At 39.1% G+C, this 144,179-nt stretch overlaps 2 protein-coding genes and 1 non-coding gene across 4 annotated transcripts; 2 read left to right on the top strand and 1 right to left on the bottom strand.

Annotated features, from left to right (window-relative positions):
• Positions 1 to 35,318: 35,318 nt before the first annotated feature.
• SRFBP1 (serum response factor binding protein 1) lies at positions 35,319 to 106,497 on the top strand. The gene is made up of 8 exons (XM_057433274.1): positions 35,319 to 35,418; positions 62,225 to 62,313; positions 63,258 to 63,330; positions 83,302 to 83,373; positions 102,684 to 102,765; positions 103,933 to 104,662; positions 104,954 to 104,991; positions 105,725 to 106,497. The coding sequence occupies exons 1-8, from the start codon at positions 35,389 to 35,391 to the stop codon at positions 105,910 to 105,912; spliced, it is 1,302 nt and encodes a 433-aa protein (XP_057289257.1). The 5' UTR covers positions 35,319 to 35,388; the 3' UTR covers positions 105,913 to 106,497.
• Positions 106,498 to 111,624: 5,127 nt separating this feature from the next.
• LOC130612016 (5S ribosomal RNA) lies at positions 111,625 to 111,743 on the top strand. Its single transcript, XR_008975369.1, has one exon. It is a non-coding gene; the product is annotated as a 5S ribosomal RNA (ribosomal RNA).
• A 1,905-nt stretch (positions 111,744 to 113,648) lies between these two features.
• On the bottom strand, positions 113,649 to 125,918 carry LOX (lysyl oxidase). Of its 2 annotated transcripts, XM_057433292.1 has the most exons (7): positions 125,068 to 125,918; positions 124,497 to 124,605; positions 123,063 to 123,200; positions 120,734 to 120,890; positions 118,238 to 118,333; positions 117,965 to 118,080; positions 113,649 to 116,460 (listed from the first exon to the last, which is right to left on the bottom strand). In XM_057433292.1, exons 1-7 carry the CDS (start codon positions 125,786 to 125,788, stop codon positions 116,454 to 116,456), a joined length of 1,344 nt encoding a protein of 447 aa, XP_057289275.1. In that variant the 5' UTR covers positions 125,789 to 125,918; the 3' UTR covers positions 113,649 to 116,453. The 2 variants fall into 2 exon arrangements, with proteins under 2 accessions (XP_057289275.1, XP_057289276.1); XM_057433293.1 differs by lacking the exon at positions 113,649 to 116,460 and having other exon boundaries at positions 117,389 to 118,080.
• Between the last annotated feature and the right edge of the window lie 18,261 nt (positions 125,919 to 144,179).

The following is a 144,179-nucleotide window of genomic DNA, read 5'->3' as shown; positions in this document are numbered from 1 at the left end:
TTGATTTTTTCCAGTAAATTTGCATGGCAATCTACTGATCATATCATTGTGAACTTATTACACACCAGTGGATGGCTTTTCTGAAAGCAGACAATACGTTTTTAAAAGAAGACAAGGAGTTCAATGTGCAGCTTTAGGTGTCACTTGATGGATGGGAGTAGCTAACATTTAGGAGGAATTCATCACTTCTAAGAAAAATGAGAAGGGTTTAATACCCTTCTTCCCTAAAAGCAAGAAAAGAAGTATGGAATAGAATGCCCTTATGCTGGGCTGTAGTTAAAGGTGAGAATTCTTGCGAAGTGCTCAATCCTAGAGCAAAACTGGGATCACAAGATAGCTTTTATATTCAGTGCTAAGTGTTCATATCTTAATTCACTGATTTACAGACTAATCCTTGATTCTATCACCTTTGCTGCCAATTTTTGAGCTTTGAGATTGAATTTGACTAATTGCTTCATTCTTCACTGAAACTGGTTGCATACAACTTGACAGCTTGATTAGAGATCCAGTGATTTGCTGGGTAGAAACACCATGTCATTGGACTGCATAAGTCCCAAGGGGCACGCTGGACAGAGCTTGGCAGTGCTCCATATTGAGCATTGCAAATTTTAAAGGATTGTATGTGTAAAGAAAATTATGTTTATGAGAACAAGCCTGTAGCACATTTCTACTTCTGGTTAGTCACCCATTCAAACACTTCTGTCACTGCTTCTGCAACAGAAAGGAGTATGCTGACAGCTGTATTTATCTACCAAACCTGCAAAAAGTTAGAATAAACATCATGAATTCAGTATTGGGCAGGAAAAACTTTGGTGTCCAAGAAGAACAGTAAAATTTAATGTAAAGTAGATTTTAAGATTTTCAGCTGAGAAAAAAAGAAGGTAACTACAATGAAAAAAAAAAAATCAGTTACAGTAGAGCATCAAGTATTTAACTTCTTGATGATACAAATTATCAAGAAATTATCAATATACAAATTACATCTCCAGCCAACCAGCCACTGAAAATAGTTAGGTATAAATAAACCCGTCTGAAACAGGTATTTAAAACTACATCTGCAATTCTTAGCACTGAAAAACTTCTTAGATTCTTGTTATTATAGAATCATAAAATTGTTTTGGTTGAAAAGGACCATAAGGTCATATAGTTCTAACCCCCTGCCATAGGCAGAGACCCCTCACACTAGACCATGGTGCCAAAGGCTTTGTCTTGCCTGGCCTTGAACACTGCCAAGGATGGAGCATTTACCACTGCTTTTGGCAACCTGTTCCAGTGCCTCACCACCCTCACAGTAAAGAACTTCATCCCTATATCTAACTTCCCCTATATGAACTTCCCCTGCTTTAGTTTAAACTCATTATCCCTGTCCTATCACTACAGTCTCTGATGAAGAGTCTCTTTCTTCTAAATATGTTGGTACTTGAGATGGCAGAGCAGACGTCCCAAAGCAGGTGTTGCACTGGAGAGGTGGCTCAGCCACTGGGACAGATTGTGTCCAGATCCATAACTACCAGACTCGCTGAAGAAAATGTGACTACCATCTGCCAAACGTGGGTCTGGATCTGAACTTCTAACTGAAGATATCGTTTTGCATCCATTGTCATGAAACCTATTCCACTATTACACATGCTTTTTCTAAGTCTACTTCTACTCCTTCCAATCTTCCCCTTTTGGGGTCTGACTGTGATCTTATTCTGTTTCTATTTATTCTTTTGAGCAGCACAAGTTCACTAGCTTCAGGGAAACTGAATTTGATTTATAGTAGTGGAGTTATATTAGACTTAAACCAATGATTTTGACATGATCATTTTCAGTGTTAGACTCATTTTGCAAAAAGCAGATTTTCCTTCCCTCTCCCCCATTTGCTGTCACTATGGCAATAAAATCCAATGAGTTTCTGTAACAGCATGAGCAGGGGCGGGAGTTGGGATGAAAATGTAGCCATAAAAATATTCCTCTTAGCAACAAATTAACTCTGAAGTCATATTACTATTTTATCTCCGTACATCTATCTTTTCTATGCTATCCTTCCCCCAGATTGTTAAAAATGCCTGGTTGCTATTTCTAAACCATTTGATGCATGAAACATTTTTGCTTTGGCACTTTGAAGATTGGGAACTGCTGATTCAGAGTTCTCAGGCTAATAAATTCAGGTTTATCATTTACATTAGCTCTTTAAGGCACTGTTTTATTACTTCTCGTAATTACACGAAAGCCCTAAGGGGACCTTGGGTGATATACACAGTATAAATACGAATATTGATTCAGTCAGTCAATCAGACAGGCATTATTTTATACTGTACATCTACATTTCAGTGCTCATCTTTAGCCAATGCAGATAAATAATGCAAAGGGAATTAGAACCATACATATAACTTCTGAATGGCAAGAATAGTCTGAAAATGTAGTACATAATAAACATGCACATGAGAGCAACTTATTAGTAAGATAACTAGTATTCTGGCTTCTGTAGTAATTCTCTCAATCATGCTATGAACTAGATGCCAAATACATTCCCTAGGGGCCAGCTATTCATTCCTTGGCTAAGCAGCAATATAAGTAACATTACTTTAAACATGGGCTGTTTCTCCTCTACTCTGTAACTATCCCACAGTGCTGCAACTGTAGTGAAAAGAGAGCTGGAGTTCAGCCAAAGAGTAATTTGCAAGCCAGTCAAGTGGGTATAACTGCACAGAGACAGGGTTTTTCTTTTTATGCTTTTTACCAAATTAAAGTTAAATACACCTGGTTTCTTAAAATTCCTTCTTTCACTCCTGTGAGCATATGTACTTCCAAGTGACTTTCTTATTTGCAGATCCAGAGATTGTGTAGGAAAATTCTGCATGGTGATAAACCAGCAAAAGATTCAAACGCATTCTTAACTTTATGCACAATCCCACTTTATAGAATCAAACATTAAGCTTATTTTTGAGAGTGTTAGATGAGTTTGAAGTGAAATATACATGTATAAGTGCTTTGCTAGATCAGATACCAAGTTTTGACATTTCCACTGTTTTCTTGACAAGTAATTGACACTAAAATAAAAAAAAAAAAAGGTAAAAATATTGGTAATGGAATATCTTAAATCTGGTTAAATTCTGAATATTACAGTAACCATTCTACTATTCTGTGAATTCCGTTAATAAAAAGCACATCATTGAATTACATTTTCATTGACAGTATACTGAAATGCAAAGTACAAAGTATATTTCACTTTGTTCAATTAAATTGATTTGATTTCTGATTTGACAGTTGTCTCTCATGTCTTAACAACTAAGCCTGCTCAACTGTATCATAGTAGGCAGGCTTTAAAACTGACAGTCTAAAGAACAGAATGTGTATTTTCCATTCAAGCATACACATATTGGCAAATACACAACTCCTGAGATGCAAGATTTTCCAAAAACATTCAAAGTTACATAGCTTCAGTACCAAAATTAACCTTAATTCTTGTAAATTTTTGTAGCAATTTATATAATTCATACTTTATATAATAGTTCATAACAAGGAGAATAATTCTGGAGACACTCCTATTTGCTTGCCAGAGCTGACCAATGGGTTACAATTCTCAAAATCCCTACAGCACCCAAGTGCAGTCTCAGGTATCCCAAAAACCAGCACTATTCTCCCTGAACACAATTGAAAACTGTCAGGTGTATAACAAATGAACATCATTATTAGCATCATAACTCCGCCAGGATGATTGAACACTGAATAATGCAGAACTATTGTGCATGAGTCTCATTTAAGTCTCCATTTATTAGATCCAGTCTGCCAAAGAACTATTTGCAAAGACTGTATAAACCATTTCTCGTCTGTTAGAAACATCTCTTTACTCATACATTGTTATGAGGAACATTGCAAGATTTCTAATTGCCAATTAGAAGGACAAAGGGTTGGGGGTGAAGGATGCTAGCATAGAAACTTTTCTGTATATCTATCATCCCAAATTTTGACTACTTTGGAAAAATACTCCCAGATTCTCACATCTCAGTTATTTGAAGTATTTAGAGACTTTACATATTCTTCTCCAAGTAAGGCTAGTGAAAATTGAAGATGTTCAAAGATGCAGCCTAGCATTTTATAGGATGAAACTGAAGTGCACCTCACTATGAGAGAAGAAGGCAGGCAGCCCTCTTGGAAACAGGTTATTGTAAGCTAACACCAAATAACACAGCAAGCTTTGTCAGAATGCCATGGTTTAAGCCCAGCCAGTAACTTGCTGAACCCATGACACAGCCTTGTTCACACTTTCTCTTTTTTTGCCTCACTTATAAGCTCTGGCAATTTGCCATGAGACAGTTTAAGAATTTACCCTTTCCTTTGTTTTTCTCTGCCCCTGTGTCTTGCCAGAAACAACAAAATTAACAGTCTGGATGAGGATCACATGGTCACAATGGTGGTAAGGAAGCTCTAGACCATGTCAGCCACCTCATTTTCTATCCTGACACTACACAGTCTGCTCACCTCTTCCACAGCTTCTCCCTCTGCATCTCAACCAGGAGCACCATGTCCTTCAGAGGAGGGCAAGCAATAGAGAATTCCTGAACCCCAAGACCTGGACAGCAATATTCTCCTTTCAGAGCTCTAGCTAGGTCAATGGCTCTGACATGTCAGGACAGCTTCTCTAGCTGGTGCTGCCATCATCCTGGCATATTATCACTGCACCACTGCACAGAGTTAAGAATCCCATGCTGTCTAAAGCAGAGTTTCTAGTGACTTTTACATCCACCCTCACTGCCAAAGTTGCTATTAGTTGTTCCTGCTTGCTGGAGTCCTGTTAACAAGATAATTGCTCCCACACAGCCAGTCATCAGTTAAAGTCTGAAGAAAGACTTTCCCTAATAAAGGTCCAGATGATCAGGAAACACCTAACTGAATCCATCAGATGCAGATTCACTGAGAAGAAATTAGAAGTCCAAATCTAAATGAAGCCAAAAGTAGTGGGGTGCAGCCTGGATCATGCCCCAGGTGCTTGCAGCCATGCTCAGCCTGGTACCTGCCTATCCTGCACACAATGCTGAGCCTTTAATGAGGGCCAAAGTTGCATGTGGGCTCCAGCAGAGCCCATGGTTCAGGGAGGTGCCTGCAGTGGCCTTTGTAGATAAGCAGCCTTGTGCAACTGCCCTGGGTTCAGCAGTACCTGTCATAGTCACTGCACCAGCTACTAAGGAGAAAAAATGACTGCTACTGCTGAACCCAGGACAGCAACTGTTGCCACTCTTTCTCACAGTTAGGCAGATGCAATTGAAGGCCATTTCCAAGATGGTCAGTCGTATGTTGGCTGCAGTATTATGCTTTCCAGGCAGCCACTCTGTCTCTACACAGAGGGCTGCAGTCCTGGACCTGGCCTGCTGCCCGCCTTCCTGTACAAGCAATACTGGTCCTGCTTCTCTATGTGCTCAGGCTTTTGCAGATACACCGCAGGAGGGCTCTGCCCATCCCTTCTCCCATCTCCTTCCTGTCTCGTTCCTGGCCATTTCCTTCCTACCATCCCTGGAGCTGGGCTGGCTATGTGGCAAACTGTCTACATGGCAAGTAAAAAAGTCAGATTATTTTATTACTTACTTAGTGAAGGATGGGATGGGAAGATGTGGCTGGTATCAAAAGGAAGACAAAGAGGAGACAAAAGGAGTACCACCTTGGATTGTCAGATCTGTCTCATGGCATTACACTTGGGAGTCTCCTGCTTTCCTCTTACCCAAAGAGCATCTGCATTTTTCAACTCAGACCTGGCAAAAACTTCACTATTTTTTTATTATACCCAACATGGCTGTTCTGGGAAAAATATGCATGAAGCATGGAGAGTTAAACATTTGCCCCTTTTGCTCTGATCATGGTTACAGACAAATTTCCATGTTCCATACAGAAAAAAAGTAGTCAGTACTTTACCATGAATGTGGGATGCCCATTTAGGGATATATATCCTAAGGCATTCTTCTGCAAGAGGTTACTCATGCTTCTTTGTTTCTGATAAATAAGAAGGAATTACATTGGAATTTGCCTTGTTCTAAGTTTGGGAGAGAACTATCTATGTAGTGAATGGACAAATGAACAAACTGGGATGATGCATTCTATTTTAGTAAAATCTCTGCTTAAAAAAAAAAAAAGTCTGCATAAAATATTTGTATACAATATTTATGCATAAGTCAAGTTTTAGTCATGATGACTTCTGATGCAAATCATCTGCTAACACTCTACAATGGCTACCAGAAATAGTAGATTAAGGTGGCATGACATAATACCGTTTGGGTAAATACATAATTAAAGGGCACTACAGATTGCAAGAATGTATAAATAAGCTTTAGCAGGTAACTGTGACCAATATACCCCCAGCAAAAGATTAATTGACAAATGATTTAATGCTGATTTTGTGAAGGGTTTTGTATATCAACTTGTGATGAACAAAATACTTGAACAAAATACAGCAAAGTTTCTCTTTTCAGGCTGCACAAAATTATGTCTCCTTCTTGTACATTTGTTACTTAACGTCTCCTTTCTAGCGATCTGATTATTTCTCAAGCCACAGACTTCATGCAGGTCTAGTGATTTTGCCAGATTGGTACATGTATAGCTTCTAATTAGATTCCAGTACAACTAAAACCTTTATAACCATTAACACTTGACAGACATCATTCTCTATAAACAGAAACATGTCAATGACCTGTAGCTTAAGAGCTGATATTGTCTAGGCAAGGTAACAGATTCAAGCATGTTCTTTGCCAGCAAACACACTAGCAGGCAGTGTCCATCTACCACTGATACTTTCAGTGTTTGAATAAAGCAGTCACCATGATTTTAATTGGAAAACACCACCTGTAAAACATCCATATTGCACTGAGGTAGCGGTATCATCATAGCTGGAAAGGGAAAATATGTCAAAACATAAACGCAGTTTCATGGTATGAAAGGCTTTCTCAAGGGTTATGTAATCTCAGAACATATGGAGAAAAAGTACTGCATTCATAATGAGGATCATCGTGTAACTCTTAGTTAGCACATCCACAGCTGTTATAGTCACTTCAATCTAAAATGTATACATTATCTCAAGGACTAAAAACTTTTCCATTGTTTTACTAGGTAAATTAAATTCAGGTGAAAAACATACTTTCTGCAAGACGAGAGGAGACAAGATGGACTCATTTCTACAGGGATTTTAATTGGAATTGTCTCATCCGACCAGCTGCAAATAAAGAAATCTGGTCCCGATTACTTCTTTCTTTTCTTATTCTAACTTAATGGTGTTATTTTTAAATGTAAAATTAAAATGCAGTTTTGTTCCAGAAAGGAAATCTGTAAATACTGTTTTATCATGTTTCCCTAAATGCAAAGTACTCTTTTATTCTTTCTGACGAACACCAATAGTATAACCTATCTTAAATGCATTTTAAGCCAAAACAGGTTTGCTGCATAATTTGTATGCTGTAAAGTTACCATTCTGCAACTGAATTAGTCAATACCGAAGATGAAATAAAAACTTATTTGCAGATCTACATTACTCCAAACCACTTCCTGTAGTTTTAACTATGCACTTTTAGCAAACATTCAAGCCACCTTATTTCTGTAAATAAAGAGATAAACCTTGGAACACATGCAGATAAAAAAAAACACACTGATTTACCAAGGCTTAATTTAGAATAGAAGTATACTGAAAGCTACTCAAAATGGAGTAATAGTGATTTGTTCTATGTGGAGTTTCATTCAGTTACACAATTGTAACTTCTTATTTGAGTCAGGTTTATTCAGCAGAGAGCCCTACAATGTCTAATGGCAATTATGACTGCTGGAATCAAAAAAGCCCTGCGTGTTGAGCATAAAATATATCAGTGTTTGAAAACCATAAACAGATATGCAAAATCACCAACAATGAAAACTTATCCATCCATACTTCAGTTCAAACAGCTTGTACTCTACACTTCTCTTTGGGATACACAATCAAATTCACACTTCACTTGGGTAACCTGCAAGGTACCTCCCTGGGGCCTCCCTGCCTTCATTCAGAAGATGCATTTCAGCTCAGGCCTTCAACTTTTGCCTGTTTGTTCCAAGTCTCATGTCTTGCTGACTCTGACCTGCTGACTTGGGATACTGGCTTGGCCTCAGACATGCAACGCTTGTACTTCTCATTCAGCTCACGTTTTCACTTGTGGACTACCCACCATGGGTAAGTAACTATTTACAGAGTCATGTTGCCACAACAAGGTCAGAGTCTAGAAGAAGAAGACATCAAACCCCATAGCTTTGTAGGGAAAAAACTCCACAACTGTAATAAAGGTCAAATAATGCAAATGATAATGCAAATGAGATGAGCATCGATCACATCTTCACACAGATTCACACTTACCATTGCAGCACAAAATGTAACTACAATCACCCAATTATCACCCAATATAATTCCTATGGCTGACTGGAAAATAAGTTCATTTTTTTCTGCTGTGTCCTGGGTTCAGCAGTAGCAGTCATTTTTTCTCCTTCTTAGCAACTGGTGCAGTGCTGTGTTTTTGACTTTCAGCCTGGGAACAATGCTGATAACACCAATGTTTTTAGTTGTTGCTAAGTAATGTTTACTCTGACCAAGGACTTTGTGAGTCTCACGCTCTGCCAGGGAGGAGGGGAAGCAGAGACAGGCCACCTGACCCAAACTAGCCAAAGAGCTACCACAGCACATCATGCCCAGGATGTAGAACTGGGGGCAGTTACCCAGAAGGGCTAGTTCACTGCTTGGTCAGGCGGGGTATCAGTCGGCGGGTGGTGAGTGGTTGTAGTCTCTTCTCTTGTTGTTTCCCTTATCATTATTATTATTGGTGGTAGCAGCAGTGATTTGTGTTATACCTTAGTTACTGGACTGTTCTTATCTCAACCCATGGGAGTTAAATTCTTTCAGTTCTCCTCCCCATCCTTCTGGGGGGGGGAGGGTTGAAGGGGGGAGTGAGAGAGAGACTGCGTGGTTCCGATTTATGACTGGGCTTAAACCACAACATCCTGTCATGAACTATTAAAATATTACAACAGGCTATGTAAGTAGGAAAGATACTGTTGTGTCTTATCAATTTTGACAGCTAATGCCAGGAAATATTTGGTTCCATGATACAGTTCTTATTACTTTCTTATTAATATAATTTTTTACCTTAATAAGCTCTCCTTGATCTCTCCCAAGGTCCCACCTCTAAACCTCTACAAAATATCAAATATCTAGGTGTTCCTGCTCCGGCAGGGGGATTGGACTAGATGATCTTTCGAGGTCCCTTCCAATCTCTAACATACTGTGATACTGTGATATTACTGTATGTAGTAAAAATGTAGCAAGAGTTTGCAGTGTTATGCCTTATTCAAACAGAAAGTTTTAACATGCTTCCATAGCCAATAGAGCTTTTTTGTAGAGGTCCTTAACTACAGTCTTTTGCTCCTTCCTCTTCCACATCCAGTCTGTTGCTCACTTTAAACTTCCTCAAAATTCAACATTTTTTGTAATAACTATGATTAAAACTCTTCTGCTAGATGTTGGTGCTCTTCTATAGCAATTGTACTGACACTTATTATTACATTTGTCCCTTTTCAGTGTAGAAAGTCACTGTCACAATCATCTTCCACATTTTCAAATCACAGAGCACCTTTTTTTTTTATCTGTTTATGGACTTCTTATCTCTTTATACAAGAGATATAATTTCTGACTTCTCATAAGCCCATCATCCTCAATTTCCTTCCTTGTTTGTTCTTCCCCAGTCACCTCACTATCTTATCAAAACTTCTTTGCCTGCTTAAGCCTTCATGACTTCTAACATATGGCTTCTACACCAATCCTAACCTACTGGAAAATGCTACCTCAGAGAAATGGGTGCAATAGTACATGTATGATCTATAACTGTCAGTGCATGACAACTAGCCATTAACACAATTCTGCATATTTGAAATATGCCAGATAGCAAATCTGTTCTTCAAATACCCAGAATAGTCAGCCTATTCTCCTGTACCTTGGAAACTGAGTAGGTGTCTTATTTTCTTCATTGCTGCTCTGGGTTATGTAGCTATTTCTTATATCTTGTGTAGATAGAAAAATCTTTGGAACAAGAAACGTACATTTTACTCATGTTGATAAAAGTAACATTTATTGTAGTCCTAAACAGAAACACCCCCTTGAAAGATACACTCTCCCCTGTGACACCCCCTTGTCTTGGGGAAAGAGCTTGCGTGCGCTTGTGAGGTTGGGAGCTATGCCGGGGGTGGCATATCGCTCCAGTAGGGTCTCCCATGCCAGACAGGTCTTAACTGAAGGGTCAGACAAAGTGTGTCCATGGGCAGGATGGGCTCACTAGCCTTTGGGAAACCATCCTAGGAGAAGGACAACTCTAACTTCAAACCCGGGCAGATGGAGCTTGTTTAGCCCTGTAAGGCCATCCATCTAAGAGAAGGATACTCTAACCAAACCTATGACCTGAGGACTTTGCTGTCACTGTCCAAGCTTGCTAGGCCCTGGCAGATAAACCTCAGGTGTAAAGGGTTGGGCCAGTTCCTCTCACACTGTGTCTCACCTAAAAAATCTACTGCGCAGGCCCAAAGGGCTTACCCATACTTGCAAAGCCCTGTAGCGACAGGTGAGGGATGAAATGGCAGGTGATAAGGCGCACTGGAAGCCGCAGACCCAACCCTGCATGCAGGCGGTTGACGACATTGGTCACTTGAGACTGACACAGGGGATGACAGTCTTGTTCAGCAATATCCTGAATGACCAAGCAGACTATTTTTAAGGAGAGCACTGCTTGCTCCATATGGAGAGAGGCCTAAAAAAGGTGGCCTAACCACAGCTCATCTCCCCCTCCACATGGCTGGCTAGCCATGGCCAACAGGCATCTTCTGTTGCAGTTGATCAAAGACAAAGAGACAGAGGCATATAACTGCCTCCAAAGGTGTGTCCAGATTGACACTTGCATGTCAGAACATCAGAACCATGCTTGATACAGCGAACGGTGAGCATCCTGAGTACCATTCTGCGCTAATTGCCCACGAACTGTCACAACTCAACACGGCCATTGCTGTTCTCAGTGAAGTTCACCTTTATGAGGAAGGCAGCCTTAAAGAATGTGGTGCCAACTATACACTCTACTGGTCAGGCAAATCCAAAACTGAAAGTCATCTTTCTGCAGTTGGCTTCATGATTAAAAACTCCATTGTCTCTAAACTTGAAAATCTGCTGATAGGTCATTCCGATCTTATTATCTCCTTACGCCTTCCACTACACAATAAGCAACATGTTGTTCTTCTCAGCATATATGTTCCAACTCTGCAAGCTGACCCTGCAGAAAAAGACAAATTCTACACTGACCTGCGTTGCCTCTCCCAAAAGGTTCCTATATATGATAAGATCATAATCCTTGGTGACTTCAGCGCCCAAGTAGGTAAGAACAGAATGAAGCCTGAAAAGGAGTACTAGGCAAGCACAATGTTGGTAGCTGCAACGATAACGGTCACCTCTTGCTAGAGTTTTGGGCAGAGCAGCAGTTTACCATCACCAACACTATTTTCCAGCAGAAAGATGGCCTGAAGACAACCTGAATGCATCCGCAATCTAAACATTGGCACCTTATTGATTATGTCTTAGTGCGCCAGAGAAATGTTCACGATGTCTGTCACACCCGTATGATGCCTAGTGCAGAATCTCAAACAGACCACCGCCTTGTGTGTTGCAAACTTAACCTCTGCTTCAAGCCCAAATCTAAGAGGGGCAGCATTCCAAGGAGGAGGCTCAATGTTAATAAACTTCAAATAGCCACAGGGAGGGACAGCTTTCAGGCTAACCTTCAAACTAGGCTTGAAGACCATCTTGTAGATTCTTCTCCTGAAGTGCTTTGGCAACGTATTAAAAATAGCATCCTGCAGTCCTCTGAAGAATCCTTTTGATTCTCCTTAAAGAAAAACAAAGACTGGTTTTATGATGACAATCAGGAGGTCCAGGAATTGCTGACAAAGAAGAGATCTGCCCATCAAGCACACCTCACTCAGACATTTTGCCATGTAAGAAACGCAGACTTTCGTCTTGCATGCAGTAAACTGCAACAGAAACTTTGAGACATCCAGAACAAGTGGTGGCTCAACCTAGCAGAAAAGACTCAACTATGCACAGATTTGGGTGACCACAGAGGATTCTACGAGGCTCTGAAAGCAGTGTATGGGCCCATGTACCAGGTTCAAACCCCCATACTTAGTGCAGATGGCCAAATGCTTCTTACAAATAAAATCTCCATCCTGAATCATTGGTCTGAACATTTTCAAACACTCTTTAGTGCTAACCGTGTAGTTCAAGGCACAGGAATCCAGCATATTTTACAACATCCGGTGAGAAATGAATTGGATATAGCTACTGAGATGGGAGAGACTCTTAAAGCTATACAGCAGGTGAAAACTGGCAAGGCAGCTGGCATTGATGGAATCCCACCTGAAATCTGGAAGCACGGAGGCCAAGCACTTCATGCTAAATTTCACGAGCTAGTTGTGCATGGTTGGGAACAAGGTAAATTACCATCAGGTTTTCGTGATGCAATTATCATCGCTCTGTATAAGAAAAAAGGTGTAAAGTCAGACTGCTCAAGCTACTGAGGTATAACTCTGCTCTCCATTGCTGGAAAAATCCTTGCAAGAATACTATTGAACAGATTAGTACCTGCTATCGCAGAAGAACTTTTACCTGAAAGTCAATGTTGTTTCAGAGCTAACAGAAGTACCACAGACATGTTATTTGTTCTCAGATAACTGCAAGAGAAGTGTAGAGAACAGAATAAGGGGCTCTATGTAACTTTCGTTGACATTACCAAAGCTTTTGACACTGTGAGCAGAAAAGGCCTGTGGCTGATCTTGGAACGATTAGGTTGTCCCCCCAAGTTCCTCAAAATGATTATTCTGTCACATGAGGAACAGCTCAGCCAAGTCAGATACGGAGATGCACTCTCTGAGCCCTTCCCAATAACCAATGGTGTGAAATAAGGTTGCATTCTCACACCAACTTTATTCACAATCTTCTTCAGCATGATGCTCCAAAGGGCTACAGTAGACCTCGATGAACAAAACGGCATTTATATTTGATATCATACTGATGGGAGCCTATTCACTCTAAGGCGGCTGAAGGCCCACATTAGGACCCTAAATCACCTTGTCCATGAATTGCTTTTTGCTGATGATGACACCCTCATTGCCCACACAGAAGCAGCTCTGCAGCGCTTAACATCTTGCTTTGCGGAGGTGGCTGAGATTTTTGGGCGGGAAGTCAGCTTGAAGAAGACAGTAGTTCTTTACCAACCTGCACCACAAGATTACCATCATCCCCACATTACCATTGTTGAGTCAGAGCTTAAGTCAGTTCAGCAGTTCACTATCTGGGAAGCATTATTTCCTCAGATGACATGATCGACAAAGAGATAGACAACAGAATAGCAAAGGCATATAGAGCCTTCGGAAAACTCCGTAAGTCTGGTGCAATAAACACCTGAAGAAAAATACAAAGATTAGTGTCTATAGAGCCATTGTACTGTCTACTCTTTTATATGGGTCTGAATCCTGGGTTATCTACTGCCATTACCTGCGACTCCTCGAATGCTTTCATCAGCACTGCCTCTGTACAATTCTAAACATCCATTGGACTGACTATGTGTCAAATGTTACTGCCCTTGAACAGGCAGGGGTCACCAGTATCAAGGCCATATTGCTGAAATTGCAGCTGCACTGGGCAGGGCATGTCTCCAGGATGGAGGATCATCACCTCCCTAAGATTGTGTTTTATGGTGAACTTGCCACTGGCTGCCGCAAGAGAAGTGCCCCGGAGAGGAGATAGAAGGACTCCCTGAAACAATATCTCAGCCTTGACCATATTGACTACCATCAGTGGTCCATCTTGGCCTCCAATTGGGAAACTCGGAGACACAGCATACATAATGCCATTGACTCCTTTGAGAACACACGCAGAATTAGTCTCAAGGAGAAAAGACAATGTAGAAAGAATCATGCCTCATCTATACCACTCAAGGAGACCTTTCGCTGTGCTTTTTGCAACCAGATTTGCCTATCCCACATTGGCCTTTTTAGTCATCAGTGTGCTTGTAGAGAGCGTGGGTAAAGCCCTTGCAGAATCTCCATTCACGAAGCCAAGCCACCATCATTCACACAGATACACTGATTGTGATTATTTACTAGGGTCTTAGTTGAGATCTTCAAGCCTCTTTCATTTGCAGTGAGCTGAAAAGCAAAATTTAACACTCACTGTAAGTTCCTATGCTGGCTTTGGTCAGCATTTTGTTCTGCTATAGAGATCTGATGATTAAGCTGCTTTCAAACTTACATTTTCTATCTGAACCTCTGTAACAACTGCTATAAAATGACTCTTAGCAAACGTCAGGACAGTTTAACAAAATGTGAATTTGTTTTGATGGCCTCTTCTTCAGGATGAACAATGGCAAAATTGAAAAATTATTCTGTCTTAAGTTTCCCTGCTGATACGTTTCCTGTGGCTCACTCTTTCTTACCTTCTAAAATTAAATCATAGAAAGCAAGCTAAAATATAAATCTTTTATTCCAGAAGTGCATATATACTTTTTTAAAAAAGAACCCACCAATTCAAAAAAGTACATGCATTTACTGTCATTTATGTTACTCTGGTTCACTGTACCTCCTTTAACACTTATGCTTTATTACCCATGAAGCCAGTATGTTTTAGTCATGTCTACCCCCTGGGTAAAATTATATTTAATACTGCAACCATTTAATTTTTCACTATCCCCTTCAATTTAATTTAGATTTCACCTTGAATTTTTAATAATGTCTTCCCTTTTACTCATTTGTACTCAAATAAAGGCAGAAAGTTCATTGGCAATGTGATGTCATTTCTTGCCTTCTACCTTTGTTCTTTCATTTTAAACTACTTCACTTGGAGGTTTTTTTGTTGTTGGTGGTGGTGAGTTTGGTTTGGTTTTTTTTACTTTGAAACTGTTTAATATTATTTATTAAAGCTCTCTTTAGCTGGCAATTAATTCCTTGACTCAGGTTCTGGACAAACTGTTGTGGTTTAAACCCAGCCAGACAGCTCGTTCACTCACTTCCTCCCTTCTTGCCCTCCCCCTACTCCCGGAGGGATGGAGAGGAGAATCAAAAAGAATGCAACTCCCATGGGTTGAGATAAGAACAGTTTAGTAACTAAGGTATAACACAGATCACTACTGCTACCACCAATAATAATAATGATAAAGGAAATAACAAGAGAAGAGAATACAACACCTCAGCACCAGCCGACCAATAACTCGCCCCACCCCACCCTACAGAGCACCGACCCATACCTCGTCCAACCCCGCAGTGAATTAGCCCTTCCGGGTAACTCTCAGTTAAATCCCAGGCATGACGTGCTGTGGTATGGAATACTTCTTTGGTCAGTTTGGGTCAGATGTCCTGTCTCTGCTTCCTCCCGGCTTCCCCTCCTCCCCGGCAGAGCTCAGAGGCTCAGAAAATCCTTGGTCAGACTAAAACACCAGTGTTATCAGCTCTGTTCCCAGGCTGAAAGTTAAAACACAGCACTGCACCAGCTACTAAGGAGAAAAATGACTGCTACTGCTGAACCCAGGACACAAACACAGAAAGCTGATGTTCCAGAGTCTGTTTTCCCATTAGCTACTGAAAAGCCTTTTCTACATAATAGTCTTCCTTTTTATTATTTCCCATCAAAGTGAGAAAGCTTTATTTTAATGCAAAATGATGTTTGATGGTGTTTTGGTTAATATGTTTGCTTTTTGCAGTACTATTCTTAGTTTAAAAAAAAAAAAAAAAGAATGAAAGCATAAGGGGAACAATTTGTAGTGGATTTACCTTTTGTAGAAAGGTGTTCTTTGAAAGGAATGATACACTCATTAGATCCTCTGGATGACCATAAAGGTAAAACAAAGGCTGAATTAGTACCTCAGCTAAAAATGCCAAGAAACCTCTAAGATTAGTCAGAATTGAGCAATTCAAAATAAGAAGTAAAAGGCAATAATTCCTTCCCTGCATGAGTTTATTCCTCATGTAGCATATTCAGAATCTACTAACTCAGAGAAAACTGAATGGATTTATGTTCAAATTCATCAGCCAGAAGTGAAATATGCAATCACTAAGATACTACAATTATGTTCAAATAATTACAGGAATTTAAACTTTTCTAAACAAATTGCATGCAGATAGAGAGAAAAAAAAAAAAAAAAAAGGTAGATATAACAGCAGGGGATTTTAATTTTCCAGTACCCATGAGATCATCAGCTATTTTTAAAGTAGTGTCTACTGGCAACGGTAATTAGTTAAAATTGACAAGGTATTCATTGTGGCATATTATGACAGGGAAGAATTTGTATCACACCTCTAATTTAGTACTTCAATATATTGTAATAAATTAGTTTCATCGCCTCAAAAGGATATTTACGTTTCCTCTCTTTTAATGTTTTGTAACTCTACCAGCTTTTCTAGTGCATCAATATTAGTTTTTCTATTTCTATACCATGAAGCTGTTTAGAGGAGTCTCTCTATAAAATAAAATGTACATCTCCTAACCACTGCCTTTATGACTTTTATCTCAATGAACAGCTACATGTCAGATTTCTTCCTGCTAAAGCAGAAAAATCTTGCTGCATAATTTCCCATTTACCTTGAAACACAAGAAATCTTTGCCACTTCAGAAGTACGCATTCCAGGTGTTGGGGGTTTGACTTATTGTTTGTTTGGGAATTATGCAGGTTTGATCTTTTTGCTTTTGCTGGTATTTCTTTTTGGTCCATCTCTGAGAGAGAGAGCAAAAAGAGTTTAGAGGCACATTAAAACTGGCTCAATATTTTACAATCTGTCCTTGTTTGAAGCTATTACTGACACATCATCAGAAACACTAGAGGCCTACCTAAGCTTTACACTAATGCCTCCTAGATGAAATGATTTTTTGAGATACAAAACAGCACAGACAGGCAGCCTAAGAGTAACTACAAGAGAATACTGCATTTAACTTTATTTTTTTTTAATTGGTTTATAAAGAAAAATGTGGTGTCTGACTTTGATCATTATGCACCAGTAGAGGTGGAAGTAAGAATTGTTCTTTCTTTCAACACTAGTCACAATCCCTATTAATGCAAACCCTGTGGAAGTGTTCCAAACCTTATAAATGCTATTTTTAGCTGAGCAATTGTTTGGTGTCCTTAGCTAAATCAGAAGCTCAGCAACACAGGAAATGTGCAATCAAGTGTTTAAGGAAGTTACTAAGACGTATAGACATGTTTTCTGGTTTTTGAAACTTTGAGCCCATAGAGCATGGATACATCTTTGTTCTGGGCCACATTTTTTATTTTTTTAAATAATTCTACAGCTTTCTATGAAAATTTCCACTTAAAAATCTTGATAAATAAAATTCATACCTGTAAAATCACAGTACCTAACATCAGAGAGTTTCTTTTTGGTCTACGCAATAGTGTAACCCAATTATAAAATAATTGGTTCAGTGGTACTTTGTATGATCATTAAATGCACAGGAACATAAATAGGTGGAAATCTCCTTTTGCCACTCATTTATCTTTTTACTCTTTCTTTACCATATCCTGCCAGTGTTTTTTTCCTGATGTCCACCCAGTAACAGGATATGCAAGGAAGCCCATATATCACCTTCAGGAGATTTACACTTAACAGAAAAGGTTTGAAGTAAGGAAGTAAATCAAACCAACTCTTCTTTCTTCATCTGTGTTCAAAGACAACACCCAGAAATAGGAGATACAGTCTTGAAAGGGTCATCTTCTGATTAAGGCAAAGGACTGGAAGTTAACAAATTGCAATCTTTTCCCTAGCTCTGTCTCACATCCTTAAAAACCTCAGGATGTTTTTCCACATCTTAAAACAATGCCAATAATAACTAACAGCCTGAAAAAATACTACTGAGGCTTTATTCTTAAGAACAATGAAGTTTTTACCAGAAGGCAAAGAAGTAAACAACACTATCGTTTCACATGGAGTGGACTATAAACCATCACATCTAGTAGGATGACCACTTTTCCCTCTGGGAAATTGGGCCTCTCCCATTTTTAACAATTTTTGAAGTATCACTTCTCTGAGCAGAAAATGAGATGACCCTTCCCGATCTCCACAGGATTTTTGGTATTTTACAGCAGTAACACAGGATTATTGACTACTGCTAAAACCATTTAACCTTGTCCACTGCTGTTTACACCCTGTGCAGGTGACTTAATATCCAGTTGTTGGTATAGCTCTACACAGGACAGTATTGTCTTGCTTGCAAGACAATATTGTGAAAAAGAAAGTTGCACAGTGTGAATGTGTATAAACTGATAAATATTTGAGTGTAAAACTAGGCAGATGATATCTATGAACTGACTGGGCGGCAGCTCAGAATTCCATTACTCAGAATTCCATTCCTGAAAATGTCAGCTTCTAGTTAAAAACACTTTCAGACTAAGCAATTATAGAGGAAATGATGTCTACAAATGTTTCAAGATAATTCAAAAAAACTGAATTCTCTGTGTTGGGGCTGAGAGCAGAGGGAAGGGAAAGGAAAGGCTGTGATTCAGTGGTTTTGCATGATTATTGTTGACATGCAAAACTTTTCCATTCAGTGTAAGTACTCACAATGTTCATAGTACAAATATTTCTATAACACAAATTGTATGTAGCCTTTAGAAATAAGTTTCTTATTAATTTTTACTAGAAAGAACATGACTGATGTCAGATCACCAGTTTATACTCAGATGCTGGTGCTCTTGAAGGCTCTTCGATTCAGATTAAAAATTTACTAGAGCCTACCCAGCTCCATATGTTTACAGAATAAACAGTAGTTTAATTAATAAAGCTCATTGGGATTTTTCCACAGGAATGATTTTACCTAAAAACTGATTTCCTGATGTAAAGTCAAAATCAAGTATTTGACTGTGGGTCTCTCTGACTCATGTATTTTACAATGCACACAAAAAAGACATTCTTATTTTTGAAATAACAAAACATTAAATAGCATTTCCCAGGCACTATATTGCACGATGGAAATTATATATCAGGCTTCTATTCCATGTTGACCTATTCTCTCAAAATAACATTTCCCACAATGCAATATAAACTTCTCTCTCTCTCTCTCTGTTTGAACTGGCAGGTATTACATGAGAGAAAAATCTGAATTCAGTGTAGAAAGACCTGGAAAGCAGAAAGGACCCTGGATGCAAAGACATTGAGTAACATGTTCAAACTAGTCTTTTCTCCCCTTGTTGACTGCTGGAACACTGCAATGCCATCCTATACTGGTTTGAAAAAAAACATAAATAAATCTGAGTGTCTATCTGAACTTCTGTTTGGACAAAACAGATCCTAGCCTCCATTAATCTTCCTTTACCAAATTTTGTGCATAGTATAGTCTTTTAACTCCTAGCATGGATTTCACTTTCTGTATTGGACCACACTGCAAATTCACCAACTTTGCTATCACTGAAATGCATTCTTAGTATCAGAGTATTTCATATTAGATTCCCAGTGTCAGAGTCCTTTCTCTTGGCAGCCCATGAGTGACCTGCAAGCATGCCCTGGAGAAATATCACCTTCACAGAACTCTAAGAAAAATTTGCACTCCTTTAGAAAGATATCCTATATAATTTTATTCTTGAACCCCACGAATATGTAAAGACTCTTTAGAATTTTGTGACAATACTTGTCCCTTTTTTTTTTTTTAATAAAATTCAGACATGTCAGTTTCACTAAATCTTTTTAAGAAACATGTGCCTAAAATGTTTCCTGAACACTTGATGAGATGGGAGATGGATAGCACTTTAAGTTCTTGTCAGTGAAACCTGGACCAATTCTAGCAAAGTGCCATGTCCTGACAGCTCTTTGAAACATCTTGGCTCTTCTGAGGTAAACACTCTTGAAAGAAGGATTGCTGCCCACTGAGTCTTGGTAAGTGATTTTCCTGTGAAGGTTGACTTAGTACAGATCAATAGACTGGCAGATTTATTTGCAGACCACAATCTCTAAAACATCTTTTGGAAACTGAGAATCATTTATCACCCTTTTTTACTGCCTTTCCTCCATCATAAAGTTGGCTAGAGCTTTTCCTGTGAGAAAAAAATGTAGAATAAAAGTGAGTGCGTATTCACACGTCTGGTGGTGCAAAAAGAAAACATTGCAGAGCACTGTTCTGACCGCAGTTTCTCATTTTGGCAGCTCTATTTCACAGTGAGGCCCAGCCAGGGCAGGGAAATAAGGGAGTACAGAAAGTTCAAATGAGAACCAGATGTTAGGAAAGTGCTGAAACAACACTCAATGTCCCAACAGCTATTTGTTTCAGCACCCTGAATACCAGAAATGTCATGAAAACATATTATAATAAAGCATATATCATTATGGTGATGGAAATGAATTATAGAATCATAAAATAGTTAGGGTTAGAAAGGACTTTATGATCATGTAGTTCCAAGCCCCATGCCATAGGCAGGGACACCTCACACTAGAGCATAACACCCAAGGCTCTGTCCAATCTGGCCTTGAACACTGCCAGGGTCGGAGCACTCACAACTTCCTCGGGCAATCTGTTCCAGTGCCTCACAACCCTGACAGTAAAGAACTTCCTTCTGTATCTTAAAAAAACTTGAAATAGTATTCTATACTTAAATAATTATTTATGAGTGAATTAATTTATTATTTATGTAATTACATGCTAACCTAACAATACAGAACTAGGTAATACAATTTTGTAAGTTATTAGGCAGCAAATTCTTCTGTAATTAATAGCCAAAACCATAACTGAAATGAGAATCATCAAGTAAATGCTAACTTCCCAGCAGCTCCAGCAGAGTCTTTTTTGACTACTATTTTTTTAGTACCTGTAGAGTAAACTGAATGCCATAATAGTAAATCACTGATTATCATGAAGGCTTTTCTGAACTGGAACTCCAGTTTTACTTCAAAAGATGCAATAGAGACTGACCCAACTAAGGATACTCATACACCATTTTCATCTTTATAGGCAAGATAACTGCCATCTTTACTTAGATGAACACAGTGGTGTCTCCAGTGAGGATCTGAGAGTATATATAGCAAGACAGCTTTTCTATCACACTTATATATACTCCCTGCTCCATACAATATATGACTTTGGGAAGGTAAAATGCCCTATAGAATACTCACTCCTTAATCTTATTCCCTTGGAGGAGGTCTGTGTCATTTATGTGCCATCCAGATGATTGCAGGTGGTCAATTAGGCTGTCTAAGGGGTTTTCAAGGAGACTTCATCCAGTTATATTTTTCTGAAGGGAAGGCCACCTCAATCTCATTACTGCTTGCTATCATACCTTGTAAAACAGTCAAAAGGAGCAATAGAAGAAATATATTTCCTACCTTAGTTGAGCTGTATCCAAATATATATCTATTTCATATCTACATTCATATATTTATTACATTAGGTGAACTGTATTAGAGTATATATCTCACTACTTCATATATTACAAATCTTAAGTTTTGCCATCTTCTCTGCAGGACTTAAGAGGCCTTTTCTAAAAAAGCTCACACATTTTTTAATCTCCTTTTAAACTAAATTTTTAAATTCTACTTTCTAACTTCAGCCGCTGTAATTTGATGTTGCAATTTTGCTTTCAGCTACTGCCCATCATGGCAAAAACATTCGTAATGACAAATCTCCTACAAAAGACTGCTGCAATGATCACTCTTGGACCAAGTAATTCAGAGTGAATCAGTGGTACTATTATTGTTAGTACAATTCTGTTCCTCACATTTCTTGTTCTGTTAAGAATTAGAGATTACAGATGTGAACTGGTGTTCACATCAAAACCTGAGTAGCAGTGGCTTGTACACAGAAGGATTGATTTTAAATAGTTTTTAAAATTCCAAAGTTCTACCTGTAATTTATTTTTATTTATGAGGATGTGAATACTAAAGTAACCTTTAGAAAAAACTTGGTGGACTTCTTAAAGAGAAGTTTTATGTTCCCAAGGAAGCACAGTATTTAAGGATGTATATGTAAAACTGCTTTCTACCAATATACAAACCTACAAATTCTTCATGAAAGAAAGCAGTTTTACAACTAGGTTCCTCCCTATTCATAAAAACTGTGAAATACACACTTAAGTCAAGATCCTATCTAAGCATTATATTATATGCATGTGTATTTTATATGTATGAGCTTATATATTATATATAAATATTATACATCCTAAATAAACCAGAGCCTAAGTTTTGGAAGAACAGATGTTAAACTTGTAGTGCTAGTGAGTATTTACTTTCCAGACAAAGTTAAAACACCTGACTGGTTTCTCATAACTTTAAATAATATCAAGGATTTTGTGATTTAATTTAATTTTCAAAAAAGTATTTGTAGGTTTTTAATTTACTCAGATATTTCCTGGATCTCAGATATTAAACTCAGCTAAGAGAAAAGAAATCCAGGGCAGTAACATCACCTAATGATACACAAGTGTTAAGTGTTTTGTTGTCTTGAATAAGGGAACTCTTGTGATCTGAACATTTCTTCATCTTGGCCCCACTGTCAAGATTTCCCTTGAAGATTTAAAAAGAAGTATCTCTGCTTAAACAGTGTGAACTTTGAGAAAAATAGTGTGAACTTTTAGAAGGCTATCCCTTCTAGCAGTGCCAAGTACTTGAATAACTCCAGCAGTAGTCTTAATTTTCTATTAAATAAAAGGATTTCAGTATTGACATAAGATGGAGCGTGTGCTTATAAACACTTAAAATCTCCTTTGATCAGTAAATGTCTCCTTCCCAAAGGTGCTTCCAGGTTTTGGTGGTAGAAAGCAGACTATTTATATATTAGTAGGCAAAATTTGTGAGAACAACTATAATACATGATTAGATCTGACTGCTGAGTGATGTTTGAAGGCATTGCTCAGTGATATTAAAAGCTGGATAATTTCTCCATCCACATCCACCTTAGGTAGTCGTTGTATAACAGGAAGCTAAAAATATCAACTTTACGTTTTTACTCTTTCTTGTAAGGGAAAGAAAACACATACTGTTCCAATCCATATGGTATACCCTATGACCCATAACATGGGGCTACTTTCACAGGCTACTATTCCTATCTGTAGAATAACTACACTTCAGACACGACATAAAACCTGCTTATCACATTTTAACTAGCACTTTCATTGATTTTATTCATAAAGCAGACAGAATTTGGCCACTATTACTTTAAAATTTAAAATTACTTTAAAATACTACTTTCACTCTGCTGATTTATGCAGACTGAAGATCCATTTTATTTGGACATCTTTAAAAATATGCTACAAAATGTATCTGAACATCCATGTAAATGGATGTTGCAGGTTTTTGGACTGCCAAGTGATAATAGAAAATAACAAACACCGTAGAATTTCTTCACACAGATTCGTTTTCCTAATTTTAAATCAGCCTTCTGAAAGTAATATAAAATAAGTTTTTGCAAGATTTGTGCATTTTTTCAGCTTTCAAACCATTAGGGGAAGTTGTGACTTCTGCTGCCAGTAGCATGACTCCTCAATTTACTGAACATGTTCAAAAAACGTTTAACAATTCTTGACATTGAACTGACAAACAACAATGGAAAAGGTTTAGTTACAGAAACTCTAAATTATATGCTGCAGGGATGTCCAAATTTTAACAAATTATTTAATAACACATACAGCTGTAGCTTACTTAGACCTATCAAAAAGATTGGGCTAAACTTACTTCAGAGAAGAAAAATGGAGGAAAAGAAACTGTAATTCAGAAACAAAGGGAGAAGAGATTTTATCATTTACTCAAAGTCCAATGGTTAGGACTATTTCTACCTCATCTTTCGCCACAGGCACCAGAACAGCTATTTCCTACTAAAGTATTCTAAACATCATGTCGGGGTATTTTCCAAGGTGGATTTTTTCTTTTTCAAGTAGCTCCATAAATATTTGTAAAGGATCAGGGAGACAGAGAAACTAAGAAAAACTCTATAACCTCTTCCTTAAGGAATAAAACTCAGAGAATACCAAAACCTGGACTCTAGGCCTTGCTGTACTGAACAGTAAATTTGTATAACTTCAGAAGGCAGCTACAAGATCAATTCATAGAATAATTTTGAAGTTCATACACAAAATCTATGACAACAAACCAAGAGAAACCTCCACTTCTAATGCATGATCAACTTTAAAATTAAGTTGCTAAACCAGACTTGATGGAAATATTCAAATGCCTGGATTATTAATGTTATTCATATTAAGCATCTGAGTAGACCCCTTCTCATGTATCAAGAACCTATATGTTTTTGCTAATATCCAGAGTGGAGAGCGGAAACCTGCTAAATATATCTAGATTTTCATTAAATCAGAAAATTATAATTTATTGCTTAGTAGTGATAATGTTACAAGAGCAATATACCACACACAATCCAAATCAGGGACTTCAGGTGGAGTAGACATCTTGTGAATTGACAACAAAATTATCCAAAGCATCACACATGGCAGCATCTGCGGATTTTTAACCATTCAGACATCCCTTGAAAAAAAAAAAATACAAAAAAAAAAATGCTACTTCTTTGAATAAAGGAGTGGTAACTTACTGATAACTTTTCAACAGTCTGACAGATAATAATACAACAAAAGGTATGGTAGGAAAAATTTTTCTTTTCTAGATGCTCATTCAAATGATTCTCTACAGAGTAGGAAAGGTGTGGTAATAATGGGAAGGGCAAAACTGGTGTAAATGACCACTATTTTGAATATATAATCAGATCATTTTGAACTTTTTTTTCTTTCAAGTTTCCAGGTTTGACACCAGGCCACAAAAATAAATCTGTTCACACAGTATTTTCCAGGTTATGTGTGCAAGGTGAATCTCTCCTCATTCCTTTTGTTGCATGGTCCACGGAGGCTCATGTATTACTTTGATGACCGTATAATCACTCAAAAAACCAGCATGGAAATTGCCTTCTGGACTTTTTCACTGATTTTGCATTTTAATGGTATCATAAACAAACTCATCATCTCTAAAAGAAATATCGCCCAGAGGTAGCAGGAAAATTCCCATTGATCAGATCATCACAATGAGACTAATCCTCTGCCCCTACCAAACCACTCAGGACTCTAAAGTAATATTTATTAGTGAGTTTTAACAAGAGACTTGAAATTAATTTGTATAAAAAGGTCTAGCTAAGTAGATTAATTACATGAGCTGAGGCCAAACTCTTTATGTGTGAAGTCTTATGCACAAGGGTGCTTATGTACTACGGATTTTCAATACACCAATTTCAGCCTAGATTTTCTGGTTCCCAGTTATGCTACACTCAGCAATGAGATTTGCCAGTTTAGAACTTCCAGCAGCCCTGCGATTGCCTTACTTGACCCTCATATAAATTAAAGCATTCTGATAGCCTGCTGCCAGTAAAGGCAGAGAAAAACTCAGTGGCTAAGGACTATCTTGACCTTGCTTCCTTTCCCCGGGAGCTTCCATGTCAGAGTGAGGAACACAATCAGAATCCATTATCATCTTTTATTCCCCCTAGAAGTTTTACAGAGAAGTCATATGGAGGCTGAGCTATCAACTTTCTATCTACTTTCCAAAACTATTGCACTTCAGAAGACAGAGGAACCAGAAGGACGACATAACCTCCCTTTGGAGGCGAGTGGTTAAAATTTTCCTAATGAAGTAGATAGGCCATGAAGCTGAAAAGCAGAAATTGTATTTCTTTCGTTGGGTTGATCACAAATTTAAGCAAGCCACTTAGAACCTTAGAAATGTAAATTCTTAGATCCTGATCAGTCTTAATATTTCTGCTATGGCTGTCCTTCTCTCTGAAATCATCCTAGAAGTCAGTGCACACCACTGGACAGCAAGATATTGGAGGCTGTGAAATAATTTCACGGTATTTCTTATTCACATATTCATTTGATAATTCCCCTTGAAATATGCCTCATTCTAATTGGAACAAACTGAATATACTTGCTCATTTTACAGGCATGACTGCCATGAATGGAAAAAATATGATCAGGTATTAAATCAAGGTACTACTACAGGTTGTAGGGATTTTGTACATTCATTGGCAGAGAACCAGACAAGATCACTACGTGCATGCATTTTTTCATAAAATAACTGCTATTTATTCAGAGCCTCACAGCACCATAACTGATCAGCCACTTAGGGATATTCACTTTCAGTGACCAGTTTCAGGAGAACTCATATGCACATTTACTTACTACATCAAGCCAGTCATCACTTTCCAAAACTAATAAAAACCAAGAGCCTATAACCAGTCAAAAATACTGTGACTGAATGATTGCCTGCCACAGTTGTCAATGCCTTGGGAGTTTTCTGTTGCAACAGAAGCAACAGAGAGGCCAAATAATTCACTTCGCTCCTCTCCTTTTCTATTTGCTTCAAAAGAGAGAAAATCTACACAGAGCTGTGTCAGCACTAACTCAGCTGTGAGGATTCTGCTGCACCAGCCTTATGAATACCTTGTGAATGAGTTTGTGTAATTTTTTTTTTAATACAAAAGACTTCTGTTTATTCTCTTATGTAGTATCAACGCAAAGTCACAGGTCCAGAGTGCACATATGCACACACAAAGTCAGTGCTAAAAAAAAAATGCTAATGTATGATAACTGATTAGCAGGCTTAACAAATTCAATAATGATAAAAAATCAAGGAAGAAGGCAAATAATAGAATATTCTTCCTATGGTTATATAAATTAAAATGCATACGTTAATAAAACTGATATAGCAATAGAAACTTCAATGCATTTGCAAGAGAAAATGAAAACCCCAACAAATAAACAAATCACAACAAACGAACAGCCATTCTGTTACATTCTCACACACTCTGTTTCCAGCTTATTGCACCGTAGACAGGCTTTTATTGCCATAATGAAAGCTAGACCAAGTTAGAACCAAGACCAGATATAAGTAACATAGGCAATTGAAAAAAACCAAACCAAAACCAAAAACCCATCAAAAACCCCCCAGAACAACAAAACTGAAAGAAAACTGTCAGGACAAAAAAAAAAAGAAACAAACAAAAACAACCCCAGAAAAAATTCAGAAGAGGACGCATAGGTACCGCAAGTATTTATGCCGTAATGCCACCCATGAGTCTTATATGTTCTAGCCTATTCCTCCACTCAGTCTCTACAGAAGTCTATGTTCTGCGAAAATTACATGTCAGAAAATGAAAAATCACTAAACTTCATGAGATTTCCTCTCTGTCCCTTTCTCCAGCCTACCCACATGCCTCTGAAAGGCAACCAGGTGTACTCTTCCCAAGTTTTTACCTCCTGAAAACTTGTGCACATGCTTTGTCTGACCTCAGTGATCACTTGGCTATATTGAGAATCCCACACTCCAATATTCATGAATCCCAGAACACTTCTCTCTTTGTTATATATATATTTATATATAAAGGTTATTTTCCTAACTGGAAATTTCTGAGAAATTCTTTTTAAAACAACTCTGTATTTCTTTTATTCTGATGGTAATACTGTGTCCTGTTTTTAACATACTGACTTAAAAGTTAAATGAGTTTGTTAATGTGCGATTTTGCTAGATTTTCAAAACCAGCCAAATCCCAAAGAAAATTATAATCAAATGATTTCATATCTCACAAATTAGAAGGAATAACCAGTGCAACAGATTAAGAAATACAAGTTATTTATTGATAGAAATTTTGTATATAAATTCCCAGAAAGGATTATTGTTCTCTCTGAAAACACAACAAAATTGAGGCATAAAGTCAGCACACCATAAGTTGCCTGGAAGCTCAAAAATAAGGAATATCTGTGTCTGTAGCATAAATTTTACAGCTGTGATTCCTTTATCATCACTTTCACATCAAACCCACTTTTCTACAAACTAAATATAGAAAATGGTGTGTAGCAATGATGTTATCACTTCAATAAAGATGTATTTAAAGTTTAAAATTATACATATAAAGTCTTCCAAAGTCAGAAAATTATGTCCCATTTTTAAATAGTTTCACAGCAAACATTCAACAATTGCTCTGACATTTGAAAGACACCACGTTTTTCTGTCATTCTGTGGCTTGAAAGCTCAGTAAATTCAGTCTTTGCCAAAGGATCACATATTACATAAACTCTGGGAATATCACATAATGTACTCTTCTGCAGTGATACAAAGCGCTTTTAAGTGAAACCATTTTTGCCAGTTGTGCTGCTTCTACAACCTCATATATTATTAGATTCATTAATTTTTCATCTGTATTTTTCAACTCCATTTACAAAAATATCAAAACACGATTCTGCTAATGCTGCAGCAGTTACAGATTCATCAGGCAGAATTTCCACTACAGACACTTACTCTCGAAGCTACCTTATTAAATTGTGTTTAGGTATAAACATTAGCTTCAGATTGCTTTCTAAGACCAATTGCTTAGCCAGAACCGCATTAAAAAACCCCAAACCAAATCAACAGCCCCCCCCACCCCGAAAAAAAACAAACAAACAAAAAAAACCCAAACCAAACAAACCCCCACAAATCAAAACAAATGACCACAAAAAAAAAAAAAAAGAAAAACAAAGAAATGATGCACTTACCTTTGGAACTTACTACAAATGAATATCCATTGACTGCACTCACATGCCTACAAGTAGAACTAATTACTATGAAGTTTCTACAATCCATTAAACTGACTGTTAATGTACTTTCCTATTCAGTATTGTAACAGATGGCAAGTGAAGACACATAAAGGCATTTTATGAAATATGTATGAGAAGCTAAAATACAGAATGCATCTAATATTGCCACTTCTACTCATATTCTTAGCTACCTAAACTTTTTAGAACCTCCCTTAGTTCCGTAAATGATTATGCTCGTAAATATCAGCAGCTGTTTCTTTTAAGCCAGACCAGTGAAAGAAAATGTGATAGTTTCAAGAACTACTATGAACAAGTAACTACTTTAAGATGACTTATAATGCATTCTAGACTTCTGTTTGCATTTTTCGATTTTCTTTGGGGACAAAAAAAAACACAAAACCCCCAAAAATCATGATTTTTTTTTTCTCAGTATAAATTTTTTTGCTTTCAGAGGAGGATATGAGTAAGCAACCCTTTTAAAAAGCTTGGGTTAAAGTGCTACAATCCTTTGCACATTCTTGTAAAAATACCTGTTAATTACAAGACTGAAAGAAATTCAGAAAACTTGCACCAACACAAATTTATTCTAGTTTGTCTGTTATCTTCTCAAAACATCAAAACTATCATTAGTATCAACACTGAAACAGGATTCTCAATAATCACCATCTAACAATACTGCACAAATACGCAACTCCAAAGCAGTACTCTTCCAAATTCTGATTACAAAGAACTAATTATCTGAGTTACCAAACTAAGACTGCCTGAAGTGAGCAGGTTCCACCAGATCACCTTCTTTCCTGTGGGGTTTGACAAGTCCTTCTGACTCGACTCCTCCAAGGGAGGAATCCTTTCTGAATTCTACTCAGCTCACAGACTTAACTCCTAGGATCAGTTCTAAAGGCGAAAAAAAACCGAGAGGTTGATTATTCAGATGCCTCTTGGAATAGACTATGGGAAGCCAATCCCCCAGCTACTTTTGTACGTGAGACTGATGAAAGATGACACTGACTTAAACACTGGCTTTTAACTACGACACAGAGCATTCAAGAAACACATTGTGATATCTGGAATAAATCACACCTGTTTACGATTTCTGACTTAGGTAGACGGTAAATACTAACTACACTCTTCATATTTCTGAGCTTTTCTTCACAACCACAACAGTATCCATGCCAAGATTCATACTACCAAATCAATTTTTAATTGAGGCATTTAAGTTAAGAATCTAGTCACCCTAGACTTCTATTATCCTCAGCAGAAGATCTTAGGTAAGCTCTATTGCTTTCTGGAAGTATCCCTCTGTTGCTCTCTGAAGGAAATGGAAAGGGCAATTAATGCTGATTTGACTCCTGATGAAACAACTTGCCTAAAAGCCTAGCATTGGGTGTGATGAACTTGGGCTTTCAGACTTCTCAATACAGAAAAAATCATGCTTAAGAACATTAAATTCTGGAACAAATTTATGAATTGTCAGAGTACAATTAAACTATAATGCTTTGCTTTACGTTTTCACATAATTAACATTATCTTATCTCTGAGTAATTTTTCCTGCTATCATAAATTCAGCAGTCCTCTCAGGAGTGAAAAATACAGGTGTTGCTTTCTATTCCAAACTCACCCTTCAGTCAGATTCCTCTTTCAGCCTGTCTTTCCTGCTATCTTGTCAGATCTAATCATCAATTAGGCTACTACCCTAATTCTACTCTCCAGCCATTTCTTCCACATCCTTCCTGAATCAACAATGACTGCAGCACCATCCTTTCAAAAGAAATACACTGGGCATTACTGCCCGTATACTGGGCCTTGAATATTCAGATAATATGCCTTGTTGTCTAAGGCATAGTGATTTTGCCTTGAAAGTACAGTCTCTCATATTCACTCATGGAGCCAATACTCTCCTCAAGGTTTCTGTTACCACTTGGGTATTACAACTTGTGCCACACTGTAGTATGTGGCCTTGATTTATGCAGTTCTGTGCATTGGCACTGTATGCATATATTATCTTCTAGATAATTTTCACCTTAACAACTTTCTATTTGCAGCCCTCCTTCTTCATTAAATACGAGCTTTTTTTACTTTCAAGATCTTAATATACTTTCCTAGATACTACCGGCATCAACAGAAAACTGCATACCAACAGTATCACACTGAGGTGAGGGAGCAAGCAGTGTGAAACCTAAGGTCTGCCTCTCACTGCTGCTCACAAATGTGAGCAACAGTGCCATAAAGATCACATTCACATGGCTGCTGGACTACTCAAAGCAAAACAAGCCACAGCCTTCTTCAAATATGGGCAAACAGCATTTGAAACGCGAGAACAGCACTTTTGTGTCTGTACTGTGTATTTACAAGGTAGTATGAAAAGGAGATCAACAATACACTAAAATTCATTAAACTAGGAAATGCAAGAAGGCAATAATCCTGTGTGGAAAACCAACCATTATATGCTCTTCCTTCTCTTTCAGATGTCAGAATTACTTTACTACTTCAAAGAATTTCAATTTCTTAGTGTTGTTTGAAAAAAAAAACATATCAAATGTATTTTGAAATAGGCTTTTTACTGCCTTAGAAAGGTTATTAAAATGCTGACACCTGTCTCTCAAGATGTTTTGCTCTATGCTTTTGTGATTACTGCCACCATTCTGGAATACCGTTCAATAGCAAGTTCAGTTGAATACATTAACAGAATCAACTGCTTGTAAAGCAGTTGCAAAACCTGCTATTATCTGACAATGTTATTCCTTTTGTAGAGTGTTTTTGGACTCTCCTGCATTTAAGATTTTAAACTTTCACAAAGTCTTAGCACACCATATGAAAAAGATTATGCTTAACTTGTAAAACGATTCCCATTTAAGTTTCTTGTACATATTCTTAACACAGAGTATGTACATCTGAGCTCAGTTATAGCTGGATCTTATTCCAGTGAAGCCAACATGCTGCAGAATTCTAGTGTCATTATTTCCATAAGCATGTTATTTTGTGAATGCATGTAGTTGCTATAACAGGGGTGATTAATGACATTAATTCACACCAAAAATCCAGTGAATATGCTCTTTAGAAAAAAGATGTCAGAAAATGCAATTGACCTTGGTTTTAACATATTAACAAGCCATATATGAATACACAATGAATCTGGTTAATAACTGAATTATCATATCAAAATGCGAATTATTTACATAACAAAAAAATGAAATATACCTATTTTAAAAATCCCTGGTAGTCTATAAAATTGTTTATGAAATTAGTCATTTTGACTATTATAACAGAATAGAAAAATTGGTTCTTGTTATTGCAGACTCATTTTTCTTACTTCCTCACTTCTAAAAACTGTTGTCTTCATACATGCTTAATGGCTACTGCCTTAGTTATGCTCTTCATTGAAATTTGACATGCTTCAATACGAAGTCAGCACACCACCCAGTTACCAAAGAAGCAGAATTAACTTTGATGTTGCTTCCTGCTTAGCATCCCTTCAATGTTCAGCCACACTACAAGCACTTAAAATTCAAAAATATTTTTGTATTAATATTTTAATGTATATGAAAAGTAGCCTAAAAAGATGATCTTGTTGTGAACTCCAGCCTGGGACATGAAGTTTGAATGCGTAATAGACACAGTTTTCTTCTGCAACCCATCACTTAATAATTCCTATATCCTACTTTCCCTTTATAAGAAGCAGTTTCAGTACTTCACCTGGCTATTTCAGTTGCTTGTTGTGTGATGATGAATTCTTCTCTTCCATATGTAGAAAGCTAAGTAAAAAACACAATCCTACTGTCAGCTAGATCCTTGAAGCTTTGTTATAATAAAAAAAAATAATAATTTCCAATAAAAGAAAGGAGCAAGCCCTGAACAGATGCCTTGGTATCACCGAAAAGAAACACCTCTTAGAAGAGTCAGAGCACAAGCTGCTACAAGTCATAGAACATCTTCTGGCTTTGTGGTCCTCAATGTCTAGTACATGCTATCAGCACTTGCATTCTGTGAAACTTCTAAAATTCTTAAAATTGGTTCACAAAACATAAACAATTAATTGAAATTGCTAGGATATACTTATTGGCATTTTCAACACAAAACTCGCTTAATGCATATTTCATTACATCTGTACTGTGCATATAAGTGTCTGCAACAATCACACATTTCAGTAAGTACTCCAAAAATATGACTTATATGCATGGCCTCTGGGATCAAGGCCAGATGTAGCTGCAAGAGAGTGCGCACAGCTGCTGCTACATCACATAAGCCTGGAGAGTGCCAAGACCAAGGGAGGGAAGCGGGACCCTGTCATAACCCCCATTTTCCTTGAACAGCTTACCCCTCTGACTCCTCTGTATTGTTCTGCAACATATTATGTCCTATAAATACATGCTATCCTGCTACATGCACACACAAGCAGCTATTCTCAAAGTCAAGAAGATGGTCTGGAAAAATATGTTCAAACACTAAGAAAGCATGCCAAAATATCTGAATGAATTACATGAAAGGAAGAAAGGTCAGAACAAAGCATCAAAATATGAAAGTGTTATATGGGGCAATGCCTCAGAGCATACTGGCTGTGACAAGCTGACAAGAAAATCTTGACTTAGAATGAATTTAAGTCTGAAAAACAGAATGACAAAGAGCCAATGAACCAGCCATGGTGCAGAGTAATTCTAAACTCTGGAAGCAACTGAAGTTTAAAAAGGTGAAGCCAGAAAAAATACACATTTTCATCAGTGACTAAGTAACAAAACCCCAAAACTGTCGGAAGAAGAAGGGCCACGAGTATGTCATCAGGGTCTATGAGAAACTTCCAAAGCAAGTAATTTCAGTGTCCAGAGGAAATGGAAAGAAAAATTGAAGTTATGACCCAACAGGTTGCACAGACAGAGAACAACTCTAACTGATATGAGGCCAGGCTGACACTGGTTGGAGTCAGAACCACAGCTGGCTCCCTGACCCTGCTTTTGTCTTTGTCTTTGCTAAAGTGTGCAATAGGATTTAAGACTTGTATATCTAGGAATTAGTTTTGTATGAAACATTTAGACAAAGGGAAGCACCTCTTTATTTTCCTTGCAAGATCTTTCCTTACTGAGTTTCTGATTTCAATTTTACACTCAGTATATACAATCTAGATATAATATTCTTAATTATTTTAAAATATACTAATGGTATTGAGTGCATCACATTCAATACTGCTGCATATGCAGACATAATCAAAAGATGCTACTTCTCATGTAGAATACTATAGCTGCTTACCACCAGTGGTACTACAGTGGTGGTCTGCTGACTAGGCAGGCTGGGCATAACTGCTCAAGCCAGCGCTTTTTGCAAATCAGCAGCTGTAGTAAATATCTTTCACCTGCCATTAGAGCCAAAGCATTCACATCAACTGAAATCCTGTTAACCTGAAATACAGCTCCAGTTGGAAATACCAGTACTACATTATGAAGGGATGGGTTCAAAGTAGTTTCTGTTAGCTCTTTATTGATCCAAATGAAACCTAGACTGCTATCGAGCAACCAATACCACTTTCTGAAACATCCTAAATGTTTCAAAACTTGGAAGTTTTACCTTGATGGACTAGTTTGGCCTGATCCCACTTGCATGCAAGACTGGATAGAAGTCACAGCCAAAGGTAATTTAGCTGCAGTTAATTTACAGGAGATGCCTGAGCATCACTTAGAAATCAAACATTAATATATAATAACATCTAAATGCTAGATCCTGCAGACAAAATGCAGCACAGAGGCAGCTAAGGACAGCTGTATTCGTTTATACTCAGACTTCCGAACAGAATCATTCCAGGCACCACAGTGCCACCCAGGGACCAGCTCATCGTTGGTGCACAACTGCAGAATTCCCAGAAGTTGATTAGTATAAACAAAATGGTTTTACATTTAAAACGATTTCATCAAATATTTTTAAATATTGTCTCAGTTCTTGTGAACACTGGAATAGATAAATAGTGACTTGAAACAATAACTGATTCATTCTCTAGCCATGACAAGACTTGTTTACATTTAGCCATGAGTTCTACAAGATAGAAAAATACCTGTAAGAGTTTAAATCAGTCATAGAATTGGGCTTGGGTTGGAAGGCACTTTAAAAATTATATAGCTCCAACCCCCTGACATGGCTGCTCAACAGGTTCTTCTAGCACAATAAATGAAATAACGAGGAAACGTCCGGATGAAAATTCGCCAAACTTTCCAGACTTCGACCGGGCCCAACCTCCACCTCTATTCACCACAGCTACTTAAAATGAGCTGTGCGTGTCGAATTTTACAGAGCTAAACCTTTATTTCTGTGCCAAGTGGTCCCTGCCTTCTGCACGAACGGGAAAATCAGTCTGGAAACTCTAAAGTGGTTTAGAAATGGAAGCTGCCTCGTGTCACGGGGAAAAGGGGGGTATTGGGGAAGAAGCCTGGAGGCACGGCACCATTCCCCGAATTCTCCTGTGCTCTTTTACAGGCTGGTCCCGCGGCTCCAGCTGCAAGGCGAGAAAACTGCGATCCCGGGCTGCTGCTGATGGACCCCAGAAGCGAACCCTCTTGGCCGCCGTTCCCAAAGGAGCAGGGACGTGGGCGGAATGCACTACCGGCCATGGCCGGCCGCGGAGGCGGGGTCGGAGGACCGAGGTCTCAGAGAAGTGGCCTAGAGCGGCGGTTCCACCATAGAGTTTCGGCTTGGAGGGACATCTCCGCCGCACTCCCGGCGCCTGCGCGCAGTTTCGCTTCTCGCAGCCGGTGCGACAGCGTGTGGGGAGCGTGGTGGGGCTGTGGGAGCTGGGTGGGGAGCGGTTGGTGCTATGGCCACTGCGCTGAACCTCAACAACGAGGTGAGTGAGATACCTTTCACCGCCTCCTCTGGTGTGTCGGGCGGGCGGGGGAGGCGCGGGCCGGGTGGAAGCCGCGGCGCATGGAGGGGCCCGGGGCACTTGGAGGCAGAGCTGGGCGGCGGCGTGTGCCAGCGGGCCGTGCCGGGCCGGACCGAGCCGACCCTCCCCAGGGCCCGCGTGGCTGCCTGGAGTGGGGAGGAAAGCCCCGGTGTGGTCCTGGCTGCTGCTGTCGCCATGTGGCCTGAGCCGGCTGCCGCCTACTCCTGGGAAGGCCTGCGCAGTGTGCTGGCTCTCGGCGACAGGTCTGTGTGATGAGAGTGAAGATATGCCTTACGAAGATAAACTACCTTTAGGGAGGCGCTACGCACTGGTCGACGTGTGCTTCTCTTCAACATCCTGAAATTGACTGTAGTATCGTTATTGCATCGTGTGAAGTTTTGCAGGTGATTCTAGTAGACCTACCAGAGTCTCAGTTGCCTCTCTCCTGGATAGCAAACACGGTGTTGGCCTATTGCTTTGGAGGTGCTGTTAATGACAAATGACCGGGTTAGAGCTAACCTTTTCCAGTTTTGTTAGAAGTCTGATGTTTCATATTTCTTTCAGATTTTTTTTATCCTTCTCTATACTGTGAATTAAATTAGTTAGGTGTATTTAACTTCTGATGGGTTTTGACTATGTATTTGCAAATAATAGTGTACGGTAAGTGTGACACAACCAAACCAGCCTCTTTAAACTTTTGCTGCAATGCCTGAAGAGTAGATTTCAGTCCTGTTGAATATGTGTTGTATTAGTTTCTGCAGATGGCATTGTGCACTTCCAGGATTCCTAGATAATTTACGGTATGGTTAAAGTTGCTGTTTGTCATCAGCAGAATCAAAATGACAGATTATACAAGCATGCTCAATTTCTACTTATATTTAAGGTAAGCTTCATATTCTAGGCGTATGGGAGATTGGTTTGCAAGTCAAGGATTAAGTGAGAAGGTAGCCTGTTTGTTAGAAAAAAACATAGGTTGATATTACATAAAATACAGGTATATTATAAACTTTTGGTCCTTGCTATTAAAAGTGTAAGGTCAAATGTGAGTGATTTAATATTGAAGTGTGCCAGTGAATCACCAAAGAAAAAAAAGGCATTTTTGTCTTTTTCCATAAAAAAACGTTTGTTGTTGAAGCAGAGATTTTTATTTTTTTTTTTATTGACTACGTTCAGGTGGTGATTCATGTTTTTTCACCAAAGAGATACTTGGGTAACAAGGGATTAGGACAGGAGTATTATTTGACTGAGGAGTGACCTCAGTCTTTCAGAAAGATAGAATACAATGAGTTTCTGTAGAAAAGACTGAAAAAATTGGTAAGGACAGTGAGGACGCTGTTCCTTCTCATAGTTCAAGCATCACGTTATCCTAAGAGGAAACTGAAAGTAAGTTCTTAGGTTTTATGGAGGTGAGAGCTTTCATCAGAGCTTGGTTAAAAAGTAGGCACTCTCTAATAAGTCCATCTGAGATGTGTAAGGTAGTACAGAGACTGAAATCATGGATGTCACCTCATCAGGAGAGGCAGAAGGTTAGGCTGGCTGAGAGTCTGATGGAGGCCTCTTGTGACTAGGTTAAACAATTTTTTTCCATTTCCACACCTGTGTCTTCTCATAAGCACCAGAGCTGTATTAATTACTACAGTGATTAGTCATAATACATGAAATACTTATTTTCTTTACAAATACCTGGATTATCTGCTGTTTATTTATTACTGAGATGCCTTTAAAGAACATATTTTACTGTGTCATGGTTTAAGCCCACCTGGTAACTCAGAACCATGCAGCTGCTTGATCACTCCCCATCTTTTTCCCCACCCTGCTCCTAGAGGGAGGGGGAGGAGAATCGAAAACATGTAACTCCCACATGTTGAGATAAGAACCGTCCAGTAAGTAAGATATAACACAAAACTACTACTGCTACCACCAGTAACAATAATGATAAGGGAAATAACAAGGGGAAAGAATACAATTGTTCAACACCCATCCACCAATAAGCAGCCCGACCTGAGCAGTGATCTGAGCCTTCCGGATAACTCCCCCATTTATATACTGGGCATGACATGCTGTGGTATGGAATACCTCTGGGTCAGGTGTCCTGTCTCTGCTTCCTCCTGGCTTCCTGTGCCTGTCCTCACTGCCAGAGCATGAGACTGAAAATGTCCTTGGTCGGAGTAAACATTACTAAGCAATAACTAAAAACATCGGTGTTATCAGCATTGTTCTCAGGTTAAAGCTGAAAACACAGCACTGCACCAGCTACTGAGAAGGAGAAAGATGAGTGCTATTGCTGAACCCAGGACATACTGCTAAGAAATACTTACCTTCTAATAAAGGTGAAATGGAATTTGAGCATAAATAAAGTAGCAATTTTAGAAAGTCTAATGTTTTAAACAGTTTTCTTTAGGTTCTTCCAGTTTGCTAAAGGGAAGATTTATTGTAATTACAAAGTGGCCCTATTAAGGTGCACTTTTAGCATTCTGCAGTCAACCAGTACTAGGCACCCTACAGATTTCTTACCCCATTAGGCCATATGAAATAGGCATGATGGTACTTGTTGCAGAAAGAACTTTGTCACCCTTGTATAGCTGATAACTTGTTTGTCTTTGCTGGATTTGTGGTAGTTCTGTGTAAGGCCTTGTAAATTCATCTGTATTATATTTTAGTTCTGGTTTTAGTTCAGGTTTTAATTCTGGCAAAAGCATGCTTCTGCTCTTAACTAATATAATGAACTATAATATTCTGTTGTATGATAGAGTCTTAAATCCTAGGATGACAGGTTTCAAGATTTTTTTACCAGTTCATATTTTGTTTACAGGAAGAACAAATAGCTTGATATCAGTGTTTTTCAGTAACAAACCGTTGTCTTGATAAATATTTTAAGTCAAATTACCTTCATTTTCCTTACTTCCTGTTGTGTATTTGATACCAGTAACTAAGAAAACAAATAGTTATCAGTGTCCAAAACTTACTTGTTCTGGAGTGTCTACAACATTCTTATAATCTGTATTGTCCTCGGAAAAAGTTGCACAGCATCTGCTTTGTACAGGTAATATATACTTACTTAGCTTATTTCTGAATGGGAAGGATAATTACTTACCGTTTGAGTAGGTAGCATCAGTTCAGTTTAATTCAATGGCAGGAGTTGTTCTGGTGTTAGTGTCCTGGTAAAAACAAACAAAAAACCCCTCACTCTGAATGGAAAGTTTTGTTAGTACAGTGTGAACATGTAGCCTATGATTCCAGTATTATAATGAAGTAGAGTACATACGTGTTTTGAAATTAAAGGACACTTAAAGGGGTAATGCTTTAACTTGCCACCAATGAAACTTCAGAGTTGAATATTATGAACAATTATCATTTGATTAAAGAGTAGTGCTTCCATGAAGCAACATGCTCCCAACTGTAGTGATCTAATACAAAGACTAAAAATGTCATACTGTTTAGGTGGCTGTATGAATGGGATCTGAAATTCCTGTACAGTGGTAAGCATACTGGATAAAAATAAGAGGGAATTGCAGTTGTTGTGATGAGGTGAAATAAAACAGAAAAGTATAAGAAGTAATTAATAATTATTCGCTATTCACAGGATAATTAATTTAGACATTCTATTAATAATTTATCTTTCCATGTAAAGTTGCTTATATTGGTGTAACAGCTTCAGAAACTCACATTACGTTCATTTTTAACAACATTTATTGTGCCAAAAATGTATAAATCTTCTTTTTCTCTAGTTGCATGTATAGCTAGATAATAACAGAAAAAAGCAAGACCTTGGCAGTACCAGTGTTTGGCAAAGTCCAGTAATTTTAAGAAGCCATCATCTTCCTGCTGACAAATAATGTGGTACAGTTTGACTGCATGACTGAAAAATTAGGATTGGAAAAGAGTTAAAAAACACAAACGTTTTTGTAATCCAGACATCCCAATTCCTGTATGGCATTATTGCATTTTTATTTCTGTACCGGAGGAAGAGTGAGGTGGGAGGTGGGGAAAAGTAAAGACTGCACTAAGTTAGAACAAAGTGAAATTGTGAAGACTAGAGTTTTTGAAAACGAAGAGGAAAATGCAGTATTTTTTAAGATTTTCTACTTATCATTTTCAGTTCTACAAAGGAAACATAACTTGTGGAATAAAAATGTTTGATTTTGCAATTATTATGTATTCATAGAATCATAGACTGGTTTGGGTTGTAAGGGATCTTAAGATCATCTACTTCCAACCGCCTGCCGTGGCCAGGGAGGCCTCACAGTAGACCGTGTCGGCCAAGGCTCCGTGTAGCCTGGCCTTGCATGCTGCCAGGGATTGGCTGCATATGATCAGTGATTTTGCAGGGTTTGCATTGAGCCTAATTGTATTCTCATCTGGTATTCAATTTTATAATTCAGGCTGAAGGAATCTTTTTCTTTTTTTTTTTTTTTCCCCTCAACTGTTTCTATATATGTTTCCTATTTTAAAAAGCTTTCTAAATTTTCAGGTGTCTTGACACAGAATAGGTTTGGAAGTTAAACTTTTCTGGAAATGCTAGATGGCAGCACATAATCATCAGCTGCCATGGACAAGGGAAGTGTAAAGGGAGTTAGCTCATGTTTAATGTGAAAAATGATTGTTGTTGATCAACAATATACAGTTGGGGGACAGGGTTTGGTTGTGTTGGGTTTTGTTGTTTTTTTTAAATTTTAAAACCTGTACTTCTTAAATGATGTTGTTCCGTTTTTACAGTCATACTCTGCTACCAGTATTACATGTTTACAACAAATAGTTACCTCTCTGCCCTTCTTTTTTCATTTCTTTGTTTTAATTAATTCCTTGTGACTAACTCAAGGAATTAAGCTGCAGAAAGCCCATGAAGCTAATGCATATTATGCCTGTATGAATTGTTCTAAAAATAAGTGTTCTAATGTGTGTCTACCTAAGTGCTGTAACGGCTGAAGCTGAATATTAGTAAGCAAATTTAAATTTTCTCAGAGTTGAGAGGTTTTTTATGTCTGTGGACATACAAGTTTAGTTTGCTAAACTTGTTTGGGAATGGAATTGGTATCAGGTGATTTTTTTCTTGAATTTATGTTTAATAATCAATTGCATGCATCCAAATTAATTTCTCTCTGTAAAAAATGTTATGAATCTCTTGCTGAATTAGAAAAGATTGAACTTTATTTACAAAGCTGTGGGGTTTAGAAAATTAAAGCTGATGTCTATAAAGTGCTTGTCAGCCACAATTAGAGTATTCTCTTTTCTTTTTTTTTTTTTTTTTTTTTTTCTCTAAAAGGTAGAGTGAAGATACATTTTATCTTCAGAGCAGTATGTGTGCACACACATTTTTCAGTTGGCTGAACAAAGTGCAGGTTTCAGAAATGTAGGGAGCTTAATAAAGAAGCTCAAGGTGGGGGATTCCAATCAGGTAGTGGTTTGAGTACCGACACTTTGTGTTGTGATGCTCAGGCTCTTTTACTGTTAAGATTTAGCACTGCATCCTGACCTGGTTTGCAATTTAGATGAATGACATAATCAGAAAGCAATCTGGACATGTGGCTGAGGATTTAGGCTGGTGTACAGCAAAGTCAAAGATGGATAACGTGGCTGATTATGAAAAAACAAGAAGAAAGCCATGGGGAATAACTTTAACTTGTGAAGAAAACTGACATACAGCCTCTTAAAGTCTCAAGTGGCAGTCCAGGTTTTATCTGTGAAACTTACCATAGTGCAACCAGAAGTAAATGTGTATTTGTAGATGCTTGTATAAAGCTTGGGTTGGCCTGGTGTAGCATGGGTAGGTGTATTTGTCATTAGGTGGTCAGACACAGCTAAGATAACAAAAGTAAATAGAAAAACAGTTACTGAACTTGAATTTATACATGCCTTCACTCACAAACTGCTGAAAGGCCAACTACATTTTTTAACATTGAAAGGCCTTTCATATAAAGCTTTTTGTGAACAATTGGTTGCTTTGTGGTGTATTAGATGCATGCAACATTCCCCCAAAGGACTGTAATTCTCTGACTGCGGCAGTTGGACTTACTGCTTCTGAAGCTGGGGCTTCTCACTCTCTTTGCTCCTCACGCATTCCCACCACGTAGTCCTGCCTCCCTCTTCTGTGAGCAGAGTAAGTTTTTTGCTAGGGTAGATCTCTGCAACTGAGGTAGCAGGGTCTAACAGGCTGGGAGAGCAGCAGGAACAAGGGACCAGGGATGGATGGGAGAGGCTTGGAGGAGGGGTATAGACAGATTGTCCCTCTTCCACCTCAGTGAGTTGTTCAGTTGGTTTGTGGCACTGATAGTACTGTGGTGTTCTTTGCTACTTAAATGTTTATCTTAAAATTGTGGCTTTTCTATAAAATAACGTTTGGGGAGGGTGTGCAACCACCAAAATCCAAAAAAGGATGAATATATGATGTGCAGCTATGTTGTCCAGCAGGTGTTTATGTTACGTAAGTTAACTATTTGTCACAGCTATAAGGGCAGGAGAACTAGAGAGTTGAAAGAGGAAAACAAAGGAGCCTTTTATTTGTCTGGTCTTGATAATGTTACATAATGAGTTCATTGGAGAGTGACTGCAAATCAGCTTGAAAGAAAAATCTAATAGTTTCACTATTAGACTTAAATAAGTTTATATTTATTTTTTGAAAATATGACTAAGGGGAAAACACAACTGGTCTCTTACCTGTTTCAAAAGAGCCCTTAAAATAAGTTGCAGTCCAGGAATAAGTAAAGCAAAATGTAATTTTTCAGGAGTTCTATTTCCCACATAAATTAGTGAAATGAATACTTAGGCCTTCTTTCCTGAGTTTCCTTTAAAATTGCATTTCACTATCATGAGCAAGCAGATGTAAGCATTAATATTTTAGTGCATCGTATCCAAATGGCTAGCATTACCTGAGATATGTTTTGATACTTTTAAGTGCATTCCTGGATATTCTTTACCAGTGATAAAGAATCCTAGATGGAAACTTTCAAAATAACAGTGTCTGAGTGCTGTGTTTAAAGTGGTTTGAAATGCTAGGCTGTTAGCCCAGTGAGGTGATGTCCTGGGTTCAGCAGTAGCAGTCATTTTTCTCCTTCTTGGTAGGTGGTGCAGTGCAGTGTTTTGACTTTCGGCTTGGGAACAGAGCTGATAACAAGGATGTTTTGGTTTGGCCAAGGACTTTGTGAGGCTTATGCTCTGCCAGGGAGGAGGGGAAGCCAGGAGGAAGCAGAGACAGGACACCTGACCCAAGCTAGCCAAAGAGGTATTCCATACCACAGCATGTCATGCTCAGGATGTAACTGGGAGTTACCCGGAAGGGCTGGGAGTCTGCAGGGTTGGAGGAGGTATGGGTCAGTGCTTGGTCAGGCTTGGGGGGGCTGGGTTATCAGTCGGCTGGTGGTGAGGTATTGTATTCTCTTCCCTTGTTATTTCCTTTATCATTATTATTATTGGTGGTAGCTGTAGTGATTTGTGTTATACCTTAGTTACTAAACTGTTCTTAACCTGTGGGAGTTGCATTCTTTTAGATTCTCCTCTCTGTCCCTCTGGGAATGGGGGGAGGGCAAGAAGGGGGGGAAGTGAGTGAACAAGCTGGCTGACTGGGTTGACAGGTGATTCAGGCTTCTCTGGGGAGATGAGATACTTGACCAGTTATCTGGTATTGAACTGAACCGTGAGATGTCCTGCTGCTCATAATACAAAATATCGTGCTGTCTTTCAAGGCATGCATCTGTCTGATGGGAAAAACGCTTCAGTTTTTGTTTAATGGTTTAGTTGTTAGAAAACTTTCTAGCAGTTGAAAAACTTTCTAGTAGTAGTTTCTAGTAGTGTATGGGTTCCCTCAGTCTGAGACGAGTTGAATCTTGAATGACCAGCGAAGTGCACTAATCACCAATACTAACACTAATGCTGGGGCTACTGTCCGGCAAAGACGGGAGATTTTATGGGGTCAGGCGAGCCTGGTCATGTATTTCACCAGTGGGAGCATTTCCGTAGGAAAAGTCCTTGGCAGTGCTCCAAAGGCTGCTTATCCAACGATTAATATAAAATGCGTGAGTTCCCTCAAAGGAAATACTGGAACTCAGAACTCTTTACCCCTGAGGAAACTCTTCTTACTGGTCCACAGATGAGTTCCCTTTTGTTAGTCTTGGACTTACAAGCCTTGTTTATTTCAGCACCTCTCCAGCATTCTCCAAGCTATTCTCTTGAAGTGGAGGCATTTGTCCAGACTCCCTCAGATTGAAGAAGGTCTGTAATGTTAGGCTTTTCAGTCCTCGTAAGTGCACCAACCTCTAACTGTTCTTCATGTACCATTTTCCCTGGTGGACACTAGTTGTGGCACTGTTCTGAGCTATCTGCCAGTATGGTTAAACTCTGAGAGATGTGTTCTCGGGCAACTTAAGTTAGCTTTGATTCATCTGTGACCACTTCAAAATTATTCTTTAGGTAAAGTGGTTAGCACTTCGATGCTTTTGAAAAAGTACAGGTGCCTAGGATGATCTGTGGTCAGAATTGAAGCTGGGCCTGAATTCTGGCACTCCCAAGATCTGTATACCCCTGACTTGCACATGCTCTTACAAGCTTCCTTGAAGCTGGTCTTGCAGTCTCTTATATGTCACTGAAATCTGTCTAAAAGTCTTTGAAAAAGCATATAAACAAGTTATAAGAACTGAGTAAAAGAAAAAAACTGTACACAGTTCAAAACCAAATAGCTGATCTTTTCCATCAGTTTATTTCTGAGTATGCTGGTAAATAACTTTTTTTTTTTTCTTTTCTGTAAATTACAAATCTGCACAAAGTTAGAATGCAAGCAGGACTTTGAACTCTGGAATACTTGACAACAGTTGCTTTAGCTCTATGGAAATGCATGTAAAAATTCTTGCATTACTTGTGTTATTAATAATTCTAAGCACAACAGTTTCTTGAAGAAGAAAATTGTGCTAGATTGGGCTTGAATTCTGCTTAAAACAGTTAGAGTGTTAAATTACTGACATTCTTTTACAGACCATATAAATGTCCTAAGGAAAAGGTCTGTTGAAAGCTTATGAGATTTCCAAACTTATACTCTGTGAGATAGAATTCTGAGGAATTGTCGTCTTTCTTTTTTTTTTTTTTTCCCCAGGAACTGTTCCAGCAGCTGTTTCTGAAGTTTCTAGAGTTGCCACATCATCACTTATACGAATTTGAGCAGCAAATTCTGATCTCATATTCACACAGATTTTGTTTCAGCAGATTGCTGAAGCAATTAAACATGTCAAACTATGCATTTTTTTGCCTCTGACAATATTGCATACAGCCATTGTCAAACTACCGGACTTCAGGACTTCAGGACAGAAATGAAAACTTTTCCTTAGCTCGAGTGGTTTTTATAAAGTGTGTGTGGTAGGCCACGTAGACTAGTAAGATGCTCGCTCTCATAAAACAAAACATCTGTGGTTCCTTGGTGTGGTAGTGTACAGTAATGAAAAAAACATGCAAACACGCTCATGGGAAACTTTGCAACTTTTATTTTAAAAGAACTATGAGATACTTGCCATACACAGTGTAGTGCTTTATCAGATGTAATTTATGGGTATATATCCATACATTAAAATTCAGTTTTTAAAAACAGTTTTAGTAGGGTAAACATGCTTAATTTCTTACTGCTATCATTGCACACATTTGCATTGCAGGGCCTGAAGCTTCCTGCTAAATGAAGAAGGAAACAAGGCTGACATGAGTGTAGAAGGGAGAGAGTGGTGCTGGAGTTTTTCCTAATAGAATTTGAGTGCTTGGGGGACTGTGACTTCTAGAAAGTCAATAGTAATAGTTGTGGATTCATTGAGAATTGCCAGTTGGTATAAAAATTATAAAGTTTCTTTCAGTTCTTTGATGTGGAGGTCAGTAGTGAAAAGCAGTTAAGGGAAAAGTTTTTTAGTTATGGTTTTTAGCACAAAAGTGGCCATTTACTAAATTGAGACTTTTTTGATTATCCATCAAAGGATATAAGAGAAAGAGATTTTAAATTCTCATACTGTTTTTATATGAAAAACAAAAATAGCATTACATTATTGCAAAGATGATTCGGAATGATACATATTTGTTCATATGGCATTTAATACCATGCAAAGCTAAGTACATAGAATGTAAATCAGTTTAAACCAGTTACTTTTTTTTTTTTTTTTTTTTTTTTAAATGTAAATATTCTGTTCTTTTTTATTGTGGTATATTTTCTGTCATATGGTCGCATGACTCACAACAGAAAGGCGTGACTTTAATTTTTGTGTTGAGTAAACAGGTCAAAATTGGGTCCATCAGAGTTTGGGTCCATCAGAGTATTTATGTAATGCATCTTAGAGAATTTCCATTTAAATCACCACGAAGTTTGATATCGAGATCCCCATGACAGCAAAAATAAGCTAGCAGCAGTAATTCACAAGTTTTAAGTTTGGGCGTACTATCTAGAGATCTAGTTGGATACATTCAGTTGTGCTGGAAGTACTTTATTGTATGTTTGTAGACTTGTTTGAATTCTTTTTGTCTGCGGTCAAGCAAACATTGGATTTGAAGTAGCTCTCAGCAGCTGAATTGGACAACTATCATTTTAAGATAGTGTTGTATAGCAGCTTGGTAGAGTGAGAAGTTAGATTGCAACATCTTTATAATTGATACAAGAAAGAGTTGAATCTCAAGAATTCTTTTACCTGACTACGAGCAGCAATGAGTAATATTCCAGTAGGAGCAGGAGCTCAGACTGAGGAGTAAAATGTGAGGGACTTTTTGTTTCATATTTTTAATGAGATATATAGAATATTGTGATTTGATATAGATAATATCTTAATGGGTCAAATGTTGGAATTAGGGCTTGTTTTTTCTCCTAAAAAATACCGTGTATTAAGGTAATGTGCAAACGTAAGCAGTGAATCTGGAATAGCTTTTTGTTTGGAAGCTATTTTAGAAAAAAAATGCCATCTTATGATTTGGCTTACTCAGTGTCCAAATAAACATTATAATGAGAATAAGCCAGTTTCTGAGTATGGCTTGATATTACTATAAAATTGCATACATTCCTTAATTATTTTTTTTTGTGCAGTTCAGAAGTTCATTTCCCTAGATTCTGACCTTGATAATTTCAATAGAGAATGAAAACTAACTAGCAAAATAAAATATGCCAATGGAAAGCAAAACTTACTCGCCAGGGTATAACTCTTAGTACTCTTTAAACTAAAAATATTGAAATAGCATTTATTTTGTCTTGAAAAAGAAGTTCACAAGAAACCCCACGCCATTTAAAGAATATAAATTATTTAAAGCTAATGGTGTAGCAAGGCAAGCAGAAATGAGATTTTTGAGCAATGCATGCAGTGTGTCACTGGCATATAAATACCAGTAAATGCTGAGTATGAATATCTGAGTCTCTAAGTGGTTGGGAGAACATTTTCCTTTGAATTTGTAGCCATTACAATGTGCCAGGTAGATAGCATCACAGTTCTTACTGCGGTAACAGGCTGCTTTCATTATTTTCAGAATTATCTATATCCTTGGTTTCTGCCTAGGGGTACTGAGGGAGCTGGCAGAAGTGCTTGCAGAGCCACTTTTAATCATTTATCAGCAGCCCTGGCTAACCAGGGAAGTCCCAGTTGACAAAAAGTTACCAAATGTGACGCCATTTACCAAAAGGGCTGAAAGGAGGATCTGGGGAACTACAGGCCTGTCAGTCTGAACTTGGTGCAGGGAAGGTCATTTGCAGATCATCTTGAGTGCCATCACACAACACGTACATGGCAGCCAGCTGATCAAGCCATGTCAACATGGGCTTATGAAAGAAGGTCCTACTTCGCTAGCCTGGTCTCCTTCTGTGAGCAGGTGACCCGCTTATTGGATGAAGGAAATGCTGTGGATGTTGTCTACCTAGACTTTAGTAAAGTCTTTGACACTATTTCCCACAGCATCCTCCTGGAGAAACTGGCTTGGACAGACGTACTCTTCGCTGGGTAAAAACTGTCTGGATGGACTGGCCCAAAGAGTGGTGGTGAATGGAGTTAAATCCAGTTGGTGGCTGCTCACAAGTGGTGTTCGCCAGGGCTCAGTACTGGGGCCAGTTCTGTTTAATATCTTTAGCAGTGGTCTGGAGGAGGGAATCAAGTACACCCTCAGTAACGCTGCACATGACAACATTTGGGCAGGAGTGTTGATCTGCTGAAGGAGAGGAAGGCTCTGCAGAGGGATCTAGACAGGCTGGATCAATGAGCTGTGGCCAGTGGTGTGAGAGCAAAGTGCTGGGTCCTGCCCTTGGGCCACAACAACCGCATGCAACACAAAGGGCTTGGGGAAGAGTGCCTGGAAAGCTGCACTGGACCCAGGGGTGCTGATTGACGGAGCTGAACGTGATTCAGCTTGTGTCCAGGTAGCCAAGAAGGCCAACAGCATCCTGTCCTGTATCAGCAATAGTGTGGCCAGCAGGTCTAGGGCAGTTATCATCCCCCTGTACTGGGTACTGGTGGGCAACATCTCAAATCCTGTGTTCAGTTCTGTGCCTCTCACTACATCAAGGCCATTGGTGCTGGTCTCTATTCCCAAGCATCAAGTGATAGGATGAGAGGAAAAGGCCTCAAGTTGGGCCATTAGAGGTTTAAACTAGATATTAGGAAAAAAATTCTACACTGAAAGGTTTGTCAGTCATCGGAACAGGCTGCCCAGGGAAGTGGTAGAGTCACCATTCCTGGAGGTATTTGAAAGATGTGTAGATGTGGCAGTTGGTTTAGTAGTGGACTTGACAGTTCTAGGATAACGGGTGGACTCAATGACCTTAAGCATCTTTTCCAACCTAAATGATTCTATGATTCCTCTTCACTGTTTTATGAGACCACATTACAAAAAGTCTGAGGTCGTGTACCGATATGCTAAATGTAGGAAGGGGTGAGTGAATAGAGACTAGTTGTATGAGAAGCTGGTAAGAACTGTTTTAAATGGCAACTGGTTCAAAGAGTAAGTAATTTCATTCAAGGCAAAAAACAGTGGGGGACTGCTGCAAAGGAAATGAGTAGCATAGGAGCAGGAGAGCATAAATTAAATGTAGTTGCATAATATAATAGGAATTCAGATGATATAAAATAAAAGGACAGTTAAGTGATTGTTTGCTCGTGGAGCAGTTCAGAAATGAGATTGATGGAAGGAAGGGGTGAGCAAGATAGCTGATAATTCTTTTAAATATTGTAGCCATTGGAAATGGTGGGTGGGTAATGAGATGTGTTGGACAAGAGGAAATAGGATGAGGAATGAGAAGGGCTCATAACAAGGGGAAACTTGTATAAAATGCAAGCTTCAGAAGAAGGGAATCCCCCAGTCGAACCACCACTTGGTATGGTGAGAGCTTCTAAATGACTGAACAATAGGTGGGTAATGTGAGAGCACTTGCTCTGTTACAACAAAGAAGATTTTGTAGGAAACTTTGAGCACTGCTTTAAGTTGTTAGTAACTAATACTGGGATAGGTTACACAACTTTTTATAGATCTGGTGTCTTGGCAACTGCCTGGTAGAGAACTAATTGCAGGAAGGTACAGTTTTTAAATGAAAGATTAACAAAGAGAAGCGTCTGTCAGACATCTGAGAGGGATATTTAAGCTCCTTACTCTTACTTTTCATCCTTGTCCTTTTCCCTTATTTCTATTTTATGTCATGAAGAAAATTCCAAGAAGAATGCAGATTATTAGATATTTCTGTTTTTTTCCCAAGCATTGACTTTCGCTTGTGTTTGTGAAAAATTCTCTTAATGAAATTAATTTTCCTTTTTTAACTGTTCTTAGGGAATAAAGAACACTAACTGGTGTAACAAGGTAATTCTCTATTCCCTCTAGAAAGAATTCTGTCCATCCAGAAAGACTGAAAAGTAAGTTATATGGTTGTGCTGTTAAAATAATTCACTTGTAAAGCTCTTTTTAGGTTTGTTTTTTTTTTTTTTTGTTGTGTGAGAGGAAGAGTTCTCACATGAAGAGACAAGTGGTGGAGACATGGTAGTAGCGATCACCTTAATGGAAATTGTTTCAGCTTGTGAAGTAGTATAGGGAGAGTTGTTTATTCCTTCAAAATGAATCAGTACTGGTGATACATAATCCTATGATGAAAATTAGCTTAAAATGTTGCAAGATTTAGTTTGACTTGTGGTTTACTTCTATCCAAAAGTTAATACTGAGTTTCACTTCAGCAGTGGGAGTTGATATGGGATCTTTCCTTTTTTTTTGATAGGAGTTTTCAAATACCTAAAGAACCTTTCTGCTTTTTGGTTTCCTAGCACTTATTACTCCTCTTACATGTATGGACAGGGATGAATTTTACTGAGAGGAGTTTGAAGGAAAGTAGGTTAGACTTTAAAACAAAAGCTTTATTTTTCATATCATAATAAGAGCAAATACTTTTGGTTTTCAGTTTTCACAAGAAACAAGCTATACACATATTTAATAGGCAATGTGAGAATTGTGGTATTTAGTTCATTTTTTTTATCCTTCAGATTCACTGGTGGATAAATGATTTAATAGTTCTTTCCCCAACTTGATCACTTCTCAGGTGATGCTGAATTTCACGTTAACAAGCTTGAAACCTTTTTTTCTTTATGATTCCTTTATGCCTGCATAATAACAAATGCATAGTGACATTGCAGTAGATTCTAGAAGTGGATGAGTCCTAGTACAAAGTAAGTAATTGTGTTGAATAATGACAGGTTCACCAAAAAAATGCATTTTCTGTTAATACTAAGATACAAAGATTGTGCTGCTGTAATGTTGCACTGGCTTCCTGTTCTTTCACTTGGTAGGAGACTAGTGTAAGCTAAAGGTAATTGAAGTAACTATAAAATGTATTGTTATACATGAAGTATCTTGCACAGAAGAACCTCTCCTTCTATCCAGCAGGTTGTCAGTGTTCTTATTTGCCTTGAAGCTTCAATCACCAGGTTAAAAATCAGTCGAAAGAACTGCTAAGAATAAAATGTACTATATGTTTAGGTTGCAGAGCCAGTAATGCTTGGCATCTTAGACTTTTGAGTCCAGTTTTCTCTGTCCCTACCATTGTTTTCTCTATTATCCTGGTGGTTGCTCTCTTTGAGCTTTAATCAGTAACTGTAGTTATGGCCCATGTTACCCACCCATTTGGCCGATAAGAATATGTGACTGATATTTATGTCTGGTTCAGAGCCACCAGTGTGTGGTTGCAGCCCAGAAAGCCAACCGTATCCTGGGCTGCACCAAAAGGAGCATGACCAGCAGGTTGAAGGAGGTGATCCTGCTCCTCTACTCTGCTCTCGTGAGACCTCACTTGGAGTATTGTGTGCAGTTCTGGTGTCCTCAACATAAAAAGGACATGGAATTGTTGGAACAAGTCCAGAGGAGGACCGCGAGGATGATCAGGGGAGTGGAGCACCTCCTGTATGAAGATAGGCTGAGAAAGTTGTGGCTGTTCAGCCTGGAGAAGAGAAGGCTGCGTGGAGACCTCATAGCAGCCTTCCAGTATCTGAAGGGGGCCTATAGGGATGCTGGGGATGGACTATTCATTAGGGACTATAGCAACAGGATAAGGGGTGATGGGTTAAAACTTAAACAGGGGAAGTTTAGATTGGATATAAGAAGGCAATTCTTTCCTGTTAGGGTGCTGAGGCACTGGAATGGGTTGCCTAGGGAGGTTGTGAATGCTCCATCCTTGGTAGTGTTCAAGGCCAGGTTGAACAGAGCCTTGGGAGAGATGGTTTAGTGTGAGGTGTCCCTCCCCATGGCAGGGGGGTTGGAACTAGATGATCTGAAGGTCCTTTCCAACCCTAGTTATTCTATGATTCTACGATTCTATCTTCCATATGAGTACCCTGGCACAGCAGGCTGATCTTCTTAAAGCTGGAGATGAGCATCTTTGTTGTCATTTGAAAATTAATGTTGATATTTTAATATATGCCCAAGAATGCTTGCATGCTAATCTGAGACAATATGGGAGTTGACACGCTGTCTGGCTGTGTGATATTGGAGGCATGTTGGGGAGGGATGAATCATCCATGAATGCCAGTCATGTAGTTCCTTTAAAGTGAACTGTAGCATGTAAAGGACAAGTGATTGGCCTGAAGAATGGCACACAGATCCTTGAAATGCACATTTGATCAAGTGCAATTTACTAGCCTGTTATTTTGAACCTCATGGGGCTCAGCAAGGCCAAGTGCAAGGTCGTGCACCTTGGTCAGGGCAAGCCCCAATACCAATAGAGGTTGGGAGAGTACCCCAGAGGAAAAGGCCTTGAGGGCACCGGTGACTGAAAAACTGAACATGAGCTGGCAATGTGCACTTGCAGCCCAGAAAGCCAGCTGTAGCCTGGGCTGTATCAAAAGCAGTGTGACCAGCAGGCTGAGGGAGGTGATTCAGCCTCTCTACTCTGCTGTGGTAAGATCCCACATGGAGTACAGCATCTCAGCTGTGGTGTACTTGGCACATGAAAGACATGGACCTGTTAGGGAGGGTCCAGAGGAGAGCCACAGAAATGACCAGAGTACTGGGGCACTTCTGCTATAAAGAAGGACTGAGAGAGTTGGGGTTGCTCAGCCTGGAGAAGGCTCCAGGGAGACCTTATTGCAGCCTTTATGTATGTGGGGCTTATGAGAAAGCTAGTGACAGACTTTTTAGTAGGGCCTGTAGTGATAGGGAGAGGGGTGATGGTTTTAAACTGAACTGAAAGAGGATAGATTTAAATTAGACATAAGGAAGACATTTTTTACAATGAGTTTGCTGAAACACTAGAACAGGTTGCTCAGAGAGATGGTAGACTCATCCCTGGAAATACTCAACGTCTGGTTGGATGGGGCTCTGAGCAACCTGACCTAGTTGAAGATGTGCTGGCTTATTGCGGGGGGGTGGACTACATGACCTCTAAAGGTCGATCCAACCCAAACTATTCTATGATTCTGTGAATATTAAACTGTCAAGTTCTATGTGGAAGTGAATGTAAATGAGGGAAGGCAGAGAAGAATATAAAGTTCTTGGTTAGAAGATTGCCAAGGAAATATAAAATGAAATCAGTGCTTTTGATGTGCCCTAAAATAAGGAAAGGAAAGGGGAAAGGAAAAAGGAAAGGAAAAGGATAGGAAAAGGGAAAATCCACTAAGAACTGAAACATTACCTCGTACCGTGTTTTTTCTTATACGTATTGGAAAGGCCTTGAATACTCTAATTAAATATATTTCACTTTTTTTTTTTAAACTGCATTTCTTGCTTTAACATTTGTTGATGTGTAATTGAAGCAACATGCACAAATGGTTTTGGTGTGCTTTTAGTAGCTTTTTCCCTTTCTTCTTTAGCTCTGGTGCTTAAACTTGGGGGTGTTCAGAAGCAAGTTTCTTAATGTGGTAAAATCAAAACTCAGTTGTATATCTTCGGGCACATATAAATATTTTTTTCCTTTTGCTTTCAGCTGTTTTGATCTTAAGGGATCAGACTCTCAACCTGCTAGCGTTTACTTGCCGCGACAGGGCTCCACTAAGAGAGGCATCACCGTATTGGGGAAAAGGAGGGAGGCCTCTATTTAGTGGGTGTGTGTTTGAATAGCATTATGGATATTTCACAATGCTACGAACTCTTACAGTGAGTTTTTTCACTGGATAAGCTTAGGTGCAATGTTGATCCTTGAGAACAGAATGGTTTGTCTTCTGGTTACTTGTACAAGAACTAGGACTAGAGTGTGTGCTGGCATAAAGCAGAAGTGGATGAAGAAACTCTGGTCTGTCTAGTACTGGTTGTTTAAAGACGTAATCATTTGTTTAAGTGCATTATTGGATCAGGACCAAAATGTTCAGCACCTCGTGGGTTGAAGCCCAGGGAGAACAGTTCTATGTGCTTCATGCTGCTCAGAGGAAAAAGACATAGAATCATAGAATCATAGAATCGTTAGGGTTGGAAAGGACCTTAAGATCATCTAGTTCCAACCCCCCTGCCATGGGCAGGGACACCTAACGCTAAATCATATCACCCAAGGCCTCATCCAACCTGGTCTTGAAGACCGCCAGGGATGGAGCATTCACAACCTCCCTGGGCAACCCATTCCAGTGCCTCACCACCCTAACAGGAAAGAATTTCCTTCTTATATCCAACCTAAACTTCCCCTGTTTAAGTTTTAACCCATTACCCCTTGTCCTATCACTACAGTCCCTAATGAAGAGTCCCTCTCCAGCATCCCTATAGGCCCCCTTCAGATACTGGAAGGCTGCTATGAGGTCTCCACGCAGCCTTCTCTTCTCCAGGTTGAACAGCCCCAACTTTCTCAGCCTGTCTTCATACAGGAGGTGCTCCAGTCCTCTGATCAGAACTGCACACAATACTCCAAGTGAGGTCTCACAAGAGCAGAGTAGAGGGGCAGGATCACCTCCTTCGACCTGCTGGTCATGCTCCTTTTGGTGCAGCCCAGGATACCGTTGGCTTTCTGGGCTGCAAGTGCTCACTGAAGCCGGCTCATGTTCATTTTCTCATCAACCAGCACCCCCAAGTCCTTCTCCGCAGGGCTGCTCTGAATCTCTTCTCTGCCCAACCTGTGGCTGTGCCTGGGATTGCTCCTACCCAGGTGTAGGACCTTGCACTTGTCATGGTTAAACCTCATGAGGTTGGCATCAGCCCACCTCACAAGCGTGTCAAGGTCCCTCTGGATGGCATCCCTTCCCTCCAGCGTATCAACCGAACCACACAGCTTGGTGTCATCGGCAAACTTGCTGAGGGCACACTCAATCCCACTGTCCATGTCAGCGACGAAGATGTTGAAGAAGACCAGTCCCAGCACCGATCCCTGAGGGACACCACTCGTAACTGGTGTCCAACTCTTTGTGTGTAGCCATCCAGACAGTTCTTTATCCACCGAGTTGTCCATCCACCAATTTAGAGACAAGGATGTCGTATGGGACAGTGTCGAATGCTTTGCACAAGTCCAGGTAGATGACATCAACTGCTCTACCCCTGTCCATCAGTTCTGTAGCCCCATCATAGAAGGCCACAGAGGTGAGACTGACTGGTCTGTAATTCCCCAGGTCATCCATTTTCCCCTTCTTGAAAATGGCAGTTATATTTCCCTTTTTCCAGTCATCAGGAACTTCACCTGACTGCCACGATTTCTGAAATATGATGGCCAGCGGCTTCGCAACTTCATTTGCCATCTCCTTCAGGACCCGCGGATGGATCTCATCAGGACCCATGGACTTGTGCACGTTCAGATTTTTAAGATGGTCTCGAACCAGTTCCTCTCCTACAGTGGGCGCAAAGTCTTCATTCTCACAGTCCGTGCCTCTGCCTTCCAAGACTTGGGTGGTGCAGTCAGAGCCTTTGGCAGTGAAGACCGAGGCAAAGAAGTCATTCAGAACCTCAGCCTTCTCCCGAGAGCTTTCTGAGGGGGCCTACGTTGTCCCTAGTCTGTTTTTTATTTGCTATGTACCTGTAGAATCCCTTCCTGTTATCTCTAGCTAAGTTTAATTCTAACTAGGCCTCAGCTTTCCTAACCTGGTCCCTAGCTTCTTGGACAATATCCCTGTACTCTTCCCATGCCACCTGTTCTTGCTTCCACTTATTATAAGCCTCTTTTTTCAACTGAATTTTCCTCAGGAGCTCCTTATCCATCCAAGGAGGTTTCCTGGCCCTCCTGCTGCACTTCCTTCTAGTTGGGATGCAACACTCCTGAACTTGCAGCAGGTGATCCTTGAATATCAACCAACAGTCTTGGGCCCCTCTGCCCTCTAGGGCTGTATCCCATGGAACCTTCTGAAGCAGGTTCCTGAAGAGGCCAAAGTCTGCTCTTTTGAAGTCCAGGGCAGTGAGCTTGCTGCACGCTCTTCTCACTGTCCTGAGGATCTCAAATTTGACCATCTCATGATCGCTGCATCCAAGGCTGCCCTGGAGCGTCAAATTTCCAACGAGCCCTTCCTTCTTGGTGAGCACGAGGTCAAGCATGGCACCTCTCATTGTCGGCTCCTCTGTTACTTGCAGAAGGAAGTTGTCTTCTACACAATCAAGGAACCTCCTGGATTGCTTGTGCCGGGCTATACCGTCCTTCCAACAGATGTCAGGGTGGTTGAAGTCACCCATGAGAGCAAGGGCCTGCGAGCGTGAGGCTTTTCCTATCTGTCTATAGAGTGCTTCATCCGCAGGTTCTCCTTGATCATGCGGTCTGTAACAGATCCCCACAGTAATGTCTCCCATAGCTATATTCCCTTTAACCCTGATCCACAAACTCTCTGTGGACTGCTCACCTGTCCCCAGACAGAGTTCCATACTCTCCAGCCTATCCCTAACATGAAGGGCAGCTCCCCCTCCCCGCCTGCCAGGCCTGTCCTTCCTAAAGAGCTTGTAACCTTCCGTTCCGACACTGCAGTCATAGGATCCATCCCACCATGTTTCTGTGATGCCTGTTATATCATACCCCTGTAGATGTGCCCACATCTCTAATTCCTCTTGTTTGTTCCCCATGCTACGGGCATTTGTATAGAGGCATCTGAGCCGAGCTCCAAATGAAGCTGGCTCATTGGCTGGAGCAGCTGGGATATCTCTACATTTCTCCAGGCATTTATTATAGGTTCTGGCAACTGACTGGGTTTGTTGGGATGGAATGATGCCCCCTTCCCCCAACACATCTAGTTTAAAGCCTCCTTGACCAGCCTTGCAAGCCTCCTACCAAAACTGCTCTAGCAGCTCCACCAGCCCCCAGTAGACCTGGCCTACAAACTTGGGTCCCATGTTCAAGACGCCCAAACCCCTGACTATGACACCACCCTTTTTAACCAGTTATTAACCTGGGTAATCCTCCTAGCTTTTTTTTAGGTCCTCCCCTGTACCCTGGAGAATTGATGAAAAGACCACCTGAGCTCCAGAGCCCCTAACCACCTCCCCCAGGGCTCTGTAGTCCTTTATGTTCCCCAGGCTACTACTATCTATATCCCTAGCACCCGCATGTATCACCAGAAGTGGGTAATAGTCCGTGGGACTTACTAGAGCAGGCAGCCTCTCTGCCACATCCCTGATCTGTGCCCCTGGTAGGCAACACACCTCCCTTGAGACAGGGTCAGGCCGGCAGGCGAGTGCTTCTGTCCCTTTCAGTGTAGAGTCCCCTACTACTACGACCCGCTGCTTTTCCTGGCAGCACCAGTAGAGATCTTCTTTAGCAGTGCATCAGCCGGCTGTTTCTGGCTCGAGTGCGCTTCCTCATTAGCCCCCTGCAGGACAGCAAAGCTGTTCTGCGTGGAGACGGGGGATTTAGGGGGAAGCCCCTCGCTTTTGGTTGTCCTTTACCTTCTTTTTTTCGTTGTTTTTTTTTTGTCAGTAATTCCTAGCTTCCCGGGTTAACGGCCTCCTTCTTTCCTTCATGAGCTAGAGGGGAAGGTTGAGGCCCCTGCACAGTTTGGGCCAGGAGCAAGCATTCCTGCTTCCTCTCAGCTTCCCTGACATCCCGCAGCCTATTAACAGCATCCCGCAGCTCAGCCCCTGCTGCAGGAGTTCCTCCACCGGGGAGCACCGAGTGCAGCCCTGCCCATTGTGCACCCTCCCCTCACCAGACCAGTGCAGGCACTCTCTACACTCCGAGCTCTGCACTGCAGCCTCCCCTCTCATCGGCTCTGTCTGGGTGCCTACGCTGGCCACCGCCGGGGCAGCCAGAGCAGAGTTCCCGGACCGGGCCCTGGTCATACGACGAGTGCTCACCATCCCGCTCGCCTGCCCGCGCGAACTGCCGCGCAAACTGCCTCGACCCGCTCTGTTTGCCCGCTCTGTTATTGGCGTTCATGCATTTTGGATAGCTGGGGCCACCTGCATAAGTAAACTTTTATCAACTTTGAGTTAAGAATTTAAGACATACTGTGTCTTTCAGGTATTTTCATGTACTAGTTTTTGTACTTAGCAGCATGAAAAAAAAACACTTTTCATATTGTAAATGCATGCAGTTCTAGTATTTCAGCGGTTTTGCATAGAATATATGAAAAAAGTCATGGGCAGAAACATGTTATTGCTTATTTTTTCTCTTAATCTGTTGGATTAATATTTTTTGAAGAATGGTGTGGTGTTTGTTTTTCGGTTAAAAGGTTACAAGTTTTTTGGTTAAATATAGTTGCTACTATAGCTTAGCCACGTACCTTTCTTGTTACATCTACAAATCTTTAGTCACACTTTCCTTTATTTTTTTTTTTAGTTGGCTGAACACTAGCTTGGTGTGGAGGCATGTTGCCTGTACAGACCTCAAAACAAGTGTCAGAAGTGGCCAAGTATAACATTTTATTCTAATGTAGTGTTCCTTTGAGAACTTTGCTGCTGTTCTGTTAAAAATGTGAAGGCAAATACCTTTGACTAGTCATGTGGCTTCTAATGTAATATTGTGCCTATACTGTTATTTCCGCATTGCTTTGTTGCTTTGTGTGTTTTTGTTGTCATCACCAATATGTGGATCCTTCATAGTGTTTTAGGGTTTTGGAACCTAAACCAGATTTTTTTGAATTTTTTTTTTTTTTTTTTGTCTAAAAATACCATAGGTTTCTCTTCAAGAAACTTGAAAATATTCACAAAAGGTTTTTTTTGCAGCAACAGCTTAATTGTGTGGGAACTCTTAAAGTGACTGTGTTCTGTTACATGTGTTTATCTTGTATCATACACAGTAACAATGTCATATTAATTTTAAAGGGGTAATGTTAGTAATCACAAACCCTTTCCAGTAAGTCCAGCACTGAGTTAGGCTTGATTCAGCCCCTCCAAAGATTTTTGTAAATTGAAATTAAGTATTCCGTATCTATGATTGAAATACCAGCATTCAAACCAAACTTTTACGGGGGAGGGGGGCGGAGAGGGGTGTGAACTTAGAGATCAAAGATATGATCAAACAATCCTGTGTCAGTTTCTCTCCATTTATTACACCTGCTTGGGCGCGTGAAAGGCTTAGACATGATGAGGGTTGGGGAGGGCTTGACCGGACTGTCACACAAAGGGAACGATCTCTGGAAATGGTTATTTACCCTTCAGGAGCCAGAGCAACCTGGAATAGGAAGGCAAAGTGGCTGAAGTTTTTGGTTTCTCCCTTCCTCAGTTTGAAATTCTGGGTTAAATACAGTTGTCATGATGCCTTCAAACACACACTTGTTAGGTGCATTGCTTTATGGAAATCAACTTGGTTTGACAGCAGTGAGTACCAAGAGGTATGAGCAAAGATCACTTTAGTATAGGTAACAGCATTTCCTGTTATAATCCCCCTCAGTAATATACACTGCTTGGGCAAACGCAAATTGCAGGAGGTGGTTTCTAGGCCTAGTCTGGCTCATAATCTGTCCTGTGCTGTGCTCTCTGTTTTGCCTTTCTCTCTTGAAGAAGCAGCAGCTACTATCTCTGTATGGCTTGAAATGGCCAGTTCATGCCATGTTTTGTGACAGTCCTTACTGTAGGTTGTAAGCTGTTGAGGTGATGGAGGCCTCTATTTGTTTATACTTTCAGCTATGGAGCTTTTTTTGAACTTCATCTTTGTTTATGGTCTATATAAATAATTCTAGTATACTGTGAAATGCACAATGCAGAATGGAAGTGATTTTTTATTCCTAACCATAGCTTTTGAAACGTGCACATGGCTGGTATGTGTTACTACCTAGGCTTGTTTTTTTTAAAATGAGTTAACTTCCTCTATGTTTTCTTTCAGATGTAATAATTTATATATTTTCTATTATTTTATATTATCCTTACTATTTAAGAATTTTAATTAATAAATGTGTATTAATCATCTATAAAGACATATTTGTTTGCATTAATAAACAGTAGTGGCTTGATTAGCTGCAGATAGTGTTTTCCTACAAAATTAAGAAGTGTCTTCAACAAAGGAAAACATCTTTTGTTGCAAGGAGTCCTTGAAGTGGTTATTTCCATTTAAAACTGCAGGCTTCCTGAATATCCAGGAATCCTATAATGCATTCCTATTGATAGAAGAGATTGCTTACTTTGAGGTTTGCCTGTGTTTATAATTATTCTTTTGTATTTACTGCAACCTCTTAAAGTGATTAAAAAATCCTTATTGGCCAGTCAGAAAGCATTGGTCTTATCTTGACTTACACTGGAGCCTTTCTAAGTTTCAGTGCAAAGACTTTTCCTTTTCTTATTATCTTTTCTTAACTTGCTTATAAAAAAATACCTTATTATGAGTAAATATTTGTTACTATTTTTCAAAATCTACCAGTGGTTTTGGTGGGTTGGGTTTTTTTGTTACTGGGTTTCTTTTTGTTTTTTTTTGTTTGTTTGTTTGTTTGTTTTTTCTCAAGAGGAAGTTTACCTTTCTGGCTTTGTAATACTAGAGGTGGATAGTTCAGTGAGTCCTAGGAGCCACCCTCGTGGTTTAAGCCTCATTGTTTCAGGCACACTGTAAATCTAAAGCACAACTTTTTTGATTTCTATCCCAAAGAGCTGACTGCTTTCTTGAGAACTTCGAGTACTTCCAAGAACACAGCTGATGCATACTGTCCCATGTGAAAGAAGTGACTGCAGATTACATAAACCGATATTCCCAGTCTGCCAAAGAGCGAATACCATCCCTCATTCCTGCTGTCATATTGTCTATATGGCCTTCATTGGCTGGCAGCAGTCGTGGCTGGGGTTTGGCTCTGTAGGCCCCGGAAACATGCTGTGTCTGTGTTAAAATATTTCTGTTAAAACATGAAAGTATTTTTTGAAAGTTAAATATACTTCGTATTTGGATATGCAGTAACTAATATGTAGAAAATGAGTTATTTAAATCCAAATATATTTGTAGCTTGTGGATGTTTATAATGGTTATTAAAAAAACAAACAAACAAAAAACCACGGACCAAAACAAGCACTCCCCTCCTCCAAAACTTTCTAAGAAGGCATACCCAGTTTGCATCTGAAATGCCAAAGTCTTTAAATGTACGTAATATCTGAGAGTTATGCAACCAGAAGATGCTTTATTCTGTTTCTTCCATTTGGAAGAGCGTGTAATACAGACAGCTGTGAAAATTCTATTTAGTATCTTATAAAAAGAAATGTTTAGATGCTCAGGTGGCAGATGGTGATGTCAGGAATTTTTTCTTTTGAGGAGTGCTGCTAACAGAATTGGCACAGATGCTTTTTAGCATGTGGCTTCTGCTGTTAACTGCAGTAGAAATGCTTGTAGGTAGGCCTATATGGACAGTTATTTTAACTAGGGTAACCTTTGCTGTACCAATCTGAGAACAGGAGAGTAATTTTAACTCAGTCACTCTTCTCCACCAAACCCTTTTTGCCTTTCCCTGTGGGCAAGCACCAGTAATGCTGCCCCAGTACAATTCCCCTTCCTATTTTTCAGGGGAGTGAAGCTCAACAAATTCCTTCTCTGCACTGGCAGAGGTGAGGCTGGCAATTGGTGCATGCCCCTCTCTAGAAATTGTTTTGCTCTGACACATTCAGCCTTCAGTAGAGCCTGCTGAGTACAGTTCAGAGTACACAAGGTACATTGCTTGTGTTGGTAACCTAGCTGCAGGCATAATCAGGTGTGCAAAATGTGGTGTTTTGTTTGTTTGTTCTGGGTTTTTTTGTTGTTTGTTTGTTTTTAATTAAATAATACACTCTTGCCTTTGTGATCTCTGCACAGTCATACCATACTAGACAAGCTTCCCATTGTAGGTTTGCAGTACTCGTCTGTGAGATCTGAAGATTTATTTTTTCTCTCTTTTGGTCAAGCTTGGTGCAGGTTTATAATACTAATATTCCTGGTAGAACTAACTTGATGGTTGAGTCACCAGCAAGCAATCATTTTGATGTTATCTCTGAGAAATTAGGAGATGAAATAGAAATCTGAATTAAAGAAGAGCTTCCTTGAGAAGTAGGTGCCAACTTATTTTGAAACTTAACCCATTGAATAAACTTAAGCGCAATTTGGCCTTTTGTCAGGAAGACTGATTTTTTGTTTGCTTTAATATTTAATATTTTCTGTTTAACTGTTGAATGCAAAATCTTAATAGTTATAGTAAGATACAGCTGAATAAATAAGAGGTGGTAAGTCGCTTTTGATTCCCTCTATCTCCAAAATGTGTGTTATTGACAAGAAAATGCCTAGGCCTCAGGTTTTCCGTGATGGAATGTAATAGCAAAAGATTCCAAAGATTTGTCTGTGTGTACCATCTTTCTAATAATAATTAGTATTCTTTTATTTTGGGGTGAGAAATAAGACCAAAACTTCACTGTCAAGTTTTACTCAGTACTGTCTACTTTGAAATAAATTTTGGGAACAGACTAATGGGTAGGGTAGGAAGTTAAAAGACTCTGTAGAGAGTTGGAAATCACTTTGATTTTGTATTCAACAAAAATCAATTCAAATATGTAAAAAGATTTTCATATCTTAAATTCTACCCTATAACAATACGTTTAGTTTGGGATTCTTTCCTTAATCTTTAAAGTGTTTCATAATGAAAATGCTTTTATGTATTATATCCTAATGGAAAAGTACTGGTGCTGCTTCACTGGGACAAAAATAAACAAAGTGAAGGCAGAAGGTAAGTCTTTTCAAATCTCCAGCTCAGTCTAGTTCTAAGAATAATATTAAAGTATGGCTACTTAGGAATGTCTTGGTCTTCTGTTTAGACCTCAGACACATTTTTAGACTGTTGGTTGTTCTTCCTCTGGTGTTTATGGAAGCAGCTTGATTTTAAAATCTGAATTAATTTGAACTGGGATTTGGTTAGCAGGGGAATGCAGTCTCTTTTCAAAAATAGTTCTTTTTGTTGAACTAATTTCTAAAATTTATGTCAGGGTAATGAATGTATTGTATATGGAAACTAATCAAGGGAAACAAGGTTTATAATGTCTTCCATCTTTCTGACAGGTTGTGAAGATGAGAAAAGATGTGAAGAAGGCCAGAGTCCTGACTATTCGTAAACTAACCAGACACATCGGGAAATTAAAGTTTAAAAGGTCAGTTTTAAATATCAGTGTTCTTGTTTGTGTGTTCATAAGTGAGACAGCATCTTAATTGTTTTCCCAAAAATGGAAATGTGGGAGAAACATGTATTACATTTAAAACACAATGCACTGCAATACATAAATTGTTTGTCTTATTTATGTCACTTTAGATAAATTAAAAATGCTAACTAAAAAGCAGCTTCATTAGGCAGAATTGAAATAACATTTTTTACAGGGATTTAGTGTATTGGGAGCTAATCCAAATCACTTAGAGAAACTTTTACAGCACTTTTAAAGGTGTCAGACCTGATCTTTTAGGTTTTTCTGCTGTTGATTGCAAATTGTGCAACCTTTTATCACTACAGTTTTCTGAAAGGCTCTATAAGTGAAAAATACTGTTCAGTTTGCACTTAATTTTTAATAAAAGTATTAATATTTAAACAAATAGTTAAAACAACATTTAGTAAATTGTTTTTAAAGATAACTAGCCTGAAGTAACATATGACATGTCTTACTGACACAATAAAAATACATTTGTTACTATGTTCAAAGTGTAAATTGAGCCTACTTTTCTCCCAGGACTTTAGCAAATTTTGCAAAATAAGAAGCAAGCCCAGTGATCTTTTATATTTAAATATTACAGAACTTAAACCGTTATTATATTTGAGACATCAGTTTCTCCTGTGTTTTGTTGATAGGAATTACTGTTGCTGTTTTTCAGTAGAATAACATTTGTCTGTCTTGTTCAGGTAAATCCTCAGTGTTTTTTTACTCTGTTCAGAGCAGCAGAAACATTAGATTGTGCTCAACTCTTTGCTGGAATATTCGTTTAACAATAGGGGAATGTGCTTATGCTCACTGTTGTGATATTTTAATTTTGCTGTTAAGCCCACGGGGAAATAAAGTGAGCAAAAAAGATTTTATTTTTTTTTACTGAAGACAGAATTCATTTGCAGGGGCTCCGAAGACTTGAAAGTAAAGAACCAAAAACGAGTTGATAGATTAATAGAAGAAATCCATGCCATGAAGGTAATACCATGTTTAGATATTTAAATATTAAAGGCAATTAATTTTTGTTACCAAAAGCTTTATTTTCTGGTACTGCATTACTGAAACTTAACTGAAATATTTCAAGAGTCAGGTTGTCATTACTGTAACACTGAAGGAAAATTGTGAATAATTGCATATGTCCATGTTTGCTATGACTGTCAAGGTGTTAAGACAGATTAAGTCTTGATATTTGCAGGCTAAACATGAATTTGTCTATAAATACATGGTGCTTTAAGTTTTTAATCTAACAGTTAAAGTGCAAAACTTAAAGTTCTCTTACTGCTCAGGAGTATGGAAGGCATTTTGTGTGCCTGACAGTATGGTGTCCTCATTGTCAGTTCTCTTATCTCCACACGATTCTATTTACATTTTACTCTCAACTTCAAAATTCTGTAGTAGTTTTGAAATTTTAGCTGCAGGAGACTGATAACACTTGAGTCAGACCTTTTTTTATCTGCAGCCTTGCTGACAGAGTTTTTGTATCTTTGATGTTATAACATGTCAGCATATGCTTCAGAAATTTTGTAACTTTGTAGTGTTTTGCATTGTCATATCTCAGTTTTGATTGATACTCTGAAAATTGTGTATGTTGAAATGAGGTACAAATTCCAGTCATAAGGTTCAAGTATAAAAGTCCTGTATGGGCTAAGGAAGTTGTCACATAAATGCGTGTTTATTTTTCCTTGATGACTATAGTGATTAAGTCACTGTTACTGTTGTGTGTTGGTTTTCTCTTTCCACCTTTCTCTACCCTTTTTTTTTTTTTCCTCCTTTCTTTTTTCTTTCCTGACCCTTACAGAGACCTTAGTCTTCAAAAGAGCTGCTAACTGCAAAGGCTTCACTGACCTATTTAAACGTGCTTTGTGCCATATTCATTAGGTGGAATCATGGGGATTTTCAGTACGCTGCTTAAAGAGGACAAGAAACTGTGCAGCGCTTTGTTGAAGTATAAAGCACTGGTCAAGCAACATGACAGTCGTATTGAGGCCTTCTGTTTTTCTGGCTTGCCATCAGTCTTGGTCATGTGATTGACTTGCTTGGGTTTTTTTATGGCACATTTGTGTCACATTTATTTGTCTGTTGGAGCATGATGAGAGTTCTGGAAATATCTCTCAAATCATTAGAGTATGCATCATGTGATCAGGAGTGGTGCAGTTCTGATCTTACAAGCCCATGTTTTATACAGCTTCTGTGAGCACTCCAGAGACCGTTTCACTGCAAGATCCATTCTGTACACATCTCCCTCCCAGAAGTATTTCCTTTGTCCAGGTGTAGATAAAATCCTTCCAGGATTGGCTCATGCAGATGTCTTAAATGCTGCTTGCCCTTAGGACCATATTGGCCAAGTACATTCAGGCTGTTTCTTCAGTTTGCGTTAATGAGTGCAGGACATGTGAGTGTTAACTTTCAGAGTGATTGTTAAGGGAGTCAAAGAGCTGAAGGCAAACAAATTTTGCTTTGAAATAGTTTATAGAAATGGAGGAGTCTTCAAAGTGAGCGACTGAGAAGGAGGAAAAGCTCTACCACATCTCAGGCAAATAACTAGTAAATAGGCTCATTTATCTGAAATTATGCTGTAAGTGATCTTTATTGTTAAAAAATGCACCCTTATAATAATAGTAATGATATTTTTATAGCAGAATGGTTGGTTTACATGGTGCTTTTTTGTCTTTTAAAATGAACAGACACTTACTAGCTCTACAGTGTATTTGTTCCTTACACAAAAGAAAAATTACTGTTTCTTATGAATCACAGCCTAAAAAGCAGTAGTTGTTTACATGTTTTTTCAAGACTTGATTTTTTCCTGAGCTTTTCCCAGTTGCCAGAGACAGCACACCTATTTCTAAAGATGCCTTTTTCTGCCATTAGTTAAAAACAGACCCAGACCACCTTTCCCCTACCACATATCCAGGAAAAACAAACAAACCACTTTGGGTGCTCCTGGCATGAGCAAGCTCTTTTGTGAAGGACTTCATGTATTGTGATGACCTGAGAAAGTACTAGAGTAGGACTGCATTTCGCAGAGTGTTTGTTTCAAGCTCAGGGAAGAGAGACTGAAATTCTGGGACCTTGACTCAGTTGTCTGTCTTAATGAAGTTTCTAATGTGATGACTGGAGTTTCTCCTACTTGAGAAAAATATCAGAGGGGTTGAAACCACAGTAAGGAAGAATTCCTTTCCTTCTTAAGAATTTCCTATCTGTATTCAGCTGCCTGTAAACCTGCAAGTCTTTTGTACTAGTCATTTACTTGAGGAATCTGTTTCTTGGTTAGCACAGTGTTTCAGTATGGTTGCTGCCACTTTGTGGAGCAACTGTAATCTTTCATCCAGAATGTAAGCAGAAAAAAAAAAAAAGGGAAAAAAAATCAATAAATCAGTTGCCTGATAGTGCAACTGCTCTTAAAGGTTGACTGCCTGCACCTCAGCAGGACTTGTAAGGCCTGCTGTCCTTATGAATGAGACAAATGTGAACTTTCAGGTGCAAGATTTTAACTTCTCTTTTTAGTGTAGATCTTTACTAATGACAATTTGATCTTACAGGAAGGAGAAAATATCTGCTACTATTTGACAACTGTCTTATTGCTAGCTCTGGGGTATGTTTTTTTCCTGTCTTCAAGTAGACTCTAAACACACCCTGCACACTTAATTTCATGGTACATACACTGTTTCCTAGGAGTGGGATAGAATTAGATGCTTACTTCTGAGATTAAAAAGCTGTGTCTGTGTCTAGTTTTGTTTTATGGTCTTTTTACATAATCACAGATGTACAGTTCTGCATATATTGAAAACCTGGGAAGTTTTGGTGCTGGGCTGTATTAAGAAACCTTTTGTTATTTAAATTTGAAAATAGCATATATTGTGTTATTGTTGGAGCAACTTTTAAATTTTGATTCTATATGTCTTTATTGTTAGAATTGGAGATCTAAAATAACTTAATTGGCAAATACAATTAGTACTGTGTCAAACACAACAATTAGAAGTAAACACTGTGGGGCTTCAGAATAGTTAAAAATTCCAGCTACATGGATGCAGGAACTGGGCTAATTGTTTGCAGGATTTCTCAAAGCTATTGGAATAGTACACTGTTTTCTGAGTTCTTCAGACTTTGTTTTGCCAAATCCATATAAAATATTTATTTAACAATTCATGAAAGATGGAGAAAAAGAACACTATGATCCTTCTAGACCTTCTACTATGATACTACTTTTTTATAATATAAAAACTTGCAGGATTTTTTAGTTGTTTGTCAGGCTTGATGGTACTGTCACAGTGGGTTAATTATCCACTGTAAGATACTTCTTACCATATTGAGGAAGCAATGATATTTTTAAAAATTTACTTACACAAAAATAACTGATTGTCTTGTGATTTCATAGCAACATGTAGCTTATCTTGGATTATTTAAATTTCTTGGCTGAAATTAAGTCTTAATACAACTTAATGTGGTTGCCTTGTTGTGTATTCAGGGGTAGTTACTGCCTTTATCTTACAGTGCAAACCTTGGTGTTATGGCAGATGTTGCTATAGCAATGTCATGTTCAGAGGATGGCCATAAATGAAATATGGAAGGAATACTATTTGCAGTGCTGGAAGGGAAAAATGTCTGCCAGTTATTGGGAATGAGCATCATTTAATTAACAACCATTGTTAAATGGTTGGGAAGGTATGTTCCCTATCCTGAAAATTATCACAGGAGAAACAGATAAGTCAGTACAATGTTTTTGTTTTAATATACTTAAAACGCAATATTTATCACAGAATAAGGAGTTGAGTACAAGAGATACAGGAAAAAACAATGCTTTACTCTGAATTTTATCTCAACTTTATATTTTAGCAAGATAGGAACAGAGGTAGAGTTAAGTGTAAACACTAGGAATACTATCAAAATTTTGAAAGCCAAAATGTTTTGTAAAGGTAGAAATTCAGTATGCAGGATGTTTTCACAACCTTTGTCCTTGGAACAAAAATAGTTCCGTTTCTCACCCTTATCACTTACTTTCATGAAAGGGCTTTTGTTCAGGACTGGGAAGCTGATGATTTTTCAGTAGCTCATCTTAAGGAACTTGATAAATCTTCCTTTCAGTATGGTCTTTTTGCATGGAGTTTTTGTATCCTGAAATACTGGGCTTTTTGAAAAAGTTTAGTTTTTTTCTAACAGCAGTGGTTTCTTTTTTTTGTTTTTGTTAATGCTTTCATCTTCTGTAGCCTTGGTTTTGGTTAACAACTCACCATAGCATTGTCTTACTTAAGATTGAAGACTAGTGCACTTTTTTCAGTACTAATTTTTTTGTTTCTTTCTCCTAGCATATGTTTCCAGCAACGGCCTTACATGCTCATAATAGGTAGCTGACTTTCATATTACTGTTACAGAATCTTTAACCTTTACAGGTTTTTGAAAGAATAATGGGAAGCAGGCTGGGAACCATTGGCTAAGAAGCAGCTTTGTGGGAAAGGTCTTGAGTGTCCTGGTGGACAAGAAGTTGAACCTAAGACAAAAAAGTGCCCCTTGTGGAAAGGAATGCTAACTGCATTGTGGTCCAAGGCAGTGGTCCTGTCCTTCTGTTTGGTTATAGAAGCACAGTAGTAAGAGTGTTGTGTCTGTTTCTAGGCTTCCCAGTGTAAGGAATACACGCACATACTGGAGCAGGTCCAGCAGAGGGTCAGGAGACGTCCTTGGATGGATAAGGAGCTGCTGAGGAAAATGCGAAGGAAAAAAAGAGGCTTATAAAAGGTGGAAGCAAAGACAGACAGCCTGGGAAGAGCACAGGGATGTTGTCTGGCAAGCTAGGGACCAGGTTAGGAAAGCTAAAGCCCAGTTAGAATTAAACTTGGCTAGGGATGTTAAGGATAACAGGAAGCTATTGGGAGAACTGGCTACCCTGCCTTTGGAGAAGGCTGAGGTTCTTACTGGCTTCTTTGCCTTGGTCTTCACTGACAAATGCTCTGACCGCACCACCCAAGTCTTGGAAGGCAGACACAGGGACTGTGAGAATGAAGACCCTAGGCCCACCGTAGGAGAGGATCTGGTTCAAGACCATCTTAAAAACCTAAACATACACAAGTCCATGGGACCGGATGAAATCCATCCGCGGGTCCTGAAGGAGCTGGCAAATGAAGTTGATAAACCACTGTCCATCATATTTGAAAAATCATGGCAGTCAGGTGAAGTTCCCGATGACTGGAAAAAGGGAAATATAACCCCCATTTTCAAGAAGGGGAAAATGGATGACCCGGGGAATTACAGACCAGTCCGTCTCACCTCCATGCCTGGCAAAATCTTGGAGCAGATTCTCCTGGAAGGCATGCTAAGGCACATGAAAATCAACAAGGTGCTTGGTGACAGCCAGCATGGCTTCACTAAGGGGAAATCCTGCCTGACCAATTTGGTGGCCTTCTATGATGGGGCTACAGAACTGATGGACAGGGGTAGAGCAGTTGATGTCATCTACCTGGACTTGTGCAAAGTGTTCAACACTGTCCCACATGATATCCTTGTCTCTAAATTGGAGCGACATCAGTTTGATGGATGGACCAGTCGGTGGATAAAGAACTGGCTGGATGGCTGCACACAAAGAGTTGTGGTCAATGGCTCAATGTCCAGCTGGAGACCAGTAACGAGTAGTGTCCCTCAGGGATCGGTGTTGGGACCAGTTTTGTTTGACATCTTTGTCGCTGACATAGACAGTGGGATTGAGTGCGCCCTCAGCAGCCTTGCAAGTGACCCCAAGCTGTGTGGTTCGGTTGATACGCTGGAGGGAAGGAATGCCATCCAGAGAGACCTTGACACGCTTGTGAGGTGGGCTGATGCCAACCTCATGAAGTTTAACCATGCCAAGTGCAAGGTCCTACACCTGGGTCAGAGCAATCCCAGGCACAGCTACAGGTTGGGCAGAGAAGGGATTCAGAGCAGCCCTGCAGAGAAGGACTTGGGGGTGCTGGTTGATGAGAAAATGAACATGAGCCGGCTTCAGTGTGTGCTTGCAGCCCAGAAAGCCAACCGTATCCTGGGCTGCATCAAAAGGAGCATGACCAGCAGGTCGAAGGAGGTGATCCTGCCCCTCTACTCTGCTCTTGTGAGACCTCACTTGGAGTATTGTGTTCAGTTTTGGTGTCCTCAACATAAAAAGGACATGGAATTGTTGGAACAAGTCCAGAGGAGGGCCACGAGGATGATCAGGGGACTGGAGCACCTCCCGTATGAAGATAGGCTGAGAAAGTTGGGGCTGTTCAACCTGGAGAAGAGAAGGCTGTGTGGAGACCTCATAGCAGCCTTCCAGTATCTGAAAGGGGCCTATAGGGATGCTGGGGATGTACTGTTCATTAGGGACTGTAGTGATAGGGCAAGGGGTAATGGGTTAAAACTTAAACAGGAGAAGTTTAGATTGGATATAAGAAGAAATTCTTAATGTTAGGGTGGTGAGGCACTGGAATGGGTTGCCCAGGGAGGTTGTGAATGCTCCATCCCTGGTGGTGTTCAAGGGCAGGTTGGACGAAGCCTTGGGTGGGATGGTTTAGTGTGAGTTGTCCATGCCCATGGCAGGGGGGTTGGAACTAGATGATCTTAAGGTCCTTTCCAACCCTAACTACTATGTGATTCTGTGATTCTATGAAAAAAGTTCTTCTGCTTCTGAAATGAAAAGCATTCCATTAACATCAAAATAATGAGCGAAGACAAGGTTATACTTCAAAGAGAAATGAGAGAGTCTGAAGAAATATAAATTACTCCTGGAGCAAATGCTGGTGTATGTAATTGTCCCCAAGTCAAGACAGTAAGGATGTTGCTTGTAAATGGAATTTATTTCCTGGAAATTTCACTTACACCTGTCTTCCCATATGTACATGTTCTTATCCTTAGAAGAAAATGATGACAACTGTTTTATTATAGCACAAATGTTTTGGTCTTCATGGCTGAGGAAGGAGTGATGAGCCAAATGACAGACAGCTTTTTGGGATGTCTTTCTCAGTATTTATGAGGTCTGAGACTGGACTTCTAGATTGTCTGAATGAGGGAGGAATGGCTAGTCAGGAGACTACGTAACTGTCTCCTCGTTTTGCCCACTTTCCTTTAATATTCCTACCTGCCACATTTTCTCACAGGATTCTTAAAATAGTGATAAGGCAGATTAGTATACTCAGTGACTGAGTTCTGTTCTTAATCTTCATGGCATTTCTTAAGATTTTCACTGATACATTGCTTCCTTTCATGTTTATGCTAAAATGAGAAACCCCATATTTAATACAACTCATTTCCCAAGTCAGTCTCTCATTTTCTCCTCCTGTGTGGGTCAGAATATCTTAACTGAGAAAGCTTAACAATCTCAGCATGAGAAAGCTGCACAATATGATACTTTTTTTTTTTTTCCATAGATAGCAAGCATAAAAAACTTACTTATAACTGTAAGGAAACCTGGAGAAAAATGGAGGGGGGGGAGAATCCCATACTGTACAGTTTTAGTTTGGAACGAGAAAACAACTGGCAGCCATTCCTACTCTTTCATTTCATTATGATAGCAGAGGTAATGATTTTTTAAATACCAGATATTGCTTTGATTGCATGAAAAAAAATGGGCTGCGTTTGTTAAATATAAAAGTCAGTAGAAATACCACCAGCTTCATTTTCAGGACTTCATTGTTGACAAGATACTTCAATAGAAGCAGTTACCATGTGGTGTTTTTTCTTATGCACTAAATTCTAAGCTACAAAATGAAAGCAGATAACAAAGACAGCTTTTTATTGGATTTAAGACAACTGAAGGAAAATGCTAAAATAGGTTTTAAGTAAAGGTTGTCAATTGCCTTAAAAATGTTGCTTGCAGATGATGAGTCTTGTGTTGGATTCAAAATCAGCTATTTTCACTTTTTTAAAGGAAAACTGGCTTGCAGATGAGACTTTGAATTCTGCATATTTTTCTTTCTTCTAATAAAAATGCAACCTTTGCAGTAGTACAAAAAAACAAATTAATGCAGTCCATATGCCTTAATTTATTTGAAAATTGAGCAGTGACAGGAAACAGTTTTTGTTTTATTGTTCAAAGTAGTGACAGAAATATCAGCATGGTTTGTGCTCATTTTGAAAATATTTATGCGTATTCCAAGTAGATAGTTTGTCATTGACTTCTTTCATCATCCCGACATATATTTAACTTCAGGGCACAACCCTGGGCCTCTTCATTAACCTTCTCTATCATTCATCTGAACCTGAGATAGAAAAGAATGTTTCTGTAAGCGCTGCATACCCTTTCTTTACATTTTGGCCGTTCCATGCTGAGGTGTATTAACAGCTGCTTGTGAGAGATCTGCGAGGCAGTTCTAGTTAATTTCTTGCTGTATAACTAACTGGTCTTTGTACTTAATTTATTCTGAATAAGCTAAGAAGAATATCTCCAGTTACAGTAGATCTACTTAGTGTGGTGGATCGATACTAAACTGTCTCAGGATTGTTAATCAACTGTTCTTTTGGGGACTCTTTATTCCAAAGAAATATGTCACAGAAATTGGGTCTTTTGTTCTTCACAGATACAAAAGAAGTTATTCTTGAATACTGTACTAAATGTTTTGAACTTACTTCTAATTAGAGAGGTTGCAGGTTAAAAAAATGGAGACCTACTGTAAATATCTTTATAGTCACTTGGAAACGAATTAATTCAGAATGGCGACTGCAGCTGCTATGACTTCTTGTTCCAGTTAATCCTTTTATGTGTAAAATCTTATTTCCCCATGGTTGCCCCCTGCTTACAAAAAAGGGAAAAAAAAATACATTAAATCAGTTCTGAGAATGTAATACTAGTGTAAATATGACTTCAGTGCTGGACAGACTCATTGGCACTTTTACTGAAGAATGGATTTAGTGAGCACATGGATGAACAGGATGAGGAAGAATAATTGTACCTTTAGGAGATGGAAGCCATGCCTTGCAAATGAGTGGTAGTTCTTTGAAGGAATAAGTACATAATGGATGCTCATTGAATCTGTATCTTAGTTTATTTCCAAAAAGCCATTGTCTAGTTTTCACCAAAGCCTATGGCAGGGTTGTTGGTTTTTTTTTGTGGCTTAGCTTGGGTTGTTTGTTCTATTCTGGCTTTTTTTAAAGCTGTTCATGGATATGAATAATCTTCTTTCAGTCACAGAGTTAAACATAGTAAGTCCTAAGAGAGGTGTAGGTGGTTAGCCTTCATAGTTCTGGGAAGCTAACAGTGGAGTTCTCTGGAGATCAGTGCTGGAAATTATTCAGAAAAAGTGAATGAATGACAGAGCTTGATCAGAATTTTAGGATAGCGTAAATGCTAACACTAAGACACCACGAAATGATATTATGAAGCTGACTAACTGGACAATAAAATGACTAAAGAAATTCAGTAGTGATAAATGCAAAGTAATGCATGTTGTGGTGGTGAGAATTACATTTCCAATGGTTCGTTTTCACTGGATCAAATTCGCTACTACCAGTAAGGAGGTGGTTTTTGGTGTTGCCACAGGTACCTGTGTGAAAATGCTATATTGGTATGTTGTGTCTTCGGACAGAATATAGTCTGTTCCTATTTAAATCGATTGTTTTATCATACACTGCATAAGTCTTTCTAGTGTATTTGGAAAGAAAAAAAGGCTGAGGGAAGAAAAGAAAAGCTAGTAAAAGCATACAGAAAAGTGTCAAGAATGATCAGAGGTATGGCATAGCATCTACAGACTGTGTAACAAAATTGCGATAGGATTCCCCAGGATACAAGGTGAATTATTGATGTTGGATGTTTACACGAATCATGTATTTGTCCTGGATAGTTCTTTTGCACTTTGTATACCAATACTTTGCTTTTAGCAGCCATTTTTGAAATCTGCAGGTATAGAAGCAAAAGAAAAAAATCTTTTTTTTTCATGTTTTGTTGCCAGATCTCTTCTTTCCAATTTTACCCCTCACCTTGAAAAAATAAGATTGCAGGTTTGTCTTGCTCAAGTTTCAAGATCTCTGGGAAAGGAGAAAAAGTAATGTATTTATTTCCAATGACGCTTTAAGAAAAGACTGCAGGAGGAGTACTTTTCCTGGAGATAAGTGCATAGGGGGAAAAGGAATGAAGGAAGGAAATTTTTTCTCCATTGTGTCTAATCCTAGAACTTTACCCTCTCTGGAAGCGGACAGAAAGGGGCTGTGTATATGTGTGGCTTTGTGTATTCATGCTCTTCTACCTCTTCCTACATCTCTCTGTGTTCTTCTGTTTTCGTTATTCATTTCATTTCCGTATCTATTTCAAACCAGAATCTAGTGGTGGAGATTATTAGCTGGATTGCACCTATTTGTCAGTCACTGTGTTCATTAGGAACACTGTGAGAGAACAGCACATCTCTTTTCTGATTGCTTTGGTGGCAGTGTTGCTGGCTTAAGCTCCTGCTGGAAGAAACGAGGCCAAATGGAGGAGACAGCTTTCTGTTAATTGTGCATAGCGTCCCCTTCTGGCAAGTAACACTGTTTTTCTTTAAATTTTTAGAAAAACAGTTCATCTGGCAACCAGCTATACTGGCAATGGTTGTAAATACCAGGGATAGTAATTCCAGACCAAAGACAGTTCCAGCCAACACAGGACTGCTTGGAAATATGTTAACCCTGAAATTGCATGTGGTTATTATTTTAATATTAGAAGAGCAGTGTGGAACAAATTGCCAGTACAGAGTGAAATTGTACTGGTGCAAGTGAGCACTGACATTCAGAGTTAGAAGATGTTTGAAGAAAAAAGAATATTCAAATAATGGTAATTTTGGCATCATCGTGCTTGCTGTACTGAATAATCCAGTAAGCGTCTTCTTTCCTTTTTTGTAACTTTTCTTTCAAATGCTTGTAATTGACATTTACATTCATAGTACCTTCTACTTCTGAAATTGTCACAAGATTACAGGCTTCCTAACTTTTTTTTTTTATATGTCCTGTGATGAAAGCAGTGGCTGTTGCTTCCTGAATGTGGCTTCTGAATCAGATGAGAACCTCCAGAATTAAACAATTCATTTAATCTAATTGACTAAATAAAACGCTGAGTTCACAGTGTTCATCTTGGTAGACTGATGTAATTGCTGGCATTTGACTTGCATACCTCTTGAAATATTAAATTAGTTTATAAACGTGGCAGAAAAGAGCAGTCTATACTTGCTGAATAAAGTTCGAGTATTTTACAACGGCTTAAACTAGTGATGTTAAGTCTTCTTTTGGGGAGTTGTTTTTTCATTTAGTTTTGTTATTATACTGCATAAATAAGTAGTCTTTGCCTCAGCTGTGTGCTCTGCTTTTTAAGAGAGCTTGTACAGCATAGCAGAGTAAGGATATTTAGCTAGAGGAAGGTAACCATTTGGACAAAATGATGTTCAGAGGAATATTGTGTAGTTTTGTTTGAGTATTTTAATAACTCTAATTTTCCAAGGAATAATAAAAAGCAGAAAACTATAAAGTTCTGTAGTGTGAAACTTAGTAGATGAAAACTCACAGGTTGACATTGAATTTCACTTGGATCTAAACTGAGACAGCAATACTGTAGACATTTAGTAATGTTTAAAATTGGTGCCAGCAAAAACCTGACACCAGTGTAGTTTACAAAAGAACAACTGCTAAGCAAGTTCCACTCGAAATACATTCTTGCATTCCCAATGATTAAATTTTGGAGTGACTTTTTTTTTTTTTAAACAAGATAGTAATAGTTAATTCATATCAAAACCAAATGCCAAATATTCCTTTAAAATAAGATATTTCTACAGCTTTCATTTCTGGGGGAAGTTCTGATAATTTCCTCTACTGACTTACTTGGGCTTTTTGTTTTAAAATGAGAATTAAGTTTTACTATTTTTCTTTAATCTGTTCTGTAGTACTCCTGCCCAAGTTGTTATTAATCCAACAGGGCTGATAATTAATGGTTTCAAAGAAGGTTATTTTTATTTTGAGAAGTCATTTACTAAAATAACAGGCAGGACAAACCAGTATTAAATTCTATAAAGCTTTCAAAAAATGTAAGGCAATTGATAAAACATGCAAAGTCATTAAAAAAAATACATGAAATTTTCTTCAGTGTATACTTTAGGGTTGTACTGTTGCACATTTTCCTTTCTTTTTATGCTTCTTTTTTGTAATACAAAATCTAGGTATTCGATAAGTGAAAAATACTATAATTACTGTAGGACATAATAATAATCTTAAACCCTAATGATACAGGGGAATGTATTTAAACTATAATTCACTTTGTCTGCAATTAAAGAGAAAATGTCTCCATTTCCACTGAATAAAACCTCTGGTTCAGTATGTGATGATATAGAATCAAGTCATCCAGTCAGGCTTCCAGGAAAAGCTTTGTTGGCTAGACTGATGGAACAAAAAAAGATCTATGGAATCTGGTTTTGTTGTGGTTTTGCTTTCCTGCAGTTGTCTGTTCTTTATGACACAGGTATTTACAGTAAAACTTAACTTCTGTGGAAAGCTAAATCTGTGCATCTGTGTACTTTGAAATTTTATCAAACCACATCACTACAGTGGTCAGTTACTATCTTCTGTGGTCTCTGTTAGCACCCAGTAGAGTACTGTGTATTTTTTTTAAGCTTTACATGTTTGTGTGACTTAGATTTTTGTGTCCATCTGTAGTTTAAAAAGCAAGGGTTTATGCCAATGAGGTGCCAGCGAGTCACCAAAGAAGTCATGACAGTAGCTCCCAAATAGATTTCCTCACTTTCTCTATCTGGAAGGTGCAGGCTGTGGTGTAAATATGCACAAACATTGAAAATCCTCAGTTTTATCTTGCCAGGAAGAACAGGTCTTTAGCTTCTTTTTTTCCCTCTATAATTTAATCACTGGATGGCTTCGTGTCATAACCAGTTTGTTCTCGTAAGTCTGCAAAAGATCATTCTGAGCATAAGTAGTCTTTGAGTCTTACTGTAAATAATACCATTATGAAAGTACACAAAAATATGGTATCTTCAAAGCAATGAAATAAATCAGCCATGGTTTACCTGAAAGTTTATATGCTTTTCAAAAAGAAACTAAATCCATGATAAGATTACAAGTTTTGTTTCGTCTATGAAGGCCTGTTTTCAAGAAATGCAGTACTCTAACTGGTTATATCAAACTGATTATGAAGAAAAAGTGACACACTTTTCCCCTGACAGTTTATAAATCTAAATCATTTGTCAGTTACATATATACACACACATACAGACACAAGAATTTGTACAGATGTAAGTCTCGTTAGTGGGCCACCATAACAAACTAAATGGCATTCTGCCAATGTAAGAAAAACAAACCACAAAACCAACTGTCCCCTCCCCCCCTCCCACCAGGCTGTATCTTTCCAAGCTCCCATTTTACCAGATGAGAAACCAAGATTAATACTATTGCCAGGAGGGGAATTTGGATAAAATTAATAAACAAAACAGCAGGACAGAAAATTTAAACTGGTGAGTAAGAAAATCTGATATTGTCTAGTTAAGTGTGACATAAACTTATTAATAAGCTTATTAAACAGATTAGTGCTATACCGAGATGTCTGTCTTATTATAAAATAGCTAATTTTACCAACAGAAAAAGTTAAGCACTTTCGAGTAGCTGGCTGCCTTTCTGCCAGGACTTACCAACTATTAACAGGTCACCTCTTAAGCCCCCTTTGAGTAATTAAATGTCCCAAACTTCATCTACCACGGAATGAAAATTTGTCTCTGTGTAACCTTTTAAAGTCTTTTCTGCATTTGTTCTCATTTTATAACCAGGATTTTTAACATAGGAATAAAATGGGTTGCAGTATCTGTCCTGATAATATCATAAAGGAAGAGAACTCTCATTCTAGACAAAGGGCCTATAGCCTTTCTTGCTCCTGGAAATTTAATCTTCCATTTGGCTTTACCTTTTTCCCCTCAACAGAAGCCAGGCAATCCAGGTCACTCTCATCTTTATCCATCACCTTTAAGCTGCGTGAAATCCTGCCAGAGAGGTCTACTGCTTTGTCTCAAATTTCTCTAACTGTAACCTGATGTTTGGTAGACTCAGAACGCTGTATTTGCTACTTGTTTGTGACTGCATCTTCTGCATTAAAGATTCAGACTTTCGTTTTAATGAGTTCCTGCTTTGTTGACTGCAACAATCCCCAAATCTTATTTATTTCTTCTGGCCGAATGACGTCATGAGAACGCCTGAATGATGTAACCACACAATTTATTTTACTTAGTGCTAAGAAATAGATTGGATAATCATTAAAATGTTCCAATAATAACAATAATAATAATACATTCATTTAAATGGATATAGTAACACTGCTGGATACCAAAACTCCTTTTGCTAGCTGCCACTAGAAACCTCTTGTCTGTGTGCCCATACATTTCTACTAAAAATACAGCACAATCTGAAAGCATAGCAAGTAAAAACCATAGTTTTTTCATATGGAATTTGATCCAGCATTTCAGCATTTCACGTCTAAAGATATCTGCCGTTACCTCCTGATGCAGCAGACTTCAGACACTTTATGTTCATCAGAGTTGATTGATCCTGTCACAGGTCTGAATTTGATGACCAGAAAATTAGGAAGGTATACACACTGCCAAGTCACTTGTTCAGAATACTAGTGTCCTTCAGGAGTCAAGTGAGTATCTAAATACCTCGATGCTAAAAGCTTTCCTTTTTTTTTTTCTTCCTTTAAAAACAGTTACTAAGAAACCCCCCAAAACCCTGCACTCACCAATCCTAGAAATAGGTCTGTGCACCCACTGGCCCATGCAGCTTAAATGAGGACTTGCTCTTGGGTGAACTATGCTTGGAGCTTAGGACAGAGGATGTGCTATGAAAATTCAGTGTGTCAGCTCCTCCAGTTTACAGAATCCTGCCCATACTACACATAAGGGCCTTGCTATGCCTCCCAAGTTAAATAACTTAATTTAGCAAGTTAATGCTAAATTTAAATAAAATGCAAGTAAAAGCATTTAGGTGTAACACTTAAAACAGATACACAAAGAATTCTAAAATGCTTAGGTAAAGAAATGAGAGATGAGATATGCTGAACCTACTCAGCATATCAGATCTCTGCCTTGCCCAGGTTGACTCACCATTCTTCCTGGCAAGGTTTGGGGCTTTTTTCCTATGCCTTTCTCTGCACTAAGGAACCTAGAAAAATGACAGGAAACAGCAAAGTCAGACTGAATGCTGTAGAAAAAAATATAAGAAACTTTTTGAGAAACTAGTCTCAAACACCTGTTCAGGGGTACAAATTATGATTTTTCGGTATGGGTATTGTTTTCTGCTTGTATATAACCTGATTCTACTACCTTTTTTTAATAGAAATCCCTCCTTTTTTAAAGACAGAAATCATGTTATAAACATGGTGTGTACGGAGTGATTTCATAAGGAAAGGCTCAACACTCATACAGCTAAGAGAATGTGAAAAATGAGGACAATGAATTAAATTGTATGATAAAGTTAGAAGGAAAATACTAGTCAAAACAAAATTGAAACTGAGTGATTTTTTAATGGTGCGAGGAATCCTAAATTGCTTCCACAGGCCACTACTGGCAAACTTTTTTTTTTTTTTTTCCTAACTCTTGAGTCATCTAAAACTGCGTTAGACACCATAGCTGGGAATACATTTTATGTGAATAATCATCATTTCTGAGATGTGTCAAAGCCTCATCCAGTCAGAGTTTTTTTATATCTTCCTCAGTATAGCATAGGTAGTGTCGTCTGAGCAACCATTATCAATGTTGGCATGAAATCGTATTTTCCAGATGCCATTTATGTTTGGCATATTTCTGTCCAATATAGCCTTGCCTTTCTGTGTAAGGCAGTTACAATTTATATAAGAAGTTCATCATTAAAAAAGAGGTAACAACCACAACAAAAAAGCCCTGCTCTTCTAAGTTTCTGTAAGTAGTGGGGTGAGCTTACTGCCTCTGGTACTAGATGGTGGTGTAGAGCTGCATGGTTGCCCACAGCTACCTCTTCTGCATGCCACCATATCCCTTCTTGTGCCCCAGCACTCCCTTTTCCCAGCTCAGGCCAGTCTTTGTCCGCCCATAGTTACTGACTATACAGGACACATAGCACTGGCATTTCAGAAAACCATCTGTGCCCCATGTTACTTACTACACATTATCTGTAAGTGTAGCAGCATTTGCCAGCTAGGGCACTGGTGCCATCAGTGCTGGTAGCATATCTGACAGTCATTAGCGCTTGTAATTGTAGTCTTTTTCCCACAAAGAAAACATTGTCAGCAAACAGGGGGAAAGTGTATACCCAAATATAAAAGTATCTATCCTAATACTTGTTTTTCATCAAGCCTTAAGGGCAGTCAGGACTTTATTTTGATGGCTTTTTAAGAAAAGAAAAAAAAAAATTGAGAGTTGTTTAAAATGTTTGCCAGAGATGAGTTTGTGTGTGTTGGTTGGCAGGGGAGCTTTGTCTGTATTGACGTAGTCTTGGATTATTGTGGGATGGATACTTCGTAAAGTAGCATACTTACCTGGTACCTTGTATTCCCTCTTCTCTTGGAATGTAACATCTCATTGAACTTGGAGATTTACTGGCGCAGGATGTTACGATACCAAGTATTAACATGATTTCAGAAAGCAGCTATGATACATGAGAGCATGTGGAAGGTGCTAAGATTAGTCTTCATTATTAGCCTCCAGTAGTGGACCTTTCAATGCTGAGAGGATAAGTAAAGGGGGAAGGAGTGAACAAAAATGCGGAGGAGTAGAGCTAGAGGACAAGGGATAACAGAGACAGTGACAGACAAAAAGTCTCCAGCACTATGTAATGGGCTGTTAGAAAACTACTGGTATTGCTCTGGGGAAGGTGAGCCTGGATTTTGCAACTGATAAGAATGGGAAGCAATAGGAATGTGAGGATTTTGAGATACGGGGTGCCTGTGGACTATGCAGAACAATGTTGAGGGAGCATAGGTGGGAGCAGGAATTGGAGGGGCCAGTCCCAACTGGTGCCAATCAGTAGACTGATCTGACCATGTTTTGTGTCTGATTGCCAGTCTCTCATCTTTTTATAAATCTTTCTGTGTAATCTCACTCTTTATCCTGTGTGTGCTAGTGCTCTTAAGGACTAGGTCCCATCTATGGGGAGGACTAGCATAAGTGGATACTGAGCCAGCAGCTGGAATCAGACCTGGAATGTAGGTGCCGTGAGCCTGCAGTGTCAGCAGCAGGAAGCGTTGAGGATCTTGGTTCCAGCAACAGGAGCAGCATTTATCCCAGCTGGGGAGGGCAGGGACAGTATGTGTCCTCAGTGCAGCTGGGTGAGATTTACTTGCTTCAGTGGGGCAAGTGAAGCAAATGAGGCTCTTGGCACAGCATCTGAACTGGGACCACAGTTCACAACCTGTGTGTTTGGTGCCTGCTACTGATGGGGCCAAGCAGAGTGTCTGTACTCTCACATGGTTTTATCCCACGTGTGTGTTTCTGACTAGTGTAATTCACTAGTTCAAGTTGAACTAGCAGTTAGTGGGAGGCACTGGGTCTGGGAAGGGATGTCAGGTGGGCTGAGGTCGCTGCTGGTGTTTGGGAGGAACGAGTGAACATGACGTCCCTTTAAGACAAGAGTAGCTGTAAGTGTGAGGCCATGTATCTGCCTGGGTAGGAGCTTGCTTCCAGCCAGCAAGTAGGAGACCCAAGAAATAAGTGAAAGGGCTCTGGACCCAGGCAGAGGGGTATTAGATGGACAGAGATATATGCTGTGCTGATACTTGAGAGATCCATAAATGTGCATGTGCTGGTGAATCTGGAAGGGATGGGAAGGGGCATACTTCCAATCCCGACCACATGAAAAGGAGAAAAAGGGCTTGGGTGGCTGTACTTAAGTTCTTGTGAGTCCTGGGTGTGTTACATGTGGGTGCTGTCAAAGACAGGATCTTGTCTGTGGCAGCTAGCTGCATGGCTAAGCTTCACAGCTGTTTGAACTTGCCAATAAGAAAGCAACTGCCACATCTACAGAACTCGGATGGATACCTCCAAGTCCTTGGATGCACCAGGCAGGGCTCCAGCAGCAGAACTGGGAGAATCCCTGGACTGGTCCTAGAGATGCTGGAGGTGGCAGCCACTTAAACCATCCTTTAACATAACATGTGAAAGAAGATTTCATAATATATATTCAATACAAGGGTTCTTTTTTTGAGTCAGGGAAAGGTCCATTTATTCCAATAACTGGACTTACATGGCCGTTTTTACAAAACCAGATGCTGCTAAAGTCTGTATATAAGTCAAAAATGCTTGTATTGCCTTAAATCTAAGAGAAGTAAATTTGGGGGTTTAAGCCTTGTTCTGTATACCAGGCATTTCAGTGAAGCTCCATTCATGACTTCACATTCCAGATTGTAATTCTTTCTCCATTATTATGCATGGTCCTGCATTGTTAATGGAATTCTGTAATATTGTCATGCAAAAATTAAATCTTTGACATTCCAGTATTACTGAAGTTTGTCTGCCTTCAATCTGAAACAGGTTGTTGCATTTAAATCCTAAAGAGACAGGAAATAGTTTAATTTGGGATGGAGATTCTATAAATTATCTTTTAAAAAATAAAAAAATAAAGTAACAGCTTAATTTAATGAATAATCCTGGGTTCCATAGCTGCCAACATAACCAACTATGTGACAGTCAGCATGTCACTTAACTACAGTGTCCTGCTTTCACCATCTGTGAAGTGCTTTGGGAAGTCATGGAAAACTGAATCATGGGTCTTTTCCATCTCTAAATTCTGTTAAGTCATCCAAATGTCCATCTGCCAGTGGGAGATTGTTTCCTACATCCACCAGTGTTTTTCCAATCTGGATTCTGTTCTTCAAGTGATTGGGCTTCCACCAGTACCTTTGGGAGATTATTTTGCAGACTTTTAGACCTCATTATGAGGAAGCTCTTCTGACATTCACAAAAATAACTTTTTTTGGTCTGTTAATTTGATTTCGACTGTTCCTTTATTCCCATTGTTACATGCTTGCTTTTAGCTGTAAGACATGCAATTTATGCCACACCTTAAAGATGTAGGTACAATGCAGACTCTCTATATGGTATCTAACATAGAGAAGGAAGGACAATATAAGATTTTGAAATGCAAGGTATGACCATCTATAAGAAAGTAAGCGCCTTAGTTTTTCCTAAAATTTTCCGAACATTACATCTACGGAAGTCTGCAGGCTGCTCTATATTTTATATTTAAGTGTTCACTTCTTTCCTGGAGTTTTAGAAATTCAGCAAACAGAAATTTCTTGAGTTGTTGAAGTATCACCATCACTGTGATATAGGCTAGATCTAGGTGAAAGCTATCAGTCACTAGGTTTCTTTGTACAAAGTTTGTACAAATTTTTTGATTTTTCAGAACTATGAATGTGTGGAAGTGATTTGGGCTCTTTGTAACTTTAGTTAAACTGCTTTTAAAATAGCCATCTGGCAAACAACTGGTATGTAACATGATTTATTTGATGCAGTGCCCTAGGAAGAAAATGCAATATTCAGTGAGTTCAATTTGATAAGGTTAATAGGGTATTTTGTAATACAACGTATATAAACTATTTATTTTAGAACAACAAGAAATCAGTTATAGGGACATGTTTTGTAAAATACCAACTTTTAACAAAATCCTCTTGTCCAGGATTTTTAGTCTTCTGTTCCAGCTGCCAATGGAAATGGTAAAGTCTGGGAATGAAAACTGCATGTGTAGTCACTCTTCAGAGAAGAGATTTTTTTTTTTCTTCCCAGAATCTTTTTTATTGTCTTAAACTTGTATATTCACATATGTTAATGATTTCTAATAATAGCTTCAGAGTCTAAGGTGTGGGGCATTTGGAAGTTTATTTGTAGCACAACAACACAGGCAATGTAAATATTTCTGTAAATGATACCACCTTTCTGCATATTTTGCTGTTGAAAATCTCTTATTACCCTCAGTAGTAGAAGGTATTTCGTAAAGTCTGATTATAAGAAGAATAACTATATTTTTTGTCTACAGGAATTAAAGCCAGATGAAGTTACCAGACTTGCACTTAGGACAGAAATTAATTTTGAAAGTGTCTGCAAAAAGGTAAGGCTTTTGGGTTGTTTTCTTTTTTTTTGTTCCCCTGCTTCTGTGAATGTGAGAGCACTCGTTACACTCCTTAGGAAATGGTACATATGTGGGTTGGAGTACATGCATTAGCACAGTGTGTTCTGTATGTTATATTGCATTCTCATTATGACCTTACTTTTCTAAGGAAATTTATCCACTAGGACATATTTACAAAAAATTGTATATCTCTTTAATAAAAGTGGTCATCTAGGCTGGTGGGCTAATCCTTACTAACTGAAATAGAATACCAGGAAACATAACAGTGGAGTTTGAGACTTTATAAATAAATCTGTTTTGTTTATATAATACATATACATGGTTCAGTTAGTATAAGTAATTTAGGCTTTCAAAAACATTTGGAAAAAAGGCTCTAAATACTTTTAGATGCAGAGAGAATTTTCCACATGTTAACAAAACATGACAAACGCTAGCATTGAAATAAAGGTGGAATTTTAACATCCCTGTGGCTCATTAACTTCAGTGTGATGTGTCTCCTAAAGCCTACTGATGGTAGATCATTAAATATTAACTAATTACTGATATCTATAAGAAATTAAATGAAGGCATACAAGTGGGAAGTTGCTTGATGGAATAAGCGGTAATTGAGGTTAAGCGCTACTGGACACGGCAGAATTGAAGAAGAGCAGAAATAAGTACTGTTTTAAGGGATGTGCTGCAGAAATTATGCCAGAAAGCAATTCTAAGTCAAAAAATATCAGCAGATGAAACTCTGTATTTTTCCTCCACATTATCCTAAATTTCTTTGGGAATAAGGACTCCAGTGAGTCCTCCACTGAGGGAGTCTGTATTACTTATAGTGCATAGACTATTTTTTGGTGTTTAACTGGGTAATTTCTTTCTATAACGGCATCATTATATAATGATATATAATTGCAAAGCAGAGTCATGTGTGATGTAGTTCAGCAATTAGCATAGCACTTAGAAGGATATCCATGCTTCATGTAAGCAAAATCAAGTTAATAGGAAAATATTATAGGAATGTGGTATTTCTGGAGCAAAATTTGGATGGAAGCATCTTACTGCTCTTCCTTCTCTTAATGTTAGAGTGAGGAAAAGGTCACAGTTATGCTAACATGGAGCTAAAAAAGCAGCATTCTTCTTTAAATTTATTTGACCAAGATTTTCAAGTTTGTAAGTGAGCTAGTTAGAAACTGGTTACTGTCATGTTAGAAATGATGCAGAATTGAAGAGTCTGGACATGCAGGGACATACAGAGAGGGATTTTGTGCTTGAGGAGGGATGCTAAATTCAAATAGATTTTTTGTCACTTCCTGTAGGAGTTTCTTCTGGCAAGAATTTGAATACATCAGGCTTATGCTGGTTGCATAAAGCACAGGAGCCCTAAAATGAAATAATTGATGCTTTTGTTTTAAAGAAGTCAACAGATTTACAGTTGGAATTTTATTTTCTAAGAGGAAAGTTTATTCCCAAGAACATAAAAAAAAAAACAAAACAAAATGTACTACTAATCTTACTAGTTTATTTTGTCCCATTATTTGTGATGTATTCAGAAGTATGGTTGACTGACTGTTTTCCATGTTTACTTAATGTAGGTTTTCATTTAGCTATAAGACTTGTAAACAAATACTACAGATATCTTCATGGAATTGATTTTGGTTTTAGAACTGTTACTTCTGGTATTTCCTGCTGCTGGTCCTGTTTTCCAGTGGTATGAAACTCTGTTAATCTCATATTTTGTAGGGAATGTGTCTCATGTTTAAAATCAAGTTTATGGATGGGTACTGATGCTTTTTTAAACTCATAGAGGGTTTTTATCCTTACTGCAGTAGATCATGTAATTGTTACAGTGCTATTGACAAGTGGTGGCTAAGTGATCATAACTTTATTGGTTGGCCATAGCATATCCCCAGATGAAGGCAGCATCCCTTCTATGCTTTAACAAAAGTTAATTTTTCAATGTATTATTTCCTCTTTTCCCACAGTTAGTTATTAAGCATACAATTTAAAAAAAAAAAACTGATTTACTATACCTAGCAATATTCTGTAGGAAACATCAAACGCAGACCACACTGTTTACCTTTTTATTAACTTGAGTTTCAAAATATTTAAAGGAAAACATCCTGTGGCTGTTTTCATTTTCAGGAACAGTTTGTTTTCATTGATAAAAGGCAGTCTGCTTTTAATTCACTGTGGAATGCTGAATATTAGTTTTGCCTAGTGGACACGTAGTCAAGATACTTAATTCCTTCTGCCCACTGAGATTTTATGTTCCATTACTATGTTTCTCCAATACTTTTCAGAATAAGATAGCAAATTTTTCTATTTACAAAAAGTTTACATAGATTTCAGTCAGATAGAATACAGTTGTGCTAAGTGTTTAGCAAGTGGCACTCTAACTTAAGTTTGTATGATTTAGCTGTCAATATTGCTATATTGATGGTTGCTAATAAGAAAATCAGATTTACGATAGTTGCAGTGTGAGTTAGCAAGAGTCATCAGCCACATAACAGCAAGGCTTCTTTTTCTAATTTTCATAAATGTTACAGGGCTTACAATGTTACTGTAAGGCAAGAAGCAGAAGGTGAACAGTTGTTCACTTCTGCTGAAACAATTTTAATCCAATTTAATACTGCTGTGGCTGGCATCATTGCTATCAACATGTGATAAATTCTATTGTAAAAATTGTGATGAATGTTGTCATGCAACTTTATCTAGACTTCATATTGTTGGTGCTTAGTTACAGCTGTTGAACAGCAGATCCTGTATTGTTTAGTTTTTGACTTAAGGCTTTGTGCACTTTCTGTACTGTCTACAAGAAATACATTTTGCCAGCCATTAATAAAATCAAAAGCATGGAAGGTCTGTTGTCCAATGTTCATTTAAACTGGTCTTTCTACCTGTGCTTATACTTTGAAGTGTTCCTTACAGCATGTATACCTGCACTGTTGCAGAAAGCTTGGTTCATTACACGCCGAAATTACAAATTGGAAACTAATCCTAAAACTGCTGTTCATTACAAGCAGGAAACTGACTTGGGAACTGACAAAGGTCTTAACTGTTATCTTCAACTTATTGCTAACATACTTTAAAGTAACTTGGATACATTAAAATAGGCAGGATAGATAGGTTAATATGTATCAATATTTTTACAGTATTAGAGAAATTATGTGCTGTTTCTCCAGAAAAGGGGATGTTGGTCTGCCTGAGGATACCTTCATCGTAACCACAGTTGATTGCACTATTCTAACAGATCTTGACTAACTTACTGTAGCATCTTTAGTTATTCTTCCAATAAGTCTTTGGTATATAGGACATAAGGAAAAAAAAAACCAACCCTGTGTTCTAAACACTGAGAATGACAAAATTCTGCTCCAACATAATGACGCTGCCTAATACAAGCAATGATCTGGGGTGCTATCTTGCCGTAAGCCAAAATACCTCTTATTTTTTGCTAGATAGTAAAGTCTGTGTACTTCAAAATTATCAACTTTCAGATTTAGGGAAGAATGAGTGGGGGAGATTGAAACTGCAAAGGGTTATTGTATTTTTCTTTATGTGAAGAATAGAGTAGCAGTGTACGTTACTGTCCAAGCTTGAATTGAGCACATGCTTCTGACTTGCAGAAATACCGACAGACATTTCCAGATGATAAATACATCCTCAGTTTTTTGCTTCCAGATACGTTCTTCACGTAACCTTAGTAGCATAGGTTTCCTTTTTTTTGCATGAAGATGCAATCTGTGGTCCCTGAGAAGTTTTTCCTACTAAGTCTTGTACTTTTCCACGTTTTCCTACTAAGTCTTGTATTTTCACCTCTTAACTTCAGTCCTGTCATGTTTGAATCATGCAGATGCTTGTCTGAAAAAAGGATCTTGCAGAGCAAACTTTGAATATCTTCTGAGCTTCAGAGGTTGTTGGGGCCATGCCACATCCCTCTGTGGCTCAAGATTACTGAAAAGCTTCCCACAATTTCTAAGTGTGTTGAGAAATTCTTCTGGACCAGAAATCCAGAAATGTAAGCCATTACTAGCTATTAAGAGCGCTTTTTTTTTTTTTTTCTTTTCTTGCTAACGTAAGGCCTAATAAGGACAGCTGGACTTAACATTATTTTGGAGTGATAATATTAGTGCTGTCTAGTCCCAGGTCCATGTATTTTTAATGGATATCCAGAGGCTGTTATGCTACACTTAAAGTTCAGGGGTGAGTGAGTTTAATATTCAGGTCTCTTTATCTACATGTCTCAAATGAATTTGGATCAGGCGACCAGCTAAAATACTAACAGTAATAAGAACTGTTTTCTATGATGCGAAGCAATAGAACTCTCATTTGATACATGTGAGAACACCCTGTTTACCTCCTAAACTCCTCTATGAATTCACTGGATCTCTGGTGCAGGACTAAGGAAGTCCTTCAGCAAGAAGGACATGAGAAAGAGGTAGAAGGGTATTTCTGCCCAGGACAGACAAAGATAAAAAGCGTGACAGAGCTGATTATGCATTACCTTTGTGTCTTCCAAAGGAGTATTTGAATCACATTATCAAAATAGCATTTCTCAGATTCATATCACCTTTTTAAATTCTGCAGGTGATGCCGTGAGGTTGGTCTCTTTATCAGTCCAAAATCTCTCTCAAATCAGCAACCAAAAGAAGATCAAGGACAGGGTAGTCACCATGCTTGTGCTGGTTTATGATGTTCTTTGTAGATTTACACTGAAATCATATTTCACACCAACAGTCTATGAAAGGCAGTGTATTAAAGTCTGAGTAGAGCTTTTGATTTAAACACATCTGCATCCTTGGAGGAACAGTCATATCTGCATTTTCTAAACTTAAAAATATAAAGGTTTCTGTTTTAGCTGACAATCCTAAGTGTATACTTGTGATCTTCACCTTTAACTTTAAGATGTACCTTCTAGTAGAAAATACATAAAACCTCTGTTTTCTCTGTGGATTTGATCTGAAGAAATGCACAAAATCATAAAAGGAGCCTGATGCAAAGTCTCTTGCAGTTTAATTGAAGACTTTCCATTAACTTCAGAGGCTTTGGATCAAGCACAAGAATAGTTGCTGTCTTTCGTTTGGGCTTTGGGGGATTTTTTCTACAGCCTCCTTCCTTCTCTCCCCCAAGTTCCCCCTGAAGAATTCTATTCACTACAAAAACTTCCTGATTAAGATAGATGTTATTATTGATATAAAACGTCTACTTCTGTTGTTAGTGCCTCTAATAGCAGCATAACTAGATAATTACGCATGGATTTTTAACATTCTTTGTTTCTGAAAATATTTAGTATGCAATCCATAAACCATAGGGAGAGAACTACTGTATGAATCAGGTTTTTGTGTAATATTGATGTGATAGCCCATTAGCTTTGTATAATATGCTTCTCATTAATTATTTTCACTTCACTGTTTTGTGGTTTGATTTTGTCAATGCGGGGGTGAATGGCTGGTGGTTTTTGAAGAATCCATAAAAACTGCCATCTAAACCGTTGCTGTTACACTCTTCTTAAATTAGAAATTACTTATAGACAATCAGAGCATAATTGTAGGAAGAAAATGTTGTTACTTAATAGCTTTTAATAGTCACATACCTGGACTCTGTTAACACTCTCCATCTCATTCCTCCTGTCAGGCCCCTTTCTAAGTATCAACTATTGGAAACGTCTATAAAATGCATTTATTAATCCTGTAAGTCCAAAGATGTTTCCATTCTCCAACTGTGTGTTTATGCTGAGAACAGTATTTATTTTCCTACACATTAAAATGTTATATCCTTTCTTATTTCAATATGGAAATAAAGGTATGTCATTTGCATTTCAGATACTAGATATACTTTTCTCTATGTAATAGCTGCATCTGTCAATATCTTACGTTTTTGGAGATCTGTTGCATTGATTTAATAGCACAATTTCCTGTAACACAGGCTAAAATAATTGATACGATGCTGGGAATCAGTGTTGCAACATTGAATTCTTTTTGTCCTGGGCATTTTGACTCTATTTGAATGGAAGTTACACTGAATCTATGAAGCCACTGTTTCCTGAGAATTTTCCATGTCAAGCACCAGATGTTAACATTAAACAGAAACGTCTGTGGTCTTCGTAAGACTACTGACAAAGTGAAGAATTTCACATTCAGGTGTAAATACTTTCTCTGTGTGACGGATTGGTTTTTGTTTTCTTTTCCTGAAAGTTCCTCATCTTCCAAATGCGAACACTTGAACTGTGAGCAGTTCAGCATGTCTTTTATATATACTCCTCTATATTTTAGAGCCTAGAGTCCATTGCTGTGATTGCAACTTAGGTTTTACATCAGTATAAGACTGTCAGTTTTTGACAACTCTCTTTCCACTCTACTCCCACCTACTACTCTACCCAATTATCCGTCTGTCTGCTAGTCCAGCCAGGGCCATTCATTTCCCAGACTTCCAATGGGAGACTTCAGTCTCCTGTCTGTCCTGTGTTCTGTCTATTGCCTTCCCACCTTTGGGTGGCCGTTCTTCACACACACTCTATCTTTTGCTTACTCTCTTTGTGACAATTTGTAGGTCTTTTCTTCATTAGTCCCTTTGCATTCAAACTAAGCTGCCACACATGTACCTCGGTAGGGTTGTGCCACCAATTGAGAGCAAGAAGGTAGACCAAAGTTACCACCATCTTCAACAGCTGCAATAGCAGTAATCCCAGTTTAATTACAGCTCAGATTTTGTCCATTATGGAAAGAATCTTTTAAAAATTTGGTATTGAAATAAACAGCTAGTAACTTTGGCAGTTTTTCACAGATGTACTGTGTTTATCTCTGACACATAAAGGCTGTCTCCTGTCAAATTTTATATTACTGGTTCAGGGATTTTTTTTACCACTTATTTGCATTCCTGTGAAGCTGTATTACCTGATTTTGTTGCCTGGCTGAACTGACTGTTCAAGATTAAAATACAAGATTCAAATTCAAAAGCGATGTGATTGCTTTGATTTGAATATTTTAATTTCATTAATTTGGCGTGTCAGACCAGAATGTGGGCAGGCCTATTGTTGTCAATAAAGCTTACTGGGAGTCAGTTCGCTTTGTGCTTTCCTACGGGAGGGGGGGGGGGGGGGGAGGGGGACACCAGTTTAAAAATGTAGCATAATAAGATCTCAAGGTTTGGGCTGTGTTTTGGTTTAAATAAAGTAAGGTCCAGAATCTGCTTGGTGTCCTTCTCCACAGTATTGTTCAGATTTGCATACAGTGGCCAAAAGGCAGGGCAAAGGTCCAGAATCTCAGTGAATGGGAGAGAGCATGATATAAAATAGAGAGATCCAGGTGTCTGGGGAACCTTTGGTGCAAGAGAAAGCTGGAGAGGAATGGTGAGCATCATAGTCAAACTAGTACCAGGCAGCTTGGTCCAGTAAAGAGTGAAGGTAAATCAGACTGCCTGCAGTGCCAGCTGATTGGCACCTCCAATGCTAAGCTACAGAGAAAGAGTGTAATTTATGAATGCTTTCATACCAGCCCTTGAACCTAAAAAGTTAGCAGAGGGCAACTAGGATACTTGACATGCAACATCATCACAGACAGAGTAGGTATCTTCCTTCCACCAGGTCTTCAACAGATGCAGTCTTTACACGGATAACGGGGTAGGATGTATGTGCATGGTGGCGCTGTGTTGGGGAGCACTGTATTTTAAGTCAAACAGCACTCTTGCTCATTACAGGAAATGAGAAGCACTAAGAAGCCTTTTGAATGGAAGTTACAACTGTCATAAAAATTGGGTACTACAAATGTACTACAGCCTCCAGTGAGAATTATGGTAGCAAACAGAAAATGTTAACTGAGATTGGAGAAGCTACGAATTTAGGATGGATAATAATAGTGAGAGTTTTCAGTTACCTTTAACTCATTTAGGTATTAAAGATGGAATCTTAGAATTTCATCCTTTGTATGCATCCATAGGGTAAGTAATCAGTTTATAAAGTTGATCCACATGAAGGGGAAAGGAGGATATGCTCAACGAAATAAGAAAGGAGAGTGTTTTCCTGCTAATCCTCCATGTATTGGTATTAGTACCTATTGAGCAATTGCAGCCAGGGTTACTGGAGGTGGTTTTAAAAACATTAACTTCTAGCAAGGGTTTTTTTAGTGTGTGTGGGAAACCAAGATCAGTGTACCACTGAGAGAAAGGTGGCCATTGTTCATTGCTGCTTGATCTTGTTTTAAGAAGCACCATAGAGTTGGCACTGAATGTAAGTGCAAGAAGAGAGGATGTAAATTAGAATATACATGAGTTTAAATGTTTCATTAGTTTGGTTGCTTAGAGGACTTAAAGTGTCCAGATGACTTTAAATGTTATATTATACAATTGTAACCACTTATTTTAAGGGCTGAGAGCTGCTCACACATTACTAACTGGAAAAGCTCTTTTTGCATATATGCTTTTTAGTGTGACTCAGAATTGCATTACAAAATCATGGAAAAAAAATTACGTTCTTGATATTTCTAAAAATGAAAAACAACTGCTGCTCTCTTTTGCTCTTATTTTTATAAATGAAACTATCAGTTTTTCATTATATGTCATATAAAAATGAAGTACAAAACTAGTCTGATTTCTTCCCCTCTTTCCTATCCAGATCTCTTTTTAAAGTGTTGCAACTCAGAATTAAGAAAATAAGATTCATTAAAATAAAAGCCTAAAAAAAAAAAAAAAAAGGCTCTTCAGCTCAGTATGCCCAATCAGTCTGTTAATATTGAAAAGTTAGATGAAAAGTGCTGGAGGCACTATTGCTTGAACTTTTAAAAACAGAAAGTTAGGTGTTCTTACATTAGTGGAATTCTCTTCAAAAAAAGAAAAGAAATTCACCTATTTGAATGTCAATGAATGTAGCTGCTAGGACTGGCTACATTAGAAAGGTACAGCTTGGTAAGATGAGAGCATAAGTTTACATCATATTGCCCCTCTATGGCAAGATTACTAGGTAAGAGAATGTATGGGAAACATGAGTAACTAGTCAGTTAGTGAAAGTGTAACAGCATTCAATTTAAAGGGTGATTGTCTAGTTTTTCTTGGGTTTAGCATTCAAATAACTGCATAATGATTGAAATGTTTGAGTGGTTACACATTAGGGAAATTCTGCATGCCAGAGTTAAGTAATAATAATGTAATGGCCCAGAAGATGGCCAAGAGCCTCTGAGCATAAAGGTGACTGTTCTGTGTGCCATACAGTGAAATACAAAATGTGAACATCCAGGATTTCCATGTATTTTACATCCATCATCTTCTGATATGCTCAAGTAATATCAGGGCTTCCATATATATCTGACATGTGTTTATCATTAAAATAAGTTTTGAATGCATATACTCCCTCAATAAATTTAATGATGGAAAATTTTGATGCCAAAGAACTGGTATGTTTATCTCAGATGTTTTAATAGTTTTTTTTGTGAACTGAATTTCTATTTCCATTTTCTTTTTCAGAAAGTGGCTGAAAAATATATAGATTAAAAGAAATCTGTTTTCAGTTGTGCACACAAATTGCAATGTGGTATGCCAAGAAACTCAGTCTTGTTTTGAATAGCATGGCCTACCCCTGGTTAGTGTGTGCAGCATTTGTAAAGTTAAGTCATCAAGTCCCTGGCTTTTATATTTAGATCCTTCAGCAGTGCTCTGAACTGAAACACATCTCTCCCAAGCGTTTTATCTGAAGACACTGACACCTGACAACAGTTATATATGGATATATGTGGTATATATGTTTGTAAATGTAAAGTTCTGAGAAAGACAGGGTTTGTTGGCAGGCATAAATCTTTTATGTTGTAAATTATCTAAATATACCTGATTAAATAGGAGCTTCATTTTCAAGCTCTCAAATATTAGTTGGTTTTGAAGCTCTGCCTCTGTTTTAAATTTTAAGATCTGAAGTATGTCTATTTTCTCTGTTCTAAACTGTCTTTCATATGTGCATATATATATGGTGCTGTATCAAGTTGCATCTGACAAGTGATAATTTCAGTTTGAGTATCCGTTTTACATGAAATATTGTAAGGATGTCTTAAGATTACATTCCTGGGAGTTTGGTACAGAGTTTTGTCAGCAGATTGACTTCATAAAGATACTGGTGGGTATCTCAATTCTGAAACTTCTCAGGTTCATCCAAGGCAGAATGCTGTCAACTTCTTGGCCCATTAAATAGTTTTAATAATATGGAGCTCATCCCTGTGTCTGTTTATTTACAACCACGTGCTTCCACACAGTTTTTGGACAGGCCCGTCATTTGCAGCTGGATCTTAGGAGCTCAGATGCATTCAGGTTGTAGCAAACTTGGAGAGTTCTGTTTCCTGCCCGGCTTGCAGCACTGCCTGAGTGTGGGTGGTCTGTGCTGTGTTTCTGTTCTCATTTCTATAACAGATAATTACTCAACCTTTAAAATTATGTTTTCCCAAATAGTAGTTGTTTCAGATTTCATTTTGAGATTAGCCAGCATAATTCCCTGTTTGGAGTAAATAAACAGCTGCCTATTTTGAGTCTCCAGACCCTCGTTCTAGATGGCTAGTTACTAGCAAAAGATCTATCGACTTCATTTTTCTGCAAGTCAGCTGTGGTTTCAGATCTGATATACAGTGGTTGTCAAACTAATTTATGGGCAACCTTTCCTCCAAATTTCATTATGTTCTCTGAAAAGGTCTGTCTGAATTTTATGGCTAAGACCTTTCTCTTTGTATTGTTCACAGTTACTGCCTGTTATCCAAGATGCATTTTGTTTCTGTTCCCCTGAAGTACATTTTTTGTTTCAGGTTTTCTGTTTCATCATGTTTAGCTTTCCAGTGTACTTTCTTAGTATGATTTGTCCACATCATAGACATATTTTTTCTGTAGCATGATGTTCAGCATGCTTCGATTGTCTCAAAGGCCAGCAGAGGTTTCAGTGCTGGTAGTCACAATGAGTTAGACTACAACTGGGGGGGAGGGAGTTGGCACAGTGCTCCCTTAATGTTCTCTTGCATAACGTTTAGAAGTTAACATTTTTCTCTTAAAAAATGTGTGTGTTGATTTTGTGGGATGCCAAACTATACAAATAGTATAGACATTTTCTTACTAGCCCTGGAAGAAGTAAGGAAGAGTTAGCATTTGAGCTGTCCACAGTCTTGTTTTTTCAGCTTATACCTAGAGTTTACCCTGTTCTCCATGAGGAGATAATTAAGAATCTATGCCTGCTTTATTCTGGATTTTTTTGCTCTGACTTTTCTTTCTTGAGACAATTATAGGAGTTTATGCCAAGCTATGCTGTAGTTCCCTGTGGTAGTTTGGGATGAATTACTCCATTTCAACTTGACTATTTACCTATCTGAAGACAAGGAATTTACCTCACACTTGTACGGTTGGCTAAATTAGTTGTGACAGGGTAATCCAAAGAACTTTACCGACTCTTTTATGTTCCAGTTAAATATGGTCTTCTAATACTTGTGAAGTGCTAGGCTTCCTAAAGAGCCTTTGAACTTTTTCAGATGCTTGGATAATAGATATTTTTTATCATGCATGCAGCAGCAATTGTTTTCTGTTTGAATTTATGGTCTATTTTGAAATCTTATTTTAAAACAGGAGGAGGCAATGATTGAAATAGTTTATACTTAATAATTCTTTTTGATAAAAGACAAGCCAAAATGGATGTTGGAGTGTAGGTAAGTGCAAGTGAACAAATTATAGGGAAAAGAATAGCTTTGGTCCAGACCTACAGATTAATTCAGAGCAGTGTATGCACCTTGATAGTATTTAGAAGACTGTCATGCTGTCCCCAGATCCTGGATTCAAGAGTCCGGAAGGTCCGTGATGAATTGACAGTCAGTGCTAATGCTGTCAATGCAACGTCAGTTAGATTCTCCAGACCTCTGCCTTCTATTGTGTGCAGTTCTGCATTTGAGAAGGTTGTCCAGCATACACGCCATGTTGCTACGGGTATTCAGCTTCCATAATGCTGTATATGAGGTTTGCATGAAAAGGTTTTGGTAGCAGAGGGACTATGGGGGTGGCTTCTTTGAGAAGCTGCTAGCAGCTTCTCCACGTCCGATGGCACCAGTGTCAACCAGCTCCAAGTCGGACCCACCACTGGCCAAGGCCGATCCCATCAATGATGATGGGAGCACCTCTGCGATAATGTATTTAATAATGGCAGAAAGTTACTGAGCAGAAGTGGTTGCAGCCAGGGAAAGGAGTGGGAATATGTGAGAGCAGAAGCTCTGCAGACACCAAGCTGTTTCTTCACCAGGTTGAGATGGTGCTCCAGGCACTGGAGCAGAGAGTCCCCTGCAGCCCATGGTGCAGCCCATGGTGAGGCAGCTGTGCACCTGCAGCCCATGGAGGTCCATGGTGAAGCAGATTCCACCTGCAGCCCATGGAGGACCCCACACCAGAGCAGGGGGACTCCTAAAGGAGGCTGTGACACCATGAGCAGCCCATACTGAAGCAGGGTGCTGACAGGAGCTGTGACCCCATGGAGAGAGGAACCTGAGCTGAAGCAGGTTTGCTGCAGGACTTGTGACCTCACAGGGACCCACACTTGGAGCAGCCTGTTCCTGAAGGGCTTCATCCCGTGAAAGGGGCCCACACTGGAGCAGTTCATGAAGAACTGCAGCTTGTGAGAAGGGCTCACATTGAGGAAGTTTATGGAGGACTGTTTGCCATGGGAGGGACCCACAGTGGATCAGGGGAAGAGTGTGAGAAGGAAGGACCGGAAGAAATAATGTGTGATGAACTGACCACAGTCCCCATTCCCCTTTCCCATGTGCTGCTGGCACGGAGGAGGTAGAGAATTTGGGAATGAAGTTGAGCCAGTGAAGAAGGGAGGAATGGGGGCAAGGTATTTTAAGATTTAGATTTTATTTCTCTACCTGCCTCTGATTTGGTTGGCAATAGATTAAGTTTTCCCCAAGTCGAGTGTGTTTTGCCTGTGATGGTAACAAGTGAATGATCTCTCCCTGTCCTTATCTTGTCCCACCAGCCTTTTGTTGTATTTTCTCACCTCTGCACAGCTGAGAAAGGGGAGTGATAGAGCAGCTTAGGTGGGCAGCTGCCCTCCAGCCAGGGTTAACCCACCACAGGTTGCAAGATAAAAAAGGTAAATACCAAAATATTTTCGTGGTTGAATTACCACAGTAACAGAAAACAACATAAATTAATATAAGCTGTAGCAATGGTTGAAAATAAATGAAGAAGCCAAAGGGGACTTCAGGTTTACTAATGTATCTTGAAGTTTTGTAAGAAATTTTCAAGTTTTTCTGCTCTTGTTCTTTTACAAGACATTGTCCTGCTGAGGGTTTTTCCAAAGGCTTTGAATCTGTTAGGACATACATTTTACCTTCAACTGGAAATTATTCATCAGTCTATTTTAAAAACTGCATATAGCCCAATAAAAAAATGTTGCAACTTGCATGATTTCCCAAGATCCATACCGAATTAATTGCTGTAAGAGCTTCTTAACCTTTCTTGCTAACTAGGCATGTATAGCTACTTCTTCATAATACCTGTACCATCATTTTGATATTATGTGGAAAATTGGGAAAGTTGAGTAAAAGCTGAGTAAAAGTTGATTATAAATCTGGCAGGTTTGGGCTATCCATTCCCATTGTGGAGTTTGAAGCATTTAGTGCTGATGTTTCTCTCCTTTGAATGCTATGGGATTGTTCTCTGTTATTTCAGTATTTGGGAGAACCGCTCACTTGTAAACTGTTGCTGTATCTAACAGAGACCAGTTTACTGCATCCCCTAGTTGGTCCATCCTTCTATTGTCAAAGCAAGACACAGTCAACAAACAATCTCTTGCTGTTGGATGCAGAGAGACAACAGAGCTACCACGAGTGATAGCATTAACCGGTTGCTTCTCATAACAAAATCTTCATGTCTGATAGCCATAAATCGTGTGCTGTATGTCTCACAGACATAAAGGAAGGGGGAGAGCTAGCAGCATTTCACAGTCAGAAAGTAACTTTTCTCCAGGGTTGTATTCCAAAGCAGTATGAGGTCATGGGATGGAGTTGGGTGGCAGCCATGATTTGGCGCCTTCAGCTACCCTGTGACTCCACATTAACCACATCTGCTATTATGAAGGGCAGCTGTAACTAGTCAGAGCTCTAGGAGGAGCGTGTGGATTAACAGGTTTTCTGTTGGGCTTTTTGTTTGGAGTTTGTTTTGTTTTTTTTTAGTAGAGAGTCACTTCTCCTAAGCTGCTACAAAGGGTATTATGATGATATCTTGTTTTGGCCCAGAATTGGGGTTTATTTTTATGGGATTTTATGCTTACGCTGGTTAACATTATCACTGCCATTTTTTTTTGCTTAAAATCAGGCTGTTACACTCAACATTAAACTACATTTCCCATTAGTTTAGGAACTTGAGTATGATTGATTCAAGGTTACTTTTTGTGTCATAGGTTTTTTTTTACTGAGTACTTGTTAGTGGGGTCCCTGAATGTCTCTATTTGCATGTCATTAATTTAAATAACTGAGCAATGATCTAAAGTGACAGATGCAGGGCCACCAGGCATTACAAGCAGCACTGTCCTTCCACCTAGCTGAAATTATAGTAGTAGTCTTTGCAGTGGTACACTTTTCTGGTAGCAGTCTTGTTGCTGGTGAGACCCTTTCATAAAAAAGTCAATCGAAAAAAATAGAAGTATGAGCTCTTCAGAATCGTTTGTGTTGGAAGAGATCTTAAAGATCATCCAGTTCCAACCCCACTGCCATGGGCAGGAGCACCTTCCACTAGACTAGGTTGCTCAAAGCCCCATCCAACCTGGCCTTTTTTTCCTATTATTACAATTATAGAAGAGAGAGTATAAACAAAAATAGATTCGAACATGAAGAGTAACTGGAATGAACCAATGATTTGAAGTCTCCTTTTCATGTTCCCAAGTTAATCCCAGGTTTCTGACCTTTTATTTTTCCTGATGCTGTCGTCTTAAGCATGGTAATAAGGTATTCCTATCAACTCCTGCCCCAAGGCTCCGATTCAAGACACTTGAGTTTCTTTTTCTCACTTTTATCGCCTGCGATTGTATGAAACAGGTACTATCCACAAAAACATCTCCTGAGGTTTCCATTATGCTGCTGCTTCGTTTTTGGCTTTGTTTTTTTTTACCCAGTTCTGCCAGCCCTCAGAGCCATTCCATATCTCAAAACTTGCATTGTGAGTCTCTCTTAGTAAGTTTATAATGTCCATACTCTTCTCAGTCATTGCCACATAGTACAGTTTGTCTGTGTATGTGTGTTTGCACATGAGTAAGTTACACATCTGCTGCTTTATTATGGTATGACTGACAGGTTATGTTTTGAGGCCTGTGCCTCTCTGAGCACATCTGATATTCAGAATGAAGAATGCCTGTTTATGCAGTTTTGGTTCCTTTTCATTCTAAGAGATTTAAAAATACAGTGAAATCAGTTAAATGTCTACATGGAGTTTAATGAAACGTAGCAGTGATGATAGACGTTTTTACTACTATATAGGGAAATAATGCATCACTTACCAAGATAAAGTTTGAGGAGACTCTGACTTTCAGGTGGTTCTGTATGTAGCCTGCAACTTTTCACTGAAAAGTGGCTGTGTACTGCTCAGTTGCTTTGTTCACTTCGCAGCACCTTAGTTGCACACTGAATGAGTTCCTAAGGAAAGTACCTAGGACATTCTTGAGTGAAAAAAAAATAATAGTGTAAAATAATACAAGAAATAACAAGAACATGTGAAAATAAATATGTATGATTCCAGTGTCTTTGTAATTAAACATAATGGGGGCAGTAGGAGGCAGAAGGGGTATATGCTATAAATATAGCTGATGTTTTTCTGTTATTTTCTGCCAAGGTTCTTATATACTGGAAAATACTTAAGAAAAAATAAAGTGAGCATTGAATGTGCCAAAAAAGCAGAAAAATGGGAGATTTTAAAGAATGTGTCATATTGTATGTTTGTTGGCTACTGTCAGTGTGAATAGTGTTTGTATTTTGCTATAAGGAAAAAATGTGGTTATTCCATATGGATTGGCATGTATAAGCTTAAACCCTTTCTATAAATATACGAATTAAGGGACACCAGATGTTGCACAGAAGCTGCTGCTGCTTTCTGAACTTCATGGTATATTCTTTCAAAACCCACAGGAAGTAGCTGAGGGGAAAAGTGTATTAATTGAGTTCAGAAATAGATTTTCCAGCTATAGAACAATCTCCAAAGAAAATACCATTTGATCTTAGAAATGTGAGCTTGCTGTCCCAGGAATCTGGTGGCAGCCTGCAGCACTGTCACATGGGGATCAAAATTCAGATTTCAAGTTCTCAGAGCTAGGCTAGCCCCAGAGTAAGCCACTCTGTGGTCCTTGGAAATGAACCCATCTTTTGACCCATCTCCTCTGGCCAGTGTTCGTAGTTCTGTAGACAGTCTACAGAGAAAATATTTTTCCAGTTTTTCTTGACCTGAAGAAATAGTAATAGCAGAGAATTCAGGAGAAAGGAAGGTACTCAATTTCTCAGATGCTCTGCACTTCAAATATGAAATATGATTGAACACACCCTGGATATATTTTGTAGGCTCTAGAACTACAGCAGAAGAAATAAAAATGGCATTTGCTTTTGCATTGGTTGAGGAACAAGATTTACATTTTGCAAACTAATTAAATGGTTTTGCATTTAGAAGTACTGGCTCTGGTGTAGCTGTAGTGTCATCTTCTGTTCCATTTCCTTCAGACCAGTGCACTGAAAGTGACTGTGTTGAACTAGTAGTTGGCACAAAGCATCCATCTCTATGCAGTGAATACATAAGTTTATACTAAATGTCAAAATTCTGCTGAAAGAAAATGCACATGCAAACAAGTAAGATCCCCGCTGAGAAATCTTATGTCAAGCAAATCAGTTACCTTAAACATGCATTGCTGATGTATTAGGTAGTGTTTGTGTCATGGTTTGACCCCAGCCAGCAGCTAAGCACCCAGCAGCAGCTGCTTACTCACCCCACTCCTGCAGGATGGGGATAGCATCAGGAGAACAAAAGTCAGACAACTTGTAGCTTGAGATAAAGACATTTCAATAAGTGAAGCAAAACCGTGTGCAAGCAAAGGAGAATAAGAAATTAATTCACTACTTCCCATCAGCCCCTAGATGTTTAGCCACATCACAGAAAGCAGGGCTTCATTTCATCGAACAGTTACTTGAGAAGACAAATGCCATAACCACAAACATACCCCTTTTTCCTTTTCCTTGCCTTGAGCTTTTATTGCTGAGCATGACTTGATACGAAATGGAATATAGTTTTGGTCAGTTCATATCAGCTATCCCAGCTGTGTTTCCTTCCCCCTGGCTGCTTTTTGGGAGGGCAGAGTGAGAAACAAAGAAGGCCTTGGTGTTGTGCAAGCAGTACTCAGCAATAACTGAATCATTGGTATCTTACATGTTAGGGAAAAAGGACTCATCACACAATCAAGGAGTCACATTCATACCAGCTGAGAATTTAACTACAAGGTCTCATAGTCCCTTTGTGGTGGGTGGCTCTAGTGAACCAGTGAGTGCTCCATATTGACTCCATAGGCACAAACACACACACACTCAATGCAGACTTTTTTCCCTGTTTGGCTCAAGTTTAGGATTCCCTGAGCAGACTCCCAAGCAGACTAACCAGCTTTTCGGTACATTGGTAAGAAACAGCTTAAGCTGGGTGCCTCCGTAGGCACCCTGAACAAAGAAAACCATGTAAGGGCAGTTATACCCTTATAATCTAAACTACCCACTGCTCTTGTGACAATTCCAGACAGAGGTAATATTAAGGTCTGGGGTCTTCCTGTTCCTCAGTGGGTCCCTTCATTCACTCCAGGCAGGTGATTTCTTATCTTGAAGATTGTACCTTCTGCTGACAAGCGTAGTGGCCTTCCTCGCTTCCTTATATTCCATCATGAACCAGCACTGGGGCCTCCTTTTACTTAACTAGGTTAAAGTGTACAGCCTGCAGCCTAAGGCTTGAGTGCCAATAGCTACTTACGCTAAGTAAATCATGCTAAGTGATCAGTATCCTTCATTTCTCTACATTATCAACTCTAAAATGCTTTAGTCACAAATCCAAAGCACAGTACCTTCTTGGCCATTATGGAGAAAGTTACCTCCTTCCCAAGGCAAAGCCTGTACAATCTCCACCCTTTATTCTCTGCTGTTTACATACCTGTGACTTGGGCTCATCAGTTGCAGTGTTTGTTGAGGGCAGGAGAGATAACATGTTCTGCTGAGTTGCTGGGCACCAAAGTCAGCTCAGGTTGGGTCACAGGGCTCTTACCTGGTTCTTTATGAGACTCGTCAGCAGTTGGTTCATGTGGCCTCTGCTGTGGTACTTACTGCAGCATATGGCTCAAATCACAAGTAGCAACAGTTGAGAAATACATCCATCATAGTACCAGTAGGAGAAAAGGAGGAAGGTGTGTCTTTTCTCCTCTTTCCAAAAGAATTCCACTGGAGGCTTAAAGAAATCTTCCTGCTGAGTTTGTGTTTTGCAAACTTTTTACACCTCCTTTCCCTCCCTTCAAAAAAAGACAACATAGCTGTCTTTGGAAAAGCCTTAAACACCTCTCATGTTGTTCTTTAAGCAGAGTGATGACACTTAATCTGAAAATGAGGTAGCTTTCATAATGTGCCATACCTGTGACTTCTAATATATAAAAGGAAAAGTCAGACATAGAAGCAATTCCTACTTTTCTCCTTTTTTTTTTCAAATTAAAGCATGAAGATCATGTTTGTTCTTTGAATCAGTCTAAAAAGTTTTAGTATTCTGCCACATCAAATTCAGGATTGTCTGTCTAAAAGATCAGGTTAGCCATTGCCTCTTAAATATGTTTAATGTATTTTTCTTCAATACCTGCTGTGTCATTTTGTCTACTTTCATGGCATTCATACTGTACTTCTTGCAAGCTGCTTGTATTCTTTCATGCAGAATGTCTTCTGCCACTATGGTGTTCTTTATTCAGTAGATTCATGAATTTGCTTTACATGTACAAGAAACAGTGAATGTAAAATCAGTGTGTTAACTCTGAAAGATGTGTCTGTTATGCTTTTAAAATAAAAATCACATTACCCATATTCAGTACCTGAGAACAGTTTTGCTTACATGTGTGCTACATTTCTGCCAGTATTCGGGCAGTCACATTTTTCCTCATTTTGAATGAAAAAAAAATCAAATATTACAGTGTCATAAGCCTTTCCTCTTGTTTAGTTAATAGTCCAGAATCACATTAGTGTGTATTGTAGCATAACTGATACAGACCTGTATAAGTGTCCACTGTTTTATTGACTTTGTGCCTTTGAATTTATTTTGTAAAGCCAAACTGTACTGCAACAGAGCGAGCCATTGCAAGACTTGCAACACACCCCACCTTGAAACCCAGATTTGTTGAACTTAAAGGTATGAAATATTACATTACTTGTTTTTGACTTCAGTAACTTACTGGTGCGTTACCTTGTTCCTATATATTCCTGACATGAACAACCAGTATAAAAAGAAAACTGAATAACATCTGTAGTAATTACCGTGACTAGCTGCAGTGAACCAAGTGTTGCAAGCTTGTAGTCATTTATATTGATTAAAACGAGTTTATTCGTGACAGTAGGCTATATGACATTTAAGAGTATAGGACCTGATAAGTAGGGCTTATAATGGGAACTGAAAAAATTCTAAAAATTTAGTGGATATAACAGAGTATCTCTAAATTAAATAAGACTGAATTGGCAGTAAGCACAGTAACATGCAGATAAAAAGGCAAAAGGAGCACTACAGGTGGGTTCCCAAAAGCAGCTAAAAGGTTTTGCAATGACTCCCTTAAACTTCCCTGGAAACTGTCCCCAGAATCCCTAGGGAATCTGTCCTTTAGGTTATCTCCTGTTCTCTTTAAACTCAAATTTTCCAACTAAAATTGATGTTGAAAAGGAGTCAGGTACAAATACCCATTTCATTATATCTGAGCAATTTAGTTACTATTTGTTTGCAGTTTTTACATGCAAAGAAGTGCCCTAAATAAACATGATTATCAGCTACAGATTATTTGCTGTTGGAAGAGTTCAGAGTTAAACCCGAGTTTAACAGTGTATTCAGTTGCAGATAATTTCAGATTTGCTTCCTGGCTTTTCCTGACCACCCTGTACCTGGGATATCTTTAGAATCAATCATAGACTCAACTAGGTTGGAAAAGACTTTTAAGATCATAAAGTCTGACCATTACCCCAGGACTGCCAAGTCCACCTCTAAACCATGTCCCTAAGGGCCTCGTCTGCATGGTTCGTGAACATTTCCAGGGTCAGTGACCCCACTGCTGCCCTGCGCAGCCTGTTCCAATGCCTGATCACCCTCTGTGAAGAAATTTTTCCTAATATTCAGTTTAAACCTCCATGACACAGCTTGACTCTGACGTATTTCTTGTCGCATGTGTTCAGTAAATGGTTGATAAGGAAATTCCATTTCTGCTTATCTTGTGGAACATATTTTAACTTGCAAAAGTGTTTTATTATATTAAAATAATATACATAAACTCATGTGTAGCTGCAACAAAAGATTTTCCTTCTGTCCTTTGTATAGCTGCTGTAAAAGCTTTTAAGGATGCAAGAAAGAACCCAGACAAAGCCACTTATTCGAAAAAGGCTACGTCAGAAGAAGAGCCTAAATCAGCACATTTCAATAGCATTGTGGATGACCAGGCTCTTCAACTAGCTCAAAAACAGCAAGGATGTGAACACAAAACAAAAAATAGTATGAACATAGAAACTGATGAGGTTGCTGAAGAGCCCTGTGAGAGTGAATCTGAGCAGAAAGCTGTAGAAATTAAGAGAGCATGTGTTCTAGAAAAATTTTCGTTTCAGGCAGTAGAAATGCAAGCAGTCAGCCAGAGTAAAATGGGAAGGAAACTTGGCTATCAAACAAGGAAAGAAAATACAAGCTTGAACAAATTAAATGCAATAAAAATTGATGATAGAGACCGGAAACATCCTAATGAAGAGGAGTACTTTGATGATAGCACTGAAGAGAGGTTTTATAACCAGTCATCAGATTCTGACACTGACAGCAATGATGATTTCTTCATTGGCAAAGTAAAAAGAAAGAAAAAGTTAGCAGCAGTTACTGCTCTTTCTTCAGTAAAAGCAAAGGATGGACTTCAGAAGAACATAGTGAAGAAAGAAAAGAACACAGTGGCTAGGGCAGAGCAATATTTGATCATGGAAGAAGGAAAGCCACATGCAAAAGCAAGCAAGCTAGAATCAGTGTTCTGCAGTTCTTTGTCTGCCTCTAATCAGAAATCTCAAAAGAGAAGGTAATTTTTTCTCATTGTTATGTTCTCTATTCCCTCCTTTCTTCCCAGTAATACAGATGATTGTGATTTTTATTAGCCCTTCCCAAATAAGAAGGATTCCTGAAGAGACCTAAAGTAAATACTTCTATTTTTGCTTTTTATTAGCAAAGAGAAATCAATATATAAGGGGTTTGGCACATTTTGCTGGAAAAATCATTGCATGAGTGTTTTGGTGATGACAGTTCTTTAGTCACAAGTGTTTGTTATCTTACAAGACTATTGAAAAATCCTAAATTCTCTTTTTATTTTTAGAAATACAAAAGACCAGTCTCACAAAAATGAAAGAACAGGTATGTATTACTTAACCTGGTAAAGTTGTAAGAGTAAAAACATCTTGAGATTTTGTTGCCTCTGCAGTCTAATCATGATAGGCTGTGTTTTGTTTCATTTCAGTTTTGTAGCACACATTTTAACGTTTGTTGTTAAAATAGTCAAATTGTTGAGCTTTCATTTTAATCTGTTGGTATCATTTACTATTACCTGTTTTTGAATATTAGACATACTTAAAGTAGGGTTTATACGGGAAAGTCCCTTCCTGTCTGACTTCATGTTGAGTAGTTAGTGTTACCCATGCACAGGAAAAGGTGTCAGATTATGATATTTAACAAGTAGTTTATCTCTTGAGTAGTTCCTTCAGTAGCTCCTTCGATATTTTATTCCATTTATAGTATATGGTACCATTTTTTAATTCATTGGCTGAAGGGTATCATTTCAGTCATATTGAGTTACACTGTGTAATATCTCATTGGTTTATGTGAAGAAGAGAGTTGAGACTGCTGAGTATTGGTCTACACAAATTTTGAATGCAGTCAGTAATAATAAATCTTAAATATCTGCAGTCTACCAAGTGATAATTTACTGGGCTGCAAGGTGAGGAAATGTTGCTGTGAACATTCAGAAGAATGTGTTCTCCATGGCTCATTAAGAATTTGTTGAAAATATCTGCAATTCCAAGGCAGTTTTAGCATATTTTCATGAAGGTTCATTATATAGTTACTGATTTATTTTGTACTTCTTGCACAGCTCTTTATAAAAAGGAACCACAGTTCAAGAAGCAACCATTTGTAAAAGCTGCAGGTGTTAAATGTGACAATAAGCAAGCGTTTTTGGAGCAGCCTCTTCATCCATCATGGGAAGCAAGCAAGAGACGCAACGAACAAATGTCTCAAATTACAGCATTCCAAGGGAAAAAGATTAAATTTGATGACTAAACTATATGTAAATTGACATTTTGAAAGAAGATTCTTGCAGATTTGCAAACCATGGTATTTTCTTATGAAATAACAACTGCTGTTTGAACGCTTTTGCTATGCTGTCCTTATCCTTTGCAACCTATAGAACAGCAACTGCTAGAACTTATCATCTGTTAATAATGAAGATTGCTTCATTTATTCAATGGACTGTTGATTAATGTGTGTTTTATTTGTTGCTGGTTCGTAAGTCCCATTACGTAGTGCCACCATTTATGAAGTACACCCTAACATGAATGAATGGTTTTTAGGAACATCATTTGTGCCCTGTAGGAATAGCTCTCTGGAGCTTTTTCTTAGTGTAAAAATGTGCTTTGAACTATGTGAGGACTTGCATGTCAAAAGAGGGGAAAATACGAAGTATTTAGGTGATTATCCTAGAACTGTATTATCAAGTACATCTCAACTGATGCAGTTGAAAGTAAGAGATTCTTAAACAGACTTTACAAAACATGAATATATCAGGTATCTGGAAAAGCTGGTCAGTGGTATGCATGATATGAAAATTTCTGGAGAGCAGTAAAATAGTGGCCTGTAAAATTGTCATCTCTATCCTTTGATTATATTGCTGATTTGAAGAACTGAAAGAGTGTCTGTAATACTGTTGCCGTGTTGGATGTATCTGGATACTCCAGCATCTCTGTCCTGCAGTTTCTGAAACAATGCTAAAAAACTGAAGGGTCTTTGTACACTAAGAAACATTTCACCTTTAAGTACCATTCTGAGTTTGGGAGTTTTTTTAATTGGGGTATGAGGTAAATTCTTCATTGTATTTTTCTTCAGGGGCTTTTCCCACCACTTAACTGAAACAAGTTCTGAACTGGTAATTTTTAACAGTGTTGTTTATTTACACAATCTTCCATCTTTTATAAACTTCAATCTTTCATAAATTAATTCAGAAATTTGGTAAGTAACTGCAGTGGATGTAAGATAATATGCTCTAGAAATCATGTAGCATTCTATAATGCCTAAGAACAGTCCTACATCAGAGCCAGAGGTCTATCTAACCTAATAGCTTCAACAGTCAAAAAGGGATGCTTTAAGCATAGGGATAGAGGAAATACACAGTACATCTTCCACATCCAACTCACCAAGCTTACAGTTTTGTTCAGGGACATCTTGTGATATTGTAGCTTATTGTGTTTATTAATCATCAATTAATTTCTTTTTTGCCGATTTGTCTGCTCTTAAATCCCTGGAAACTTACAAAATCTGTTATCCCTGAAGGTGTAGAAGTCCTTCAAAAAACTGTTTTTCAATGTCTTGGCAAAGAAGGCCAGCAGCCTCCTTGGCTGCATTGGAAAGAGTGTGGCACTGGTGAGGCCACATCTGAAGTGCTGGGTCCAGTTCTGAGCTCCCCAGCATATGAGGGACAAGGACAGACTGGAACAAGTCCAGCAAAGGGTGACCAAGATGATTAAGGCCATCAAGTATATGACATATGATTAGAAGCTGAGAGAACTGGGACTGTTCAGAAGAGAGGCCTTGGGGGTGGATCTTGTCAATGTGTGTAAATATGGGGGCAGTGAGCAGTGTAAAGAAGATCAAGGCAGACTCTTCTCAGTGCTAGTGAGTGCAGGACAAGAGGCACTGATCACAAATTGAAATACAAGAAATTCTGCTTACACAATAAAAACTCTCTGTGAGGGCAACAGAGCACTGGCACAGGTCCCAGAAAGATTGTGGTGTCTCCATCCTTGGAGATACTTGGAACCTGACTGGACACAGTCCTGAGTAACTGTCTCAAGGTGACCTTGCTTGGACAGTGGGTTTGAACTAAATGATATGCAGAGGTCTCTTCCTACCTCAACTACTCCTTGTGGTATGTAGGATTAGGACTAAGTCAAGCAATGACTCTCCAACCCTCCGTGGCTCCGTACGGGAGTTACTGGATGTGTCTAAAACTTGTAGTCACTATGTAATAGCCCAGTGTATTCCACCTGGGATGATGTAAGAGTCAAATGGCCAAACCTACTTTAGTTGTTTTAATGTAAAGTATTACTCTGTTGCTGGTATGGCCACCACTATCTCTCCCCCTTGCAGACTTTGCATATTAATATTTATTGCCCAGCAATTTCTGCTCATTCTGTCATCAGATGTTAAATCCTTGAAGGCAAAATGTTCCAGTCGGTCCACTTTGTATTATTACCTAGCATGTATTTACCCCACTCAGTTAGGCTTACTTTCCTGCACCCTAAACAGATGTCAGTATATGTGTTATTCTCCTCCTGAATGGCATTGCTGCTCAGAGGAATCAGAAATTCAAATAACCTTCCATTTCCCATGCTTTTTCTTAGTTTTATTTTCACTGTACTGTATGGAATAAGATGTAAGGCCAGAAACTTCAAAATAAAAAATGGAAACATTTGTACTGTGGTTTTGTAGGAAAGGATCATATTTTGTGGAAAAAGCCGTGCATTTACCTGCTATATCCTCTTTAAGTTTTCCAGATGCTAATCCTTATGGCTTTCAATAAATAAGTATTTACTTACCTACGCCAAACAGATGTTTCGTATGTGACTTACCTGGTTCCAATAAAAGGCAAGAAAAAATCCTTTTGGTATATGTCATCAACTATAATAAGTTTGTCATGGACATCTTACCTTTCTTTTAGCAGATGAGCACCCTAATGCAAGAGTTGATTCACATTAAGCACCAAAAATTTGAAGTTTGCAAATAGTCTGAGGGCAGGAGGTGGAGGGGAAGAGCTTATGTTCTAAAGTAATTTTTAGCATGTGCTTAGAGATCTAGGAGCTTTGGTTTATCTTGGCATTTGAGTAAGTTCCTTACTCCATTCTTACAGCTGTAATTTGTGGCCATAGAATTCTTCCTGAAGGAAACCTGACAACCAAAACTTCTGTTTTCATCTTCTAAAGCACTTCTGAGCTCTTACTTTAAAGAAAAGAAAAAAAGATAACATCACTGAACATGAATGAGAGAAGAGAAATTAGGTAGCTGGCATTGCTTCATATTTTAATGGGTTACTACTACTTCTAGCTAATGCTTAGTGACTCACCTGGATCACAGCATTAATGCACTGTGCAAACAAGTGGTGATGCTTGAGAGAGACTTGATAATATTTTTAATGTGTAACTGGGCAATTTTTTTACGAACTGATAAACCCGATGAACTTGCCCAGAGGTTGTTGATAAAGTTTAGAACATTTTCTCCTCATTATATCAAGATAACATTTTCAGTATGTACATGATTTTAATATAACTTGTATCTGAAATACTGTTTAGACGGAGAGCTCTCACAAAGTACTACACATTTATTTTTACAGTGATATGGAAAGTTATTTCATTCTGTGATTATTAGATTTACAAAGCTTTCAGAATCCTGTTCTCCACTACCGTACCGTAGAATAAATGTTCTCAGCTAGGGTACATACTGTGAGATGCTACTAGACTGCTTCAGGTGCATGACTTTTTCCTTCATACTTAAATAACAAAACAATCTCAGATTTTTCAGTGTCTTTTAAGAGAGTTGATATTGATTTAAATGTGTTGGTTCATAGAACCGTAGACTAGTTAGGGTTGGAAAGAACCTTAAGATCATCAAGTTCCAACCCCCCTGCCATGGGCAGGGATACCTCATGCTAAACCATGTCACCCAAGGCTTTGTCCAACCTGGCCTTGAACACTGCCAGGGATGGAGCATTCACAACTACCTTAAGCAACCCATTCCAGTGCCTCACCACCCTTACAGTAAAGAACTTCCTCCTTATATCCAATCTAAACTTCCCCTGTTTAAATTTTAACCCGTTACCCCTTGTCCTATCACTGCAGTCCCTAATGAAGAGTCCCTCCCCAGCATCTTTACAGGCCCCCTTCAGATACTGGAAGGCTGCTATGAGGTCTCCACACAGCCTTCTCTTCTCCAGGCTGAACAGCCACAACTTTCTCAGCCTGTCTTCATACGGGAGGTGCTCCAGTCCCCTGATCATCATCGTGGCCCTTCTCTGGACTTCTTCCAACAGTTCCATGTCCTTTTTATGTTGAGGACACCAGAACTGCACACAATACTCCAGGTGAGGTCTCACAAGAGCAGAGTAGAGGGGCAGGATCACCTCCTTTGACCTGCTGGTCACGCTCCTTTTGATGCAGCCCAGGATACGGTTGTCTTTCTGGGCTGCGAGCGCACACTGAAGCCGGCTCATGTTCATTTTCTCATCAACCAACACCCCCAAGTCCTTCTCTGCAGGGCTGCTCTGAATCTCTTCTCTGCCCAGCCAGTGGCTGTGCCTGGGATTGCTCCGACCCAGGTGTAGGACCTTGCACTTGGCATGGTTAAACTTCATGAGGTTGGCATCAGCCCACCTCACAAGCGTGTCAAGGTCCCTCTGGATGACATTCCTTCCCTCCAGGGTATCAACTGAACCACACAGCTTGGTGTCATTGGCAAACTTGCTGAGGGTGCATCAGCCCCACTGTTCCTTGATTTATTTTGTTTTTGGTTTTTTTTTTAGAGAAAGGTGCACTATTGATAACACCAGTTTAAAGATACCTCAACAGGCATAAATATTTCTTTCCGCAGTTTTTATTGACTGATTAGATCAGGAGAAATAGGGCTTGATTGAAAATTCAGATACAGCATTACTTTCTTAATTGAAAGTGCTTGGCTGCTTTGTAATTGTTGACTGGTGATGTTATGATACCAGGCAGGTGATCTAATGTGAAAATGAGATAGTAGAATAGCAGGTAGAAGATACTTGAAAACTAGGAGATGCTTTATTTTCAATAAATTTGAATATACTTTCTTCAGTAACTGTATTAATTTTTACTGCATTTTTGTATTTGCATGGCTTCTGATCCACACTGAGTTCTGCACTCTAGGGATAGCATTTACAGGAATTTTCAGTTTGAAGCTCTTAGCTCCAAGATGTAGTAGTATAGAAATAATTTTGTTAGCTAAATTATAGGAACATCATCACAACATTGTGTCTAAAATAATTTGACACTCTATGAATTTTAAAAGATATTCCATCCATTTTTGTCTCTATTTACTCAAAGCCAAGAGTGCCATTAGTTGGTGTTTGAGTGTTTAACAACCTCTTACTAGACTGAAGATTCCAGAGTTTGAAGCATGATCTTCTGCATTAATCCCTCAGTGCAGGGACAAGAGATGCTTCACAATTCAGCCTATTTCATCAGTTTAGCATACAGATTGAAGAGGCATCAAAGATGTTGGTTTATACTGTAAGAATAACCAATAACAAAGAATAAAATGGTTTTGGAGTAACTGAGTGTTAGGCATGTTAGTCAGTTTTCTAGAGTTGATGACTTTCTACTACAGACTGATCAACTGTTATTTCCATGATAGAAAGGGTTTGGAACAGAAATTCTGAAAGTGATTTCCAAGTGCCTGTTCCTGCAGAGACAAGCCTATATGGTAAAGAAATCTTCTATCCAGACAAACCATACACTGTGCTGTTACGCCTTCACATGTTAAGCTTTTGTGTAGTGTGAGATGTAATCCATCATATCTTGCAACTTTTTCTTTCTTGTTTCTAAGTTCTGACAATTTTTCTGAGACCATGTCAGCGTGATAGAATCTTCTTCATTTTTGTCCTGGGTTCAGCAGTAGCAGTCATGTTTGTTTTTTTTTTCCTTTGGGAGAAGGAGTCGACCCAGCACTTCCCCACAGCAGCTACACCACCAAAGTGGTGTCTAAGCCTACGGCCACACCACCCTGAAAACACCCGATCTCGTCTGATCTCGGAAGCTAAGCAGGGTCGGGCTCGGTTAGTACTTGGATGGGAGACCGCCTGGGAATCCCGGGTGCTGTAGGCTTAGACAATGGGATAAAAACCTTAGCCCAAGCCCCACACTTGAAAAACACTAATACAGCAAATACCGGATGGAAGTAAGATATGATATACTGAAACTGTGAGATCAAGAGGAACAACCTTGAGAGCCAATAAATCAGCATTGTGACGAGTGACTACCAATCCAGTCAGATCTGTTCTTATCTCAACCCCTCGAGCCCCACGTTGGGCGCCAAAAAGAACTGTCGTGGTTTAAACCCAGTCAGGTAACTTGTTCACTCACTCCCAGTGAGTGGTGCCGAGCTGACAACAATCGAGGTCCGTGTCCCCCCCCCACCGGGGTTCTCCCCCACTCCCGGAGGAACAGGGAGGAGGATCGAAAGAGTGCAACTCCCACGGGTTGAGACAAGAACAGTCCAGCAACCGATGTACACAAATCACCACCGCTACCACCAACGACAACAATGATAAGGGAAAATAACAAGGGAAGAGAATACGATACCACCGGCAGGGAAGACGAGTTCCACCCGGAAGCCCGTGTCCTTCCGGGTAACTCCCAGTTACCCCCCACCCCGGGCATGACATGCTGTGGTATGGAATACCTCCCTGGCTAGCCCGAGTCAGGCGCCCCATCTGCTTCCTCCCGGCTTCCCCTCCTCCCTGGCAGAGCATGAGCCTCACAAAGTCCTTGGTCAGGATAAACATCACTTAGCAACAACTGAAAACATCAGCTTCACCAACACTGTTCTCAGGCTGGAAGTCAAAACACAGCACTGCACCAGCTACCACAAAGGAAAAAAAAAAACAAAACATGACTGCTACTGCTGAACCCAGGACAATTTTCTATAGTTATAACAACTTTAAGTCAAAGGTTTCTCATTGAGAGATGGATCTGGCCTATGCATTAAAAATAATACAACAAGTAGAACGCTTGAAACAATTTATTCAAGTCATTTTCACATAAACTTGCAACCATAATACGGGCATGTAACACAAGAATATGAAAGTGCAATGAAGAATACAAAGCTAGTGCCTGAATATTATAAATTAAAGCTCTTCAGATAAAGATGCAAAGTTACTGAAATTAAGACTCTTGGAAGAAAAGTGAAGGAAGTCATGAAAAACCTCCCAAAAAGTTGAAAAAACAAGTGGCATTTCACTGTATCTGTAGCACTTAGTTGTATAATAAAAACCTCCCAATAGCATACTCTTTGGTTTTAATTCAAGTTAAAATCTTTCAGCACCTCTTAGGATTTGGAGAAAATTAAAATGCCTTATCGGCATGAGCATGAGACACAGGATAAACTACCTTTCAATGTCTCCTTTATGAAATTCACCCTGCTGGTTTTGAATGAGTGCACTGCAAACAATGCACAAGTGACTGTAGGAAGGTACCTTTGGTGTTTGCAGTCATTCGACACTGCATAGCAAACTTTGGAGCAGAGAGAAAATGAGTAGACTTTTACTAACACAAAAACATCATCTAAACAATATGTTGGTTCCATTGGCGACCAATCTGTCATTTTGTTACACTTTGTCTAAAAATATGCATATATCAAATGTATTTCAGGATTAAAAAAAAATATGTAACAAGCCCCTCCTTTAATGATCCTGACATACAATAAGTTCCTTATGTGCAATTTTTATCTAAATATCTGAAACGTGGGAGGTAATTGCTTCACACACATTTTTATTATTTGGCTTTAAAAATTAAAGTTGAGACTGCAAGACAGAAAATTTATACTAGAATTCTCACAAAAATTTAAATCTGATTTTACTCCCACTGAGATGAAAGGCAAAAAGCCTCTCGAAGATGATTGGAATAAGCCCACTGTCTGTTAAAAAGGATTCCAAAATATAATTTGCTTCATAAAATAAGTTTTTTTATCAAAACAGCATTTATAAATGTTTTTCAACAAAACTGCACAAAACATAATCCCACAAATATATTCCAGTATGAAAAAAAAGTAAATTAGGTAGCTAGGTCAAAACTGCAGAACCAACACACTGAAAATACTGGTTGGCACTCCCCAATTTAGAACTACTTTCTACATGTTATATAATAAACTCTTGTACAGCATTGTGATTTACTGTAATTAAAAGGGGAAGTTAAAATCACATTCCTTCATTTTTTTTAATCCTAAAATCCCTCCTTTTTCTAAATAGACTGTTCATGATATCTTGGTCAATTTTTATGCTATTGTACATCACTTATGTCATGTTGCTTAACACACATTTCAATAGAAATACAATATTTTGCTATGGAAAAAAAAAAAAAAGCTACATTTTTGTAGCTCCAATATCCCCAGTATTCAAAGTCATGGCGTTCAACACCTTTCTGAACCAGGCCATTCCCACTGAAAGGACCAAGTCCACTATTACAATCTCCTCCGCCTGCACCAATGCTCAAGGTCCTCTGGCTCCTTGCTGAATTCAAGTGGAGTTCTGCAAGTAGTTTGGGTATAGACATGTGAGCAGGTTACTGCCTCCTGAGTCAAGGGGTAAACTCAATTTCTCTGGCTGCTCTGTGTCCAGTTAATGCGGTCTTATCCCACATTCAGCACATTATCAGGCACAATGAGGTACCAGCAAACAACCTTTTACCAGGAAGTAGCTGGTGCCCACAGCCTAGCTTCCATTACAGTAGCTTTTGTGTCCATTGCCCAAGCTGCTGTCAAAACTTTCACCCCAATTTTGACCCAAGTCTTTAGAAAGGTGAATGCATTTGCATCCCTTAACCCCTTTAATCTTAAAAAATCTGGGCTGAGATTTCAGAAGCCTAGACTTTAAACAGACTCTTATTTTTGCAGACATATTGTAATAAATGGCTTTCTGATAAATCCGTTTCCAAATCTTGCTTCTCTTTGTTGCCCATACTGGTGGAAATGGATCTCTCCGCATACAAAAAGAGACTTGCAGGTATAAATTATATTAATTCTGCACCCACTCCCAGTGCTGGGTAGTGATCACTGGGTTGCTGTTTCTTAGATTATTTTTAAGTATGCATACTAGTTGTGCAAATTTTTAACCAAGTTATTATGATAGAGGTGAAAATACTTTATAATCATGAAACAAGCTTAAATATGTAATGAAGAACAAGTTGATCTTAAAAGTATTGCAATAGTTCATAAAACTATCAAATCCATAGGGTTCTATTGTGTATAATACTTACAAATACTGCCTCAGCTATTCTCAACAGTGACAATAAAACCTCTCCATACTCTCAGACTTTATTTTTTCACCATGCCAAATAGCACACACATTTTTCGGGGTTTTTTTAAAACGTAATTAGATTTCCATATTTCATTAGGTGTTTTGAACTGCTGATTACACTTAACCAATGCCAATCAGTATTTCTAGGTCCCTTTGTTTCAAAAGTAGATCCTTCCTTTTACATGACCAGAAGTCTTCTGAAAAAAAAAAAAACAACCCACCAGATCCCCTTGTGATATGTTATTTCACAGTTTAAAAACAAAATCACAGCTACTGTAGCTTACAGCAGGGTGCACTGCAAAAGCAAAATAATTTGGGGATGGGAGGATGAGTGGTGTGCCCAGCACCAGTTAAGCAGTTCAGCAAAAACTTTTAATTTGGGCTGGAAATTTTTCCCCCTACAATGTTTATTTGGTTCCTGAACAGCCTAAAGTAGGATGTTAAATACATTGACTTTTATTCTCCCTCTATATATAGTATAGTTTCAACCTGTGTTTGAATACTGACATTTTTAAAGTCAAATACAGTACTTAAGGGGGAAGCAGGTAGTAGGCTTTTTCACAACAAAAACTTAGATATTCTGACCTACTTCTGTTGGTGGTGCCACCTGAGTTAGTTGCTTATATTATTTTGATGGTTAACCTGTTCAAGCTGGATGTTTTTCACAGATAACTATATCAGGGACTCTTCATCTCCAAGAGCCCTTGTCTTGACAGGTATTTATTTGTATCCACATTAAGTTTGCAGAATTCTTTTAAAAGCCCCACCTTGAAAAATCTCTTGAACATAGAAAGGTGGCTAAGTTCTTTAATTTATTTCCACAGATGAAAGATTTCTTTCAAAACCCCATCTGTTTTTTTACTTAGAGAAACACTTCTAATGTATTAGAAATGTAAACATAACTTTTCTTGCAGGGGTATAACTGATATATATATATTTATATGTATTTCTTTGCTATATGTTAATATTCCTTGAAAACCGAACAGACTTTTCTCATTCAAATCATGTCCTAGCAAATTCATTTTAATGGTACTGTAGCATTACTCCTAAGCTTTTTTTTTTTTCATTCTGGTATTTCTTAGATAGGTGACATTAGTACTTTCTATTGCATTTAATTCATTTTACATAAATTTTCACTATGTTTTAAAATGTTCAACTCATTCATCAATAATGTTCCCACTGAAGTCTATTATCATGTAAACTCCAAATTTTCAGGAGTTAAGGAATGCTCATGTTTTTATGAATGAGTTAGATTTTCAAAATATAAAGTATCTGTGCATGAATCACCAGTTCCACACATTTCAATAGTAATAAAAGTAATGCCAATTAAAATGCTTAAAATCCAGTTACAGCTTTGGTTGAGAAGCAGCTGAAGTGCTTCAAAGTCACATAAGGTGTGTGGGTGTATGTGTGTATGTTCTGTAGTTTTGCTTGTATAGTGTTTGCATCCTAGTTAAGTTTATATAACGATACTTCAGTTCAAAACATTTGTCATCGTCTCATCCATTTTTTTGCGTCTTTCTCAGTATCTGTTGGGAGAAAAGAAAGAATGTGAGGCAGATGAACACACAGGAGTTCCTGCTAAATACCTTTTTTTCAGCTTGAAGGTGCAGATCAACAAACAGTAGCAGAAATTGTGCTTCCTCACCCTGACATGATAACATTTACAGGGGTATGATGGGGAGACTAAAGGTTAGAGGCATGAAGCAAAAATTTCCCTTCCATGTGAATGTGAGTAGAAACGGTGTTCCTGTGTTCCTAGAAGTACCAGTTAGTCCTCTTACAGACAAATGCTTTAAAAGCTCCTGCCACAGGTCCATCAAATATGATTGCTCATGACTTGCAGGATACCTGGTTTTTTAGCTTTGTTTCCTACAAGTCTGACAACCACATGGCAAGAACAAAGAGGATCTTGCTGAAGCCATTTAACTTGTTTCATTTGTGACCAAAATGTGATTATAAATACAGATCTCCACACTGGCATGAAAAAATGTTTCTCATTTTAGCTTCATTTAACTACTGGCTTCCTAATGCGGCTAATTAAGCAATAGTCACATTAATTTGATATGTTTGTTTCACTGATGCTGTTATAGCAGACTATAATGATCATTTACTTACTTTTCATTTTCTGCTCTGGAATTTATCTCCCATGAATCTCCATACAATGTTAATACTCCTTATGCAATCCAAATGAAACCACTTGATAAATATTTTGTATGAGTAACTCATGTGTTACCCTGTTACAAAAGACTGATTGCTTTGTGTGTATGTGTGCTTCACAGATACTAAGCTACAGCAGATCTGCTATGAGAACATTAATGAAATGAATTCACCTTTTGGAGGGAAAATAGAGGGCATAATTGTGGCATTTTTTCAGCTTTTGAAGAACTAAGCTGTAAATGGGATGTGTCTGGAGGAACTGCTTCAAAGAGGATGGCTGCAAGTGTCAAAAGCAGCAGCAGCAAAGTAACATACACTCATCGGACTTTGCAGAATGTCTTAAGAGCTCTCTAACTGCCCCAGAGCTCTGTGTGGGTGGTACAAATGGGTACTGAATGAGCACAGAAAGGTTTTAGTGCAAATACTAAGGCAGCGTGGACTAGAGGTAGTTACCTAGCAGCCCAGACAGCAGCAGTTTTGAAAGAGTTATATATCCTGATGGCATGATGGCAAGAGCAAAAATTCTCTTATGATTGCTTTTCTAGACTAGATCTTTAAAAAGCAGTGCTAGCCCTCCAGAAATAATTTAATTACCAGAGGTCAGGATTTGAAAGGTCTGCAGTTGTCAAGAGCAAAGCAACTGTTCCCATCATCCTGACAAAAAAGACCTTTGAAAAGCACCATCTGAATCCTGAATTAACACACTAGATACTGAAACCCAAGAAACAACTTACTGAAGAAACTAGTATCACTAGAATTAATGGTGGAAGTTATTTTTTCCATCTAAAGTAAATGCCTAAGCTTTATATATCTGTTTGTCAACTTTAGTACTATGAATATAAAACAGCTGCAAAAACAAAGGAATGTACTTACGGTGAAATTGTGCAGCCAGAGGCATATGCATGGTGGCCTGTGTAGCGTATATCACAGCGTACAATATTGTTGGAGTAATCGGATTCAGGTACCAAATAGCTGGGATTTACGCTGACCTTAAGGGAAGAAAGCACAGTGTTGTCTAACAGGTTTGAGCTGATAACTTATATTCACATTGGCATAAGCATATCATTTGCTTCTTTAAAAAAAAAAACAAACAAAAAAAAATAACCACGAAAATATCAAAACCTCCCCACTGCCAAATACCCATACCTTCAGAATGTAATTTCCAGGTTTTACGTCTGTAATATCAATCCACTGGCAATCTATATCAGCATTGTAAGTGTCATAGCAGCCAGGGCTCAGTCCCTAAAAATACGAAGTTAAGATGGATGTAAAAAAATCATTAGAAATAGTAAATTCTAGCCATTAGGGGCACTCAGATTGAAGTTCACTTAACCATCACATTTCAGTAGGAAAATTAGCTTAGGAAATTAGGCTTATTTTTTCTTGGCATTTTACTTGAATATCTAAACTAGAACATGAAAGTCTAACATATCACTTTATAGACAGCACTATATTACTCCTGCATAAGAAACGCCTATACTATTCATACTTGTTCATCTGTGAGATAACTGTATTTTATCTATATTGTTACTTGTCACAGTATTCCTTTTATGTAAATATTGTGGATGCTGTTACTGTTCTTTATGAAAGATAAGAATAAAATTAAAACTGACCAAAGGCTGGACTTAAATATCTGTAAATCAGAAGTAAATAGCTTTTGAGATCCTGGAGTACCAGCTTGATCACCATGTTTGATCCTGTCTCTACCCTTAGAAATGATGCAACATTTTGCTATGGATGTACTCTGCCAAAGTGCCATCTTTGAATAGTAGAGGGTAGGGCCACTTTTACATTGAGTTTTGCACAGAAAAAAAACATCTCTTCAGGCAGACAGTGACACAAGAATCTGAGAGAACTGAAAGCCTTTCTTCCAGATGAATCTTTTCTGCATTTTAATGGTTGCTATTAGGAACATCAGTAAGAATCTCATATAGGAATATATCGGTGGTTTAAATCTGGTGTCTTTTAACTGTGGCTGATACAGATTGCTCTGTGCAAAGCTGAAGTGTTCTGGCAACACACAGAGTGCAAAAAAACCAAGTTCTGCAGGAATTCCCTCTTGACCCAGCTGGTGATCAGCTCAAACTCTCACATGTATGTGCCAAGTCTGAGGCTGGAGGAAAGTTTTACGGTACAATTACAAAGCCCTGAAATATGGGCTTCCAGTAGAAACGCTGACACAGCCATAGATTCTAGTGACACAAATACTCCAGCTGTACAATATGTATGTTGCTTAGTTAGATGTCATAGTCTCCAGAAAGAGGAAAGATATTTATAAAACCTCTTCAAAGCCTTAATGTGTTACAGATCATTCATTATATTTAAAATTCAAATGTGGACATGTCAGTCACTGAAGCATAGCTGTCATTTCTCTGTGATAAAATAACTACCTCCTAGATTAAAAACTGCAGGATAAGGGATACAAGTTTATGTGTAAGTGTGGCCACATTGAGTTAAACCACAGATCCATCAAGCTCAGTGTCCTGTCCCTGACAGTGATCAGCAGCAGATGGCTGAGGAGAAAAGAACATAAGAAATGGGATGTATAATGTCCTTTACCCAGCAAAATTCCTTTTACCAGGCATTTAACTGTATTTAAGATATGGGGTACCATTAGATTTTTGTATTTAAGAGCCTCCATTACTTTATTTAATTTTTTTTGACACATGTAGATATTTTTGTTCTCTGCAACATCCTATGGCAAGGCATTTAATTCTTTATTTGTATGTCAAAAGAGCTCTCCTCTCTGTTTTAATGCTGTTGTCTGGCAGTTCTTTTGGATATCCTTAGACTCCTGTGCTGTGAGAAACAGTGAATATCAACAATTTCCTCTTTCTATACAGGACCACTCAAGATTTGGTATTTTTTTCTGGTTTTCCAAATGGAATTAGTCTATGAAATCTCTTACTGTGGTAGCTATACTAGACTGCTAATCATCCTCGTTCTCCTAGGGTTGTTTGGTTTGGGTTTTTAAGCTTTTCTGCAGCAGTTTCGAGAAGTGGTGACCGGACTCCATGCAGTATTTAAGGTAGGAGTCTATCATGGATTTGTATCATATCATAATGGTACATTTAGATTTTTTATCTGTTCCCTTAATGAGCTCTAACACCTTGGTTTACTTTGTATACAACCCATCGTAATTGTCACATGGCTGCCATTCTCTTCAACAACCCTCTATACATGCATAAAGCTATGATGTAAGTTTTCTGTATTGGACTGCCAGCCAGAAGCTACAGGTATTAAGGGCATTCAGCAACTTGCAGCCTCATGCTCTGCAAGGGAGAAAATAATACACATGAATTCTGCCACCAGCCAAGCACACTGGAAAAGACTTCTTCACTGACTCTATCTCAGGTTTCCTTTAGCTCACTTCACCTATAACCACAAGAACTTGTGATGTGTTTTAATACCGTTCACTTACCAGTGATGCTAGGCTAGTAAGTGACCCTGCATTTTAATGGGACATCCACATAGCAGCACTTGGGCAAATTGTTAAAAGTCTTCAAGTTGCTGTGATGGAGAATTTCAGAGCTAGTTAGGGCATCAGATAATTTAGGCCAGGAGGTGATTGGTAGAAAAAAAATATCCAAAGATAAATTAGAGAGGGAAAATAAACTTGGTTGTCTCCAAACCAACTCTTACCTGTGTATGTGCTGTACATGCATACCGTCTATAATACCCATAATCACAGGAGGTATCTTCAAGACAGAAACTTGCTTTGTGTCCTTCAGCAACTTTTCTGTGTGAGCTTGCATCCAGCAAGTCATAGTGGCTGAATTCATCCATGCTGTGATAATGTCTGTTAAACCATAGATACTTTATTAAAGATGGATCAGATCTTGTCAATGACATTTTACAGATTCCTAGTTGATCTACCTTCTGTTAGACATGGTGAAATTTTATTTATTGCACAGAACTTGTGTGGTAGGATATTTCCTATTACCAGACATCTGGGTAAGTTTTATTTCCTTTACTCCAATTTTCAATGACTATAAAATAAATATATAAATAAATAATAGATTTTAATTTGTTAAGGGAAAGACTCTATAGCATCATTGTTTTTCCAAAATTTCCTGTTTCAGCTTTTTTCCAATAACAAGTATTAAGTAGTTCATATTTGAACTGTACATCTTATAACTGCCCTTAGCCAGAGTTTCACTAGGAATGCTTACCTTACATTCTGTAAATTCCAGGGAAGTTTTCTACTTGATAGTAAAAACTCAACAGTCCATTTTCACATTCCCATGGCCCTCAATCAATATGATACATTCATAACATTAGCAAAAACAAATCTACATAAAGAAATCACCTTCTGTGTACTGGCAATGCAGATCTCATCTGGCGTCAATTTTTGTAGATTATTCTTAATGTAGTCTCTTGTTTCAAAAGTATATGTATTTTGGATCTGGGCACAGTGATGCATTTTTCTTGTTGTCACACAGATTTCTAGTTCCTACTATGAACTTGGAACAGCTATTATTCTCTTAATTTCACTTTTTCAAACACAAGGAAAACTAAACTTGTACCATCTACCTGCACAGATGTCTGTGCAACATCTGGCTACTGTTATTTACAAATGCCTTCAGCTGAAGAGTTATACAAGAAAGATACAAATAAACAGAATTCAAATGTATTGTTAAAATGAAGCATGCATGTCAGGAACACTAAAAGTGGTCCTCAGATGATGATGACTGAAGCCTGATGGCTAGCCAAACTAAATGGCAGTTACAGTTCATTTCCAAATGAGCTTGTTTCACTCTCATGGAATTGATCACAAGAAATGCATTTTTTTAATTTTTTTTTTTTTTTATGGGCAGTGTATTTTCTGTCCAAGAACTGAATCAGCACTGGAGACACTTTGCATCTAGATAGTGATCATGGCAGAGTAAAACTGCTTTTTAACAAATGGAAGATTTCAGTTACTCTCTATCCATCTCATTCATCTATCAATTTTGTAAGCACCAGGGTTAAAGGGTTTTTTCAGTGGTGGTTTCTTTTTCAGGGGTGGGGTTTAACGAAAGTATTTATGAAAGCTTTTTTGTTTGGATTGATTTAGTTGTAGCTTTTTTATCCTCACAAGATTCATAAACTAGCAATATTTGTCTTTTTTTTTTTAAAGAATTTGTTGTAATGATCCTGATTTTTCATCCAAAGCTTAAAGCCTCTGAAGCTAGAAAGAAATATTTCGTTGCCTCTAGGGGCCTTTAGATCAAGACCACATTACATATTATTTTTTAACTAGAATAATACCCATAACAGCAGAATTGTATTTGAAGTAAAGTGGGAGTAAGGTAAGCGTTCTATTGGTCCTGCTAAAAATAGCGAAAATTGGGCAAACCTGCAAACTGTTGCATGTGAATTTTCTGAAAAGGTGCAAGTCTTCAGTGTAACCTGCTCCTAAAATGCTGGAAATGTTCTACTACATTTGCCTTGCCATGTTTCCAGCAATTCTGCTATTTCTAGGGCAGTACTGCTATTGAAAGTATCATATGAGAAGGATACTGATAATGGGATCAGTCATCTCAGTACCTTCTTTTTCACATTGACCAGACCATTCATTGTCAAGAAGTAACCCATTAAATTTAAGTCAAGAAGTATGGTTCAATGTTTACAATGATATATTATAGGGAACATGTAGTAAAGGTACATTTTAGGGTTTGCACAGTTATTTTACCATGATTAGAACTTCTATTTGCTGATTCCACTTATATGTAACTGGACTACAATCAGAAGAGAAGGTGCCGGTGCCACTGTCAAAACTGATTTGAGCCTTGTAATTATAATGAATTTATACTTGTGAGAGTTTTATACTTATGAGTAAGCATCTTATCCATTTTGGTTTCAGGTGGCTATATAGCTTCCCCCTGGCTTCCCCCTGCTTCACTGCAGCTTTAGAAAATGTCACCTTTAGAGTGGCAATTTGCTAGTGAAAAAGATAATTAGAAGGTACCATACTGAGCACTTCACTCACTGGTGACAGCTGTGCCACTCCCATGAGTAACGGGGTCTGCTGGGCAGAAAATCTGACGTGCCTTGATTCTTCACTCTTTGGGGGAATCTCAAGAGCACCCGATTGTCATAGTCTCTAACATCTGCTCGATAAGCTGAGCTGTAATAATGCAAAAAAGAGATGTAAGTATATGCAAGAAACACATTAAGAAAATGCCTTATGTGGTCTCGGAAGTAACTGATCTTTTCAGCCTCCGTAAAGCTCATACGTTGAAGACACACAAGAATGCCACATGGCGTACTCAGAAGTGTCTGGTGCCAGACCGAGACCTGAATAAGATTCAGATCTGCTTCTAATAATGTAAATGGAAGTTTGACCACTGACTGTACCTTTGAAGCAGACTGTCTTTGAGGCAGGCCACCAGTTAGATGTAAAGTTGCTGATGGTACTGATGCACCAAACCCACAATTTTATTAATGGCTGTTAACCGAAGGAACTCTGTGTGTAAGATCACACAACAGATGTTTGTTTCTATTGGAAAAAATATGCATATGCCTTAGGCTTTATTTCCCTATTTCACATAGCCTTTATCTACAGTATTTTAAATACTGGAATATTTTAATCAATTGGTAGCGGGCAAGAACATTTCAATTAATATTCACTGTAAGATTAGCATAAAAAATACTGCTTCTTATGCCATGTTTTCTTTTTCCATCAAGTGAAGAAAGAGCATGACCCTGGAAACAGCCTGGCATCAATTAATGGTGCTGGTAAATAAGTAAATCTGTTTTGCATGATAAGGTATCAAACAAGTTAAAATTTTAAAAACAGCTATGTTGATCTCTTTCCCATCAAAACAGAAAAAAATCCCACTTTGCCAACTGGACAGGACCCAACATAATAGAAAAGCCATTATTCCAACCCATTAAAACACTTTGAAACATTTTTTTCAGGGAGATTTTAGTCTTAAGAGTCATTACAAGGCACAGGCCCAGAAACAATTAGCATTTTATAATTTAACTTGTGCTGGTAAGAATAGTTTTTGTTTTTTCTTTTTTCTTTCTTTTTTTTTTCCCCCTATTTTTAATGGAGTAGAATATGAGCCCATTGGATTAGAGACATGGAATGAAAATCACCAGATTCAAATGGATGTTTTTAGGTGCCTCCATTTTGCAAAATTCAGGTATGTTCAAATGAGCTTGATAACAGAAATGTGCAATGTAACTTTTCATAAAATGTAGGTTCTTCTGTGGTGTGTGTCTCTCTGGTACGGCTCTTATGTGCGCATCCCACCATCTGTCACAGGCTCGTAAGAAAGTTACAAACTGGGGTACGTTTCCTGGGCCCTCCAGCCTCTCTTGTCTCCACCCTCCACCAAGTCCTTAGGCACTCTTGCGGTGGGTGCAGGAGCACAAGAGCCCACCGTCAACAGGCAAAAGCTGGAGCTATGCCTACCTTGCCAGGCAGTTCTCCTCGGCAGCACATCTCAAGTTATACATGGACATCCTCTGGACATATGTGGACGCCTGGATGTAATAGGGATCCGGGACTAAGTCAGGGAGACCTGCAGTTCATCAAACCAGCCACATTAACAGCAAGATCAACCCAGGACACGTCTGCAAATTCTTGGCTTCCACCCCAATTGTTAGTAGCTGTCGCTTTGCTAAAGACCCTGCCACCCGTTAAGGCCGCTCTCCCTCTTGATCAGGTCCTTCGGCTTTTCTCAAAGCCCGCACCACAAGCACGACGCACAAGGCCCCTGCGGTGGGTTCCCCACCGTCCCACCCGCACGTCGCCCTCCCCCCACCCAGCCCCGGCGACCGCTCGACCGCTGCCTCCTGGGATCGGGCAGTCCGGGAGCCCTCCAAATCCCTTGCTGGGTCGGGTTTTGCCCGGAGCGAGGGGTTGGCGGAACCGCAGATCTCGCACCGTGTCCCGGCGGGACGCTCCGGGCTAGCACAGCGGGGCCGGGGCCGGCGTGGGGCACGGGACAGGACGGGACGGGAAAGTAAAGGCAGGCTCTTACCATACTGGAAGTAGCCGGTGCCATAGCCGGGTCGGTACCTGCTGCCCTGCCGGGGCCGCTCGTAGGTGTCGTAGTAGTTGTAGTAGGGGTTATCGTCCGTGTACTTGTAAGGGTTGTAGGGGTCGTCTCCTACCATGACATCTTCCCGCCCGGATCTGAAGCTGCTGAGGGGAGGCAGGTCGCCGGCCCCAGTGCTGCTCCGGCTGCCGTCGGTCCCGGTGCCGCCGCCGGGGCTGGTGGAGGTGCCGGGTCTCGACGCCCCAGACGATCCGCTCCCGGCCACCCCCGTGGCCGCGGGGATAGCGGAGCTCTGGCTCAGCGGCACGGGGGAGGCGCGGCCCCCGGAGGGAGACTGGTAGCCCGCTTGGAACCAGTGCCGGGAGCCGGAGCTGCCTCGGCTGCCGGCGGCGGGCTGGGTCTCCGCGGCTGCTCGAGCGGCGGCTCTCCGCGGCAGCGTGCCGTTGTTCCGCAGTAGCAGGATGGGGCTGCCCACAGCCTCGGCAGCCTGCCTGCGCCGGGGGGGCTGGTACTGGGAGCCGAGACTGAGCAGGCTGTACACCTGCCCATTGTTCTCCCACTGAATCCGCTGCCTCCAGGCGGCGGGGGGCGGCGGGGGGTCCCGGCGCGGCGGCGGCTGCTGGCAACCGGCAGGCCACAAGCAGCTCCAGTAGATGCAAGCATGGAGCTGGGCGAGCAAGAGCCCTGGCGGCGCGAAATGCATCTTCTCCTCTTTCCTGGGTACCGGCGGATGGGAGAAACGGGCGAAATCGGGGTGGCGAGCAGAGAGAAAGGGGCGCCTTCCTGGTCGGGACTGGGCGGAGGGAGGAGAGGCGGGGAGTGTGGGGAAGCCGGGGGGAGCGTACTGCGCCTCTGGAACGGTTAGGTAGCCAGAAGGGGTCTCAAGCGCGGCAGCACCCGGGCGGTGCCATCGGGCAGGTCAGGTCGTTAGGAAGGAAACACGGCCCGGGGAAGGCGGCGGGAACGGCTTTTCTTCTCGCCGGTATTTATAGGCGAGGGGATGCGAATAGGGAGCCGGAGCAAACAATCAGCCTCTCATCGTCCTCCGGCCCGCGCTGATGTCTGGAGCGAGGGAAGGAGGAGGAGGAGGAGGAGAAACCAGGGGCTTTAAAACTCGCTGGCACGCTCTCAAAGTTACACAAGCCCCGCTGGCTGCGCCCCCGCCATTTATTCACGTAATGCGGCTGGAAACGTGCGGCCCTGACAGTTCCCCCACGGCCGCCCCCCACCCACCCCGCGCGGGGGAACAGGGGGGACGGGGCGGCGCGGGATGGTGCGGCGACGGCTGCTGGGGCTCCCCGTCCTCCCGCCGCCGATCCTCCCCGCCTCCCTCCTTCTATCCATCCATCCATCCGTCCGTCCGTCCGTCCCTGCTGCCCCCCCGCGCCCCTATCCGCGCCGAGCCTGCGGCGGGCGGGCGCGCTCAGACACACGTAGTCCGCCAGAGTATGCGGTGGAGCAGCGCCAAAATATGCAAAGGAAAAATGCTATTAGCTCATCAGCGCTGGAGAGACTAGAAACGGGGTGGCGGGGAGGGGGAAGGGGCCGCTAGCGAGAGAGGAAACATATTTCTGGAAAATATGCTGGCCAGCAACTGTCTCCCGGGCTGGAGCAGCTGCTGGGGACCTTGGTCTCAGCGCTGAGTAACAGTCGGATCGCCTTAATGACCTCTTAATTAGGAGAAAATCTCCATCAAATAAACTCTTGACTATTGACTTTTGGGTTTTCTGTGTATGAGTCACACGATAATTACGCTGGAGGTGCTGCTCCCGGAGTAAGATTTCATTGAAAAGTGAAATTTCACATGGGAGAGGCTTAGCCCACTCACCAGAACAAATAAACCTGACTGGGGCAGCGTCTCCCCAAAACCATGATGGAGAAGAGGAGCACGCTGTGGCCCGAAAGCCTCTTCCTCCCTTTCTGCTTTTACAAGAGTTCATTAGCCCTGTGTTTTGATAAGTCCAATCACCCAGCAAGACAAACGAATTAAAGTCCATGGATTTCAGCCAGAACTCATTTTGGGTGTATTTTTCCAAGGGCTGTTTGCTTATGAATCCTTGCAAAGGAATGAAGGAGAGTACACAAAAGTTCTCCTTCACCAGAAGTTTGGTGGTGAGGGTATTTCTCAAGCTATTCTTATCAAAGGCCATCCGTCAAGGCCAGAAGAAGTTTTTAAACTCCCGAGGTAGATGCAAGGCACTTTCCTGCTGCTGCTTGCTTCCCCAGGTCAGGTTGGCAGTTTGCAGGCTACTGGCTGAGCAGATAGGTGCCACTGCATTTTAATGCGCTTGGTACATTTTCCTGGCATTTTTGTTATATTGCATTTTACTGTAATTGAATATTACTTAAAGTGCTAGCGGGTCGGAGGCTGTGACCAGTGACTGGCAGTGACTGCTCATCGAGCTGGGCTTCCTTACTCTGCTTCTGGTCTGGGGAGACCTGTGCTGCAGGCAAGTGTGCAGCCTAATGGACTTCCTTAAGAGGTGTTCCCTTCCCTGCAGTCTCCCTAACAACCTGGAGGGTTAAAATCGCTGGGGAATCAGCAGTTCACTGTAAAAATTCCCAGCCTGGAGAACACTGAGGAGCACAGGCCAGGGATGCATCAAAGAGAACAAAGTCTTCTTACTTGGCAATAGCCCCAGTAGCAAAGTGGGTGCTTGTTATCACTGTTAGCTGTCACCAGGATGGTGGGGACTATCTGCTGGACTGAGCCCCCAGGCAGGACCAGTAACTGGTGTCTTTCCCAAGCGGTTTGTGCCTTACATTCCAGTTAGTCCTAGTCTGGGCAGTTTGGTACAGAGGTGGTTGGGTTTGGGTTCTCTTATTCACCATATTAGCAGGCTTCTTTTCCGTTTGGTTTTTCTTCTTGTGGCTTAAAATATTATTCTCCACTTAAAGGTTTGACTGGAACAATCAGTGACTAAGACTGAGTAAAATGGAAAGGTTGAAGATAGGGAAAATGCAACACTGAAGGAACAAGGTTTCTGTCTTTCTAATCTTCCCATAAATCTTACTAGTGTTACAAACAGCAGGTTGTTGCCCAATGTGTGACATTAGACAATGTTTCCACACAGTGGGATTTTGGCCATTTCTTTTTTTTTTTTTTTTTTTTCCTGATTAAGTAACTATTTTTCGTGAAACTGGAGAAGTCTACTCCTGCCCATTTATCAGTCATTCACACTGTTTGCCTTTTTTCCATAGCACGAGTTTAATTTGTTAATTAATTTAGGTTTCATAAAGCATGAAAAGCACTATCAGCGTCCCTAGAGAGTCATGTCCTTCTCTTATCATTAGGTGCCTATGTCCATTGAACTACTGTCCTCTCTTCACAGGTTGCCTAATTATACATAGCTTTAATACCTTGTATCTGCCCAGACTGTCAAAAAGCCCACTTTGTGTCTGTGACCAGAGCACAGAGGTGAAAATCTTTGCAATACCTTAAAAGACTTGTAAGCAATGTCAGGTACTGTGATTGCTTTAAAAATACCCTAAAAACTAACTGTCAAGTACTCTGGTATTAAGCTTTCTCATGTGGTTAATACAGTTCTGACACTAGATCACAGCTAATTTACTTAACCTACCTCTTTCTTAGACTACCTCTTTCTCTTTTGGCTGTTGTGACTGGTATGCTGGGGTACTAGTTGCACTGGAGACTTTGATTTCTGCCACCTACAGAAATACAGTCAGTCTATGTCAACTGAGAAATTATATTTTCCCTCACCAGGTATCAGTAAGTAATCACAGTAATTTCTCAAAATCTAAGGTTAGGAAGTATTTTATATTTTAATTTAATTAGTAGATTGTTGCAGCCCTCATTCAAAGGAAATATGTCTTCCATGGAATGTGTAGCATTTGGAGTCCTCATGGAAAAAAGATTAACCTGTTCCTCAAAAAAAAAAAAAAAACAAACAACAAAAAAACAACAAAAAGCCCCAAACAGAACCAAAACTATTTGAATTTGGCATGTCTGAGTACATGTCCTAAGAAAGATATTTGTGATTGAAGGGTTGATTGTTGAGGAGTCACTATGAGAAAAAGCTTGAAGAGTAGTGGTTGGTTTCAGCTTTCTGTATCTGTGAAAATTTATTTTACTCATTTGAGTTATGGGTGAGTAGACAGAGAACTTACTCTGATTTTTCTGTTTTTGTGAACATTTAGTTTCATCCAGATTATTTGTCTTGTTTTGCAGGTTTTAATTATAGTTACTATAACTTGCCATTTTTTCATTCAAATATTCAAAACTGAGTAACTTTGTGGAACAGTAGAACACTGGATTTTTCTGAAACACAGGTCCGGGTATTTTTATTTAGAAACTCACTTGTCAGTGCATTGGATTGAAAGGTTCCCAATTACAGCGAATTCCCCTTAATGGCTGGAATTAAGATGTTAAAATAAGGCTTACAGCATGTGAACTTCACTAGAAACTAAGATCACTGACTATTTTCGATTCAGGTCTGTAAAGACTTCTTTTAACAAACCGACTTAATTAGAGACCAGGGTTATAGACTTTTTGTGACAGAAGTTTTTTAAGTAGACTGTATGACTTTACTGTCACAAAAGTTAAATTCTTCTAGTTAAATTTGACTACCATTTATAGGTCTGATTTTAAAGTCTCTAATCAGGCAGCTTTCTACAATCCCAACCAAGTGCAAACGTAAACTTTCAGGCTTTTTTTTGTGCTCCAAATTTATAAAGGAACATGTAGATTTTTGTTGCTTCAATGGACTTGCTATTTTGTTGAAGAAAGAGAATTGTTAGAATTTGATTAGTTGGTAATGTCCTCAGTTAAAAATTATCAACCAATATGCCATCTGTCCACTTTCTAATATTTTTTTCTGGGGGGGAGGGGGGGGTGGGTGGTCTATCTGCATTACAAATTAGCTTGTAGTTTCTTAGTTTTATATAATCTGGGTAGAGTTACTGTATTGTGCATATCTATGCCCAATGAAGGAAATTTGGCACACTTGTCTTTCTCTGCAGCATCTGACAGCATATCAAGAAAAACAGCTACAGGACCTGAGATAGCTGTTGTTCTTTTCTTTCATGAGACCTCAAGACAAAAGCCTTCTGATGTCAGCAGGGTTTTTGTCAAGTCAGGCTTTTGCAATGAGATTTTAATAGCTTTAAGTTTGGAGGGTTGATTTTGGATAAATCTGAATATGAATGGTTTCACAGAATGCAGTTACATAGTTTCCTATATGAACCTAGGTTTTAAAAAAAATTGTGAAAATTAAAAAGCCTATCTCTTCTTCAATTTATAGTGTTTTGTCTCTGAATATTGTTTTGTAACTTTTCTGTTTGCTTTTTGTTGGCCTCCCAAAAGTTTCTATAACAAGTGAGATTTCTAAAAAGGTTGTAAGAAATAGATAAACAGGCAGCTACTGCAGATGCAATCAGAGAATTTGGAAATCCACCGAAGTTACTCCTTTTCTTACACATCAGCAGCTGCAATGAAAGCTTCCTCAACTGCTGTTTTGAAGTATTCGTTGCAATGGTATGTAAATTACACGTAAAAATGAATAGAAACCCAAGACACTCAAAGTAAAGAGCCCACTATCTGTGCACTAATGCCTGTGATAAGTACTAGTTCCTTTAATTTAGCAAAGGTGATTAATAAAATTCATATTAGATTTGTACAGTGCATGTGTAAACGGTACTTTACTGTTTATGGAGTTCAGTCCTGAACTGTCCTCATAAGCAGAGCGTGTGCTCAAGAACTGCCTACCCTCTCAGACACAACTACCGAATTCCGAATTTTATTGAAGTTTTTTAATACTGTGAAGGGATTATCATGATAAACTTGAAAGACCTAAGTAAAATCAGAAAAAGCAAATATTTGTGTTCCGTACACAGGTATGTCTTCACTGTGGCAGGGCTCCAAAATGAGTCTTCCATTCTGTGCATTTTGCACAAAAGCAAAAAACCCCTCAGCTAGTAAGTCGAAGCTGAGGAAGAGTTGAGAAAACAATTAGTATTTAATGGAGGCACTCACCAGACTGTTCTGATTAAGAGCACTATGTGTGAAGGGAGAGGAATGGATAACATTTCACATCTATCATTTTCCTTTCCTCTTCAGTGGGAAAGAAGTCCTTGTAAATCTTTCACAAAATGGAACACTCTCCAGGGTTAAGGTAAGAGCAGAACATGTTGGCAGAAATTTTGGAATATGATTTTAGTATGCATCTTATCAAAGATAGCTAGTGCGGCAATGCTATCTCTAATACAAAACTAACTTTGTAAAAATAGCAATAAGAGAGCATTTCATGGAGTTCTAGATTCATGTTTCCTGGTTTCCACTGGGATAGAGTTAATTTTCTTCCTAGTAGCTGGTACAGTGCTGTATTTTTGCAGTCAGCATGGGAACAGTGTTGACAACTCATGGATGTGAGCGATCAGCTGCATGATACTTAGTTGCCAGCTGGGTTTAAAACTACAACAATTGTATCTCATTCTTCATACCTAAATTGCTTGCTTTACAAGTAGATACAATTCTTAAATCTCCTATGTACCTGGATCTGATAGCTCTTTTCCATCTAGTGTACAGCATCTTTGTCTTCATAACCATACCTGAATTTGCATGGCTTTCACAGGGATGGGTAATTTTATTTGTAGAACTTCAGTGTCTGCTGGAAAAATACCAGACAAGAGCCCACTTCACATCCCAAGGTGAATTCTCATAACTGACATTAGAAAAGACTTCTGTGTTATGCTGATAAGGAGCATACAAAGGCTCAATTAAAATAGCAATCACTAATGCCATTCATAATGCAAATGTGAATATGTAAAAGGTAGAACAATGATGAAGGAGATAAAGTACTGGTACAGGAACGCCAAAATCCCTGTGACTAGGATTTTAGTTGCTACTTTGTTTTCACTGAAGAATATGTACAGACTAAACAGCAAACTCACACCTTTGCATTACAGGAAACGTTTTAGAGGTGAGTATTGAGGACACTAAATACAGTTTGAATTCAAAAAGAAATAAGGGAAGTATAAAAAGAGATGGATAGCCCAACTTCTCCACAGTGACATCTACTTTAGCAGGTCACAGAAACCTGACAAAAGGCCTTCTTACAGAAATGCAGGCTCAGACTTCTAAGGTACCTTTCAAGCCAAGTTCCCACAGAAAAACAGTGGAATTTGGGCACCTATCAGCCCTTAATCCCTCTTAGATGTTTCCAACAGTCTTCTACTGTATCAGCTGTTGTAAAAACATAAATGTCTGATCAGAGAGTAAAAATTTCTAAAATACCCTCATATTTGCAACTCAGTCTTGGTTCCTAGCTTGGTATTGGCAAGCAAATATTTGATATTATTAAGACACATTGGCTCATTTTTACTTATGAGATAGTTATGCATTGAAGTTTCATCTGTGAACCCTGAAACAGTTTTTCGGTGTGGATTATGTAAACAGATGTGGTGCATTCTTCTGGAAGCTATGGCAAGGCATATGGATGACAGAGAGGCAATTAGAGACAACCAGCATGGCTTCGCTAAGGGCAAAATCCCAAGATCTGCAGTCAACAGTTCAATGTCCAAACGGAGATCAGTAACAAGGGGTTCCTCAAGGGTCCATACTGGGACAAGTACTGCTAGATATCTTAATTAATGACACAGATGGTGGCACTGAGTTCATCCTCATAAAGTTTTCATCTGACAGCAAGCTTAATGTTGCAGTTGATTTGCTTGAGGGAAGGGATGCCATCCAGAGGAACCTTCACAGGTTTGAGGAGGAGACCCCTATGAACTTAAGGAAGTTAGCAGGGTCAGTTGCAAGGGTTGGGGCAATCCTCAGTATTGCTAAAGACAGGGGGATGATGGATTTAGAGTAAACCTGCAGAGAGGGACTTGGGGACAGTGGTAGATGAAAAACTGAACATGTCCCAGCCATGTGCGCTTGCAGCCCAGAAACCAACCATACCCTGGGCTGGATCAAAAGAAGCATGACCAGCAGGTCGAAGGAGGTGATCCTCCCCTCTAACCTGCTCTCGTGAGATACCACCTGGAGACCTGCATCCAGCCCTGGGGCCGCCAGCACATGAAAGATGTGGACCTTTTGGAGCAAGTCCAGAGGAGTGCCAAAGAAATGATCAGAGGGCTGGAGCACTTCTGCTAGATGGAAAGGCTGAGAGAATTGGCATTGCTCAGATGGGGACAATTTACTGTGACCTTTCAATACTTAAAAGGGGCTTAAAAGAAAGATGGAGACAGACTTTTTTACCAGGGCCTTTAGTGACAAGACAAGGGCAATAATTTTAAACTGAAAGAGAGGGGACATTTAGGTAGGACATATGGATTCATTTTTTTACAAGGCAGGTGGTGAGACACTGGCGCAGGTTGTCCAGAGAAGCTGTGGATGCTTCATCGCTATAAGTGTTCAAGGCCAGGCTGGACTGGGCTTTGAACAACTTGGTCTAGTGGAAAGTGTCCCTGCCCTGGATAATCTTTGAAGGTCCCTTCCAAGCCAAACCATTCTGTGGTTCTATGAAAATGGATATATTTCCCACCCTGAAACAAGTCAGCTTACATACAACAGTGGAGATACACCAGTTTGCCTAAACTGATGATCTGAGCTGGTGAGTGTTTCTTGGCTGCCAAGCATTTCTTTCTCTAGGCATATCTAAGCATAACTATTCTAGGAAGAGCAAAAAAAGTAGCGTCTAATTGAATGAGTCTTGGGAAGAACTGACTTTATTTATTTACCTTCCTTATAAAATGAAGAGAACACTAAGCCTATTGAGAAATTGTTCATATCTTTTCCAGGTACATGATCTTGGTCACGTTGTCTTTCCTCCTTAATACTCTCTTGTTTTTTTCCAAAAGTTATGTCCTTTCTCAAGCCAGAACCTAAGCTCTCCACGGCAGGGATCATGGCTTCTATGTACGGGCTCAGTGATGCTCACATAGGGCACTATGTACGGGCTCAGTGATGCTCACATAGGGCACTCAGTCTGACTATTACTTTTGGCCACCTTTGCAATATGAAGAGCAGCACTGAATACAGAATGCTGTATTGAACAGATGTGACATTTAGAACATGTAAAAGCCCTCATGCCGCTGTGTGTATTCGTGAACAAAGCTGACACTCAGCAATCCTGACTCAAATAAAACACCCATGGTGGTTTTTGCTTGGTCTAAATTTCATCATAATATTTTGTCTTACATACCAATATTGTGACCTCTTTTACTATTCTGCTGTACAGTAGATTCTTTTTGAAGTACATTCCTAATTAAATTCCTATTTTCATCCACAGGTAATTACCAGATTTCACTTTAGGTCTTTTCATTGCTTATATGATTGGAGAAATTATTTGAAGTACAACATTAAGTCATGCAGTTAGATTGAATGGAATGTTTATAAAAAGATGTTGGAGGTATATAAGGGCAATGACTGTAATATTTGCTTTACCAACTCAGTAGAAAAGAGATGTAATTAGAAAGTGCTTGTTTGGCTTTAATGAACTGAAATAAAAGTTGATGCTAAATATTATTTTCTCCTCTCAGTGAATAGACTCAAGCAGCTCTTGACTGAAGACCAATCTTCATGTTTGCAAACTGTCACAGTATAACAGGTTGGTTTCTTTGGGTTTACTCTACCTAAGTTGAAGCCTGGCACAGTAAATTGGTTTAAACTGCACAGCATGTGTGTCATTTCAAAGCATTCAAAATTGTTGCAACATTTGATGTCGTGTAGCCAAAAAAAACACAAACAAACAAACAAACAAAAAAACCCCAAAAAGATAGATACATTTTTTCAGGAATGTATGTACTCAGTTGTGCTAGTTTCAGCTGAATATTGCAGTGACTGAGGTCACTGGTGCCTTTATCTGAGAAAGTGGAGGCCCTTCCTCATCCCTTCAGCTGACTTGTGCTGTCCCCCTGTGATACATCTGGGCTACGTGACTGCATCGGTCAGGGGATAGGGTGATGCTGCCAGTAGTGTCCACAAGAGGATAGGCAATAGTATGAGGGAGAGAATAGATGGCAAACATTCTTGACTGGTGCAGCAATGACTTCTCTGTAGCTTTGGAGGCACTAGGAAAAAGCTGTGGTTTCACACAGAGGCTGGGTTTCTATGCATTATCTGTATGATGGCATGGGAGCAGGACACGAGGACATGAGATGGGGAAAACCAGGTACAGTTAAATCCCTTATTCATCTTCCCCAGTAAATCTATAGCTAAACTCACAGTGGTTTTTCTTTTAGTCTAGTCTTATCATGCTTATTTATTTCTGTAATTGTTCTTGTTTAACAAAACTTCCTAAATGTGTCTATCTATATAACAATTTATCTAGGTACAAGTACCATTTCCCTGCATAGCTGTGACAAAATTACACTCTTGGATGTATGCAAATACAACAGACATCATAAAAAATACTTTGAGTCCTAAGCTTTAGGAAATTTTATATTTCTTGTCTACGTCCATGCTTTGTTATGGCGAACTCAATAGGGAGGTAGCTGTTCTGCAGAGCAGGGTGTCTCATCGATCATAGTATGACAGATTACACCTTCTAGCACAATGATCTTTAAGGACTGTAGGGAACTGTGCCTGCTTCTAGGTGTTCTGCTTTTCCTAGTGGAAGGTTACTGTGATTGCTCCACTCAAGTCGAGCTTCGTAGAGGAAGCCAGCAAGAATTTCTCCGAAAAGCCATGAGAAATCAATGAGGAATAAAAAATTCTTGACTTGGCAGCACTGTTTTACTCACTGTCATGCATCTTTTGAGGAGTAAAGAGAAGAGCCTGAAAGAACTCCTATAGGGCTTCTCTTGGAATCATACCAGCAGAAGAGACCCTGTAGGAAGAGAAAACCTGAATATAAGCTCTTGGCAAGTTTAAGAAGCAAAGATACTCCTTGAGGAGCATGACGCTTACTGAATGTCTGGTTCCAGAACAGGTGTTTCCCCGACTGACACACAAGGAACAGTGTGTCTGGATTCACCTTTAGAGTTGTGGACAATATTCTACTGAATGACTCCCATGAAAATCAGTTAAGTTACACCAGGGTAGGACTTTACAGCTGAGATTAGAGTATTTAATAGGTCTGTATCATGTCTTGCGATGTATTTTTTAAAGAACAAGAATTCCTCCAGATACTGTATTTTCCACATTTTTAATTATAGCTTTGGCTTTGCATTTCACTTAGCATTAAAATTAGAATGGTTTCCAGCACAACCCTCTTGTTGTAAAACTTTGGCTAACTAAGGTTTAATTTTGGCTGTGGTACGAAGTAGGAGCAGAGTGCAATTTAAAATGGCTGAATTAATTAAGAAGGGCAAGATACTGTCTTTCTCAAACTACCATTTGCCTTTCCATCATTACTATACTGTCCTTACAGATTAGTATTTACCAAAGATTAACAATAACATGTAATAACTTAAGTTTGCATTGCATCATGGAACATTCAAGACCACAGAGGAGTCTAGTTGGAGGCCTGTAACTAGTGGAGTGCCTCAAGGGTCAATACTGGGACCAGTATTATTTAATATATTCATCAACGATTTAGATGAGGGAATTGAGTGTACTATCAGCAAGTTTGCTGATGACACTAAGCTGGGAGGAGTGGCTGACCCGCCAGAAGGCTGTGCTGCCATCCAGCGAGACCTGGACAGGCTGGAGAGTTGGGCAGGGAGTAACTGGATGAAATATAACAAGGGAAAGTGTAGAGTCCTGCATCTGGGCAGGGACAACCCCAGGTTCCAGTATAGGTTGGGAAACGACCTGTTAGAGAGCAGTGTAGGGGAGAGGGACCTGGGGGTCCTAGTGGATGACAGGATGACCATGAGCCAACACTGTGCCCTTGTGGCCAAGAAGGCCAATGGCATCCTGGGGTGTATTAGAAGGGCGGTGGTTAGTAGGTCGAGAGAGGTCCTCCTTCCCCTCTACTCTGCCCTGGTGAGACCCCATCTGGAATATTGTGTCCAGCTCTGGGCCCCTCAGTTCAAGAAGGACAGGGAGCTGCTGGAGAGAGTCCAGCGAAGGGCAGCGAAGATGATTAAGGGAGTGGAGCATCTCCCTTATGAGGAAAGACTGAGGGAGCTGGGTCTCTATAGTTTGGAGAAGAGGAGACTGAGGGGTGACCTTGTAAGTGTCTATAAATATATAAAGGGGGAGTGTCACGAGGATGGAGCCAGGCTCTACTCAGTGGCAAACAATGATAGGACAAGGGGTAATGGGTACAAACTGGAACACAAGAGGTTCCACTTAAACTTGAGAAGAAACTTCTTCTCAGTGAGGGTGACGGAACACTGGAACAGGGTGCCCAGGGAGGTTGTGGAGTCTCCTTCCCTGGAGACATTCAAAACCCGCCTGGACACATTCCTGTGTAACATTATCTAGGTGCTCCTACTCCGGCAGGGGGGTTGGACTAGATGATCTTTCGAGGTCCTTTCCAATCTCTAGCATACTGTGATACTGTGATACTGTGATACATTGTATAAATCCCTCCCACCACTGTTGCACACCTCTGGGGAAATCCATGTCATCTCTGTAAAAGCAGTGTTAGCGAGCAGCGCTGGACAGGAAGAAAATGAAATATTCTTTCATAGAAACCTCTGGGGAAATCTGTACATAAGATTACATGTGTTAGAATTTGGACTGGAGTTTGGATTTACAAAATTCTAAAGCCAAGAAAGACGCATACAGTCTGATCTTCCGCATAACACAGGCAATGGAATTTTCACCCAGTAATTTCTGCATAAAGGTCATAATTAGTCGCTGAGCTAAGATACCTTTTTTAGAAAGACAGTCTTGGATTAAAGAAGTCAAATGATAGAGAGCACCCCACATCCCAAAGTCAGCTGATACAGTAGCTTTTTTCCCCTTGACTTTAGAAACAAAACAAAACTGTGCTTTATTTATAATTTGAACTGAACGCCGCCACTGAAGCTGTCATTCAGGACAGAACCTATAGTAAGAGAGCACTTGCTAACACAAGCATGAATATATTTTAAGCATGAAAGTGGTGTCAGGAGAACTAAGAAAAACAAAGCAGTTTTTTTCACTGCCCTTGTTCACTCACCTTTGTAAGGTCCCTCACTTTTCTCTTTTGGCTGCGTTCTTCCTGAGGGAGGGCCAGGATTGTGCTGAAAAGTACAGCAGCATTGAAGCATCTTTTGAAATTAGCCGTGCCATTATCTGGCCTTTGGAGTGACTGTTCTTCGTGATTTTCTACTTGTGAGAAAGTAGCATGTTGCAGTAAAGGAGCAGTTTTGGATGTGACATCTGATATGATGAAAATGTATTTAGCTAACATTCTTCATGCCAAACAATGGAGTGCTACTGGACTGAGAGAACCACCAGTGAGTGTCAGCTGGGGGGAAGAAACCCTCTTACCCCCCAGAAGCAGTTTGGGAAGTTCTGATATCTAAACACCTGAAGGCAGTCTGATTAATTACTAGAAATTGCTAAGCCTTCTGCTAGATGGTTTTTATTTTCTAAACACTGGGATCAGAATAAATGCTACATCCCTTGAAGAAATCCAGTTTCTTTCACCACTCAAAATTTATGTTCAGAACACAGTGTCATAGTTTCTAAAACTACATTTAAGATCCACGTTCTAGTGAAAAGGTATACTGGTGGAGGTACTGCTCAAAAGAAGCCTCGTACCAGGAGACTGAAGAGCAACACATATTCAGTCCTACATCATGATTTGTAGCTTTTGGACAGGTTTTAAATATATCAGGTAAACTCTATTCCATACCTGAACAAACTGGCCAGGGTCCTTTCTTTGGGGTTAAAAACCAGCAAGCAGAGGCCAGAAATAAAGAGCAAATTTCTACTGTGTTTAGTCTGGCCCAGTTGGTTCTGTCACACCTGTGCAGTTCCAGCAAGTACCATGCACTGCAGACCCTCTGGGTGCACCTCCATGCTCTAGGTGACCAAATCCTTACCAAGATGTACTTCTCCCAAGAAGCCAGCAAACAAAATGAGAGTACTGGAACTTTCATTCCTGTTCTTTTCAAGCATTGATGGCTAAAGAGATCTAAATGAGATAAGGGATGCATCTAAAGCGCGTCCATTATCCCGTTAGGATTTAAAATACCACTGTGATAAATTTCCCTTCATTTTTATTTTGATCATTGTGGCAGCACCCCAATTATAAGAGTAATGCTCTTATAATAAGGTTTGTTCCATTTAAGAATGTAAGATTTAATTTTATCATTCTCTGAGACATAAAATGGTCATGTTGTTATTCATATCAGATGAAATCCTGTTTTCATATACTATAGAGATACTTAAAACATATTATTTTGGAAAGATGTTCCAAACAGTAAACTAATTATGTATGTTAACAGTGAGATAGCGATATCATTGAGAAACACAAACTCAACTAGTCTGAACCCATACAAAGCTAAGCACCGAGGTCAAACCATAAAATGTGGTGGGCAAGTTTTCGCTATAGTAAATCTCTGGACTACTATCTATGCAGGCAATATGTGTTTGTTTGCTCCTGTGGGTACTGAAAATATTCTGAATTCCTCAGGACTTTAAATATGTTATAAAATATTAAACCAGTTCCTTTAAGACAAAACACAGAATCTAACACAGCACTTAAATTACTAAGGTTTAAAAATAAAGAATCAGGACTCAAGCTTCTGGAGAATTTTTTGTTTGATGGAACACATTTCCACTTCAGCTATATAAAAACTTCCAGTTTAAACACCTGCACTTGTTTACACCTGAGAATAATGATGTAACTTATTCATATGCTTTTGGAAAAGGTTATTTTTGTTTCAGCCAAAGTAACTCTCTTTCTTTTTCTTTTTTTTTTTTTTTTTTTTTGTATTATAGCAGTTAAAAGTTAGAAGTTATCCTATCTTTTTAAAGGAGCTTCCTGTTAAACTAAGAAAATTATATGCCTCAATACAGCAGGACAATTTATTGTTGTTTATGTCTGCAATGGACCTGACAGCAACATATATAGCAGGTAGAATTCTTTCTGGGAAAACTAAACCACTTATGTTCTCATTTTGTTAATGAACACATAGATTTTTCAGAGTTCACCAAAAGTTAAACATTCTGAGAGAGACCAAAATGCACTAAATAAGCTTTTTAAAAATAATATGCATGGGGAAAGAAGCAACTCAGAGAGTTGCATTTATGTGAAGACTGTTGTGAAAGCAATTTCTTAGAACAGATCTTTGCAATGGTTTTTCCACTTCTAAATGTTGATTGTTGGGGTTTTTCAATGCAAATTTCTGTGGCATTAATTCTGGGAATTTGTCCAGTTAAACACATTCTTCCATTTAGCCCAAGAGGAAATTCTCAGCAGCAGTTCTGAATTGTTTTTTATTTTAGCAAGACCAATGTGGAAACCTTTGTTTGGTTTTGAGAGACCCTTAGACTTACCATGTGCAATGCAATGATATTTAATCTCACAAATGCAGCTTGAGCCAATGATGGGGCAAATAAATATTTATCCCTTGATTAAAAAAGGGAAAATACCATACCATTCAGGAGCTTTGGTCTTTCTAGCTATCAACAATATCTGTGTTCTCATTGCCCCCTCCTGGTTTCATCTGGTAATTTTTTTTTGTTTTAAAATACCCAAAACGGGTCTCCCAGGAACATCAAGCATTCCTCTCACAGATTTTTTTCCTTTTCCAGTGCAATATACCACTTATTAACACGTTTTTTTCAGGTAGTTCAGATGACTTATCTCATCGGTGTACTGGAAACAGTCTAAGCACTGGGGTCAGATCTGGGGAACTCTATTGCTCCTTGTGGTGTTGGGGTACTTGACTTCAACACCTACTTAGTGCAGTCCAGGCAATGCCTTAATTTTTAAAAAATGCTTTTGATAACATCGTGTCCTAAAGGCTAACAACAAAAGGCAGCCATTGTGCAATAGGTCATCACAGGTAGGAATCTCCCAGAAGTGTATGCTCCTTCATGTGGCTCAGTTTCAGCAGTTTTTTTCAGGGTAATGCCCAGACAAGTTCTGGATATCTCCAGTGGTGAAGATCCCACATGCTTTCTGGGCCCATACAAGGACTTTACCATCCTCACAGTAAATTAATTCTTTTTAATATGCCAGAGCTTCCCATGCTCTGGCTGCATCAAAAGGAGTGTGACCAGCAGGTCGAAGGAGGTGATCCTGCCCCTCCGCTCTGCTCTCGTGAGACCTCACCTGGAGTATTGTGTGCAGTTCTGGTGTCCTCAACATAAAAAGGACATGGAACTGTTGGAACAAGTCCAGAGGAGGGCCATGAGGATGATCAGGGGACTGGAGCACCTCCTGTATGAAGATAGGCTGAGGAAGTTGGGGCTATTCAGCCTGGAGAGGAGAAGGCTTCATGGAGACCTCATAGCAGCCTTCCAGTATCTGAAGGGGGCCTATAGGGATGCTGGGGAGGGACTCTTCATTAGAGACTGTAGTGATAGGACAAGGGGTAACAGGTTAAAACTTAAACAGGGGAAGTTTAGCTTGGATGTAAGGAGGAAATTCTTTCCTGTTAGGGTGGTGAGGCACTGGAATGGGTTGCCCAGGGAGGTTGTGAATGCTCCATCCCTGGCAGTGTTCAAGGCCAGGTTGGATGAGGCCTTGGGAGAGATGGTTTAATGTGAGGTGTCCCTGCCCATGGCAGGGGGGTTGGAACTAGATGATCTTAAGGTCCCTTCCAACCCTAATTATTCTATGATTCTATGATTCTATGAATTTGAAGGAAATATTCTTGGATCCCCATATAGACTAAATCTACTTACTGTTGTATGTATTAGGTGTTTGATTCCACCTGCAGCGCAGACAGATAATATTATGGAGATATCTTATTTTTATATATATGTTTATATATTTTGTGTGTGCATTATCCATGCATGCACACATGCATATATATATATATATATATATAAAACATATAAACAGAATTACTACATTTCATTAAGAAAGTTATTCTGTGGCCTGCTGTTCTCTGTTTCTGTGAAATGAGTATGCTGGAGTACTAAAATAGACTTTAAAAGCCCACACCTGGGGAAAGACTCTCCCAGCCACAGAAGTGGGAGGACAGCCACCTAGGTTATGAAGATATCCTGCAAGAGCACCTTCATAAGGGTCACATCAGCAATAGGCCTGGGGTGTGACTGTGACATAGTACTGAATAATCCCAGATTTTCCTGCTTGGATGCAAGGCTCTGTGTTCTGTAATATAAAATTGAATTCCTGATATGTGGCATTTTTAATTTGTCAAATCCCCAGTTATTCGATCTGTTAGAACAATTACATGAAGATCTACAATTATTTAAGCAAAGTTTTGAATCTTAAAAATTCATAGACTCCCACAACATGCTGATACAGTGATGTCCTGAAAGCCAGACTATTGTGACATTCTTGGAACTTCACTTTTCCATTAGCTATGTTATTTATTAATCTTCTCCATTTGAATATCATTCTATTCAGATCCTAAATAGTTCATGAGGAATGTCAGTGGTTCTGGGACCTCCCTGGTGAAAGAGAAGTCTTTAACTTGTGATGGGAAGAGAAACTGTTTAGACTAAAGAACTTGTCTAAGATAACTTCATAGTGCCCCAAAATAATCTGTCTGCCAGATTTAGCAGACATTCTGGTAGGTTTTAGTAAAAACATCCACATCCTGGCATCTGGCTTTTATATAACATGGTAACACTAAAAAGACTTAGAACTTTTGGTTATCATTACAGCTAAAGAATTAAAGTGACTGTTAGTATACTAAGTCACACATACTAGGCACCAAATCTTATATTGTACTAAGTAGATCTGCAACCAGATCCTAAGAGATTACATCATGTGTCAGATAGAGGGAGTGAATATCTGAGGCACATGAGCATTTTTAAGTTCAAGATGCGTGAGTTCAGTAGTTTAAATTGAAAATAAACAGATATTCCAGAAGTGGATATAAGTGGATAAGTGAATATCCAGTTAGATATTTTCTATATACCTACACACTTTGTTCAGAACAGGTTCAAAACCATGCAAAACTTTATGGTTTTAAGGGGAGTTAGTGCTTGTAAACTGTTAGAAAGGTAAGCATCACTTTTTCTCCATGTTTGTACGGTAGTTTTTCTACTGAGGCTCAGGGTATACTTTTAATTTTTGTCAAGACAATAATGTTCCCTTGTAAAACCAACTCAGATTCATCATCCAAAGATTTTGTGTGGTTTAACATCTATTTCCAACTTTTTTTCTATTGTGCATAAAGTTTATAAGCTAAATTGACTTTTATCATCACCATTGTGCCATTTATTCTCTGATAAGATTGTCATTTGCTTCTCGATCTCAGGAGGGTGGGTGTCAGTAAAGATCAACTAATGTGATATTTCAAATAGTAGCACAAACATAATATCCAGACAGAGATTTTTAATTATACTTTTAAAACATTGTGTTTTTTCATGGCATTTTGTGCTCCAAGCTCATTTCTAAGTGACATGATTTATTTAATTAAAATTGAAAAACGGCAAATATTTTTCTTTTAATAAGATGCATTTAGGAAATTGTAAATACAAAACTATTTCAAATGGAAGGCTGGAGATTAGCTAAAGCAATGCAAGGGAATAGGTGAGAAATATCTTAAATGTAGTCCAAAAGAAGTTAGACTATATATGGTCGTCTCTCTGACACTTTGAAAGTATACTGCTATGAAACGCTGCACTATATGGTAATAATAACTCAGTGGGAGATAGCTTTCTTTTGAGTCACTGCTAACTAACCCTATTGTACAGCACAAAGGTAGGAAGTACTGTGTTGCCTGAGGTACAGTATATTACATGAGATGAAGGTAGAATTGGTGTTTAAATAAGTTGCAGCCACTATATATCTAGAAGTCTTCATGAAAACAGGATATTAGGCTTGGCATACAAGCCAGCTGATAATATAAGGGAGCAACAACTGCGCCCATGTAAATTCATCGGTATACTTGCATCATACTGATTGACGCAAAAACTACTTGTCATTTCTTTTTCTTGTCAAAACAACATAGTTATCATGTATAAATGAACAAACAGAATTCTGAAATGCTAATGTGCTAGTTCTATTTATAATTCATGTATTCTTCACCTATATAAACTAAAATTAATAACTTAACAGAATAGTGTTTTGTCAAAAAATTACACCCTGAAGTAT

The sequence above is a fragment of the Pezoporus wallicus genome, unplaced genomic scaffold, assembly GCF_028554395.1.
Source record: "Pezoporus wallicus isolate ANWC-B61680 ecotype Strahan unplaced genomic scaffold, APGP_CSIRO_Pwel_v1 contig_4055, whole genome shotgun sequence".
Classification (NCBI taxonomy): Eukaryota; Metazoa; Chordata; class Aves; order Psittaciformes; family Psittacidae; genus Pezoporus; species Pezoporus wallicus.
This window is presented reverse-complemented; position numbering and strand designations above follow the sequence as displayed.

What these genes read in the sequence shown, in the direction of transcription:
- SRFBP1 (XM_057433274.1), top strand. Translation starts at nt 35,389, where the DNA reads ATGGCCACTGCGCTGAACCTCAACAACGAG. An exon ending in CGCTGAACCTCAACAACGAG is followed by an intron (nt 35,419 to 62,224) that starts GTGAGTGAGATA and finishes TCTTTCTGACAG; the next exon opens with GTTGTGAAGATGAGAAAAGA. An exon ending in GGGAAATTAAAGTTTAAAAG is followed by an intron (nt 62,314 to 63,257) that starts GTCAGTTTTAAA and finishes ATTCATTTGCAG; the next exon opens with GGGCTCCGAAGACTTGAAAG.
- LOX (XM_057433292.1), bottom strand. Translation starts at nt 125,788, where the DNA reads ATGCATTTCGCGCCGCCAGGGCTCTTGCTCGCCCAGCTCCATGCTTGC. An exon ending in GAGTGGCACAGCTGTCACCA is followed by an intron (nt 120,891 to 123,062) that starts GTGAGTGAAGTG and finishes ATGGTTTAACAG; the next exon opens with ACATTATCACAGCATGGATG. An exon ending in CATGTACAGCACATACACAG is followed by an intron (nt 118,334 to 120,733) that starts GTAAGAGTTGGT and finishes TCGTATTTTTAG; the next exon opens with GGACTGAGCCCTGGCTGCTA.